Raw genomic sequence first — 129,491 nt, forward strand, 5'->3', positions numbered from 1 at the left:
TTCCCTATCCAGAAGTCTCATCAGCCTCCATCGTATCTGCCAGTATCATCACCCCCAGCAGCACATTCCAGGCACACACCACCCTCTGTGTAAAAACACGTCGCGCATGTCTCCTTTAAACGTTGCCCCCCTCATCTTCAACCTATACCCTCCAGTACTTGATCTTTCCATCCCGGGGAAAATAAACTATCTATCTCCTCTATGCCTCTGATAATTTTATATGCTTCCCCTCAACCCCCAGCGTCTTCAGTCTGAAGAAGGGTTCCGACCTGAAACGTCACCCATCCTTTTTCTCCAGGGATACTGCCTGGAGAGCTGAGTTACTCCAGCACTTTGTGTCTACCTTTGGTATAAACCAGCATCTGCAGTTCTTTTGTTTCGAGATCTCACTCAGTATGGATTGGCAACCTCACTGCCCATCAGCACAGGGACAGCTCAGGCTGCTCAGTTCCCTGCTCGCTCTAGGTGGAGCCAGCCAAAAATACAATGCCACCTTTGCATTTTCCGATGTTATAATTGTCATTGGATGAAGACCATATCGATGAGTTAGAGTGCAGGAGGAAGATCAATAAGTGGGTGAGTGGTGCCAAACAATAATGTTGCTCGCAACGGTAGCAAGACTAAGGAACTGATTATAGACACAACGCGCTGGAGTGCTGGAGTAACTCAACGGGTCAGGTAGCATTTCTGGAGAAAAAAAGGATAGTTGATTTTTTGGGTTGGGACCCTCCTTTAGACCGTCCTCCAGAGATGCTGCCTGACCTGGTGAGTTATTCCAGCACTCTGTGTCTGTCTTCAGTGTAAACCAGCATTTGCAGTTCTTTGTTCTCTGCCAAGGTTCTGATTATTGACTTCAGGAAGGGAAAGGTGAAGGGTCACACAGCTGTCTTCATCAATGGGGCGATGTTGGAGTCAGTCAACAGCTCTATGTAGTAGAAGCAAAGAACTGCAGATGCCGGTTTATACCAAAGATAGACACAAATTGTAGAGTAATTCAGCGGGTCATGCAGCATCTTTGGAGAACATAGACAGGTGACGTTTCGGATCAGGACCCCTCTTCAGACTGAAAGTGGAGGGTGGATGGAGGGGGAAGAACTGGAGGCGAGAAAAGACCAGGACAAACTAGGGCCGGCAACAGATGATCCCAGGGAGGGTGGTTCCCAGATAGGCCAATTGTTGGCTGGGGAAGGTGGGTTGTCAAGTGGGATACATCTTTGCAAACTGTGGGACTGGTTAAAGGACGAGGGTGGAGGAAGAGAGGCAAGGGGGGGGGGGGGGGGTGGGGGGGGGGGGGGAGAGTGTTAGTAGAAGTAGAAATTAATTAACATTAAAGAATCAACTTCCTGACAGACAGGAAGTAGCATGTGAGGCTGGGAAAGCACATCTCGGACCCACAGACCCTCAGCATAGGAGCACCGCAAGGCTGCGTACTCCCCCCTCTCCTTTACTCTCTCTACACCAATGACTGCACCTCCACAGACTCCTCTGTCAAGCTCCTCAGGTTTGCGGATGACACAACCCTGATTGGACTGATCCAGGATGGGGAGGAATCTGCCTACAGACGGGAAGTGACACAGCTGGCGTCCTGGTGCCATCGCAACAACCTGGAGCTCAATGCTCTTAAGACAATGGAACTAATTGTAGACTTTCGAAGAGCTCACCCTCCCCTCCCCCCACTCACCATCAACAACATCACAGTAACATCTGTGGAGTCATTTAAGTTCCATGGAACCATCATCTCCAGGGACCTTAAATGGGGGGCCACCATCGACTCCACAGTAAAAATGACCCAACAGAGGATGTACTTCCTGCAGCAGCTGAGGAAACACAATCTGCCACAGGCAATGATGGTCCAATTCTATACTGCTATCATTGAGTCCGTCCTCACCTTCACCATCACGGTCTGGTTTGGCTCAGCCACCAAGCACAACATCTGGAGGCTGCAATGGATCTTTCGATCAGCTGAGAAGGTTGTTGGCTGCAACCTTCCCCCCATGGACGAACTGTCGACTGCAAGGGCCAGGAAGTGAGCGGGCAAGATCATCTCTGACCCCTCTCACCCTGGTCACAAAATCTTGGAAGCGCTTCCCTCTGGAAGGTGACTCCGGACTGTCAAAGCAGCCACAGCCAGACATAAAAACAGCTTTTTTCCACGAGAGATAGTTCTACTCAATAACCAAAGTCTGTAGTCTCTTTTTTTCTCTGGTTTATTTTCACCCATATGTTTAGACCGTAACATTCTATCCTTATTGTTTTGATGTGTTTATGCTTTATTCTTTATTGTTAACTGTATGTTTGTGTGTCGTTTGTGAGCGGAGCACCAAGGCACATTCCTTGTATATGCACATACATGGCCAATAAACTTATTCATTCATTATTTCATTCATTCATTCATTCATTCATTCATTCATTCATTCATTCATACCATTGGGTTGTAAGCTACCCGAGCAAAATATGAGCTTCAAGTTTCTGACCATGTACATCCCTGATGATGGCCTCGGAATAAAAGGACGCACCTTTAGAAAGGAGATGAGGAGCAATTTCTTTAGTCAGAGGGTGGTGAATCTGTGGAATTCATTGCCACAGACTGCTGTGGAGGCAAAGACAATGGGTATTTTCAAGGCGGAGATTGACGGATTCTTGATTAGTAAGGGTGTCAGTGGTTATGGGGAGAAGGCAGGAGAATGGAGTTGAGAGGGAAGGATAGATCAGCCATGATTGGATAGCGGTGTACACTTGATGGGCAGAATGGCTTAATTCTGCTCCTAGAACTTAAGACCATGATCTGTCCTGTACCCAGCACACTGATGTAATCACAAAGAAAGCTCGTCACTTCATCCTCAGAAGTTTGAGGGGATCCGGCATGTCGCTGAATACTCTGTCGCTGAATACTCTGTACGATGAAGAGCACGCTGACTGTTTGTATCACGGCCTGGTTTGGTAACTTTCCCCTCTCCTTTACGAAGGAGTCTGCAGAAAGTGGTGAACATTACCTGGACCGTCGCAGGTACTGACCTCCCCACTGCTGAAGGGATCGACAGGAGGCTCTGCCTCATGAAGACAGCCAATTTCATTGAAGATCCACACCACCGTGGCCACACTCTCATCCCGCGGGGAGAAGGTACTGGAGCTTGAGAAGGGTCTCGACCCGAAACGTCAACCATTCCTTCTCTCCTGACATGCTGCCTGACGCGCTCAGTTACTTCAGCATTTTGTGATACCTTTGAGCTTGAGAACTGATACCTCCAAGTTCAAGAACAGCTTCTTATGTTCAACCATCGGGTTCTTCAACCCTACCCACAACACTATCTCAACACCAAACGACTGGAGACTTTGCACAGCCCATTGTTGCTCTGCACACTTTGCTTTTTTTGCACAATCATGGTCTGGTTTACATGCAATCACGGATAAGTTATTGCACAGTTATTGTGAATGGTTCTGCAAAGCTGCAGCAAGTAAGAACCTCACTGTTCCGTTTCATATCAATGCCTATGATAATTAAACACTCTTTAGATGTCAATACTGCTGCTCAAAATGGAACACAGCATTGGTCATCTCATCAGTTTCAAAATAGAGAAGATATAAAGTAGAGATAGTGAGAGAGAGAGAGAGAGACAGAGGGAGGGAGAGAGGTAGAAAGAGAGTGAGGAGAGAGAGAGAGAGAGAGAGAGATAGATAGAGAGAGAGAGAGAGAGAGAGAGAGAGAGAGAGAGAGAGAGAGAGAGAGAGAGAGAGAGAGAGAGAGAGAGAGGTAGAAAGAGAGAGAGGTAGAAAGAGAGAGAGGACAGAGAGAGAGAGAGAGAGAGAGAGAGAGAGAGGGAGAGAGAAAGAGAGAAAGAGAGAGAGAGGGAGAGAGGGAGGGAGGGAGGGAGGGAGGGAGGGAGGGAGGGAGGGAGGGAGGGAGGGAGGGAGGGAGGGAGGGAGGGAGGGAGGGAGGGAGGGAGGGAGGGAGGGAGGGAGAGAGGGAGAGAGGGAGAGAGGGAGAGAGGGAGAGAGGGAGAGAGCGACAGGATAAAGTACAACAGGAGTGTGGTAAATGTTCTGCGCAACTTGGAATTGTATAGCGCCCTTGACAAAGTAAAATAACACAGCGTTCATGAAACAGGAAGAGCAAGGAGCAAAGGCGGCACAAGGAACTGCAGATGCCGGTTTATAAAATATGACACCAATTCCTGGCAACTCTTGCATATGGAAGTGGTCTGTTTCTGTGCATTATTGTACATGGCAATAACCTTACTGATTTGTATGCAACAAGCAAAGTTGACTGTGCCTTGGTACAAGTGATAATAAAGGAACCATTGAACTATTGAGCTATTGGAAGGAGGACACAAAATGCTGGAGCCTCAGCGGGCCAGGCAGCATCTCTGGAGAAAAGGAATAGGTGACGAAAGAGACTGAAGGCGAAGAAAGGCCAGAACAAATCAGGGCCGTTGGAACGATCATTGAATCGACCGCTCAGAGGCCTGATGACAGAGGGGAAGAAGCTGTCATAGAGTCTGACAGCGTGGAAACAGGCCCTTCGGCCCAACCAGCCCATACCGGCCCAACCTGCCCATACCGACTAACGTCGCATCTACACTAGTCCCATCTGCCTGCATTTGGCCCAAACCCGTCTAAACCTATCCTATCCGTGTACCTGTCTAAATATTTCTTAAACGTTGCCAAGACACCTGCCTCATCTACCTCCTCCGGCAACCCGTTCCATACACCCACCACCCTTTGTGTGAAAAAGATATTCCCCTGGTTCCTATTAAATCTTTCCCCCCTCCCCATTGACCTATGTCCTCTGGTTCTCGATTCCCCTACTCTGGGCAAGAGAGACTGTGCATCTACTCAATCTATTCCTCTCATGATTTTGTACACTTCTATAAGATCACCCCTTATCCTCCTGTGCTGCAAGGAATAGAGTCCTAGCCTGCTCAACTGTAGCTCAGGCCCTCGAGTCATAGCAACAAGCTAGTAAATCTTCTCTGCACCCTTTCCAGCTGAAACCCTGTCCCAGAGTCTGGTACACTACATTTTCTGAGGCGTTGTGCTTCCTGGGGTACGATATTGTAAGTAGAGGAATCAATTCTTCGTCTTTGCTCCATTGTATTTTTAAGGTGAAAGTAAATGAGAAAGGATTGGCAGATACTGCCCTCTGCTGGCACCAGCAAGAACCATCGTAAGACAATCTCTGAAATTAGTTGGGACCGACCCGAAATATCACCCATCCTTGTTCTCTAAAGATGCTGCCTGACCTATTGAATTACTCCGGCACTTTGTGCCTATCTTTGGTATAAACCAGCATCTGCAGTTCCTTGTATCTACACTGTAATTAGTTGTTTAGTTTGGTTTAGTTTAGAGATACAGCATGGAAACAGGCCCATCATCCCACCGAGTCTATGCAGCCCATCGATCACCCATACACCAGTTCTACATTACCTCACATTCTCATCAATGTCCCCACACACGAGGGGCAATTTACACAGGGCCAATGAACCAACATGCCCACACATCTTCGGGACGTGGGAGGAAACTGGAGCACCCGGAGGAAACCCACCGGGAGAACGTGCAAACTCCGCGCGCGCAGCACCCGAGGTTAGGTTCGAACCCGGGTCTCTCGCCCTGTGAGGCAGCAGCTCTACCCGCTGCACCGCTGTCCCACGCTTTTGGAAAGATTGAAAGATACAGCATGGAAAGAGACCCTTGGGAGAAGGGAAAGATTTAATAGGAATGTGAGGAGCAACCTTCGCGGTCAGAGGGTGATGGGTGCATGGAACAAGCTGCCAGAAGGAAGTGGGTGAGGCAGGGACAATAACAACATTGAGAAGACACTTGGGCAGGTACATGAATAGGGAAGGTTTAAAGGGATTTGAGCCAAACGTGGCAAGAGGGACCAGCTTCGATGGGGCATTTTGGTCGGATTGGATGAGTTGAGTTGAAGGCCCTGTTTCAGTGCCGTGTGACTCTGTGACTCTCAAAGTGTTTTACAGCCAAGGAGGTACAATATGTGCTGTATGCATTCAGTACTCAATCAGGGATTGTACTTATGCATGGCAATAATCTTTCTCATCTGTCAGCACAAAAAGAATCGCTCTATGCCTTGGTACACGTGACATAATAAAGAACCATTGACTATTGATAGTGGAAGTCAAGAAAATTCATCGGGGACTTCATTAGAGCTGGTTTTGGCGTTATCTCTAGCTAGAGATCAATGAACACCATAGAGCTGCCCTTCTCGTCTTTAGTGGTTACCTTCAAGTGTTCCCAGAGGGCAGAGTAGACCCTAGGCTCTCACTACCTGTGTGACCTAGTACCACAGAGGTCCCTTATAGTCCATTCACAGCTAATTACATTTTAAACACTAATTTATTATTCTATATTTGTCACAATTCACTTTGCAGCTGCGTCTAAATAAATGATAAGCACTAATCCCACAATCTATAAGGCACATAATGCACACTAATGATGAATAATGAATATATACAATGGTCTCATAAACAGCAGCGTGGTAATGTATTGATAGAGTAACCAAAATAAAAATAACAGTCACAGAATTAGCTTAATACAGAATCATAATGGCCAACAATGTAATAATAAGTTGGAAACGGTGCAAAAGAGATTCACCAGGGTGTCTGAAGAAGGGTCCCGACCTGAAAAATCACTAAACCTTTTTCTCCAGAGATGCTGCCTGACCCGCTGAGTTACTCCAGCACTTTGTGTATGTCGGTGATATAAACCAGCACCAGCGTGTACCTGGAGGAAACCCACGCGTTCACGGGGAGAACGTGCAAACTCCACACAGACAGAGCCCAAGGTCAGGATCATACACGGGTCTGTGGTGCAGTGAGGCAGCGGCTCTACCCGCTGCACCAGTGTGCCGTGGAGAGTACAGCCGAACCAAATGTAACATGGCCTCCCAACTCCTCCACTCAATGCCTTGGCCAACGAGGGCAAGCATGGTAGGTGACGTCTTTCTCATCGATTTTCGGGGAGCTATGTATTCGTACCCCAGTCTCTCTGCTTAACAACACTTCCCAGGGTCCTGCCATAGCAACAAAGAAATAGAATCATAGAGAGTCATAGAGTCATACAGCGTGGAAACAGGCCCTTTGGCCCAACTTGCCCACGTTGACCTACATGCCCCATCTACACTAGTCCCACCAACTTGTGTTTGCCCCATATCCCTCTATCCTTTCCATGTACCTTTCCAAATGTTTCTAACGTTATGATAGTACCTGCCTCAACTACCTCCTCCAGCAGCTTGTTCCATATACCCACCACCCATTGTGTAAAAAAAGTTAACCCCTCGGGTTCCTATTAAATCTATCCCCCCTCCTTTAATGTAGCAGCTTACTAATGTAGTTAACTTTTATAGCCATGTGATCATCATTTAATACAATCGTAATTTAGTACCATTGCAATGGAGTAATATATATGAACATCAATAAAGCAATGACGGTAATATGAGGGTCTGTATAAAGGTTGTATGATGACACAAGAATGTAGCTGTATCAATCATTCCATTTAAACCGCTCCTCCAGGTGCTTCTGTACTCTTATGTGATGGATTGGTCTCATTTACAAACTTTAATAACCATGTAAATCCCTTTAGGAAGTAGTCAACATCCTCTGAATCTTGGCACAGCTTGTATTCCAACCCTTGCACTGGGAATTGGTTCCACCTATAAATAAATCATCATGAAAATAAAATGGTGTTCTCATGAATTTTTCTTTCTTTTTTAAAGGAGATGCAAACTGCTGGAGTAACTCAATTAGTCAGGCAGCATCTCTACAGGACGTGGATAGGCGCTGCTTTGGGGCGAGACCCTTCTTCATACAAGCAAGCAGAAATGCCACCTATCCACGTTCTCCAGAGATGCTGCCTGACCTGCTGAGTTACTCCAGCACTTTAGGTCTTTTTTTAAAACAAAATAAAAAGTGCTGGTCACTTAAAATTGTGGTGCGTAGAAATGTCTTAGAATCATACAGTCACAGAGTCTCATAGCATGGAAGCAGTCCCTTTGGCCCAATTTGTCCATGCTAACCGAGCTGCCCCATCTAAGCTGGTCACAGTTGTCTGCTTTGGCCCATATCCCTCTAAAACATAGCAAATCCATGTACCTGTCCAAGTGTCTTTTAAATGTGATAGTACCTGCTTCAACTACCTCCACCAGCAGCTCGTTTCATATACCCAGCACGCTCTGAGTGAAAAAGTTGCCCCTCAGGTTCCTATTAAATCTTTCCCCTCTCAGCTTGAACCTGCATCGATCAGCCAAAACATTATGACCACTGACAGGCAAAGTGAATAATATTGTTACAATGGCACCTGTCAAGGGGTGCGATATATTAGGCAGCAAGTGAACAGTCAGTTCTTGAAGTTGATGTGTTGGATGCAGGAGTAATAACCTGAGCGACTTTGACAAGGGCCAAATTGTTATGGCCAGACGACTGGGTCAGAGCATCTCTGAAACGGCAAGGCTTGTGGGGTGCTTCCGGTCAGCAGTTGTGAGTATCTACCGACAGTGGTCCGACGAGGGACAAACCACAAACGGGTGTTGGGTGCCCAAGGTTCATCGATGCGCGAGGGCAACGAAGGCTATCCCATCTGGTCTGAACCAACAGAAGGTCTACTGTAGCACAAGTCTCAGAAAAATGTAATGGTGGTCACAGGAGGAATGTGTCACAATACACAGTGCATCACAGCCTGCTGCGTATGGGGCTGCACACGGAGGACCAACACCATATTAGGCAGGTGGTCATAATGTTTTGGCTCATCAAGTCATAATGTTTTGGCTGATTGGTGTATATCCTGTAGTTTTTGATTCCCCTACCCTATGTAAAAGACTGTGCATTCACTCAATCTATTCCCCTCATGACTTTATAAGATCACCTCCTCACCTCCCGCACTCCAATGCATCTAGTCAACCTCTTCCTATAGCTCATGCCCTCGAGTCCCGGCAACATCCTCGTAAATCTTTTCTTCCCCTGAAGGCTGGTTAAGGCCAGATCTTTGGTTATATTTAAGGTGGGTATGGGATACATATTTGAAAGATCGAGGAATTGAGAGTTACGAGGAACTGGCTCAGAAGAGGCCATTGTGGCTCAGCCAAGATTCTATTGAATGATGGGACAGGTTTGTTTGATGGGCTGAATAGTCTACTCCTGCTGCTGTTTTCTCATTTAGTTTAGTTTAGAGATACAGCATGGAAACAGGCCGCTCGGCCCACCAAATTCACGGTGACCAGCAATCCCTGTACATATTTTATCCTACATACTAGGGTCAATTTACAACTTTACCAAAGCCAATTAACCTACAAACCTGCACGTCTTTGGAGTGTGGGAGGAAACCGGAGCACCCGGAGAAAACCCATGCGGTCACAGGGAGAATATACAAACTCCATACAAACAGCACCCGAGATCAGGATCGAACCTGGGTCTCTGGCACTGTGAGGCACCACTTTTCCCGCTGCGCCACTGTGTTCTAGTGCAGCACATCTACTGTCTGCCTACGCAATATACGCCAGTCCATGCCAGAATCCTGATTCACCTGAGCAAACAGAGGGCTTACCACAACATTGAGAGGGATCTGCAGTTCTCTCAACCCACATGCAAGTGGATGGTTCGAGTCTTGTTTGGGGAATGGTTGCGGTCAAAATAATTTCCTTTCAACAGAGTTGAAACTTTCAAATAAAAAGGGGTTTATTTATTGACAGAAAAATTCTTCCTATCTGAGGTTGGGGTTGTGAAACGGAGCATTCATTCACAATTCTTTGATAGTCTTTGAGCTGATTGTTCTGCAGCCAAATTACACGGAGAGGATGAACATCTCGCCAATAAATCTTGCTTTCGCAGAATTTTGTGAGTGTACTTTTTTTTAACAGGAGGCAGATGTTGAGTGTGTTGGAAGGGACTGCAGATGCTGGTTTATACTGAAGATGGACACAAAGGAGAATGGGGTTGAGAGTGAAAGGCAGATCTGCCATAATTGAATGGCAGAGTAGACTCGATGGGCCGAATGGCCTAATTCTCCTTGAGGAAGGATATTCTTGCTATGGAGGGCGTGCAGCGTAGGTTCACTAGGTTAATTCCCGGAATGGCGGGACTGTCGTATGTTGAAAGGCTGGAGCGATTGGGCTTGTATACACTGAAATTTAGAAGGATGAGGGGGGATCTTATTGAAACATATAAGATAATTAGGGGATTGGACACATTAGAGGCAGGAAACATGTTCCCAATGTTGGGGGAGTCCAGAACAAGGGGCCACAGTTTAAGAATAAGGGGTAGGCCATTTAGAACGGAGATGAGGAAGAACTTTTTCAGTCAGAGAGTGGTGAAGGTGTGGAATTCTCTGCCTCAGAAGGCAGTGGAGGCCAGTTCGTTGGATGCTTTCAAGAGAGAGCTGGATAGAGCTCTTAAGGATAGCGGAGTGAGGGGGTATGGGGAGAAGGCAGGAATGGGGTACTGATTGAGAGTGATCAGCCATGATCGCATTGAATGGCGGTGCTGGCTCGAAGGGCTGAATGGCCTCCTTCTGCACCTATTGTCTATTGTCTATTGTAAAACGTACAAAACTTATGAACATGACCAAAGTGCTGGAGTAACTCAGCAGGTCAGGCAGCATCTCTGGAGAAAAAAGGACGAGTGACGGCTTTGGTTGGGACCCTTCTTCAGACCAGAACCCTTCTTCCCACTAAACTTTGAGTGTGTTGGTTTAACCAGTTTCAGCTATTCGGAAAGCCACTGTGACCGTATTGACAGAGAGTTTCCAACTCTTGCGAATGCGATGGAAACGAGGGATAGGAGCGGGAGGCAGTGTGGTGTGGCTGGGATAACATAGAACCAGAGTGAACGGGGGATTGATGGTCAGCGTGGACTCTGTGGGTCGATCGGTCTGTTCCCATGCTCAATCTCTAAACTAGACTGTAACTAAACTGTATCTCCGAAGTAAAAGGAGTGGTGCAGCTGGTAAAGCTCTAGAGACCTGGGGTCGATCCTGACCTCAGGTGCTGTGTGTGTGTGGAGTTTGCACTTTACCCCTGTGACTGTGTGGGTTTCTGCGGGGATCTCTGGTTTCCTCCCACATCCCAAAGACGTGCTGGTTTGTAGGTTAATTGTCCCTCTGGGAAATTGTCCCTCGTGTGTAGGGAGTGGATGAGAAAGTGGAATAATGTAGAACTAGTGTGAACGGATTATCGATGGTCGGCGTGGATTCGATGGGCTGAAGGGCCTGTTTGAATGCTGTATCTCTAAACTAAAACGAGCAGCACGATGGCGCAGCCGATAGCGTTGCTACCTCACAGCACCAGAGACCCAGGTTTGATCCTGACTTTGGGTGCTGTCTGTGTGTGGAATTTGCACAAACAGTATGATCGTCCCATGAGCTAGAGTGTAGTCCCGATCTCCCAACCTATCTCATGGGCCAGTGGACCTCCAGGAGCCCATGGGCCTTTATATCAGCCCAGAGGTTGTACCGCCACCATTCCCCACGTTGCCTTTATGTTCTACTCAACGAGCTGAACTGAGACACCTCTGTCGTGGGATGTGAGTTTGTGCCTTCAGATCATTAGTCTAAGCCTCTGGGATAATAGCTCGTATCCATTAGGCAGGGGAATGGGGCTGAGAAGGAAATAGACAATAGACAATAGACAATAGGTGCAGGAGTAGGCCATTCAGCCCTTCGAGCCAGCACCGCCATTCAATGCGATCATGGCTGATCACTCTCAATCAGTACCCCGTTCCTGCCTTCTCCCCATACCCCCTAACTCCGCTATCCTTAAGAGCTCTATCCAGCTCTCTCTTGAAAGCATCCAACGAACTGGCCTCCACTGCCTTCTGAGGCAGAGAATTCCACACCTTCACCACCCTCTGACTGAAAAAGTTCTTCCTCATCTCCGTTCTAAATGGCCTCCCCTTATTCTTAAACTGTGGCCCCTTGTTCTGGACTCCCCCAACATTGGGAACATGTTATCTGCCTCTAATGTGTCCAATCCCCTAATTATCTTATATGTTTCAATAAGATCCCCCCTCATCCTTCTAAATTCCAGTGTATACAAGCCCAATCGCTCCAGCCTTTCAACATACGACAGTCCCGCCATTCCGGGAATTAACCTAGTGAACCTACGCTGCACGCCCTCCATAGCAAGAATATCCTTCCTCAAATTTGGAGACCAAAACTGCACACAGTACTCCACGTGCGGTCTCACCAGGGCCCGGTACAACTGTAGAAGGACCTCTTTGCTCCTATACTCAACTCCTCTTGTTACGAAGGCCAACATTCCATTGGCTTTCTTCACTGCCTGCTGTACCTGCATGCTTCCTTTCATTGACTGATGCACTAGGACACCCAGATCTCGTTGAACTCCACCTCCTCCTAACTTGACACCATTCAGATAATAATCTGCCTTTCTATTCTTGCTTCCAAAGTGAATAACCTCACACTTATCTACATTAAACTGCATCTGCCATGTATCCGCCCACTCACACAACCTGTCTAAGTCACCCTGCAGCCTTATTGCATCTTCCTCACAATTCACACTACCCCCCAACTTAGTATCATCTGCAAATTTGCTAATGGTACTTTTAATCCCTTCGTCTAAGTCATTAATGTATAATGTATAAGATTGATCAGCTATGATTGAATGGCGGAGTAGACTTGATGGGCCGAATGGCATTCTTCTAGCTCATACAATTAACGAACTTATGAACTCTTGTGTGTCATGCAATCTGCAGTGCTGGCTGGTCACCAGGGAGAGCCGCCATTGATCACTGGCATCCCAGCAGATCCTCATTACAGTACATGTAACATTGTTCAATACCAAGCATCGAAAGCATGAACCAACAGATTCAGGAGTCCCGGCTCCCGGGATGGGATGCAGTGATGGCAGACGGCTCCCGGGATGGGCTGCAGTGGTGGCAGACGGCACCCGGGATGGGCAGCAGTGATGGCAGACGGTTCCCAGGAAGCCCCGCAAAACCGAAGGAAGGACCCGGCCGGCCATCACGAAGGGCCCCATATCTGAGGGGATGTGCTGCCGTTGGAAAGGATCCAGAGGAGGTTTATGAGAATGATCCCGGGGATGATTGGGTTAACATGCGACAAGCGTTTGACGGCACTGGGCCTGTACTCACTGGAGTTTAGAAGGATGAGGGGGGACATCATTGAAATCTACTGAAAAATGAAAGGCCTGGATAGAGTTGATCTGGGGAGGACGTTTCCACTAGTGGGGGAGTCTAGGACCGGAGGCCAGAGCCTCAGAATAAAAGAATGTAACCTTAGAAAGATGAGAAGGAATCTGTGGAATTCATTGGTGGTGAATCTATGGAATTCATTGCCACAGTCAATGGATATTTTTAAGTTGGAGATTGACAGATTCTTGATTAGCAAGCGTGTCTAGGGTTACGGGGAGAAGGCAAGAGAATTGTGTTGAGAGGGAAAGATAGATCAGCCATGATTGAATGGTGGTGTGGACTTGATGGGCCGAATGGCCTCATTCTACTGCTATGCCTTATGAAGGAAGTCCCGGCGGGCTGCCCGAGGCCACATGCAGTGGCAGAGGGACTTGGCGGGGCGCTGCCTGCAGAGGGGACCATGGAGCTCGGCCCCAAAGACCAGATAGCCAAGGAGGAGGGAGTCACTGGCGGTGACAGACAGTGGAGGAGAGGTATTGGGGTATTGCCTCCAGCGCTTGCAAGGTTGGCTGCAGGAGGCTTCCCCCCCCACCCCACCCCCCCCCCCACCCCACCCCCCAGGACACAGAGGCGGTCAGGCGAGGAGGGATTTATTCACAAAATGCTGGAGTAACTCAGCAGGTCAGGCAGCATCTCGGGAGAGAAGGAATAGGTGACGTTTCGGGTCGAGACCCTTCTTCGAGGAGGGATGTCGGTTCGCAGGCCGAGGGCGATGGAGGAGGCCCTGCAGAGGCCTGGGGCATACCTATTGTACTTGTGTGTGGCTTGTACTCGTGTAGAGTATGAAGTGATTTAACTGGACAGCACACAAATAAAAGTCTGCTTTGTCACTGTATTTTGGTACACGTGACAATAAACACCAGTCCCAATACCAAAATATAAGGCAAAATCGCAATGCATAAAGAGGAGGTGTGCTTAATTACTCCGACACTGGGGAAATCCTTCCCGCTTTCCCACTTACAGAGGGAAATAAACCTTGTGAAACTTTGGAAACAGAAAGTGCAGATGCTGGAATCTTGATCAAAACACAAGAGTGCTGGAGTAACTCAGCAGGCCAGGCAGCCTCTCTGGAGAACAGTAACAGGTGATGTTTCTGGTTGGAATCCTTTTATTGTGCGAGGGGAGGGAGAACACACATGACTCCTCACAGACAGCAGCTGAGGTCAGGATTGAAGCCTTGTCTCTGGCGCTGCGAGGCAGTGGCTCGAGCAGCCTGAGATGAAAAGCCACAGCAGGAGGCAAAAAATATTGATGACAGCAGAATCTCCATGAGAACAAATTCCAAGCAGCAGGGCGATGGGAGGAAACGCCTTGTTTTGTTTATTGCACATGTTTTTATTGAATGTAATAGGTTGTTTTTATTGGAAAAAAAAACTTTAGTGAGATCCATCGTAGGTAGATTTGTGAGCTGTTTATTTCTGTCTTGGGATCCTGCCACTCACTTACTTTCTGGGTACTATTTACACTATGATGGTACTGCACTAGGGAGCTTTAACAGTGGTGATGGCAGGAGTAGATGATACCCAATTGCCTGTTCTGTACAGAATGCTAACAGAAGATTCAGTGGGTTGGAACAAGTTGACATTTGCTGCTTCATATCATCCTCTTGCATTGAGATGGACGCACCCCACCAAACGCCAGCAACCTCACTCACGTATCGTACAGTAACCCCACAAACACTCCCTCTACTCCCCTCTCCCATCAGGCAGGAGGTACAGAAGTTTGAAAACGCACACCTCCAGATTCAGGGACAGTTTCTTCCCAGCTGTTATCAGGCAACTGAATCATCTTATCAACATCTAGAGAACAGTTCTGATCTCCCATCTACCTCATTGGAGACCCTCGGACTATCTTTGATCAGACTTTACTGGACTTTATCTTGCACCAAACGTTATTCCCTTTATCCTGTATCTGTGCACGGCGGACGGCTCGATTGTAATCATGTATAGACTTTACGCTGACTGGATAGCAAGCAACAAAAAACTTTTCATGCACCTCAGTACATGTGACAATAATAAACTGAGCTAAACCAAACTAAAGTGGGAGATCCTGCCTCAGATACAACAATAAAAGCAGAAAATGCACAGCCTACCCATCAGCTAAACTTAGAATGGCAGCACCATTTCAGCCATTGTTGGCCGTTCATTTAGACATTTTACTACATTAAAAGTGCTATATAAATGCTGATAGGTCTTGTTGTTGAACTAATCTTCAACTGGGAGCTCATTTGTATTGGGGCTGTGATTTCATCATCAAACAGAGAGTCTTCTAGGATAATTACTATTGAGTGTGATCATCAGCCGCTGGTTTACATCGCCTGGATATATTGAGTGAAAGGTGCAGCATGGAGACGAGCTCTTTGACCACCGAGTCCATGCCAACCATCCATCACCCCTTCACACTAGTCCTACGTTATTCCACTTTCACACCCTCTCCCTGCACGCTAGCGACAATTTACAGAGGGACAATTAACCTACAAACCCGCAGGTCTTCGGAATGTGGGAGGAAGCCGGAGCACCCAGAGAAAACCCACACAGTCACAGACAGCACCCGAGGTCATGATTGAACCTGGGTCTCTGGTGCTGTAAGGCAGCAACTCTGCTGCTACGCCACTGTGCCACCCCTTTCTATTAACCCCATTTACCAGTACTTGGTCTACAGCCACTCATGCCTTGTTGAATCAAGTGATCATAGAGTAAATGCTCTGAGACTCGCTTTCTCCACCACAAAAGATGGGACAGACTCGATGGGTATTACCTGCTGTTCACTGTCACTGATCCCTAACCAAACTATTTCCTTTAGGAGTCTGTGCATTTTCAGTTTTTATTTCATATTCTCACCAATTTCGAAACCTCATCTCCTTTTGAAGCAAGCCTCAAGTCCACAGCTCATTAACCCATTCCTACCTCCCTCTTGTATCCGGGCAGACTTGATGCTATTCAACCCCTTGTTTCCATTGACTAATGTGTCGTTTGACAGGTCTATATCTTCAAACTGTTTGTATCGCATGCACAGGCACAATATGAAAAGAGAACAGGTATACATCTTGTAAAATTATCTTGTAAAAACGGTCCTTTACTGTTAAATATTTCGAAGCAGTAGAAAAAAGGCATCCTAAATGAATATTTTCTTTGTAAAAAATAACAGTCAGAAACTGAAACAACATGTGGAGCTAAATCAATTTTAGCGATTTAGAAACACCTCTGATGATGTGACGATGGTGGCGATCGACTTTTGCATTTCATTTCACTGATCTGAGGGTGCGGTTTTCCAAATCTTCCAGCTTGGCTGTCATCTGGGCTAGTGTTTGAAGTCAAGGAACAATTGGAGCTCAGCTCTGGAGAAAGGTGCAGTGGTTGCCATTGGATATGTGGGATAAACACAAAACACTGATAGCCATTCATCCTGACTGTATCTTACCATGGACTCACAGGGTCGTACAGCATTGAAACTGGTCCATCGGCCCAACCTGCCCATGCTAACCAAGATGTCCCATCTACACTCTGGAGAAAGGTACAGTAGTAGTTACTGGAAATGTTAGATAAACACATTACACTGATGGCCTTTCATCCCTCCTGTATCTTACCATAGAGTCACAGTCATAGGGTTGTAGAGTTGTAGAGCATAGAAACTGGTCCATCGGCCCAACCTGCCCATGCTAACCAAGATGTCCCATCTACACTCTGGAGAAAGGTGCAGTAGTAGCTATTGGAAATGTTGGATAAACACAAAACACAGATAGCCATTCATTCCTCATATATCTTACCACAGAGACATAGCAGAGTCAGACAGCATGGAAACAGGCCCATAGGCCCAAACTGCCCAAGATGCCCATGTACACTCTCCCACCTGCCCACATTTGGCCCATATCCCTTTAAAGCTTTCCTATCCATCTACCTGGTTGTTCCAGTACCTGCCTCAACTACGTCTTCTGCAAGTTTGTTCCATATACCCAACACTCTCACTGTGGAAAAGGTTGCCCTTCAGGTATCTACTACATCATTCCTCTCTCAATGAGGTGCCCTCTAGTCTTTGACATTTCTGCCCTGAGAAGAAGGTTTTAATTATTTTATTTGTGTGAGGTCCCTAATTTAATTCAATTATTTTGTATGTGTGGCAGTGCACCTTAGGGCACCCATTACCTCTCCTTTCAATCAGTTGCTTTTTGAAACCCATGTGTATCAAAAACCAGTTTGACCTTCTTCTCGATCATGCCTTCTCGACTGTTTGTCTTGCTTGAGTCCTGGGACTTTAGTAGGACACAAAATGTCCCACATTCCAATAACTTAGGGGGGGCACAATGGTGCAGCGGTAGAGTTGCTGCCTTACAGCGCCAGAGACCTGGGCTCGATCCTGACCTCGGCTGCTGTCTGCACGGAGTTTGTACGCTCTCCCTGTGACTGCGTGGGTTTTCTCCGGGTGCTCCGGTTTTCTCTCGCTTTCCAAAGACGTACAGGTTTGTAGGTTAATTGGCTTCTGTAAATCCCCCCTAGTGTGTAGGATAGTGGTACGGGGTGATTGCAGGTTGGCGCGGACTTGGTGGGACGAAATGCCTGTTTCCGCGCTGTATCTCTAAAGTCTAAAGTGGTAGCAATGTGTTGCTCAATTAAGTCTTGTCTGTATTGACTTTACTGCATATACCATTTGACCTGATACTTTCATTCGCTTGCCTACACCAGTGAAGGATATGTTTTTGAGAGAATCCTTCTAACGCCGAGAGTGTGTCCTGTTGGAAGGCAACCAGAGTCTCACACGCACATGGGTCTTTAATTGTTTCCTGTCCAATAACTTCCTCTGAAAGAAAGAAAGACATGTATTTATATAGTACATTAACATTCACGGTGCAATTCAATCCCTTTACACTTTTAACATTAGTCACTATTGCAGTTAGGGAAGGGGACAGTCAATTAATAAAGTCTAGAGACACCTGGAACAAGGAGATGCAGGAATCTTGTGCAGAACACGGTAGCGCAGCGGTAGAGTTGCTGCTTTACAGCAAATGCAGCGCCGGAGACTCAGGTTCGATCCTGACTACGGGTGCTGCACTGTAAGGAGTTTGTACGTTCTCCCCGTGACCTGCGTGGGTTTTCTCCGAGATCTTCGGTTTCCTCCCACACTCCAAAGACGTACAGGTATGTAGGTTAATTGGCTGGGTAAATGTAAAATGTAAAAATTGTCCCTAGTGGGTGTAGGATAGTGTTAATGTACGGGGATCGCTGGGCGGCACGGACTTGGAGGGCCGAAAAGGCCTGTTTCCGGCTGTATATATATGATATGATATGATAACACAACTCAACGGATCAGGCAGCATCTCTGGGGGACATGGATAGGCGACATTTCCCCAGGGATGCCCACATGTGTTAAATTGAGTCATTCATCATAGATCAATCAAACATCAAACAATCCATCAGAGGAACGACCTAAAATGAAGACCACTTCTTTCCATCCACAGATGCTGCTCGATCCGCTGAGTTCCTCCAGACGATTATCTGTTGCTCCAGATTCCAGCATCTGTTTCTCCGTCAAATATCACTCGGTTGGAAGGACCAACCTAAATAGTAGCCTGACGATGACCACATAATCTGTTTTTAGTGCTGTTGACTGGAGTAAATATTGGCCAGGACACCCAGGACACCATCCCTGATCTTCTTGCCATGGGATCTTTCACATCTCTCTGAGAGAGTGGATGGATTAATGTCTTATCTCAAAGATGGCAAAGAGAATGAACTAACAAAGGTTAAATCCTAATCTACATTAGGTTGAATCATTAGACTTTCGACATGCGCCTACACATATTTAACTCATGCAAGACTTGGAGAGGTCCTGAACTTGAACATATCCTTCAAGAGGCCTAGGGGTATAGGTACAGAGGTCCCTGGAAGTGGATGCCAAGGGAGATGAGGTGGTGATGAAGCCCAATGCTATGCTTGCTTTCATGGCACACGGCACCCACCCCTGGCCCCTCCACACCGTGACGCAGTGACACGCGGACTGAAGTCCAGGCTGCTACCGAGACTGGTGACACTTACCCTCACAGATGTTGAGCCTCAGATTCTCAGCGATGTGATCAATCGCGCTGAAGTCCGAAGCGTAGAAGAAGTGTTGGTCCACGGGCTCCGAGGCGATTTCCCGCAGCTCATCCTCCACTGCCTTCCCAATGCCAACTGCATACATGGTGATACCTGCAACAGTGGATCATACATGGTCAGCTCAGCACAGAGGGCAGCCAGATGGCATCTATCCATTGTAGGACCACTTGTGTGCATGTGTGCAAGTGTGTGTTATTCCAATACCTGCAGCCTCTTGTGTTTTGCCCAATGTCACACTGCATCTGAACACAAGGGTGGTGAGAGGCCAGAGAAAGTTTACGCCAATGATTCCAGGAATTATTGGGTTAACATATGATGAGCATTTGATGGCCCTGGGTCCATACTAACTGGAGTTTAGAAAGATGAGGGGAGGGGGGGGGGGGGATCTCATTGAAACTTACCGAATAGTGAAAGGCCTGGATAGAGTGGATGTGGATATGTTTCCACTAGTGGGTGAGTCAAAGACCAGAGACCACAGCCTCAGAATAAAAGAATGTACCTTTAGGAAGGAGATGAGGAGGAATTTCTTTAGTCAGAGGGTGGCGAATTTGTGGAATTAATTGCCATAGAAGGCTGTGGAGGCCAAGTCAATGGATATTTTTAAGGTGGAGATTGACAGATTCTTGATTAGTAAGGGTGTAAGGGGTTATGGGGAGAAGGCAGGAGAATCGGGTTGAGAGGGTTGATCAGCCATGATTGAATGGTGGAGTAGACTTGATGGGCTGAATGGCCTAATTCTGCTCCTATAACGTATGAACTTATGTCACACTGCGTCTGAACACAGATGCTAGACTAACTCAGCGGATCTGGAGAACATGGATAGGTGATATTTAGGATTGGGACCCTCTCCAGTGTTCATGTAGACACAATGAACTGCAGATGCCGGTTTACAAAAAAAAGACACAAAGTTCTGGAGTAACTCGGTGTCAATAGACAATAGACAATAGGTGCAGGAGTAGGCCATTCGGCCCTTCGAGCCAGCACCGCCATTCAATGTGATCATAGCTGATCATTCTCAATCAGTACCCCGTTCCTGCTTTCTCCCCATACCCCCTGACTCCATTATCCTTAAGAGCTCTATCTAGCTCTCTCTTGAATGTATTCAGAGAATTGGCCTCCACTGCCCTCTGAGGCAGAGAATTCCACAGATTCACAACTCTCTGACTAAAAATGTTTTTCCTCATCTCTATTCTAAATGGCCTACCCCTTATTCTTAAACTGTGGCCCCTGGTTCTGGACTCCCCCAACATTGGGAACATGTTTCCTGCCTCTAACGTGTCAAACCCCTTAATAATCTTATACGTTTCGATAAGATGCCCTCTCATCCTTCTAAATTCCAGTGTATACAAACCTAGTCGCTCCAGTCTTTCAACATATGACAGTCCCACCATTCCAGGAATTAACCTAGTAAACCTACGCTGCACGCCATCAATAGCAAGAATATCCTTCCTCAAATTTGGAGACCAAAACTGCACACATTACTCCAGGTGCAGTCTCACTAGGGCCCTGTACAACTGCAGAAGGACCTCTTTGCTCCTATACTCAACTCGTCTTGTTATGAAGGCCAGGCGGTGTCAGGCAACATCTCTGGAGGACATGGATAGGTGACATTTCAGGTCGGGACTCTTCATCAGACTGATTGTAGTAGGGGAGAGAGAAATTTGGAAAAGAAGTGGGGGCTGGCCATAGCCTGGTGATAGGTAGATACAGGGTGAGGAGGGGGTTGGGGTTTGTTTGGCAGATGGGTGGACAAAGGCTAGATATAAAAAGGAGACAAGGCTGACAAGGGTGGTTTACTAAAAAAGATACAAAGTGCTGGAGTAACTTGGCGAGTCAGGCAACATCTGTGGAGGACATGGATAGCTGATGGTTTGGCTCTCCAGTGATGCTGCCTGGCCCGCAGCGCTGCTCCAGCACTTTTCTCAATGTTCACACCATCGGGTTCCAAGTTCTTGAAGTGGAACTGATTAGTATGGGTGTCAGGGGTTCTGGGGAGAAGGCAGGAGAATGGGGTCGAGGGGAAGACAGATCAGCCATGATTGAATGGCAAAGTAGACTTGATGGGCTGAATGGCCTAATTCTGCTCCTATCACTTGTGAATTGCATCTTACCGGCGTCTTTGGCTTTCTTGGCCCACTCTGAGATGTTGTCCTGGGAGCGGCCGTCAGTGAACACCACGCACACCCGCGGGTAGTTGTCCGCCTCAGGTCTGGCACCACCGGCGGTCGTGAAGCTGTTCTGCACCATGTGTTTGAGGGCCAGGCCGGTCATGGTGCCTTTCTCCATGTACTGCACCCCGCTCACCGCCGACTTCAAGGCTGCCGGCGAGCTGTGCTTGCCCAGGGGGAACTCCGTCCGCACACTGCTGGAGTATTGCACCAGGCCCACCCGCGTGCCCTGGCCGGACACGTCCAGGGCGTCCACTATGTTGTTGACAAACTTCTTCACCAGCTCAAAGTTCTCCGGACGCACACTCTTGGAGCCATCAATGACGAAGACCAGGTCAATGTTGGCACGGCTGCACTCTGTGCGGACAAGCATCGTGTTAGATTGGGCCGGAGAAGAGGGGATGGCGGTGGAAGTGGTTGGGGAAGGATATACAGAGGGAGGGGGCGAGGGGAGTCTGGGTGGGTGATCGGGATCAGGATGCGATAAAACCATGGAATCATACAACACGGGAAAAAACAGGCCCTTCAGCCCACCTGCCCATGCCGACCATCATCTGTGCTAGTCCCACATGCCTGCATTTGGCCCAGATCCCTCTATGCGACCCATAGGTGGGATGGGAAGCTATGGGTAGAAAGGTGTAAAGAGGGGTTTGGTAGAGAGGGGTTGAGGTGGCGGTAGATGGGAAGGCATTGTGGTGAGTATTGGGAAAGGGATTGGGAGAAGGTTGTGGAGGAATGGGAAGGGTGATAGTGGGATTGGATAGGGATGGGGAGAGTTGTGGTGGAATGGGAAGGGTGATGGGAGGGTTGGAAAGGGATGGGAAGAGGGTTATGGGTGAATGGGGTGTGAGGATTGGGGAAGAGATGGGAAGAGAGTTGTGGTGGAATGGGACGGGGGTGTGTGTGGGGATTGGGAAAGGGTGATTGAGGAATTGGGAAGAGGTGTGTGGGGGGGGGGGGGTTGCAAAGAGATGGGGGAAGAGTTGTGGTGGAATGGGAAGGATTGGCGGTGGGCTTGGAAAGAGTCGAGGACCGGTTGATGAGGGATGGAGAGGGATCATGGAGAGATAGTGTTGGGGAACAGGAAGGGATGGGGGTGTGGTTTTGGTAAAGCGGTGGGGAGAGGATGTGTTCAGGGATGGAGAAGGTCCATGGAGAGATAGTGTTGATGAATGGGAAGGGCTGGGGGTTTGGGTTTAGAGAAGGGTCGGGTAGGGCAGTAGTTGGACGACGCCAACTACTGAGATGGTGCCGGTGTGATACCTACTGTTGCAGCTCTTGCCATCCTGGTTGAGTTGTCTCTGTGGTGGACAGATGCAGAAGTACGATCCCGGGGTGCTGACACACTTGAATTCACAGCCATGCTCCATAGTGTTACACAAGTTGACAGCTACAAGGCAAAGCACAGGTGGGAATCAAACAATACCGACACACCAACGCTGTCTCTGGACCCGGGGCATCACGCGTCTGGGTACTTTGGATAGACATAGTTTAGTTTAGTTTAATATAGTTTAGTTTAGTTTAGTTTAGTTGAGGAACAGTGGGAAGCTTTTTTGTTGTTTGCTATCCAGTCAGCGGAAAGACAACACATGATTACAATCAAGCTGTCCACAGTGCACAGATAGATACAGGATAAGGGGAATAACGTTTAGTGCAGGATAAAGTGCAGTAAAGTCTGATCGAAGATAGTCTGAGGGTCTCCAATGAGGTAGATAGTAGGAGGGTAGTTAATTGGCCCTCTGTAACTTGCCCCTGGTGTGCAGGGAGTGGATGAGAAAGTGGGATAACATAGAACTAGTGTGAATGGGTGATTGAAGGTAGGTGTGGCCTGAAAGACCTGTTTTCATGCTGCATCTCCAAACTATGGTACGTGGTGGTGCAGAGGTAGAAGTGCTGCCTTGCAACGCCAGAAACACAGGTTCAATCCTGACTACGGAGTTTATACGTTCTCCCCGTGACCTGCATGGGTTTCCTTCGGATGCTCCGGTTTCCTCCCACAATCCAAAGACGTACAGGTTTGTAAGCTAATTGGCTTGGTAAAATTGTAAATTGTCCCTAGTGTGTAGGATAGTGTTAGTGTACGGGGATCGCTGGTCGATGCAGACTTGGTGGGCCGAAGGGCCTATTTCCGTGCTGTATCTCTAAACTAAACTAAACTAAAATGCAAATAAGGTTCACATTGCTACCACTTTCCAACTAAATAAAAAGAAAAATGACTAGATCAGCACCATGCTATTTGCTGCCTGGTATTTTATCACCCTGCATGCAGCATTTCCATAGTATTATATTGCTTGCATCAATAATGATTGCATTTCCATTTTTGTCAAAGATGAACCAGGGTCAGATTGTTCCTTTGAAATGGTTCCAGTTCCAATTGACTCAATGGCCAGAGGACCTGGGCTTAAACAATTTGGCAGAAGAAGGACCATCATCATAGGCAAGCTTTTATATTTACACAATGAGTGCTTGCATTACAGGTTCTGCCAGATAGGAACATTTATTCTAGCTACATCAGGGGATTTGATAAATAATTGATGTGCCAATAAATGCTTCTGCAGCATTGTTTTGCCTGTGAATAAGTAGACATGAAAGGGGGGCAGGATCAGAACATCAGGCCCCTGGTGACTGCAGTTACAATCAATAAGAGCTTGGGGTCATACAGTTTGGAAACTGTCCCTTTGGCCCACTGATTCCATGCTAACCCATTTGCCCCAGTCTCACACCAATCCCATTTTATTCTTCCCCATGTTCTCCAGATTCTATCACTCGTTTACCACATTCCCTTTATCCTGTATCTGTAGATTGTGGACGACTCGATTGTAAAGATGTATCATCTTTTTGCTGACTGGATAGCACGCAACAAAAAAGCTTTTCACTGTACCTTGGTATACGTGACAATAAATGAAACTAAACGAAACTATTTACAGTGGTCAAGTTTAGTTCAAAGATACAGCATGGAAACAGGCCCGATGGCTCACCAAGTCCACGCCGACCATCGATCACCCACTCACACTAGTTCTGTGTAGGTTAATTGGCTTTGGTAAAATTGTAAGTTGTCCCGAGCGTGTTGGATCCTGCTAGTGTATGGGGATTGCTGGTCGGCGTGGACTTGGTGCACTGAAGGGCCTGTTTCTGCATTGTATCTCTAAAGTCTAAAGTCTAACAGCAAACCTGTCATGGAAACACTGGCCAGTTCCCACTTACCTTTGCAAGTTTTGCCATCACTCTGTAGTTCAAACCCATCCTGACATGTACAGTAGTATCCATTGAGCACGTTCACACACTCGTGCTGGCAACTGTGGTTCCCAAATGAACAGTAATTCACCACTGCGGAGAGGAAAGGTAAAGCTAGGGTTGGCGGTAGTGGTGGGGGGGCTGTGGGGGTGGGGGGGCTGTGGGGTGTTGGGGGGCTGTGGGCTGTGGGGGGGCTGTGGGGTTTGGGGGGGCTGTGGGGTGTGGGGGGGGGCTGTGGGGTGTGGGGGGGGGGCTGTGGGATGGGGTGTGCGGGGGCTGTGGGGTGTGGGGGGGGGCTGTGGGGTGTGGGGGGCTGTGGGGTTTGGGGGGGGGCTGTGGGATGGGGTGTGGGTGGGCTGTGGGGTGTGGGGGGGGGGCTGTGGGATGGGGTGTGGGGGGGCTGTGGGGTGTGGGGGGGGGGGCTGTGGGGTGTTGGGGGGGTGTGGGCTGTGGGGGGGCTGTGGGGTTTGGGGGGGGGCTGTGGGATGGGGTGTGGGGGGGCTGTGGGGTGTGGGGGGGGACTGTGGGGTGTGGGGGGGGGCTGTGGGGTGTTGGGGGGGTGTGGGCTGTGGGGGGGCTGTGGGATGGGGTGTGGGGGGGCTGTGGGATGGGGTGTGGGGGGGCTGTGGGATGGGGTGTGGGGGGGGGGGGGCTATGGGGTGTTGGGGGGGTGTGTCCGATGGTTCGCTATAACCAAGTAAAGGTTTATCATTGTATTAGAAACAAACAATTGCAGATGCTAGTTAATGGTATAAGTCAATGGGCCCGGCAGCATCCGTAGAGAACATGGATAGGTGATGTTTCGGGTCAAGACCCTTCTACAGACTCTCAGTCTGGAGCTGGGCCTGGATTCCAGGTGAGTTGATGGCCCCAGCCTGCTGGCTGCCGGGGGAGAGGCGAGGAGTGGTGGAGACAATGGCCATTGCCGGAGTATGGGCAAAGGTCAGTGGTGGTGGTGGCAGGCGTGGCCTGGAAGCGGCCGAGGAAGCTGTGTGGGCCGGCGGTGGCCTCGGCAGCGAAGGTCGGTACGTCTGACCACTACAACCAAAATCCGTGATAAAGAGGTCCATAAAAATGAGGGTTTACTGTACTCACTGCTGCAGGTCTTCTTGTCCCGGTTGAGGGTGTATCCTGGTCGACAGCGGCACTGGTAGGAACCAGGGGAGCTCACACAGATATGCTCACAGCCATGGCTTCCAAGGTCACAGAGGTTGAGTGCTGGAGAGAAAGACATGACTTCATAAGTTCAAGGAGTAGAATTAGGCATCAAGTCTACTTTGCCATTCAATCATGGCTGATCTATCTTTCCCTCTCGACCCCATCCTCCTGCTCCCCCCCCCCCCTAACCCCTGACAACCTTATCAATCAAGAATCTGTCAATCTTTACCTTAAATCATTCATTGATTTTGCCTCCACAGCCATCTGTGGTAATGAATTCCACAGATTCACCACCCTCTGATAGACAATAGACAATAGGTGCAGGAGTAGGCCATTCGGCCCTTCGAGCCAGTACCGCCATTCAATGTGATCATGGCTGACCATTCCCAATCAGTACCCCGTTCCTGCCTTCTCCCTATACCCCCTGACTCCGCTATCCTTAAGAGCTCTATCTAGCTCTCTCTTGAATGCATTCAGAGAATTGGCCTCCACTGCCTTCTGAGGCAGAGAATTCCACAGATTCATAACTCTCTGACTGAAAAAGTTTTTCCTCATCGCCGTTCTAAATGGCCTACCCCTTATTCTTAGACTCTGATGAAAGAAATTCCTCCTCATCTCCTTTCTAAAGGTTTTTTGTTTTATTCTGAGGTTATGCCCTCTGGTCCTAGACTATACCACGAGTGAAAACATCCTCTCCATATCCACTCTATCTAGGCCTTCCACTATTTGGTAAGTTTCAATGAGGTCACCCCTCATCCTTCTAAACTCCAGCGAGCACAGGCCCAGTGCCTTACAATGCTCATCATATGTGACTTGGTTTGACGTTACCTCACAGTGGTGGAGAGAGCAAAGGTACCAGGGCATACAAGGCCACTGGAGCTTTAAACCTCTTGGCACATTGTCACGCATACCGAGATACAATGAAAACTTCGTTTCGGGTGCTATCCAGTTAAAAATACGTCCATACATGATTTCAATCAAAACCATATAGTACACAATGCACTGGAGTAATTCAGCGGGTCAGGCAGCATCTCTGGAGAACATGTTTCAGGTCGAGAACATTCTTCAGATAGACTGTCTGAAGAACAGTCTCTACCTGAAACATCACCTATCCATGTTCTCCAAAGATGCTGCCTGACCTTCTGAGTCACTTTAGAGATACTGTGTGGGAACAGATCCTTCGGCCCACTGAGTCCACATTGACTAGCAATCTCCCCTAACACTAACGCTATCCTACATACTAGGGACAATTTTATAATTTACCAAAGCCAATTCACCTACAAAACTGTGGAATGTGGGAGGAACACCTGGAGAAAACCCACATGGTCGAAGGGAAAACGTACAAACTCCATACAGACAGCACCCGTGGTCAGGATCGAACCCGGGACTTGTAAATCAGCAGCTCTACTGCTGCACCACCCTGCTGCCCTAAAGCTGTTCTTGAATCTGTTTTCAAACTTTTGTATCTTCTGCCCAACGGGAGAGGGGAGGGGAGGAATGACCAGGGTGTGAATGGTTTTTGATTATGTTTGCTGCTTTCCTGACGCAGAGTGAAGTGTAGATGGAGTTGATGGGGGTGGTTGGTTTGCGTGATGGACTGGGCTGCATCCACATTTCACTTTATTCCTTGAGATTGGGGATTGGGGGATTAAACTGATGGAGGTACTGAACATTATCCCTGTTATAGAGACATTGGTTTTAAACCTCCACTGGTTCCATTGAGGCACGAGAGACTGTGGAATCTGGAAGAGAGGAAGGATGGGGCAAAGCTTGGCAAGTGATAGGTGGATAGAGGTGGTGGAGGGTTTAGTTTTAGTTTAGTTTAGTTTTATTGTCACGTGTGAAACAATAAAGGTACGGTGAAAAGATTTTTTGTTGCGTGCTATCCAGTCAGTGGAAAGACTATACATTATTACGATCAGATGATCACAGTACACAAATTCAGGATAGAATATCGTTTAGTGTGAGATAAAGTCCAGTAAATCACGTTTAAAGATAGTCCAAAGGTCTCAATGATGTCGATGGTAGTAGGACAGGACTGTTCTCCAGTTGGTGATGGGATAGTTTGGTTGCCCGATACAGCTGGGTAGAAACTACAGTGGCTGCCTTGCCAACAGTCTCTGTCCTTTCTTTTTTTGTTGTTATTTTTAGTATGTTATAAAAGTATGTTTTAGTGTTCCTTGGTTTGTTTTATGTGGCGGGGTGGGGTTGGGGGAAACTTTTTTTCAATCTCTTACCTAGACGGAGATGCGATTTTTCCCCCCATATATCTTATCTCCGTCCCCACTGTGGCCTAGCATTGTGGAGTTGGAGACCTTTCCTAGAGACCGACGGGCACTCCAAGTATGCGGGACTTTAACATCGCGGAGCTTGCCATCCCTTTGCTGGGGATCGAAGCTCCAACCGCGGGGCCTGTGGACTTTAACGTCGTGAAGCCCGCAGTCTCTGGTAAGAAGAGACTGAAGGAGGGTCTCGACCCGAAACGTTACCCATTCCTTCTCTCCAGAGATGCTGCCTGTCCCTCTGAATTACCCCAGCATTTTGTGTCTACCGAAGGTTTAGAGGGACATGGGCCAAACGCGGACAGGTGGGGCTGGTGTAGATGAGGCATCTTAGTCGGTGTGGGCAAGTTGGGCCAAAGGGCCAGTTTGACACGGAGGAAACCCAAACGGTCACAAGGAGAGCGTGCAAAACTCCACACACAGACAGCAGCCAAGGTCAGGACAAATGAATGATTAAATGTGGCGACAGGATGGGGTGATGGAGTACGCACGGCTGCAGGTCTTCTTGTCCTGGTTCAGTCTGAAACCCGAGCGGCAGCTGCATCTGTAGGACCCCGGGGAGCTGTTGCAGATCTGCTCACAGTCGTGATCACCGTGGGAGCACAGGTCAATGGCTGCAGACACAAGTACAAACACGTCAGAACAACACAGGCGACACCCGCCTTACAGATCTTCCAGAAATGCATCCTGACAGACTTTAGAGACACCACGCAGAAACAGACACTTCGGCCCACCGAGTCCACACTGACCAGCGACACTCACTCCATCCTACACACTAGGGACAATTTTTAACAATCTTATCAAAACCTATTAACCTACAAGCCTGCATGTCTTTGGAGGTTAGGGAAAGATCTAAAGGGGATATTAGGGGCAATTTGTTTTCCACACTGAGGGTGGTGGGTGTATGGAACCAGCTGCTGGAAGAATAGTGGGAGTGGTTTCCATGGAATAATTTACAGAGGGCCAATTAACCTACAAACCCTCACGAAACCCTTGGAGTGTGGGCAGGAAACCGGAGCACCCGGAGAAAACCCAAGCTCACAGGCAGAATGTACAAATTCCGCACAGACAGCACCCAGTAGTCAGGATCGAACCCTGGGTCTCTGGCATTGTAAGACAGCAACTCTACTGCTGCGCCACCCCCTCTGAAAAACATTACAAGCCTCTGCCCAAATACGTGAGACATGTAACACGCTACAGGACTGTTTGTAAGAAAATAATTTCACTGCATTAGCTCATGTGACAATACACCACCATCAATTTTCAATCCTCTCTCCAGTGTTTTTATTTCAAACTAGCAAAGCGGGCCCGTTGGGCCCGTCCCCACAACCCCCATTCTCTCCTCCCCCAGCCCCACTCTTACTCTCCAAGTGTGCCCGTTGGGCCCGTCCTCCTGATCTGTGTATGTCAAGTGACTTGCAATAACAAAAAACACTACTTTAAAACAATCAGCTCTTTTTTTGAAACTTTTCGAAACAATGTAGCCGTCACAAGCTGAAGACTAAATCCTGAAAACCTTCAATAAATCCGCTTTAAACCTCTGTAACTTAAAAAATATGCGACCAAATTAAATCAAAATATCACGGCCGAGCGAGCGCGAGATTGGCGATTAAGGCGGTGCAAAAAATGTGGCGCGACGGTTCACCGTTTTGCCGTAATCACTGATACGTATATAGAAACAGATTTAGATAGAAGATAGATAGATAGATGTCATCGCTTGCCCCTCTAGTGGGAGAATGAGGTACTGCCAAGCGTCAAGAGTCCAGAGTGTTTAATTGTCAAAATCAGCTTACATCAGTCTGAAGAAGGGTCCCGACTGTCCATTCCCTCCAGAGATAAGACACAAAGTGCTGGAGTAACTCAGCGGGTCAGGCTGCATCCCTGGAGAACATGGATAGGTGACATTTCGGGTTAGGACCCTCTTCACCGCCCCTCTAGTGATGCTACCTGAGCCGCTGAATTAATCCGGCACTTTGTGTTGTTTTTTTTGTAAAGCAGCGCCTGCGGTTCCTTGTGACTAATTTATAACCACTGAAGGTCTGTAAATGAAGCAGCCCCCACACCTACCTGTGCAGGTCTTCTTGTCTTGGTTCAACACATAACCCTCTCGGCAGTCACAGTGGAAGGAGCCTGGGCCGGAGACACAGATCTGTTGGCAATTGTGTCTACCGTCAGCACACAGGTCTTGAGCTGGAAAGTTAGACACAAGCATCAATACTGGTTGCTGTTTAGTCCTGGGATTAGATCAAGGTAAGCAAACGAGGCATTCACTGCAGCCGGGTGCATGACATAGACCATAGAATGGAGGGCAGAGGGCAAGAGGGCAGGGGACAGGGGGCAGGGGGCAGAGGGCAGAGGGCAGGGGATAGGGGCAGGGGCAGAGGGCAGGGGGCATGGGGCAGGGGGCAAGAGGGCAGGGGGCATGGAACAGGGGGCAAGAGGGCAGGGGGCAGAGGGCAGGGGGCAGAGGGCAGGGTGCACGGGACATATAAGCAGAATATTTTACAAGACATTGAACTTTTTGTCGTGTTATGATGATCACATCTAAAGAAATGTCTCGACCCGAAACGCTTGTCCATTCCCTCCAAGTGTGAAGAGAGAGTTAAGAGCCTTTAATTGTCATATGTAGTGACAACGAAATGACTAAATTCGTACTTACAGCACATAACTGCCCTGTAAACACAGTACTCATAGATAATGCATAATAAAAACACAATAGATTAATAACTCTAATAACTCTACTTCTAGTGCCAAAAACCTTTGTGTCTAAATGACAGAGTTGACAACTGGCTGATATTAGCATTGTAAGGCCATTATAATACTAATGTCTATATACTGACTACTAATGTCAGTCAGTCGCCTTTTGTCTATCACGTAGACACTAGCAGAGTGCCAGCCATGAGTATAATAGATTTGTGATTTATTTCTTAAATATATCACACGCTGGTTAATAAATAACTGTAAAAGGCAAACAGTGTTATTGGAAGTTATTGCAAGGCAAAACTGAGTGGAATGGAACTAGAGGCAGTTACCAGACCAATACCCACCACACAACTTGTCCTGGAACGTTTTGGCAAACTGTTCGATCAGGTCGAAGGTCTCGACCAGGAAGACGTGCTCCTCCAGGGGCAAGGAGGCCATGGCTCTGAGGGAGCTCATCTCTGCCCTCTGCACCCCGACGGCGTAGATCTCGATGCCCGCCTCTCGAGCCCGAGCTGCCACCTCAGTGACCCTGTCCTGGGGGCGGCCGTCCGTGACGATGATGGCGACTCTGGGAATCTTCATGGCCAGGGGCCGCACACCTTCCCGCTCAGTGAAGGCCACGTTCATGGCGTACTGGATGGCCAGGCCGGTCATCGTCCCTTGGGCCAGAGGGATCACCTCCTTGATGCTCTTGATCATGTCAGCTTTCTTCTGGAACGTCTTGAAGGAGAAGACGTTCTGGATTTGGCTGGAGTATTGGACCAAACTCACCCGGCTGGCGTCTGGCCCCACCGTCAAGAAGTTGATCATGTCAATCACAAAATTCCTCATCAACTCAAACTCAAAAGGGCGAACACTCCGGGAGCTATCGATGACAAACAGCAGATCAATGGGGCCGGTGGTGCACTTTCTGTCTGCAAAGAGAGATGGGACATGTTGCAGTTCAACACGACACTCAGCAAAATGGGCAGCTTACAACCCAGGGGTTCGCAGAAGGGTCTCGACCCGAAAAGTCACCTACGACACTATCTGACCCGCTGAGTTATTCCAGCTTATTGTGTCTATCTTTGATATGCATATTGATTTCTCTAACTTCAAGTAACCCTTGCATCCCCTCTCTCTCTGTACCTCCCCCACCCTAGTCACCATTCTAATTTCACTGTCGTTCTGCCAAGTTTCACTCTTTGCATCACTCATTAGTACCTTTCACGCAGCCAATAATGGACCACCTTTCCTTGATTATCGTTGTTAGCTTTGATCTGTCCTTTTGCATATCGTTCATTAATTTGTTCTATGATACTTTTCATATCTCTCGGTTCCCTCTCCCCTGACTCTCAATCTGAAGAAGGATCCTGACCCGAAACATCACCTATTCCTTTTCTCCAGAGATGCTGCCTGACCCACTGAATTACTCCAGCATTTTGTGTCTGACCACCTTATCTATTTGTGTTGCTACCTTTCAGGGACCTGTAGGCCTACACCTCAAGATTCTTAGGACATCAATGCTCCCAAGAGTCCAGCCATTTCCCTTGCACTTTCCACTTGCATCTGACCTCCCAAAATGCACCAGTGTACACCTTAAACTCCAGCTGCCATTCCTCTGCCCAAATTTCCAATGGATTCATGAAAATGTGGGAATTAGGAGCAGGAAAGTGTGGGAATTAGGACCAGCATCTGTAGTTCCTTTCTACAAAGTGTCTGCCAAGTGGGAACCCCATCAGTCATGTAAACAGTCACAGCCCAGTGCAGTGCTTCGAAGGTGGAGTGGGCCGCTGGAGGCCCTGCAGCAACCTGGGGCTCGGGTGGACCAGGCGACGCTCCAAGAGGCCGAGCACGTGGACCGGACATGGCCTGCAACAGTGGGGCAACGGCGGAGGATATCAACAGCTAGGCTTGTCCAGGCCGACACCAAATAGTGAAAGGTCTGGATAGAGTGAATGTGGAGAAGATGTTTCCACTTGTGGGAGAGTCTAGGACCAGAGGCCACAGCCTCAGGATAAAAGGACGTACCTTCAGAAAGGAGATGAGAAGGAATTTCTTTAGCCAGAGGGTGGTGAATCTGTGGAATTCGTTGCCAAAGACGGCGGTGGAGGCCAAATCAATGAATATTTTTAAGGTGGAGATTGGCGGATTCTTGATTAGTAAGGGTGATACGGTCAGGCCAAGAACCCTGCATTTACAACAACTGGGACTTGAAAATGGCACCAAATCTGGCGACTTTGTATACTGTCTTAGTGTACTACTGCTCTATACTTGTACTGTACCTGAGATGTTTATCTAAGATGTATCTAAGTGCTTATGCATAGTGATACTTGTAATGAACTGTATACAAAAGTGGATTTCACTGTACCTCCGTACATGTGACAAATAAAGTTCCATTGAACCATTGTGCACCCATGTGTGTGTGTGGCTACATCAATATACAATGCAGTTACGCACCTAGGCTACTCTGAAAGCACCTCCCAAACCTGTGTCTTCTCCACAAGAACACAATAGGAGCAGGAGAGACACAAAATGCTGGAGTAACTCAGCGGGTCAGGAAGCATCTCTGGAGAAAAAGGATGGGTGAGGTTTCAGGTTGGGGACCCTTCTTCAGATTGACCCAAAATGTCACCTATCCTTTTTCGCAAGAGAAGTTGCCTGACCTGCTGAGTTACTCCAGCACTTTGTGTCTTTCTTTTTGTAAACCATCATCTGCAGTTGCTTGTGTAGACCCATAAACCATTGTTCTTCAAGGTTTGTTTTCTAACTCAAAGCTCCTTCTTACCTGCGAGCATTTTGTCCCTTATCCTCATCTGTTTTATTCTGGCGGACTGAACGCCCTCCATTAGTAGAACTTCAGTTATTAGGAATAAAGCGGTTGCCAGAGCAAACTTCATGGTTCAAAGTGAGGAGTGGGGATTGACTGAGAGATAGAAACCTGGGCAGAGAAGAAGGTAAAACATTTATCAACACAAAAGAACAGCATTGAACCCTTCTATTATTGGTTGTCCTTGTCTGGAAATACAGTAGACCCTTGCAACAACGGACCTCTATGTAACGGATTTTGGTTCTAGTGGACCGAGGCTCCCATTGCATCGCCCTCCCCACACCCCCTACCCACTTCTGCCAGTTACCTGACGAGCCGGCGCCACGTGGCAGGAGCTCAGGGTTGCGGGAGCGGAGCGAGCGAGCAGCATGAGGGTGGTGTGACTACCGGGCCCCTCCCTGGTACACCATAGGTGTGCCGGGGGCTCTGAGACTCTCCACCTGTAAATTCCCGCTTGTTTAACCCCCCCATGCCCCCCCCCCCATGCCCCCCCCCCCCCCCACCAACGCCACATTTCTTCCCTCACAGCCTCGGGTTAAACTTTACCCCCTCCTCACTCTGTAATAGCGGACAATGGGCAATAACGGACACCATCCACTCTCCGTGGTCTGTTATCGCGAGGGCTTATACTGTATTGGTTTGTTATTGTCACGGGTACTGAGAGACAGTGATGTGTGTTGTTTTGCTTGCTATCCAGACAAACCATACAATACATGAGTGCAATCAATTCCATGCTATTTTATTGTCACCTGCAACCAGGTACAGTGAGGTGCTGTGTTTTGTGTACAACCTGATAAAATCATACAGCAGACCTCACCTAAGCACTAGACAAGTGTCACCATGTTTCCGGTGCCGACAATGTTACAGAGGTTTGCCGAAAGCCGTATCTATTGCCGACCACCGCACGTGCCAGCGGGCGGCCCCCTGCCAGGTTCCCCTTTGTGTTGACGGCCTCCCACTGCCCCCCCCCCCCCCCTTGGATCTCGGCCTTACACAAGCACAGCGGGGAATGCAAAGAGAAACCAACTCGGGTGGAATACAACTACAGGGAAAGTGCCGATTAAAAAAAAGTACAGGGCTGCAATGAGGTTGGCGGGAAGATCAAGCCTACACCCTTAGGTTACGAGAGGCCCGTTCAGTGATCTAACAACAGTGTGGAAGCAGCTGTTCCTGATTCTGATGGTGCACACTTTCAAGCTTTTGTATCTTCTGCCTGACGGAAAAGGGGAGAAGAGGGAATGACTGGGACGTGACAGGTCCTTGATTATGTTTGCTGCTTTTCCAAGGCAGCGTGACTTCAGGAAGCGAAGCATTACACATACCCCGGTATACATTGATGGCGCCGAAGTAGAGATGGTTGCAAGCTTCAGGTTCTTAGGAGTAAATATCACCAGCAACGTGTCCTGGACCAGCCTGGACCAGCTAAACCAGCAATGCCCTGGAAAGGACATCAACACCTCCACTTCCTTAGAAGGCTGAGGAAGTGTGGCATGTCCCCAACAACTCTCACCTAGAAAGCAGGTTATTGGGATGCTTCACAGCATGGTTTGGGAACAGCTCCATCCAAGACCGCAAGAAATTGCAGAGAGATGTGGATAAAGTCCAGGCCATCACGCAAACCAACTTCCTTTCCATTGACTTAATCCACAGTTCATGCTGCATCGGCAAGGCCACCAGCTTAATCATGGACTAGTCTCACCCATCACTCTCCCATCAGGCAAGAGGTTACAGAAATGTGAAGACGCACACCTCCAGATTCAGTTGCAGTTTCTTCCCAGCTGTTATCAGGCAACTGAACCATCCTCTCATCAACTAGGCAGTGGTCCCAACCTACCATCAACCTTGTTGAAGACCTTCGGACTATCTTTAATTGGACTTTACTGGACTTTTTTCCTGCACTAAACATTATTCCCTTTATTTGGTATCTGTATACCGTGGACGGCTAGATTTTAGTCATGTATAGTCTTTTCACTGACTGGTTGGCACGCAACAAAAAATGCTTTTCACTATATTTCGGTACATATGATAATAATAACCTAAACTAAACTAAAGTGTAGATGGCGTTGATGGCAGGGAGGCTACTTTGTGTGATGGACTGGGCTACTTCCACTACTCTGCAATTTCTTGAGGACCGGTTGGTTCTGAACAGTGTTGTACCGATGTTTTTCAAGTAGGCCAAATTAGTTTGGCAAAACAAAAGACAGAAAGTGTTGGAGTAACTCAGCGGGTCAGAGAGCATCTCTGGAGAACACGAATAGAGAACAGAGTGGGTTAGCGGTAGAGTCGGTGCCTTGTAGCTCCAGTGGCCGGGTTCCATCCTGACTATGGGTGCTGTCTGTACAGAGTTTGTATGCTCTCCCTGTGATCATGTGGGTCTTCTCTAGGTGCTCTAGTTTCCTCCCACACTCCAAAGGCATACTGTTCTGCAGGTTGACACAAAATGCTGGAGTAACTCATCGGGACAGGCAGCATCTCTGGAGAGAAGGAATAGGTGATGTTTCGGGTTGAGTCCCTTCTTCAGACTGATCAGAAGTCTTTTTGCAGGTTAATTGGCTTCAGTAAAATTGTAAATTGTAGGATAGTGTTAGTGCACAGGATGATTGCTGGTCGGCATGGACTCGGTGGGCCGAAGGGCTTGTTTCTGTACAGTTTAAAGGTGATGTTTTGGGTCGGGACCCTTCTTCAGACAAGATTATGTTGGCATCTGGATATCAGACTGAAAAGAGACCTTGGCGGTCTGAATGGGACCTGGAGCAAGAACAAAGCTCTAAGGAAGAAAAGCGGCAGGATTTTGTGAGAGGCAATCTTCACAAACATGGCAGCTGTATTTGCTCAGACTCCAGTGGAGAGTTTATCTTCCAGTAACATTGATTCAGATGAAAGTTACACAAACCAACCATAACAAGCTTTAGAATCAACCTCAAAGCCAAACGTCGTGTACGATAATCCTTTTCCTACACTCTTTAATCTTGTTGTTTTTCCAAACGAGATTGCCAAATTAAGCTATCACTAGGTTTACAAGGGGAATTGCTTCTTGTGGTTCAATCTATGTACTTTAAACTGAATTAAACCTAACCAGAACTTTATTTTCTTTGAATGGATAATGTTACAGTACTAAGGTGTGATTCTAAAACTCTGCTCTATTTTTCTATATGAACTTACTGTGTGCCAGTCAACAGTCCTGTAGCCTATGTTAAGAAGGGGGTCACAGAGGAAAATACTTCTTTGGCTATAGATTGCATCGGGAATTAGGTGCTCTAGAAATTTAAGAGAAACTTCTTTACCCAATGAGTTGCCTGCTGATTCTCGAGGTTTTTACAGATTGGACAAATTTGGGTTGCTTTCTTTTGAACGCCGGAGGTTGAGGGAAGATTTGATAGAAGCATATAAAATTGTGAGAGGCATAGATAGGGTGGACAGTCAGAACCTTTTCCCCAGGGTGGAAATGTCCAACACTAGGCAACATTGCTTTAAGGTGAGAGTGGGGGAAGTTTAATGGAGATGTGCGGAGCGTTTATTTTACACAGAGGATGGTGGGTGCCTGGAACACGCTGCCAGGGGTCGTGGTGGAGGCAGATACGACAGTGGTGTTTAAGAGGCTTTTAGATAGGCACATGGATACGCAAGGAATGGAGGAATATGGATCACGTGCAGGCAGATGAGATTAGTTTATCTTGGCATCATGTTTGGCACAGACATTGTGGGCTGAAGGGCCTGTTCCTGTGCTGTACTGTTCTATATTCTAGACTTGCTGACAGAGGAAAAGCCTTGGTTCTCAGTCAGTCTCTCTTCTACCCTTGCAATGGTCTGGAATATGTATGTATGTACCAAGCCTATTTTCATTACTACACTATCTGTCCCATTTCATTCATATTAGAGCAATATTTTAACCATTAATTTATTTAATAGACTTTTTATTCTATCATAGGATAAGTAATTTTTATTTAATGTTGCCATCTTCACCCAGCTCATATATAAATAGCTGTTTAATTCTCCTCATGTCATTTCTACAAACACCAGGCTGTTAATTGAATCAAGAATCTAAACATCGGGTGAGTTTAATTGCCCATTTTTCATACTCGATGGTGTCGTTTTCTTCTGAGCCGCTGTGTGTCCAATTGTGATCAGATCAAACCCGATAAGGGACCAAAGAGACACACAAAGTGCTGGAGGAACTCAGCAGGTCAGGCAGCATCGCTGGAAAACATGGACAGGCGACAGTTCAGATCGGGATTCTTCTTCAGACTGATTGAAGTGGGAGGTGGTGGGAGGGGGAATCCTTATATCCGATGTATAAAGGCCCATCCCCCAGAGAATCCAGTACAAAATCCTCCTCATAACCTACAAAGCCCTCCATAACCTGGCCCCATCCTACCTGACCGACCTCCTCCACAGGCACACTCCCACCTGCACCCTCCGCTCTGCCGCTGCCAATCTCCTATCCCCCCACATCCGGACTAAACTCAGATCCTGGGGGGACAGGGCTTTCTCCATCGCTGCTCCCACCCTATGGAACTCACAACCCCAAACCGTTAGAGACTCCCCCACACTCACCACATTCAAAACATCGCTGAAGTCTCACCTGTTCAGTACTGCCTTCAACCACTGAAGGTCACCTCACCTTCTGTCTCCTTTCTCTGTTCATTTATTTATTTACTTATTTATCTATTTATTAATTTCCCTATGTTCTCAAAATCTCTGTAAAGCGTCTTTGAGTATATGAAAAGCGCTATATAAATAAAATGTATTATTATTATTATTATTATTATTATGGAAAGTTTGTGGTGGGGTGATTGGGAAGAGAGGCAAGCTGGGGCAGACAGTGTGAATGTTTAGCCTCCTGAGATAGACACAAAGTGCTGGCGTAACTCAGCGGGTCAGGCAGCAACTCACGAGAAAAACGATGGATGATGTTTTGGGTCAGGACCCTTCTTCAGACTTCAGCCACCTGGTACACTCACATTATCCTCTTCCAACGATCAATCACAGGGATTGTCCATGTGTGAACCACCTATAATTTACCCCATTTTTGGTTTTAATTTAATTGTTGACTGGATGTGGGCCAAGCATGTTTCTATTGTCCATCAAAAAAACTGCTGCTTTGGAAATCTGAAACATAGCAGTTTCCAACATTAACCTCAACTTGCCTCATTACATTGGGCATGGTGGTGCAGTGGTAGAGTTGCTGCCTTACCGCGCCAGAGATCCGGGTTTCATCCTGACTACGGGTGCTGTCTGTGTGGAGTTTGTATGTTCTCCATATGACCGTGTGAGTTTTCTCTGGGTGCTCCTGTTTTCCCCACACACCAAAGATGTTTTTAGGTTAATTGGCTTTGGTAAAAAAAAATGTAAATTGTTCCTAGTGTGTAGGATAATGCTGGTGATTGCTTGTCGGCATGAACTCAGTGAGCTGAAGGGTCTTTACAGCGAATGCAGCGCCGGAGACTCAGGTTCGATCCTGACTACGGGTGCTGTACTGTAAGGAGTTTGTACGTTCTCCCCGTGACCTGCGTGGGTTTTCTCCGAGATCTTCGGTTTCCTCCCACACTCCAAAGACGTACAGGTATGTAGGTAAAAATTGGCTGGGTAAATGTAAAAATTGTCCCTAGTGTGTAGGATAGTGTTAATAGTGTTAGTGTGCGGGGATCGCTGGGCGGCGCGGACTTGGTGGGCAGAAAAGGCCTGTTTCCGCGCTGTATATATATGATATGATATGATATATGATATGAACTATGGAATGTCTTTGGTTGCACTAAGGGATTTGTTTACTTTGCTCTAGTTTTAGGGCTATTCATTTATTATAGCCATACAGTGATGGAAACAGGCCCTTTGGCCCACCTTGCCCACGCCGACCAACTTGCCCCATCTACACTAGTCTTACCTGCCTGCATTTTGCCCATATCCCTGTAGACCTTTCCTATCCATGTACCTGTCCAAATGTTTCTTAAACATTGTGATGGCATCTTATTAATTTTCGGTTTATTATATATTATCTATGAGTATTGTGTTCATAGACCTTTTATGCTGCTGCAAATAAGGATTTCATTGTTCCATTGTTGGTACATATGACAATTAAACACTCTTGACTTGACTCTCTTGACTATTGGGGGGAATGAATAGATGATGTTTCGGGTCAGGACCCTTCTTCAGTCCTGATAATCATAACACTGGAACACACGAGGCAGGAGGATTGCATCTTCTTAATCTTCCTTGTTAAATGTGCTTGTGTTAGGGATACATAAGGTAAATGCACAGTCTTTTAAAGAAAGATTTAACAGGAACCCGAGTAGCAACGTTTCTACACAAAGGGAGGTAGGTGCATGGAACCAGCTGCCGGAGGAGGTAGTTGAGGCAGGTACTCTCGCAACATTTAAAAAACATTTGGACAGGTACATGGATAGGATAGGTTTCGAGGGATATGGGCCAAATGTAGCCAAATGGGACTAGCTTAGATGGGTAAAATAGGAGATCACAAGAAACTGCAGATGCTGGTTTTGCAATGGGTCTGTGGAACCATCTCCCAGAGTAAGTACACTAACTGAGGTTCAGAGAGATATGGGCCAAACGCAGGCAGCTGGGACTTGTGTAGATGGGGAATGTTGGTCATTGTGAGCAAGTTGGGCCAAAGGGCCTGCTTCCACGCTGTATGACTCTATGACGATGACTCTATGAGCAGATAGCCTGTTTCAACCAGCTAGCTTAGGCAACTGTCAGGATAGGGTATTGGGTGGAGGGGTGAGGGGAGGGGTTTACTAACACTTAAAGTCTGAACTGGGATGATGGAAGGAGGTGTCCATATTCCCATATATCTGGAAGCATTATTGTCCTGTTATCTGTCTCCAATTCCAGGCAGCAATTATATTCCATTTGGTTTTGCCTTGCAATAACTTCCAGTAAAACTGTTTGCCTTTTACAGTTATTTATTAACCATGTGTGACACATTTAAGAAATAAGTCACATATCTATTATACTTTGAGCTGGTTTACTGCTTGGGCTGGTGCCTTAACTGTCATGTAGACACAAAACTCTTTGGTTCTAGTATTAGGGTTATTAATTTATTGAGTTGTAATTTATTATATACTATCTGTGTGTATTGTGTTTATGGGCCTGTTGTGCTGCTGCAAATAAGAATTGTGTTGTTTTGATGTTGCTATATTTGACAATTAAACACTCCTGGATCTCTCACGGCTCTTGGAAGGAATAGACAGACAACGCACCTTTAGAATGGAGATGAGGAGGAATTTCTGTAGTTAGAGGGTGGTGAATCTGTGGAATCCATTGCCCACGTTAATGAGCATTTTTAAAGCAGAGCTTGACAGATTCTTGATTAGAAAGGGCGTCAGAGGTTACGGGGACAAGGCAGCAGAATGAGGTTGAGAGGAAACGATAGGTAAGCCACGATTAAATGGGGGAGTAGACTCGATGGGCCTAAGTTTGCACCCATGACTTATGAAATTACGAATTTACGACATTTTGGATCAAGACATTTCTTCACACCTAATCATCGATCACGGCAACACATGAGGCAAGAAGATCGCATCTTCCTTATGATCCTCAAATTGCCTTTCAGCAGAAAGTTTATTTTAACCAGCTAGCTGAGGGTGCACCAACATATATCCACCAGTTAGGGAAAAAATGATATCCAAAATGATAATGCAAGTGCCTGGCATTAGCAGTGACAATATTTTGTGGAAGATACAAGGTGGAAATAGGTCCGTCAGTCCATCGGGTTCACGCCGACCATCAATCACCTATTCTATATTATCCCACTTTCTCATCCACCAATTTACAGAGAGCCATTTACCCTATAAACCTGCATGTCTTTGGGATGTGGGGGAAACCCATGCGGTCACAGGGAGGATGTAAAAACTCCACAAGGACGGCATCTGAGGTTGGGATGAATCCCGGGTCCCTGGCACTATTTAGCAGTGGCACCACTGTGCCACCCTTGCACATAGTTGCACAATTTTGTCTGTGTCTTGAATAGTTGTTATTCAATGAGCCAGCACATTGCGAGAGGTTACTTATAGAATGGCTACAGTACAGGATATGGAGGGGATGTTTCCACTAGTCTAGGACCAGAGGGCACGGCCTCAGAATAAAAGGACCTACCTTTAGAAAGGAGATACAAGGAATATCTTTAGGGTGGTGAATCTGTGGAATTCATTGCTACAGACGAATGTAGTGGCCAAGTCATTGTTTTTTTTTTAAAGCAGAGATTGACGGATTCTCGATTAGTAAGGGTGTCAAAGGGTTCGGGAAAAGGCAGGAGAGTGGGGTTGAGGGGTAAAATAGATCAGCCATGATTGAATGGTGAAGGTAGACTTATTATAGCATATCATATATCATATATATACAGCGCGGAAACAGGCCTTTTCGGCCCACCAAGTCCGCGCCGCCCAGCGATCCCCGCACATTAACACTATCCTACACACACTAGGGACAATTTTTTACATTTTACCCAGTCAAATTAACCTACATACCTGTACGTCTTTGTACTTGATGGACCGAATGGCCTAATTCTCCTAGAACCTATGAACTTATGAAGTTAGTACAGGAGTGATCCACACAAAGTGCTGGAGTAACTCAGCGGGTCAGGCAGCATCTCTGGAGAGAAGGAATAGGTGACGTTTCGGGTCCGAACTCCAAACGTCACCTATCCATTTTCTCCAGAGATGCTGCCTGACCTGTTGAATTACTCCAGTATTTTGTGTCTATCTTCGGTATAAATCAGCATCTACAGGTCCTACCTACACAACAATGGGCCGTTATGGACTCCACTCTTCCTGTGTTGCCGGTCATGTTTTATGCAGGCCTTTTCTCACCTCCAATTCTCCCGCCTCCTCCCCCCACCTCTAACTCAAATTTCACTGTACCTTAATTGGTACATGTGACAATAAACTGACCTTGAAACCTTGAAATATGTAGAAGGGTTCCGACCCAAAAAGTCACATTCTCCGTGTCCCTAGAGATGCTGCCTGACCCGCTGAGTTACTCCAGCATTTTGTGTCCATCTTCGGTATAGACGAGCATCTGCAGTTCCAACCTTCACAGGAGTGATAGCCCTTGTTGTAAAGTTCTTTGGGGTATTGGAAGAAGTGCTGTACAAATGTGCTTTCAGTACAAAATTACTTGCCACGGCAAGAACCGACGGCTTGGTGAGATGTTCAAATTGGTCCATTCCACCCGATGATCTAGACATTTGATGCAACTCCTCATATACGGCTGAAATAATCTAACCCTTATGTTCAGCTTCCTGCATCCGCGTTAAAAACTTGGTGCACAAAGGCAACTCCTGTTCTCTCTCCTCTGCTCTCAATTTGACCCATTTTCTCCTGTCTCTGTACTAACTTTGACAGATACATTTCAAAAGTCACTTGGGGCAGGTAACACCAGTGTGAGTGGAATCGAGCCTGGAACCAATCTGTTATAAAAGGCCTTAATAGAAGGAATACGTCAGCGTTATCCTTAGGGAACAGACCAAATATCAGAAATGTTGCGGGGGAGGGAGAAGGAGAGGGGGGGAGGGGGGGGGGGAGGGGGGGGAGAGAGGAGGGGGAGGGGAAGAGGGAATGTGTGCGTGAGTGAATGAGTGAGTGCGAGAGAAAAATAAAATGCTGGAGTGACTCAGTGAGTCTGTGAAGAGATCGAATGGTCACAGGGGGGACGTACAAACTCCGTACAGACAGACCCGCAGTCAGGATCGAACCCGGGTCTCTGGCCCCGCAAGGCAGCAACTCTAGTCACTGCTGGTCACTGTGCCGCTCTCTCTTCACTTGCATTATCCGCTCTCCCTCCTTGTCTTAGTTCCATTCCCTTTCCGTATCTCTCCCTGTCTCAGGTAACATCTCTCTCTCTCTCTCTCTCTCTCTCTCTCTCTCTCTCTCTCTCTCTCTCTCTCTCTCTCTCTCTCTCTCTCTCTCTCTCTCCCTCCATCTCCCTCCCTCCATCCCTCCCTCCATTCCTCCCTCCCTCCCTCCCTCCCTCTCTAGTGGCCTGTTCACCAGGCCCTACCCCTTGGTGAAGCATCCCTCCCTCCCTCCCTCCCTCCCTCCCTCCCTCCCTCCCTCCCTCCCTCCCTCCCTCCCTCCCTCCCTCCCTCCCTCCCTCCCTCCCTCCCTCCCTCCCTCCCTCCCTCCCTCCCTCCCTCCCTCCCTCCCTCCCTCATTGCCTCCTTCCCTCCCTCCCTCCCTCGCTCCCTCTCCCTCCCTCCATCTCCCTCCCTCTCCCTCCCTCCCTCCCTCCCTCCCTCCATTACTCCCTCCCTTCCTCCCTTCCTCCCTCCCTCCCTCCCTCTCTAGTGGCCTGTTCACCAGTGCCTCCCTCCCTCCCTCCCTCCATCCCTCCCTCCCCACAGGCCCTACCCCTCGGTGAAGCCTCCCTCCCTCCCTCCCTCCCTCCCTCCCTCCCTCCCTCCCTCCCTCCATCCCTCCCCACAGGCCCTACCCCTCGGTGAAGCCTCCCTCCCTCCCCTCCCTCCCCCCCTCCCTCCCCTCCCTCCCCTCCCTCCTCCCTCCTCCCTCCCTCCTCTCCTCTCTCTCTCCCCCTCCCTCCCCCTCCCTCTCCTCCTTCCCTTCCCTCTCCTCTCTCTCCCCCTCTCTCCCCCCTCCCTCCCTCCCTGGGTCTGCTACCCCCGCCTGCGCCTCTCCCCCTCGCTGGGAACCTCTGCCCCAGTCCCATTGCCAGTTTGCGTGTGCCTGTCCCATGTCCTTGTTGACAGAGCGCGGCAGGGGAGGGCGTGAGAAAGAGCGCCGGCGAGAGCAGGTGGAAAGAAGGGCAAGGCAAACAGAGAGAGAGATGAAGAGATAGAGGCGCTGGGGAAGGGAGCCAGCGGAGAGGGAAAGGGAGAGGGAGCCGCCGCCGCCGCCGCCGCCGCCGCTCAATGTCCCGGGACCCGCCGCTACCCGACCCGCACGGCCGGTCACTGCCCGGTAAGTGGACCGGTAACTCGGGCAGGGACCCAGGAACACCGGCCCCTGACCCTGACCGGGCTGTGGGTACCAGATGGACAAACTTTCAAAAAGAAATACACCTGTCCGTGTTCTCCAGAGATGATGCCTGACCCGCTGAGTTACTCCAGCACCATATGTCTTTGTATAAACCAGCATTGCATCCCTAAATGCCACATCTCAGCTAGTCCCATCTGCTTGTGTTTGGCCCATATCCCGCCAAATCCTCCCTATCCATGTACTTATCCGTTAAACGATGTTAAATTCATAGAGTCATGCAGCGCAGAAACAGGCCCTTCGGCCCAACTTGCCCAAGTCGACCAACAAGTCCCATCCACACCCGTCCCACCGTTTGGCCCATATATATCCCTCAATCCTTTCTATCCGCGTATCAGTCTTTTAAATGCTGTTATTGCCCCAACTACTTACTGTGCCAGGTCTTTCCATATACCCATTGCAAACCAGCATCTGCAGTTCCTTGATTCTCCTATATGTCCCATCTCAGCTAGTCCCACTTGCCTGTGTTTGGCCCATATCCCTGTAAACATTTGTAATTGTACCTGTCTCAACCACTTCCTCTGGCAGGTGGTCCCATATACCCGCTGTCAACCAGCATCTGCCGTTACTTGTATCTCTTAGAAACTCTCAAAGTCAGAGGAGGAATGACAATTCCAATGACCTTCCCCAGTTTAGCCCCACGGTCTCGCCAAAGTGCTGGAGCAACTCAGCGGGTCAGGAGGCATCTGTGGAGGCAATGGACAGATGATGTTTCGGGTCGGGACCCTTCTTCAGACTGATGGAGTGGGGGGGGGGGGGGGGGGGGAGAAAGCTACAACGGAGAGGTGGGGCTCCACCGCGAACCACAAATAATCCAACCAACAACCAGAGAGCGGTCCTGAGCTACTATCGACCTCATTGAAGACCCTCTGACTATCGTTATTTGGCAGCGTCTCTGGGGAATATGGATAGGTGACATTTCAGGTTGGGACCCTTCTTCAGACTGATTTTGGTGGGAGGGTCACTCAAGTACAATAGGTCAAGAAAGGGGAAAATACAGAGTGCAGAATATCATTCTCAGCATTGTAACACACCTGTTCCAGAGACAAAGTCCAATGTCCATAATGAGTTCGAGGTGAATCGGACAGTACCCTAGCTAATGGAAGGGCGTCCAGACGTCTGATAACAGAGGGGAAGAAACTGTTCCTGAGTCTGGTGGTGCGCGTTTTCAAGCTTCTGTAGCTTCTGCCCGATGGGAGCAGGGAGAAGAAGGAATGACTGAGACGGGACAAGTCTTTGATTGTGTTGGCTACATTTCCGAGGCAGCATAAAATGTACTTGAAAGGCGATGGTGGGGAGTCTGGTCGACATTATAGTTGCTCTACATTCTTTGGTTTTTGGACTATCGTGACATAGTTTGCTTAGAATAATTGATCATTTATTGTACATTTATTGTTGTTGTCGAGTGTAATCTGCCTGCAAAGCTGCAGCAGGTAAGAATGTTATCATTCCAGTTCATATCCAGTGAAGATGATAACTGCTTTTGACTGTTGATCAACAGCAGAGGACATTTCTAACAACCGCGAGCAGCGGTAAAGTGGTCGATCCTGACTATGGGTGCTGTCTGTATGGAGTTTGCTCATTCTCCCTGTGACCAAGTGGGTTTTCTCTGGGTCATCCGGTTTCCTCCCACACTCCAAACACGTACAAGTTTGTAGGTTAATTGGCTTCTATAAATTGTTGCTAATGTGTAGGGTGGAACCAGTGTACGGTGTGATCGCTGGTCGGCACGGACTCGGTGGGCCGAAGGGCCTGTTTACACACGGTATCTCTAAAGTCTAATGACTGTGCCACCCTTCTTTTTATAATTCTTCGCAAAAGACTTATTTTTCTCCCTAGGGAGTAATTTCAATGTTTTATTCACCCTAAGCTGCACAGCGGTGATAGTCTAAGATCAAAGACATTGACTATGGGAACAACATTCAGACTGTAGATACTGAAACAAGCTAAATTAAACAAAGGAACTAACGAATATGAGATTGACCTCCCCACCATCAAAGGGATCTACAACAGTCACTGCCTCAAAAAGGTAGCCAGGATCATTCGAGACCCACACCAGCCTGGCCACACTCTCATTTCACTCCTACTATCAGGAAGAAATAATAGGAGCCTGAAAACTGTGACGTCCAGGTTGAGGAGCAGCTTCTCCCTGCAACCGTCATGCTAATAAACACTACAACCTCCATATAGGCTCCAAACTAAATGAACATGGTGACATTATTTTTGACTTTTGCACCATTATTGTCTATTTATTTGTCGGGCCGCTCCTTTTGTATATACTTTTTTTGGTGTTTAATATGGCTTTTACAGAGTACTGTGTTTACATATCTGTTGTGCTGCTGCAAGTAAGGATTTCATTGTTCCGTTTTGGGACACATGACAATAAAACACTCTTGACTCTTGAGGGGCACGGTCTGTATTGACTCAACGATGCATCATATTGTCCACTGGATTAGGGCAAGTGGGGTTGAGGTACAGGGAGAGGTTGGGCAGGCTACAACTTTATTCCTTGGAGCACAGAGATGCTGAGGGGTGATCTTTTAGAGATGTATAAATCATAGGGGGAATAGACAGGGTGAATTCAGAGTCTTTTTTTTCCCAGGGTTGGGGAATCAGGAAAATTAGAGAGCACAGGTTTAAAGTGAGAGGGGCAAGATTTAATAGGAATCAGAGGGAAAACTTTTTCACACAGAGGACAGTGGGTATATGGAACCAGCTGCCAGAGGAGGTAGTTGAGGCAGGTACTATAACAACACTTAAAAGACACTTGGACAGGTACCCGGATAGGAAAGGTTTACAGGGATATGGTCCACTTCCCCTTTCCCCACTCCCATCAGGCAAGAGGCACAGACGTGTGTAAACGCACACCTCCAGATTCAAGGGCAGTTTCTTCCTGGCTGTTATCAGGGAACTGAACCATCCCACCAACAACTAGAGAGCAGTCCTCAGCTGCTATCTCCCTTATTGGAGACCCTCAGCCTATCTTTAACTGGACTTTACTGAACTTTACTGAACTTTATCTTGCACTAAACGTTATTCACGTTATTTCCTTTATCATGTAGCTGCACACTGTGATCGGCTCGATTGTAAGCATGTATAGTCTTTCTGCTGACTGGTCAGCAGCAACAAAAGCTTTACACTATACCTCGGTACACTTGACAATAAACTAAACTAAACTCAGTCAGGTGGGACTAATGTAGATGGGGCAACTTGGTCAGTATTGGTAGGTTGAGCTGAAGGGCCTGTTTCCTTGCTGTATGACTCTAGCACTTCCCTTGGAAGACTGTTCCAGCACTTACAGCCTTCTAATTAAAAAAACTTGCCTTGTAAATCTCCTTTAAACTTTCCATCTCTCACCTTAAAACTATGCCTGTTAAAATTATGACAATTCCATCCTGGGCAAAGTACTCTGACTGTCTACCCTATCTATGCCTCTGATAATTTCATATACTTCTATCAGGTGTCTGCTCACTGCAGAGAAAATAATCCACGTTTGGCCAGTTGATCTGATTCTAGTCTACTCCTGTATCTCACATAAATGCAAATTTGGATCAAGATTGTTGAGCACTAAGGTTTTAATGTTTGTTTATTAATATAAAGCTAATAAGAAGGATTAACTATTATGGATAGTTGTATATAGTAGTCTGATATTGTAAGGAAGTCAGGTGGGCTCTCCAATAAATATGCTTAGTTTAGATTAGAGATACAGCATGGAAGCAGGCCCTTCAGCCCATCGAGTCTGTGCTGACCAGCTATTCCTGCACACTAACACTATCCTACACACACTGGGGACAATTTACAATCTTACCAAGGCAATTAGCCTACAAACATGTACGTCTTTGGATTGTGGGTGGAAATTGGATATCCCGGAAGAACCCACGCAGTTCACATGATTTTCCACACAATTTTGTACATGTATTTTTGTGCATGATTTTGATGGAAAAGGGGTTTTAGTGGGTTGACATTGGAAGGGATTTGGTCCCTTTGTTGGGGGCAAGCAAAGAAAACAGAATTACAATTCGGTCAGCTCTGCTCTTATTTAATGGCAGAGCAACCTCAAATGTCCCAGCTTCTATTCCCCACACTTTCATGAATTCATTGGAAATTTGGGCAGAGGAATGGCAGATGGACTTTAAGGTGTACGTTGGTGCACTTTGGGAGGTCAGATGCAAGAGGAAAGTATAAGGTAAATGGCTGGACTCTTAGAATCTCGAGGTGTAGGTCCATAGCTCCCTGAAAGGTAGCAACACAAATACATGTTGTTTCTTTCAATCAATCAAATAGCTTACCTGTGCTGTTTCAATTCTATTTACATTAGATATCTGGTTGTGTGCAAATATTACATCTATCAACATCTTTATAAACTCCAGGATCTACATGTATAATCACAAGCACCTTTGGGAACACTTGAAATTTTAATTGCAAACCTCTCCCAGACTGAGGTGCTGCGGTATTAACCGGATACAGTTATCTTGAGATGAATTTACTTTGCAAATATGAATGGAAAAATGTATAATGGAACTGATAAAGATAGGTTTTATGCCATTAATATTCGGCCTGGATTATATTTGTTCTTCGTGCAATTTTTCTTTCAGCTTTACTTTAGTTTACCTTTGAGATACAAATCCATCTCACTACATCACCAACCCCAAATCCCACCTGGAATAACTCAGCAGGTTAGGCAGCATCTCTGGAGAACATGGAGACCGTTCTTCGTACTCGAAATAAAGAACTGCAGATACTGGTTAATACACAAAAGGACACAAAGTGCTGGAGCAACTCAGTGGGTCAGGCAGCATCTCTGGAAAACATGGACAGGTGACATTTCAGGTCAAGGCCCTTCTTCAGAATAGAAGAGGGGAGATATGCTGCTTGACCCACTGAGTTACTCCAGCACTTTGACTCTTGCTTTATAAACTAGCATCTGCAATTCCCTGTTTCAACATCAATGAGGGATTTGATTGAAATGGTCAAAGTCATGTTGTGCCTTGATAGAGAATCAATGAAAGTGTTTTAAATGGCAGATGTGTCAATAATTAAACACAACAGAATTAAAAATAATTGAGTGATCCAGGTAGTTGAAAAATCCAAATAGAGTTGAGGATCTTATAATCCATAATAAATGGGTTAAGAGAAATTATAAATTGTCCCTAGTGTGTAGGATAGTGTAAGTGTGCGGGGGTTGCTGGTCGGCACAGACTCGGTGGGCCGAAGGGCCTGTTTCTTCACAGTATCTCTAAACTAAACCAAATACCTCTCAAATATATTGGCTTTTCCAAAGCTCAAAGGGTGTGGATAATTCATAGCTTCTGGAGATGAATGAAAGCTTTGTGATTGCATCCGAAACAGTGCCCGCCACTAAGTTCGGAAACAAAACTGAACTTGTGGTAGAAATTCTTACACACGAACTGAACATTGTAACATGCTGCCTGTTTCCATTCATGATCTGAATGGCGTGTGGTCTGAGAGAAAGGGAAGGGTGTTGTGACAGGCGAGGGTGGAGGGGTGGGATTCTTTGCTACTTACTATAAATGTACAAAATCATTGCATCAGTACGAATATCCATGGACAAGGTTGGGCAAGTTAGAACCCAAACGCTTGCAACTCTTGGAGCGCAGGAGGATGACGGGTGATCTTATAGAGCTGTGTAAAACCATGAAAGGAATAGATAGGGCAAATGCACATTGTGCCCAGAGTTGGGGAATCAAGAACCAGAGGACATAGGTTTAAGGTGAGCGGGGAAAGATTTAATAGGTACCTGAGGGGCAACTTTTTTACACAAAAGTGGTGGGTGTATGGAACGAGCTGTCAGAGGAGATAGTTGAGGCAGGTACTAGCATAACGTTCAAGAGACGTTTAGACAGGCGGGATAGGTTTAGAGGGATATGGGCCAAGCATGGGTGGTGGGACTAGTGTAGATGGGGCATGTTGGTTGGCATGGGCAAGTTGGGACGAAGGGCCTGTATCGAGACTGTATGAATATGGCAAACACACTTGCCGTTGTTAAACACGGTTGTTCTAGTTTCTCCAGTATATGAAGGATGTGGAGACTTTGGAGAGGGTGCAGAGGAGTTTTACCAGAATACCCCCCCACCCCTATCCACCTATCACTCGCCAGGCTTTGTCCAGCCCCTCCTCCCTTCCAGCATTCTCCAACCCCACCCATACAAACTGTGAAGGAGGATCCCCACCTGAAACGTCACCTATCCATGGTCTCCAGAGTTGTTGCCTGACCCACTGGGTTACTCCAGAACTTTGTGTCTTTATCTGTGGAGTGAAGGGACAGGCGGTGTTTTGGGTCGAGACACTTCTTCAGACGGATTCCCTCCACAGATGCTACCTGACCTGTTGAGTTCCTCCAGCATTTTGTGTTTTGCTCAAAACCTTTAATCATCTTAATCACCTGATTAAATCTTTTAAATCTATATCTAAAGGAATGCAAAATCCACTCTATGCAATGTGAGCTCAGCGTTTAATCTTTTGTCAGCAGTATAGTTTACAAGAGCAATCCATTTCCTGCATCCACTAATCACTTGTCGGGCTTTGCCCTCCCCTCACCTCTCCTTCAGCTTTCTCTCCCCAACTACAATCAGTCTGAAGAAGGGTCCAGACACAAAACATCGCCTGTCCATGTCCTCCTGAGATGCTGCCTGACCAGATGAGTTACTCCAACACTTTGTGTTTTACGGACTCTATGCATTCTCTGAGCATTAGCTAACTTCAAAGTAGAAAATTCTCCTATCACGACGGCTGAGATCCTGCCCAGGGCAAGAACAAAATCAAACTTACAATCAAAGCGGGCTACTGCACCTAAACTGGCTCTTCACCCCACCAAATCCACTTTGACCATCCACTAATAGAACGTGAAACCATACACCTCCCTCGTCTCCCCTCTCCCATCAGGCAAGAGGTACAAAAGTTTGAAAATGCACATTTCCAGATTCAGAGACAGTTCCTTCCCAGCTGCTATCAGGCAACTGAACCATCCTACCAACAACTAGAGAGTGGTCCTAACTTACCATCTACCTCATTGGAGACCCTCAGACGATTTTTAATCAGACTTTACTGGACTTTATCTTGCACCAAACGTTATTCCCTTTATCCTGTATCTGTACACTGCAGGCGGCTTGACTGTAATCATGTACAGCCTTTCCACTAACTGGATAGTATGCAACAAAAAAGCTTTTCATTGTATACGTGACAATAAACTAAACTAAACATAATTCATATGTTCTTGAATGCATAGCTTTAATACAGAAGCCCAGAGAGATGGTGACCTGTTAACTTTAACTTTAACGTTTAACTTTGAAGCGTAATAAATGAATAAATACTGTAATAAATCAAGTATAAAACTTTGGATAGACCACGATTGGTGTATTGCGTGTAGTTCTGGTCGCTCCATTACAGGAAGGATGTGGGAACTAGGAGCGGATGTAGAAGAGCTTCACTACAATAGGCACAAAAAGCTGGAGTAACAGCGGGACAGGCAGCATCTCTGGAGAGGAGGAATGGGTGACGTTTTGGGTCGAGACCCTTCTTCAGACTTCAGACTTCCCGCTGGGAAATATGCCCATCGGGACAGGCAGCATCTCTGGGGAGGAGGAGGAATGGGTAACGTTTTGGGTCAGGTTACTCTGTTATCCTGAGTTACTCCAGCATTTTGTGTCTATCTTCGGTGTAAACCAGCACCTGCAGTTCCTTCCAACACTGTCACTGAGAGAGATGCTGCCTGACCCGTAGAGCTACTCCATCATTTTGCGTCTATCATTCTTGTAAACCTCCTCTGAAACCTCTGCAACGCCAGCACATCCCTCCTCAGATATGGGGCCCCACTTGAAAATAATTAGAAGTTAAAGCAGATACTCTTCCTCTCTATCTCTCTCTCTCCCTCCTTTCAATGCAGACCGACCTGCGGACGAAGCCGAGGGTCTCCGCGGGGCATACGGTTCTCTGGCGGGGACTCAGCCGGCTCACCTGCTCCATCCCGGGGGTTCCGGGCCGCGGCGGACTGCGTTGGAGTCGAGATGGGAACCAGGGAGCGACCGCACCTTAGCCCGAACAGCCCAGTTCAACAGGTAACTTAACAGAGGAGAGGAGAGGGGAGGGGAAGAGAAGAGAGGGGGAAGAGATGAGAGGGGGTGAAAGGGGAGGACAGGAGAGGAACGGACAGCAGAGGAACAGACAACGGAGGGAGAGAGTGAGGAAAAGGGAGAAGAGCAGAGGAGAGGGAGGGAGAGGAGAGGGGAAGAGATGAGAGGGGGTGAAAGGGGAGGACAGGAGGAACGGACAGGAGAGAGGAGAGGAGGAAGAGAATGAGGAAAAGGGAGAAGAGCAGAGGAGAGGGAGGGAGAGGAAAGGAGGAGAGGAGAGGGGAGGATAGGAGAGGGGGGATATCAAAACCAGGTTACCTGCTTCCAATCTTTTTTAAGCACCACAGCTAATCTTGCAGAAATCCAGCGAAATGCAAAGACTCAAGTGGATTCTGCCAGTAACACAATAAAATAAAAAACCTCCTTTCTTCTCCTCCGCCAACGAGTGAAATAAATCTTGGGGATGGAGTGAACAAGTTGGAAAGGGGCGCAGGTTTTTAATACATTGCCCCAGACCGGGCTGATGAACTCCTCCCACAGGAATGCTCCAAAAGGTCAGGGATCAGAGAGACCGTGAATGAATGTACGATTCAACAACTCACGGGCTAACTTAGACACTGTCTAAGGATTTATTTTTCGATGCATGGAGCTACACAGAACATCCCGGCAGAAATTAAATTCACCGACGCGTATGTTTTTTTGGAACAGCGAAGGCAAGATATTACAACAAAATATATATGTATATATTTATATATCACTCCTTTGAGAAGTGTGGGGGGAAAGTCGTGTGAATGGGTTCATTTATGAGCTTGGGTATACACCTGGGGTTAACTATGTTGGAGAAGTGAAGTGTAGAAGGCGCCACCCCATAGCAATGCGCGGAGTGTGCGTGTTGGTGGAATGCGAGTTTTACAGGGTCCCGATCCGAAACGTCGGCTCTCCCTCCTCTCCACACATGCTCAAACAAAGAACTACAGATGCCGGCTTACAAAAGAAAAAACGTCGCATATCGCTTTTCTCCAGAGATGCTGCCTGACCCTCTGAGTTACTCTAGGACGTTTTTCGTCCCTTGTCTGTCCATATCCTCCAGAGATGCTGCCTGACCCTCTGAGTTACTCCAGGAGTTTTTCGTCCCATGTCTGTCCATGTCCTCCAGAGATGCTGTCTGACCCTCTGAGTTACTCCAGGACTTTGCGCGTTGCTCGAGATCCCAGCATCCGAAGTTCTTTGTGTCTTGAAAGTTTATTCCAACTCTTTGGAAGTGATTCTTTTTTTTTTTTTTTGCATAAAGATCATGGCCATGAAAATTAGATAGCCTGGGTTAGGGAGACCTGGGTTACTAGTTTGTTCATAGGCAGAGCAAAGCCAAAGTGCTGGAGTCAAATTAAACACAAAGTGCTGGAGGAACTCAACGGGTCAGGCAGCATCTGTGGAGGAAAAAAGACAGATGGGTTGGGACCACTCTTCAGACTTCAAACAGATGATGCCTGGCCCGTTGAGTTCCTCCTGTACTTTGTGTTTTGCTCGAGATCCCAGCATCTGCAGTTCCTTGTGTCTCTCGACTTGGTCTGCATGAGTTATGACTCCAATTCCACTTTCTTCGCTCCGCTACCAGTAAGGAGGGGCATTAACTACCACTTTATCAGAGTCACGCTCGTTCCAAAAATAATGGAAAGTTTGAGGGAGTATTCCCCAAAATGGATCATTTGTTTCATTGGGCACTCTCTCTCTCTCTCTATCCCAATGCCCAATCAAATTCCGTGTGTGAACCATGATTGTATCACCCTACTTTCCAACTCTGCGCTCAACGCCGAGGGATGTGAAGTCGTCATAACTAGTCACAACTGTTACAGCCGCTGCCTCACAGAGCCAGAGACACCGGGTTCGATCCTGACCTCAGGCGCTGTCTGCGTGTGGGGTTTGCACGTTCCCTCTGTGACCGCGTGGGTGTGGGTTTCCTCCGGGTGCTCTGGTTTCCTCCTACATCTCAAAGACGTGCGAGTTTTTGTAGGTTAATTGGCATCTCTGCAAATTGCCTCGTGTGTGTAGGGAGTGGATGTGGAAGTGGGATAACATAGAACGAGTGTGAACGGGTGATCAATGGTCAATGACCTGTTGCTGCACCCCGACATCTCCAGTCAACAAACCCTGGAATCAGTGCTTTGTTTGCATTGTATCCCTGCCCTTTGCTTGTTGAAGCTGTGATTCTCAGTGATGTTTTTGGAATGTGCTTTCTTGCCAAGAGTCAACTTGCCAAGTGCCGGTGGATGCCGGACGCCAGCACTCCATTGCTATCATCCTTTTGTTACTCTCAGTCTCTTGTGCTGATTTTTTATTTCACCCAGACGTACGTACACCACTAACTGTTTCACTCACTGCTAGCTCAATAACGGCGCTCCGTCCTGCCCATACCACACCTCGCTCTCCAAATTCTGCACAGCACTCAAAACAAAGTTTCTCATTGTACAAATAAACCAATACTAATTGCACAATAAATACAAGAGCAGACTAGGCGACTGTTTCGCTGAACACTTGTGCTCGGTCCGCCCAGGCCTGCTAAGTCTCCCAGTTGCTAGAGTTGCTGCCTTACAGCACCAGAGGCCCGGGTTCGATCATGACTACGGGTCCTATATGTACGGAGTTTGTACCCTCTTCCCGTGATCGCGTGGGTTTCCCCGGGTGCTCCGGTTATCTCTAGTATGTGATCGTGTACGGGGTGATAGCTGATCGGCACGAAATCAGCGGGGCACAGAGCCCATGATTGTCTTAGGGGAGGCAGTAGGCAGTGAAGAAAGCCAATGGAATGTTGGCCTTTATAACAAGAGGAGCTGAGTATAGGAGCAAAGAGGTCCTTCTGCAGTTGTACAGGGCCCTAGTGAGACCGCACCTGGAATACTGTGTGCAGTTTTGGTCTCCAAATTTGAGGAAGGATATTCTTGCTATTGAGGGCGTGCAGCGTAGGTTTACTAGGTTAATTCCCGGAATGGCGGGACTGTCATATGTTGAAAGACTGGAGCGACTAGGCTTGTATAGGGATTTAGAAGGATGAGAGGGGATCTTATCGAAACGTATAAGATTATTAAGGGGTTGGACACGTTAGAGGCAGGAAACATGTTCTGGGGAGTCCAGAACCAGGGGCCACAGTTTAAGAATAAGGGCTAGGCCATTTAGATCGGAGATGGGGAAAAACGTTTTCAGTCAGAGAGTTGTGAATCTGTGGAATTCTCTGCCTCAGAAGGCAGTGGAGGCCTATTCTCTGAATGCATTCAAGAGAGAGCTAGATAGAGCTCTTAAGGATAGCGGATTCAGGGGGTATGGGGAGAAGGCAGGAACGGGGTACAAAAGAATGATCAGCCATGATCACATTGAATGGCGGTGCTGGCTTGAAGGGCCAAATGGCCTACTCCTGTACCTATTGTCTATTGTCTATTTCCATGCTGTATCTCTAAAATTAAACTAAACTTGCCTTCCCATTCCCACACTGACTACTCTGTCTTGGGCCTCCTCCATTGACAGAGTGAGGCCACAGGAACACTGGAGGAACTGCATCTCATATTCTGCTTGGGTAGCTTACAACTCAACGGTATGAACATTGAATTCTCCAATTTCAACTAATAAGCCCCCCTCCTCTCCTATCCAATGAACTAAACTACACTAAACTATCCACTCCTATGCACACACATCTCTCCCACCCCCCACCCAGCAACCCTGGTCCTTTCCCCTCCTTCATAAGATCATCTCCCATCCCTGAGTTACGTAGCAAGGAACTGCAGATGATGGTTTACACTGAAGAGAGACGCAAAATGCTGGAGTAACTCGGCGGGATGGGCAGCATCTCTGGAGAGAATATCCAGAGTCCTGAGTCTCATCCCTGAGTCCCCCATCTCCCTCCTCACAGTTCTCCTACATCCATATCCCTCCTGAGTTTACACTTCACTCCTCTTTTCTCATTATCTGACACCCTCTTGCCTCCTTTTTCACGTCCAGCCTTTGTCACTTACTCCACCCATCTGCCAATCAAAATCAAACTACCATTCTCACCATTATCCACCTATCACTTGCCAGGCTTTGACCTGCCACCACCTCTCTTTTCCAACTTACTCCCCCCCCCAAGACAATCAGCCTGAAGGTGGGTCCTGAAACAAAACGGTGTCTTCCATTTCCTCCACAGATGCTGCCTGACCCGCTGATTTCCTCCAGCACTGTGTTTTGACCAATGCCAACTTCCTCACTTCACGACCTCTTCCTAATGTATCCCCACGCACAAACACAGCATGAACGTTCTCAAATAGAAATGAGAATTGCTGGCAGCTTCTGCGTTGACCGAAACAGTTGGTGTTTCAGGCAGGGAAAGGTTCTAGGAACCAATTCACCAAAGTATCATCAGTTTAGTTTAGTTTAGTTCAGTGTGGTTTAGTTTAGTTTAGTATAGTTTAGTTTAGCATGGTTTAGTTTAGATTAGTTTAGTTTAGTGTGATTTAGTTTGGTCTAGTTTAGATTACTTTACTTTAGTTTAGTGACACAGCATGAAAACAGGCCCTTTGGAACAGGCCATGGAAGCAAGCAGAGGATGATGATGGAAGGTTGCTTCTCGGACTGGAGGCTTGTGACCACTGGTGTGCCTCAGCATTTGGTGCTGGGCCCATTAATGTTTGTCACACAAAGTGTCTAACATGGGCAGGACCTGCACAGTAAATGGCAGGGCTCCGGGGAGTGTTGTAGAGCAGAGGGACCTAGGAGTGTAGTTGCTTGGTACCTTGGAGGTGTAATGGCAGGTAGATTGGGTGGTCAAAAAGGCTTTTGGCACATTGGCCTTCATCAGTCAGAGTATTGAGTGTAGAAGTTGGGAGATCATGTTGCAGTTGTATAAGACGTTGGTGAGGTTGCATTTAGAATATTGCATTCAGTTCTGGGCACCATGTTTATAGGAAAGGTGTTGTCGAGCTGGAAAGGGCGCAGAGATTTACAAGGATTTTGCCAGGACTAGAGGGTCTGAACTTTTGGGAGAGGTTGAGTAGGCTGGGACTCTATTCCTTGGAGAACAGGAGGATGAAGGGTGACCTTATAATGGTGTATAAAATCATGAGAGGAATAGATTGGGTAGATGCACAGAGTCTCTTGCCCAGAGATGAAGGGGAATTTTTAAAATAAGAATCTGAGTGGTAATTTCTTCACACAAAGGGTGGTGGGGTTATGGAACAAGCTGCCAGAGGAGGTAGTTGAGGCAGGAGCTATGCCAACATTTAAGAAACAGTTAGATAGGTTCATGGTTTAGAGGGATATGGGCCAAACGCAGGCAGGTGGTACTCGTGTAGCTGGAACATGTTGGCCGGTGTGGGCAAGTTGGACTGAAGGGCCTGTCTCCACGCTGTATCACTCCATGACTCTATGACCCACTGAGTCAACGCTGACCATTGATCATCTGTTCACACTAGTTCTATGTTATCCTACTTTCACCCTCACTCCCTAAACATAGGACAAATTAACCTACAAACCCACAAATCTTTGGGACGTGGGAAGAAATTGCAGCACCTGGAGGAACCCCAGACCCCCCGCGGTCACGGACAACATGCGAGCTCCACACAGACAGCACTCGAGGTCAGAATCGATCCCTGGTCTCTGGCGCTGTAAGGCAGCGGCTCTACCAAATGTGCCACTGTAACGCCCTAAGAGGGTGTGAGTGGATGATTGAGACTGGGAATCTTTGGTGTCCACAACTATCAGTCACACTGTCATTGCATTCCACCTTAGGTCTGGCGCGGATCATCCCACGGTCACTCATGAGGTGATTTACAAATACCTGCAACGGCAGCTGGACCAGACCGTGTTGATTCTTCACGCCAAAGTTGCCCAGAAATCATATGGGAATGAAAAGAGGTAAGAAGTCCCAATCATAGGTCTTAGATCTGTGGTCTTTGCAATCTCCCTTGGAAGCATTTCCTTCACATAGTCATACGGTCATACAGCATGAAAACAGGCCCTTCAGCCCAACTTGCCCATGCTGAGCAAATTGCCCCATCTACACTCGTCCCACCTTGGCCCATATCCATTTATACCTATCCTATTCATGTACCTGTCCAAATGATTTTTAAATGTTGTGATAGTACCTTCCTCAACTACCTCCTCCAGTAGCTCATTCCATACACCCATCACTGTCTGTATAAAAAGGTTTCCCATCAGGTTCCTGTTAAATCTTTACCCTCTCAAGCTATGTCCTACGGTTCTTGATTTCCCCCACTCTGGTTAAAATAATCTGTGTATTCACCCTATCTATTCCTTCCATGATCTTATACACCTCTTTATGATTGCCCCTCATCTCCTGCACTCCAAGGAATAAAGTCAATTTCCTATTTGAGATTTCAGCCCCTCTGGGTTGAAGCTAACTTGCGTCCTCTCCAGTTTGGTGGGGTTGGTGAGGTGGAAGAGTTCCCTACAGGATGTGAAGACTCTGCCAAAGGTAGGGTAGGGCCTGCTTGATGCTTGGTGGGCCAGTTCTTTGGCTTCTACATGCTCCAGTCACAGAGACTTTGAGGTGCTTCACACTTTTCTAGATGGCAAGACCATAAGATCATGACATAGAACAGAATTAGGCCATTCGGCCCATCTGCGCCCGGGGTGGCAGTGGCGCAATGGCAGAGTTGCTGCTATTTTGTGCCAAAGACCCTAGTTCGATCCTGACTACGGGTGCTGTCTGTATGGAGTTTGCATGTTCTCCCTGTGACCGCATGAGTTCTTTCCAGCTGCTCCGGTTTCCTCACACACTCCACAGACGTGCAGGTTTGTAAGTCAATTGGCTTCTGCAAATGTTAAATTGTCCCTAGTGTTAGTGTGTGGGGGATTGCTGTACAGCGGGGAAGATGGGCCAAATGGCCTGTCTCCACGCTTTAGCTCCAAAGTGTAACGTCTACTCTGGCATTCGATTATGCCGGATCTACCTTTCCCTTTCAACCCTATTATCCTGCCTCTCCCCGTAACCTTTGATACCCTTATGTCTGTGGTGATGAATTCCATAGAAAGAAATTCCTCCTAGAGTCATCGAGTCATACAGCATGGAAACAGGCCCTTCTGCCCAACTTGCCCCCGCCGACAAATGTGTCCCATCTACACTCGTCCTACCTGCCTGCGTTTGGACCATATCCTAAACCTTTTCTATCTACTTTTCCAAATATTTTGAACATTTCTCATTTCCATTCTAATGGTACATCATTTTATTGTGAGGCTGTGCTCTCAGGTCCTCGACTCTCCTAAAAGGGCACGAAGTACTGGAGTAACTCAGCAGGTATGGCAACATCTCTGGAGAACATGGATAGTTGACATTTCGGGTCGGGATCCTTCTTCAGAAGAATGGTCCTGACCCGAAACATCACCTATCTATGTTCTCTGGAGATGCTGCCTGATCTGCTGAGTTACTCCAGCACTTTGTGTCCTTAGCAAAATAATAAAGCTTTTTTGTTGCATACTATCAAGTCGGTGAAAATAATGTACATGATTACAATCAAGCCCTCCACAGTGTACAGATACAGGATAAAGGGTATATGATTTAGTGGAAGTCAACGTCTAGTAATGTCCAATTATAGATAGTTTGAAAGTCTCCAATGAGGTAGATGGAAGTTCTGGACCGCTCTCTAGTTGATGATAAAACGGTTCAGTTGCTTGATAACAGCTGGGAAGAAACTGTCCCTGAATCTGGAGGTGTGCATTTTCACACTCTATACCTCTTGCCGGTTGGGAGAGGGGAGAAGAGGGAGTGACCGGGGTGAGACTGGTGGCCTTGCCAAGGCAGCATGAATTAACAGGAGTTCCACCATGTCTTTACTGATGGTTGGTTTTCCTCTGTAATCTTATTTTAGATTTTTCTGCCCCCCGCCATCTGTCTACCTGACCGGCCCGGGATGGAAACTAAAACACGAGCGGCTGAAATGTAAGAAGCCTGAACATTGACCGTGTTTTTCACTGGGTAACCATGTTATATTTGGAGGGAGTCTATTCCTTGGGATCTGTGCACAATGACAAAATATCAGTTCAGTGGATTTGTAACTTCGTTTAGACAATGCTTCAAGTGATGAGGCAAAGATCTCCACCTGCTTACCAGGACGTTGAAGGTGTGGCACAGCGGCTTAGCAGTTGAGCTGCTGCCTCACAGCACCAGAGACCCAGGTTTGATCCAGACCTCAGGCGCTGTCTGTATGGAGTTTGTACGTTCTCCATGTGACCGTGTGGGTTTTCTCCTGGTGCTCCGGTTTACCCCCACATTCCAAAGACGTACAGGTTTGTTGGTTATCGGGCCTGTCCCACTGAGTTACCCCAGCATTTTGTGGCCTGTCCCGTTGAGTTACTCCAGCATTTGTGTCTACCGATTTAAACCAGCATCTGCAGTTCTTTCCTACAGGGGTTTGTTCATTAATTGGCCACTGTAAATTGTCCCTAGAGTGTAGGACAGAGCTACTGTACAGATGATCGTTGGTCAACAGTAACTCGATGGGCCAAAAGGGACTGTTTCCAAACATTATCTCCCAACTAACCTAAACTAAAGTTAGGACAATGCTAGCTCCGAGCAGAAGCACCAACCTGTTCCAGAGCGCTTTTGGGAGCAGGTTTGATCGCTCTAAGATGATTTGCTTCTTATCCTTGTAGAAACAAGCAACTGCAGATTTTGCTTTACACAAACGGACAAAAGGTGCAGGAGTAACTCAGCAGGTCAGGCTGCACCTCTGGAGAACATGGATAGGTGACGTTTTGGATCGGGACCCAATCGGGATCGGGACTACAATCAGTCTGAAGAAGGGTCCCAATCCGAAACGTCACCTATCCACATTATAGTCATAGAGTCTTACAGCGTGGAAACAGCCCCTTCAGCCCGATTTGGCCACACCGGCCAACATGCCCAATCTACACTAGTCCCACCTGCTTGCGTTTGGCCCATATCCCTCCAAACCTGCCCTATCCATATACCTGTCTAAATGTTTCTTAAGCGTTGCGATAGTACCTGTCTCAACAATCACCTCCAGCAGCTCGTTCCATACACCCACCACCCTTTGTGTAAAACAGTTACCCCTCAGTTTCCTATTAAATCTTTCCACCCTCTCCTTAAAACTATGTTCACTAGTTCTCGATTCCCCAACTCTAGGCAAGAGTCTCTGTGCATCTGCCCGATCTACTCCTCTTGTGATTTTTGCACACCTCTATAAGATCATCCCTCATCCTCCTGCGCTCCAATGAATAAAGACCTAGCCTGCTCACCCTCTCCCTATAGCTCAGGCCCTCAAGTCCTGGCAACATCCTCATAATTCTTCTCTGCACCCTTTTCAGCTTGAAAATATCTTTCCTTTAACATGGTGCCCGGAACTGAACACAATTCTCTAAATGTGGCCACACCAATTTTTTCTCCAGAGATGCTGCATGACCTGCTGAGTTACTCCAGTATTTTGTGTCCTTTTGCTTCTTATCCTCCTTGTCCCCACCATTAAGGTGAAGACCGACATCACGTAAAGCGATCCTGAATCAATGTACAGGAATTCCAATCTGAGTAAAGCCTTGCGCTCAACCACATCCCGTTTATTCCCAATGTACAGAATTCCCAAAACAGGCATGAAATGCCTCTCAGTCATTTGCCTTGAGCAAATCTGTGTCCACAAATCCAAAGCATCTCTCTGCCAAGCTTAACATGGAGGTAACAGGATGGTTTAGGAGCTTCGTGGCTCTGGACTGGAGTCCGAGACTCTGCCAGCTTTCTGTGAATTGAATCTCTGAATGAACTATTAAGTGTACTGGGCAGTGAGGTTTGCACCCAAGGGTTAGAGGAATTTTGCACCAGAATTATCACAGACCAAGGATAACATTTCTTGGCAGTGCAAGTGCATTCTTTAATCAGGGCTAGTCTATGTGTAGATTCACGCCACAGGACCAGACGAGATAGAAAGACAGGAACAGTCTTGACCGTGTTGTCAGTCTTCACTTTAATGGTGGGTACAGAGACGATAAGAAGCAAGGTGCTGGAGTAACTCAGCGGGTGACGGTGGTGCAGCAGAGGGGCTACTCCCTCACAACGCTGGAGACCCGGGTTCGATACTGACCACGGGTGCTGTCTGTATGGAGTTTGGACGTTCTCCCCTTGATCTGCGTGGGTTTTCTCCGGGTGCTCCGGTTTCCTCCCACACTCCAAAAGACGTGCAGGTTTGTAGGTTAACTGGCTTCTGTGTCAATTGTCCCTAATGTGCAGGACAGTGCTGGTGTATTTTTGTTCCATTTATTTCCCTCTAAACTTTTCCTGCCCTTGTATCTGTCCAAATGTCTTTGAAATGTTGCAAGAGGACCCGCCTCAACTACCTCCTCTGGCAGCTCGTTCCATGTACCCTTCCATGTGAAAAAGATGCCCCTGTAGGGGCACAGGGATTGGTCCAGACCATCGAACCCTCTGATTGGTAGAAGAGGTGAGGTGGTGCGCAGGTAAAGGAACCAGGCAGTCTGGTTTAGAGCTCCGAGAGAGACAGTAAGATTTATGGTTGTCTGTCGTTTAGTGCGTTGGTTTTGTCACGGTTGTTCGTCTTCCCATAAACGTCTACCTCAACGCACATCGCCTTACGACTCGCCATAGTGGTGACCCCGACGTGATCACAGATCACCAAGATGTCCCATCGGGAGGCATCGACGCCGAACGCAGTCGGCGTTCATCTGCCCCCGTTCTGGGCCCACCAACCACGCCTGTGGTTCGCCCAAGTGGAGGCACAGTTCCACCTCCAGGTAGTACAGGAGGACGAGACCAGGTTCTACCATCTATTGAGCGTCCTGCCGTCGGAGACGTCCGCACGGGTCGTGCAGTACGTCACCGACCCGCCAGAAACCAGCAAGTATGCGGGCCTCAAGTCGCTGCTGCTGAAAACCTTCGGCCGCAGCCAACAACAGCGGGCCAGCACACTCCTGCACTTACCTGAGCTAGGGGACCGACCGCTGTCGGTCCTCATGACGGAGATGATGACTCTAGCGGGAGAGCACACCAAATGCCTCATGTTCGAGGAGGCATTCCGCGAGAAGCTGCCAGAGGACGTCCGCGTAGTCCTAGCAGACGTTACTTTCGGGGACCCGATGGATTTCGCAGAAAAGGCGGACGCACTGGTCGCGGCAAAGGCGAGGCGCCCCGGATCAGTAAATCGGGTTTCCACACCGGTGAGCGACCGATCACGCGGCCAAGATGGCGCCCATCTGCCCGCCACTTTTCAAAAGACCCGCCAAGCTGCTACGTCGACAGCGGCCATTTTGAAACAGGCCCGCGACATAGAAACACACCAGCGCGGCTGGTGTTTCTTTCATAAACGGTGGGGAGCAGTGGCACGCAACTGTTGAAGCCTCTGCACATTCTCGGTCAAATGTAGAGGCAATCTCGATCGGCCAGAACCATCGCCTCTACCTTGCTGAGCAACATACAGGTACCGTTTTCCTCGTGGACACCGGGACGATCATCAGCATTGTGCCTCCATCCTGCCAGGAAGCGCGATCAGGTAAGACCGGCCCCCCACTCATTGCGGTGAACGGCAGCCCTGTCCGTACCTACGGAACACGGGACATGTCCCTGTCCTTTGGCCCCAGGACCTACAACTGGACTTTCATCATCGCAGATGTAGGCCAGGCAATCCTGGGAGCGGATTTCCTTTGGGCTTTCTCATTGATCCCTGACGTCCGCGGGAAGAGCCTGCAGCCGTCGTCCAGTAGCGTTGACCCCCCCCCCGCTCCTTCGGTTTCCGTGTCATCCAGCCCGACCGTCCAGGCCGTCACCACGACCTCCGACCCGTTTGCTGCGATACTCGCTGAATTCCCGGAGCTCCTAGTCCAGCGTTTCGACACACCTGCCGCCAAGCACGGAGTCGTACACTTCATCCCTACGGAGGGACCGCCTGTTTTCGCCCGAGCCCGACGCCTACCCCCTGATAAGCTGGCAGTCGCTCGCGAAGAGTTCCTCACTTTGGAACGGCTGGGGATCGTGCGCCCGTCGGACAGCCCGTGGGCCTCACCGTTACACATGGTCCCAAAAGCATCTGGGGGGTGGAGACCGTGTGGCGATTACCGACGTCTGAACGCCATCACCACGGCTGACCGATACCCGATCCCGCATATTCAGGATTTTTCCGCCAGCCTGGAGGGTGCCACGGTATTCTCAAAACTGGACTTAGTCCGAGGGTATCACCAGATCCCGGTTCGCCCTGCAGACATCCCAAAGACCGCCACGATCACCCCGTTCGGGCTTTTTGAGTGGCTATGGATGCCTTTCGGCCTCAAAAACGCCGCCCAGGCGTTTCAACGCCTCATGGATCATGTGGGTCGGGGTATGCCTTTTGTGTTCATCTATCTGGACGATATTCTTGTGGCAAGTCGGTCGGCTAACGAACACCTGCGCTCCATATTCCAAAGGTTGCAGGACCACGGTCTGATCCTACACCCGTCCAAATGCCAATTCGGACTATCCTCAGTCGATTTCCTGGGTCATCGGATCACACAGGCCGGTGCCGTTCCCTTGCCCGAGAAGGTGGCTGCTATCCGCTCTTTTCCCCGCTCCGACACTATCAAAGGGTTACAAGATTTTGTAGGCATGGTGAATTTTTACCACCGATTCGTCCCGGCGGCAGCTCGCATCATGCGCCCCCTTTTCCAATGCCTCGCGGGTAACCCCACCGAGCTCGTGTGGTCCCCTGCTGCCAACACGGCTTTCGCGGCGGCCATGCTGACCCTCGCGAACGCCACCATGCTCGTCCACCCGCACTCCTCTGCCCCCACCGCCCTCACCGTCGATGCCTCCGGCATGGCGGTGGGGGGGCGTCTTAGAAAAGCAGGTTAACGGCCTCTGGCACCCTTTGGCCTTTTTCAGCCGCCAGCTTACTCGCCCCGAGATAGCTGACAGTGCCTTTGATCGGGAACTCCTGGCCCTCTACCTGGCGATCCGTCATTTTCGTTATTTTTTAGAGGGTCGCTTTTTCGTGGCTTTCACTGACCACAAGCCACTGACGTTTGCTTTTTTGAAGGTTTCCGATCCGTGGTCGGCCCGCCAGCAGAGACACCTCACTTACGTTTCGGAATTTACCACTGACGTTCGGCACATTGCGGGAAAACTAAACCCTGTCCAGACCGGCGGTTTCCCCGGTTGCCGAGGTAAGTTCCGGGGTGGATTTCCAGGAGCTCGCGGAGGCTCAGCGCCTGGAAGACACCCCCTCCCTGTACCCCCACACCACCTCGGGGTTGCGGTTGGCACAGGTAGCCTGTGGTCTCACGCGTACCAAACTCTGGTGCGATGTTTCTCTGCCACGCGCCCACCCGGTAGTGCCCACTTCCATGCGGCGCCAGGTTTTTGATACCATTCACGGCCTGGCACATCCGTCCATCCGGGCCACTTCGGCTCTGGTTGCGGCTCACTTTGTCTGGCACGGGCTGCGGAGGCAGGTGGCCGCCTGGTCCCGCTCCTGCATTCCGTGCCAAACCTCCAAGGTACACCGGCACACTCGGCCCCCCGTCCAGCAGTTCACGGTCCCCGCAGTCCGATTCCTCCACATCCATGTGGATCTCGTCGGCCCGTTACCCCACTCCAGGGGCTACACCCACCTCCTCACGGTAGTCGAGCGGTTCACCCGGTGGCCAGAGGCGCTCCCGTTGTCCGACATCTCAGCAGCCTCCTGCGCTCGGGCTCTGGCACTAAATTGGGTTGACGGTTTCGGCGTCCCGGACGTCATCACTACCGACCGGGACGCCCAATTCACCTCATCCCTGTGGGTGGCTCTGACTCAGCTGTGCGGGTCCCGATTACAACAAACCACCGCCTATCACCCCCAGGCCAACGGGATGGTGGAGCGGTTCCACAGGCAGCTTAAAGCGTCCGTCACTGCCCGCCTGTCCGGCCCCGACTGGGCCGACCAGCACCCATGGGTTCTCCTGGGTATCCGCACGGCTCCGAAGCACGATCTCGGAGCTTCCTCGGCAGACCTGGTCTATGGCTCACCCCTGCGGGTACCAGGCGACGTTCTCCACCAATGTTCCACCCCCCCTCCCTCCATGCCAGCACTCTTAGCTGCACTCCGAGCGCGAGTGGGGTCCCTGGCCCCGGTCCCTGCTTCTCGTCATGGGGATCCCCCTTCACATGTCCCGCCGGCCTTGGACGACTGCGAGTTTGTGTTCCGACGCATCGATGCCCACCGTCCCCCGTTCCGGCCAGTTTACCAGGGTCCATTCAGGGTAGTGAAGAAAGGCACAGTCACCTTCACGTTAGAAGTGGGCACACGACAGGAGGTCGTCTCGGTGTCCCGCCTCAAGCCTGCCTATTTGGACCCAGACCAGCCCGTCACAGCGGCTCAACCTCCTCGCCGGGGCCGACCTCCGGCCGCGGCTCCCGTACAGCAGTTTGCCCCCCCCGCTGCCCCCATTCGGGACTCCTCTTCCCCCGGTCGCCTTGCCACTGCCGCCTCCGGCTCCATCAGTTTCCCCTCCTCCCGCGGTGCCGGCTTCCCCGTCCCCACCCCCGGTGGGGTCTCCTTCTCCTCTCCGCACCCGCTCCGGTCGGGTGGTCCGGGCACCTGCCCGGTACCGCGCCGAGGGTTTTGGGGGGGGTCATGTAGGGGCACAGGGATTGGTCCAGACCATCGAACCCTCTGATTGGTAGAAGAGGTGAGGTGGTGCGCAGGTAAAGGTACAGAGCAGTCTGGTTTAGAACTCAGAGAGAGACAGTAAGATTTATGGTTGTCTGTCGTTTAGTGCGTTGGTTTTGTCACGGTTGTTAGTCTTCCAATAAACGTCTACCTCAACGCACATCGCCTTACGATTCGCCATACCCCTCACCATTGTGCTGCCCTTTGTTTTGATTTTTAGTTAGGTTCCCATCTCCCTTACTTTGAAAAGGAAGGCAGTGAAAGTGTGCACATTTTATCCAGGCTAGAGGGATCAAGAACTAGAGGACATAGGTTTAAGGTGAGATGGAAAAGATTTAATAGTAACTTGAGGGGCGTCTTTTTCACACAGAGGGTGGAGGGTACATGGAACGAGCTGCCAGAGGAGGTAGTTGAAGCAGGTTCTCTTACGATATTTCAAAGACATTTGGACAGATACATGGGCAGGAAAAGTTTAGAGGGAAATAAGTGTAACAAAAATTGCAGATGCTGGTTTATACCAAAGATAGACACAAAATTCAGGAGTAACTCAGCGGGTCAGGCAGCATCTGCAGAGAAAATGGATAGGTGATGTTTCGGGTTGGGGGCAAATGGATAGTTGTCGATTCCGGTCACGTATGCATTTTCACCAGAGATGCTGCCCGACCTGCTGATACTTTAGCATTTTGTGTCTATCTAAGATTTAGAGGGTGTGAGCGAAACACGGGCAAGTGGGACTAGTGTAGATGGGAGAGTTCAGTCGGCATGGGCAAGTTGGGCTGAAGAACCTATTCCCGTGCTGTGTGACTGTGACTCTATGAATCTATTTAATAAAATTTGCTTCCCTCAGGAATGGTCTGGTTTGTTTGGCTTTTATATCAGCAGCAGGTAGAACAGGCAGGAGCCTCGTTAACAAAAACAATATTTTGGGATGTGGCATATTGGTCGGGAATCCCTGGGCTATTTTCCATTTGCGGATGCATCCAATAATACAGTCTCAAACTACCTCACCTGCATCTCTTCAAAGGCTCAGTGGAAAAAGGTCCAAATTGCTTGTGGTCCCCAGTATTTGGGAAACCATGAGGAAATGCCGAGTAGTGGCCTGTGACGTCTTCCATTGAAAGTATAAAGTTTAGCTTGGATCTCTGGAGGTGCGGCCTGATTTTCAAACACTCCAACTCATTGGCCACGGGCCGTTGGCCAATTCAAGGAAGACTTGACAATGAATGTCAATAATTCTTTGGCTTAGTTTAGTTTAGTTTAGACACAGCATGAAAACAGGGCCTTTGGCACACCGAATCCGCACCGACCAGCAATCCACGAACACTAACACTATCCTACACACTCTAGGGACAGTTTACATCTTTACCGATCCAATTGACCCCAAACCTGTACGTCTTTGGTAAATACTGAGTGAATATTTCAATTCCTTTACTGGGAGCCTCAGCCCTGAATTCACTCAGAGTTTTGCCCCTACACTGCCATATTTTGAGTTTAGTTTAGTTTAGTTTGTTATTGTCGCATGTACCAAGGTACAGTGAAAAGCTTTTTTGTTGCACGCTGTCCTGTCAGTGAAAAGGCTATACATCATTACAATCAAGCCGTCCACAGTGTACGGATACAGGGTAAAGGGAATAATTTGTGTCTTTTTGTGTAAACCAGCATCTGCAGTTCTGTGTCTTCAATGGGCAAAGTATTATCCACTTATTCCGTGAGCACCGATACCCATTCTAGTGTCATAGAGTCATACAGCGTGGAAACATGCTCTTTGGCCCAACTTGCCCACGCCATCCAATATGCCCGATCTACATTAATCCCACCTGCCTGCGTTTGGCCCATACCCCTCTAAACCTATCCCATCCTTGTACCTGCCCCAATGTTTCTTTAACATTGTGATCGTATCTGCCTCAACTACCTCCTCCTTGTTCCATACACCTACTGCCTTTTGTGTAATAATGTTGTCCCTCAGGTTCCTATTAACTCTTTCCCTCCTCACGTTCTTAATTCCCCTACTATGGGTAAAAGACTGCATATTTACCCTATCTACTCCTCTCGTGATCTCATACACCTCTATAAGATCATCTTTCATCCTCCTGCGCTCCAAGGAATAAAGTTCTAACCTGCTCTCCCTCTCCTTATAGGGATCCTGGCACCATCCTCATAAATCTTCTCTGCACCCTTCCAACTTAACATGTTGTTAATCTTTCATATAACAGAGTGACCAAAAGTGAACATAATACTCTAAATACGACCTCACCAATGTCTTGTACAACTGTAACACGACCTCCCAACCTTTCTACTCAATACTCTGATGAAGGCCAATATGCTGAAAGCCTTCTTGACCACCCTATCTACCTTAGACTTTAGACTTTCGAGATACAGTGTGGAAACAGGCCCTTTGGCCCACAGAGTCCATGCTGGATAGCAATCATAAACCCGGTTCGCTTGCAGTATCCTACACACTAGGGACAATTTACAATTTTACTGAAGCCAATTAATCTACAAAACTGTATGTCTTGGGCGTACGGGAGAAATTCCAGAGGACCTGTATAAAACCCACTTGGCCACAGGGAGAACGTATAGACAGCATCCCTATAGACAGCATCCGTTGTCAGGGTCAAATCCGGGTCTCTAGCGCTGTGAGGCAGCAGCTCTACTGCTGTGCTGCCCTGTGATGCCACTTTCAAGAAACTGTATCTGTTTTTGTTTCAGCCTGGGGTCTTAGTGAATCGAACTGCAGACTCTCTGGTTACATGGGCCTGGATAATGTGGCGACCAGTCAAGGAGATGCATTGAAGGTCAGCTTCGAAGAACTGCCTGACACACAGGTAATAATGACAGCAGAGTAGCCTCTGTTTGCTCTAGCTTAGTGGATGCTGGTGTTGCCATAGGATCAGGTCCTCACAGCATGGCAGGTAGAGTTGCTGCCGCAGAGTGCCAGAGACCCAGGTTCAATCCTGACCTCAGGCACTCTCTCCTTGGAAGCTGTACGTTGTCCCTATGACAGCGTGAGTGTGAGTTTCTGGGTGCTCTGATTTCCTCCCACATCCCAAAGACGTGAGGGTTTGTAGGATGATTGGCCTCAGTAAAATCACCTCTAGTGTGTGTCGGGAGTGGATGTGAAAGTGGGATAACATAGAACTGGTATGAACAGGTGATCGATGGTTGGTGTGGACCCGGTGGGCCGAATGGCCTGTTTCCATGCTGTATCTTTAAACCAAAATAATGAAGGAGTTCCACGTGGTGTTTAGAGAGACGTGTGGGTTTGTAGGTTAGTTGGCCTCAGCAAAAGCACCTCTAGTGTGTGTAGGGAGTGGATGAGAAAATAGGGCAATATAGAACCTATGGAATGGGTGGTCAATAGTCAGTGTGAACTAGGTGGGCCGAAGGGCCTGCTTCCATGCTGTACCTCTAAAACTCAACAAAAGCATCAGGGAGGAATTCTGCCCTGATGAGCTCTGGACTTCAGACTCACCAATGTGGTTGTCTCTTAAATGCCTGATCAGTTCAAGGGCAATGGTGGGTGGACCATGAAAACAAACGGGGTCATGAGGACGGGGCTCGTGATGATTCACTCATCTACTCTCTGTCCTTGCAGAGGTTCGGCTGCGCCAAATCATTGTACGTCTCCGACGCTGACAAACGCAAACACTTTCGCATCGTTTTACGTCTCTTCCTCGGCAACGGGCAAGAGGTCGGCACCTTCTACAGCAAACTCATCAAGGTCATTTCAAAACCTTCCCAGAAAAAGCAGTCCATTAAGAATGCCGAGTGTAAGTATTACTTGCGAAGTGGGCCACATTTAGATTAATTTAGTTTCGTTTCGTTTATTGTCACATGTATCAAGGTACAGAGAAAATCTTTTTTGTAATGTGCAATCCAGTCAGCAGAAAGACTATACATGATTACAATTGAGCTGTAAAAGAGCTTGGTTGTAATGAATGATTGTAGATTCACTTCTGTGACCCCCACTCAAAGAGCCGCCTGGCTTCTAAACCTTTCCTGTTTCCTAAAGAGCAATGTGTCGATGATCAGATCATCTCTTTCCGTGGTATTAATCAAAGGAAAAACAATAACGCAAGACAGTGGGGTGACTTTACTTCCTTCCTCATCCATGCCCCACATACTAGGGGCAGTTTTGCAGAGGGCTAGTTTAGTTTAGTTTAATTTATTGTCACGTGCAACGGGATACAGTGAAAAGCATTTTGTTGCGTGATATCCAGTCAGTGGAAAGACTGTACATGACTACAATCAAGCTGTCCACAGTGTACAGTTATAGGAGAAAGGAAATAACGTTTAGTGCAGATAGTCTAGGGTCTCCAATGAGGTAGATGGTAGGTCAGAACTGCTCTCTAGTTGGAATAAGATGGTTCAGTTGCCTGAACAGCTGAAAAGAAACTGTCCCTGAATCTGGAGGTGTGGGTTTCTGTACCTCTTGCCAGAAGGGAGAAGAGGGAGTTTCTAGGGTGAGACTTGTCCTTGTTTGTGTGATGGTCTGGTCTGGTCTGCACCCACAATTCTCTGCAATCTCTTGCGGTCTTGGTTGGATTTGTTCCCAAACCATGCTGTGATGCTTCCTGATAAAATGATTTCTACGGTGCATCTGTGGAAGTTGGTGAGGGTTGTTGGGGGCATGCCAAACCTCCTAAGCCTTCAAAAGAAGCAGAGATGTGGTGTGCTTTCCTGGCCAGAGCTTCGATATGGTTGAGCTGTTGCTGAGTTGAACGAGCTCTTGTTTTTTTTCATTTTGTGCGCAGTGTGTATTTCTTCAGACTCCAAGGTGGCCCTGTTTAATCGGCTGCGATCACAGACAGTCAGTACACGGTACCTCTGCGTGGATGGAGGGCAGTTTATTGCCAGTGCCCGGCAATGGGGGGCTTTCACACTGCACCTGGGTAAGTGTTTCCGTTTAGTTTAGTTTGAAGATACAGCGCAGAAACAAGCCCTTCAGCCCACCGAGTCCACACCGAACAGCGATCCCCGCACACTAACACTACCCTACACTCACTCGGGACAATGTACAATTTTACCGAAGCCAATTAACTTACAAACCTGCACGTCTTTGGAGTGTGGGAGGAAACCGGCGCACCTGGAGAAAACCCACAAGGTCGCAGGGAGAAGGTACAAACTCCGTACAGAGAGCACCCGTGGTCAGGATCAAACCCGGGTCTCTGGCGCTGTAAGGCAGCAGCTCTACCGCTGCGCCACTGTGCTGTTCTGAAGCTGACAGCTAAAATTAGTTTAGTTAAGAAATACAGCGTGGAAACAGGTCCTTCGGCCCACCGAGTCCTTGCCGACTATCGATCATCCATTCACACTAGTTCGATGCTATACCCATTTCTCATCTACTCCCTACACACTCGGGACAATTTAAAGAGGGACAATTAACCTACAAAGCCGCACGTCTTTGGGATGTGGGAGGAAAGTGGTGGAAGCTGTTCCTGGGTCTGGTGGTTCACGTTTTCAAGGTTTTTGTACCTTTTGTACATACGGGAGTGGGGAGAAGAAGGAATGTCTGGGGTGGGACGAGTCTTTCATTATGTTGGCTGCTTTCCCGAGGCATTGTGAAGTGTAGCTGGAGTCAATGGGAGTCTGGATCTGTAAAGTTTACAGTCTAAAAGTAAAGTCGCACTGTTATCAGTTGTAGCATTTCTAATTTCGTCGTACCTTGTGTACAATGACAATAAAGGCATATTATTATATTATTATTATTAAAGGGTGATCGATAGTTGACGTGGCTTGGTAAGACCTGTTTCTATGCATGATTAAACTATATTAAAACTAAACTTAAGCTAAACTCCTCTCTCTGTTCTCCACCCTAATCTAAAGCCACTTGTTTCCCCTACAGACAATGACTCCAGCCGTAAGGGTGAATTTTATCCACGCGATGGGTATATCCGATATGGATCAGCCGTCAAATTAATCTGCACCTCTTCTGGAGTCTCCCTGCCCAGCATGGTACGAGTGTCTTCTTGCTGGTCATTGCAGACAAGTCCCAATCTTACATTAGTTTAGAGATACAATATGGAAACAGACCCTTCGGCCCATCGGGGTCGCACTGACCGTCCATCACCTGTTCGCACTAGTTCTATTTTATCCCATTATCTCATCCACTCCCTACACACTAGCAACTTATAGAGGGCAAATTAACCTGCAAACCCGCACGTCTTTAGGATGTGGGAGGAAACCGGAGCACCCAGAGGAAACCCACACGGTCACAAGGAGGACCTGCAAACTCCACACGGACAGCACCAGGGATCAGGATTGCCCCCGCGTCTCAGGTGCTGTGAGGCAGTGGCTCTACAGTTACGCCATTGCACCGCTTCTGAGTATTATTTTCTCACCCACTTTGAGTCGAAGATATCCTCGAAAATGAGAGTTCTAATGTGTAGAAATAATGCTTTGAAGATTGTTGAAGAGGTACAAAAACGCCACGTCAAAGAAAGCCTGCCTTGAAGTGTGTTTAATAAGCAGGTTTGTTAAAGTATAGTGATGGATGTGGCTCAGTGGCCTTAACCCTTGCCTCCTGCCCAAAACAGAAGAGTACAGGTTTGAGACTCTCTCTGGACCATAAGCCCAAAGACATTGGAGCAGAATTAGGCCATTCAGCCCATCGAGTCTATTCTGCCATTCAATCATGCCTGATCTATTTTTCCCTCTCAACCCCATTGTCCTGCCATCTCCTCATAATTAGTGACACCCTTACTAATCAAGAATCTGTCAATCACGGCTTTAAAAATCCCAATGACGGCCTCCACAGCCATCGGTGGCAAAGAATTCCACAGATTCACCATCCCCATGGCTAAAGAAATTCCTCCTCATCTCCATTCGAAAGGTTCATCTTTGTATTCTGAGGCAGTGCCCTCTGCTTCTAGACTCTCCCACTACTGGAAACATCCTTTCCACATTCACTCTATCTGGACCTTTCATAGGTTTCAATGAGATCCCCCCCCGGCTCTAGACTGGGTGGTGTTGCAGGATTACACACCAGTCAGAGAAGCCACCATTACAATGAGACATTAATCCAAGGCCCTTGCTACTCACCACCTAGATGTACAAGAAACCTCTCGAACGGTTTCCACATCAAGGACACCAACGGCATGTACCTGTGTCTCTCCAACGAGAAGATCATACAGTTCCAGATAGATATTGACCGTGAGCTGCCTTTCTTGAAGGAAGGTAGTAAAGTCATCCCCAGTGTCTGTGGTTGATGTTTATCCCTTGATTAACATCACTGAAAGAGATTATCTGATCATTGGCATATTGCTCTTTAGGAAATAGGAAAGGTTTAGAGGGATATGGGCCAAACGCAGACAGGTGGGACTAGTGTAATCATGTATAGTCTTTCAACTGACTGGATAGCACGCAACAAGAAAGCTTTTCACTGTAAGACAGTACACATGACAATAAACTAAACTAAACTAAATAAAAGTAGGGCCGAAGGAGCTGTTCCCATGCTGCATGATGCAAGTATGGACTCTATGAGACCATACTTTGTGCAAAGTTGGGTGCTGCAGATTTTTGAAGTGAGCACATTTGGGAAAGAAAAGCAATAAAGTATATTGTTTCTCCCTGTGGTAATTGTGTGGACAGATCATTCGGAAGGTGTGCAAGCAGTATGCAGTGTTGGATGTAGACGAGCCTGTTTCTCAACTCCACAAGTGCGCCTTCCACATCAAGGACACCAACGGCATGTACCTGTGTCTCTCCAACGAGAAGATCATACAGTTCCAGGTAGATATTGACCATGAGCTGCCTTTCCATTCCCGGGCCTTTGCCCCGGGGCCGGTCCAACTGTAAAAAAAAGTTTTTATTTATTAAATATTATCTGTGAGTATTGAGTTTACAGTCTTGTTACGCTGCAGCGAGTAAGACTGTCATTGGCTCATCACCGGTACATCTGACAGTGAAACACTCTTGACTTGGGCTCTCGAAGTGAGAGTGAGGCCAGGGTGGTGTGGGTCAGTGATGAGAGTGAGGCTAGGGTGGTGTGGGTCAGTGATGAGAGTGAGGCCAGGGTGGTGTGGGTCAGTGCTGAGTGAGGCCAGGGTGGTGTGGGTCAGTGATGAGAGTGAGGCCAGGGTGGTGTGGGTCAGTGATGAGAGTGAGGCCAGGGTGGTGTGGGTCAGTGATGAGAGTGAGGCCAGGGTGGTGTGGGTCAGTGATGAGTGAGGCCAGGGTGGTGTGGGACAGTGATGAGTGAGACCAGGGTGGTGTGGGTCAGTGATGAGTGAGGCCAGGGTGGTGTGGGTCAGTGATGAGTGAGACCAGGGTGGTGTGGGTCAGTGATGAGTGAGGCCAGGGTGGTGTGGGTCAGTGATGAGTGAGACCAGGGTGGTGTGGGACAGTGATGAGAGTGAGGCCAGGGTGGTGTGGGTCAGTGATGCTGACAGCCCTTTTTGAATAACTGACCTTGTTGTTGTGTTGTGACATTACCAGGCCATGCCTTGCAGCAATGAAGCCAACAAGGAGGTGCTGAGTGACGGTGCCTGCTGGACCATTATTGGGACCGAGGTGGTAGAGTACACATTCAGTGAGAGTCTGGCTCAGCCCCACTCTCCCGTCACCCCTGTTCCTGTCATCTGCAACCTTGAGGTGAGATCTAAGTCCACAATGAGTCGCCACCTTCCTGACACCCAATCTAGTCTAAATATGAAACTTTGTTGGCGCCAGAAACGTGCCGATACTTAGTCTCGGTGAAGTCTACGATTACGCTCCAGTTGTTGCACTTTTGTGCTTATCTATAGTACACTTTTACTGGATTGTACTGGTCCACCACTGATTTTATCGGCAACTGGTGGTCTGACACCTCCTTTAACCCGGACAAAATCACGAGAGTGTTCTTGAAATGTCCCCTGGAAGTCCACCCAAAAATGTGGCGCCTGGACCGGGTGAGGTGGCCAATCTCAACCTCATTGGGCCTTCCGTGGTGGATTGAACTCGCGGGCAGGTTTCTGGAACTACGGCAGGTCCGTTCTCCGTTCCCATAGCTGGCTTACACGGCTGACTTTGCGGGCTGGTATCTCAGCACCCTCCCCCCACCCTGCCTCACCTCCCCTCCCCCCCCCCCCAAGGCTTTGACCTCCATTTGTCTTGCAAAACGGATAATATGACTAGGCTCTGGCACTAAGGGTGCTGGAAAGTTGGTGGTGGACCTGTATGCAAAACAAAGAATTTCCCTGTACCGAGGAACATAGGTACATGTGACAATAAAGCATCATCACCCTCGTCAGATCTTTGCAGCACCTCTGAAAATGTGACATTCACAGACCTCTCTGGCCACACAAGTGTTGCTGAACAATTGATGTTGTTTACAAAACGAAGGACAAACCAAGTAACTTAAGATTATTCAGCTTAGCTTGGGTGTCTTATGTTTACCTGCCAGGCTTGGTGGTGCCTCTCCTCTCGTCCTGGTTCAATTTCCACCCACTCTACCCTCCCGCACCTACCCTCAATCAATCAGAAGAAGAATCCCGACCTGAAACGTCACCTATCCATGTTCTCCAGAGATGCTGCCTGACCCGCTGAGTTACTCCAACGCTTTATGTCCTTTTGTGTAAACCAGCATCTGCAGTTCCTTGAGTCTACATCTTGCCTTAGGTTTAGGTTTGCTCCGGATTCCTCACACATTCCAAAGACATGTGAGTTTGTAGGTTAATTAGCCTTCTGTAAATTGCCCCTAGTGTGTGGGGAGTGAATGCGAAAATGGGATAACATAGAATTAGTGTGAACGGGCCGATGGTCGGAATGAACTCAGGGGCTGAAGGGCCTGTTTCCATGTTGTATCTCCAAACTAAACACAAGTACAAGAGTGCAACCGTTACTATTCAAGAACCTGCCAACCCCAACTTTAAAACCACCCAGTGACTTGGCCTCCACAGCCATCTGCGGCAACGAATTCCACAGATTCACTACCCTCCGACTAAAGAAATTCCTCCTAATCTTTCTAAAGATATGTCCATTAGAGTGGCGATCTCCTTTGCAAGCTATTCTGTGAATATTCCTTGCCCAGGACCGGAAAGATCTGCCTGACTGGTTTCTGGTTTCATCTAAATGAATCGCTTGACACACATCCTCAAAACCCAGCGGTGGAAGAGAGAGGGTTTGACTTGGGGGCCGAGTCATTAATTAGATACTGCTTGGTGTTGGGTTTGGTCTCATCAGCTCTGTTCCGGTAGCTGTGACGCGCCACAATTTGCTCTTGTTTCCCAAGCTGAACGGAGGAGGTGACGTGGCGACGTTAGAAGTACAAGGAGAAAGCTTCACTCCCAACCTGAAGGTGTGGTTCGGCAATGTGGAGGCAGAAACAATGTACAGGTAAGGCAGATGTTACAACCAGCTGTTCTCGTCGGAACAAAGAACAGCAGATGCTGGTTTACAAAAAGGGACACAAAGTGCTGGAGTAACTCAGCAGATTAGGCAGCAACTGTGGAGAACATGGATAGGCGACGTTTCAGTCTGAAGAAGGGCCCACACCAGAAACATCACTATCTATGTTCTTCAGAGAAGTTGCCTGACCCGCTGAGTTACTCCAGCATTTTGTGTCGCACCTGTTCCTGTGCGGCACTCTATATTCTATGTGCAATATATCTAGACAGAACACAGAACAGTACACCACAAGAACAGGCCATTAAGCCCACTATGACTGTGCTGAACTTGATGTCAATTCTTATCTGCATGCACTTCATTCATTTCCCTCCATTCCTTGCAAAGTATGTGCCCATCCAAAAGTCTCTTAAATACCACTAACAAATCTTCCTCAACCACTAACCCCGGCAGATAGTTCCAGCCACTCACAAAAGAATGGTGCATATGTCGGCACAGACATTGTGAGCCGAAGGGCCTGTTCCTGTGCTATTCTGTTCTATGTTCTTGGGATACAGACCATGCGCAGGTCTTTAAACTTTAGACTTTAGAGATACAACATGGAAACAGGCCCTTTGGCCCACTGAGTCTGCGCCAACCAATGATCCCTGTACATTAACATTATCATAAAACACTAGGGACAATTTACTGAAGCCATTTAGCCTATAAGCCTGTACATATTTGGAGTGTGGGAGGAAACCAGAGCACCCATAGAAAATCTACGCAGTCACAGGGAGAATGTGCAAACTCCACACAGACAGAATGTTGATGTTACAGCACCCGTAGCCAGGATTGAGCCCGGGTGTCTGGCACAGTAAGGTAACAACTTTACTTTTGTGTCACTGTGCAGCCCTTGCACATTCTCCCTGTGACCGTGTAGATTTTCTATGGGTGCTCTGGCTTCCTCCCACACTCCAAAGATGTACAGGCTTATAGGCTAAATTGCTTCAGTTAATTTAAATTGGCACCATGGTCGGCACGGATCTGACGGGCCGAAGGGCCTGATGCCATGCTGGGATGACGAAAATGAAAGGTATTGAAGCAACTGAGGCAGTGTGACGGGCGGGGATGGAAGTGGGCATGGAATTTGGACATAAAGGGTGGCACAGTCAGTGGCATGGCTGGTAGAGATGCTGCCTCACAGCGCCAGAGACCTGGGTTCGATCCTGACCTCTGGTGCTGTGCCTGTGTAATGAACACGTTCTGCCTGTGATCACGTGGGTGTGGGTTTCCTCTGAGTGCTCCATCTAATAGGGGCAGCATGGTGGCGCAGCGGTAGAGTTGCTGCCTTACAGCACCAGCGACCCGGGTTCGATCCTGCCTACGGATGCTGTCTGTATGGAGTTCGCACATTCTCCCTGTGACCATGTGGGTTTTCCCCGGGTGCTCTGGTTTCCTCCCACACTCCAAAAACATGCAAGTTTGTAGGTTAATTGGCTTTGGTAAAAATTGTAAATTGCCCCTAGTGTGTACAATAGTGTTCGTGTACGGGGATCGCTGGTTGGCGCGGACTCGGTGGGCCAAAGGGCCAGTTTCTGCGATGTATCTCTAAACTAAACTAAACTGCCCAACGCCTTCTCTCGACAGGGACCCCAAGTCGCTGCTGTGCGTGGTGCCTGATATCAGCTCGTACAGCACAGAGTGGCGCTGGTTTCGCCAGCCCGTCACCGCCCCCCTGTTTCTGATAAGGAGCGATGGCGCCATCTTCTCCAGCACCTTCTCCTTCACCTACACCCCCGAGCAGAGTTGCTTCACCATCCCGAGGGTGGCCCAGGAGGACCCCGAGGACTCAGACAACTTCTTGAACAACATCCACCAGGAGTTCACTCGCACTAACTTCCATCTCTTCATGCAGAGCTGATGGGGTAGGGAGGCACCGTGCTCTGCCCCTGGGCCATGTCTCTAGGACTTGCCATCACCCTGAGGTCAATGTCCTGTATTGGTTTACGCTCAGTCCACCAACTACCCACCTTTACTCCCCCTTATTTACGGAATCGTTTCCCCGTGCTTGCAATCAGCTAACATTAATGGTAAACACAAAAAGCTGGAGTAACTCAGCGGGTCAGGCAGCATCTCCAGAGAAAGGAAATGGGTAACGTTTCGAGTCAAGACCCTTCTTCAGATGACTCGACCCAAAACGTCACCTAATCCTTTTCTCCAGAGATGCTGCCTGACCCGTTGAATTACTCCATCTTTTTGCGTGTATCTTCGGTTTAAACCAGCATCTGCAGTTCCTTCCTAAACATTTATGGTAAATCCTACCTGGAGAAAAATAAAGAATAATTGTTTCAGTGCCATCCTTTTTTATTGTGGAATGTGTGTAATGACTGACATTTATACGTAGAAACAACGAGCGGTGATTAGTTTACTTTAGAAGGATGAGGGGGGATCTTATTGAAACATATAAGATAATTAAGGGATTGGACACATTAGAGGCAGGAAACATGTTCCCAATGTTGGGGGAGTCCAGAACAAGGGGCCACAGTTTAAGAATAAGGGGTAGGCCATTTAGAACGGAGATGAGGAAGAACTTTTTCAGTCAGAGAGTGGTGAAGGTGTGGAATTCTCTGCCTCAGAAGGCAGTGGAGGCCAGTTCGTTGGATGCTTTCAAGAGAGAGCTGGATAGAGCTCTTAAGGATAGCGGAGTGAGGGGGTATGTATGGGGAGAAGGCAGGAACGGGGTACTGATTGAGAGTGATCAGCCATGATCGCATTGAATGGCGGTGCTGGCTCGAAGGGCTGAATGGCCTACTCCTGCACCTATTGTCTATTGTCTATTGTCTATTGAGATATAGCGCGGAAACAGGCCCATTCAGCCTACTGAGGCCGCGCCGACCAGCGATCACCCCGTACACTCGCACTATCCCACACACCAGCGACAATCTCCATTTTTTACCAAAGCCAATTCATTTTTAGAATGTACGTCTTTGGAGTGTGGGAGGACACTGGAGCACCCATGGATAACCCACATGGTTACAGGGAGTAAGAACAAACTCCGTACAGACAGCACCGTAGTCAGGATCGAAACCAGGTCTCTGGCGCTGTAAGGCAGCAACTCTACCACTGTACCACCTTGCCGCCCTTACAGGTGCTGGTAACTTTTTTACACAAAGGGCGGTAGGTATATGGAACGAGCTGACAGAGGAGGTAGTTGAGGCAGGGTTCTATCGCAACATTTAAGAAACATTTAGACAGGTACATGGATAGGACAGATTTAGAGGAATATGGGCCAAACACAGGCATCTAGGACTAGTGTAGATTGGGCATGTTGGTCGGTGTGGGCAAGATGAGCCAAGGACCTGTTTCCATGCCGTATGACTCTATGACTCCAAACAACAAAAGGACACAGAATGCTGGAGTAACTCAGCAGGTCAGGCAGAGTCTCTTGAGATAGCACCCTAAGTAAGGAACTTTTCCACGCTGTATGTGTAAACTCGCGACTATATACTGTACTAGGAAGTATGGAAGAGAATACAATTATGACTTTCAAAAGAAATTTGGACAGATATATGGACAGGAATCTCCTAATTCAGATCATCGATGGATGCAGATTTATTTTTAAAATATACCTCAGAAAGCTGGAAATCAATGTATTCAAGGCTTCAACCTTCTCCATGGATGGAGCGACACAATACAATACAATACAATACATCTTTATTGTCATTGTACGGGGGTACAACGAGATTGAGAATGCGCCTCCCATACGATGCAATAAATTAATTAGCTAGTCAGTATTAATTTAAACAACCCAATGAAACAAATTAGAACAGTTTTAAACAGAATAAAGTGCAAGTGATACTTAAATGATATTACTGTTCAAAAGGAGATATGCGGGGCAGGTTTCTTACACAGAGGGTGGTGGGTGCCTGGAAAACACTGCCAGAGGTGGTGGTGGAGGGAGATACCATAGTTGCTTTTAAGAGGCTTTTAGATGGGCGCATGTCTATGCAGAGCAATGGAGCGGTGTGGATCACGTGCAGAGGGGATTAGTTTGCTAATGTGGACATTGTGGGGCCGAAGGGCCTGTTCCTGTATATTCTGTTCTATAAGACATTGGAGTAGAATTAGGCCATTCAGCCCATCAAGTCTGCACTGCCATTCAATCATGCCAGATCTCCAACCCCATTCTTCTGTCTTCTCCCCATAATCTTTGACGTTTTTACTAATCAAGAACCTATCAATCCCTGCTTTAAAAATACCCAAGGTCTTTGCCTCCACAGTCGTCTGTGGCAAAGAAATTTCACAGAATTGACCCCTCTGGCTAAAGAAACCCCTCCGCATCTCCAGTCTGAATTGTCCTTTTATTCTGTCCTTTTATTCTGAGGCTTTGCCCTCTGATCCTAATCTCTCCAATTATTAGAAATATCTTTTACACTTGCAGGAAACCACATAGTCCAGCAAGGAACAAATCGCAGTTTAGTTTTTAATTTAGTTTAGAGTGTGGAAACAGGCCCTTCGGCCCATCGAGTCTGCGCTGACCAGTGATCACCCCGTACACTAACACTATCCTACACACTTGGGATAATTTACAATTTTTCCCAAAGCCAATTAACCTACAAATCTATAGGTCTTTGGAGTGTGGGAAGAAACCGGAGCACCCGGAGAAAACCCATGAGGTCACAGGGAGAAAGTACAAACTCCGTACAGACAGCACCCGTAGTCAGGGTCGAAATCGGGTCTCTGGCGCGGTAAGGCAGCAACTCTATTGCAGTGCCACCGTGCAGCCTATATGCTGCGGCTCATTTCTCTACGATGTAACTCAGAGTGCTCCTGAAAGCCTACCGCAGTCACGATTCCCTTCGGAATTATGGCATTTGACATCAATTATCGCCCTTTGAGTCAATAATGCAGGCTTGCAGCCACCGACCATTGAGTGCAGAGGATCATAGCGCATCCCTCACTTCATTCAGGCAAGGCATCCACAATGTTATTTTATTTGGTTGGGAAATGTTCAGTTTAAATATTTTGTCCAAATTCTTCAAAACAGTTTTTTCCCTGATGGCATCTAAACCTGAATTTCTTCACGCTGCCTGTGACCATGTGCCAACACATCACCCACCAGGGAGGCACAGTGCTGCAGCGGGCAGAGCCACTACCGCTCAGCGCTGGAGACCCAGGATCAATCCTGACCTCGGCTGCTGTCTGTGAGCGTGGAGTTTGCATGTTCTCCCTGTGACTGCGTGGGTTTCCTCCAAGAAGACTTGCGAGTTTGTAGGTTGATTGGCTTCTGTAAATTGTCCCTGGTATGTGGGATAGAACTAGTGTACGGGATGATTGTTAGTCGGCACAGACTCAGTGGGCCCAAGGACCCATTTCCATGCCATATCTCTAAAACTAAAAACCCGGGTTCAATCCTGACCCGTGTGTGGAGTTTTTACGTTCTCCCTGTGACCACGTTGGTTTCCTCCGGGTCCTCCGGTTTCATCTCACATCCTAAAGATGTGCGGGTTTGTAGGTTAATTAGCTTCTGTAAATTGCCCCTAATGTGTAGGGAGTGGATGAGAAAGTGCGATAACACAGAACTAGTGTGAACCGGCGATTGAATGTCAGCGTGAGCATGGTGGGCCGAAGGGCCTGTTCCCATGCTGTATTTCTAAAACTAAAAATACAGCACAGGTACAGGCCCTTCGGCCCACAATGTCTCTTTCGAACATGATATTCCCCACTCTGTAAGAGGGATTTTGGTGCAATTATTCTCAGGTAGTTGTAAAAGATTCCATCTAACAGGGCAAAACTGTCAGCTCCATCAACCAGTTACCACTCAATGTATGGATTCATCAGTTCATAAGATATAGGAACATAATTAGGTTATTCGGCCCATCAAGTCTACTCCACCATTCAATCATGACTGATCTATCTTTCCATCTCAAACCCGCTTCTCTCCATGACCCCTGACATCCTTATTAATCAATTGAGCCCTTCCACTAGTTGTATAGATTGAGTTGTGGGTAACACATTGCTGGAGTTTGGAACTTGCTTTGCACAAATTGGCTGTTATTACTTTAGGTTAGTTTGGAGATACAGCATGGAAACAAGCCCTTGGGCCTACTGTGTCAACACCGACCATTGATCTAGCAGGAAAACAGACCCTTCGGCCCACTGATTCCACACCAACCATTGATCACCTGCACATATTCAAAACATTCGCCTGTGCACCATTCTTGCAATGCCCTGAGATCAGGACAAAGGCTCTGTAAGTGAAAGACCTTTGATTCTCATGGAGTTAAACCAGCACCCAGCACAGAAACTGACCCTTCGGCCCATCATGTCCATGCGGACCTTTTTGCCCATTGATGCATGGTAACTAGACAAGAGGGGTAAGGAGGGCTCCAGGGATCAGTTCTGACATTATCCACCCTTTCTCTGGCTCACTAAATGAACGTGACGTTTGCACAATGTTTCAGCAGAGTGAAGTCCAAATATAGGGCATACATTAGGTGGACAGTCACAACCTTTTCCCCCAAGGTGGAAATGTCAAAGACTAGAGGTTTAATTTTTCGTTTATTTTAGAGATACAGCGCCGAAACAAGCCCTTCGGCCCACCGAGCCACGCCGACCACCGATCCCCGCACATTAGCACTATCCTACACACACTCAGGACAATGAACAATTATACTAATCCAATTAACCTACATACCTGTACGTCTTTGGACTGTGAGAGGAAACCGAAGATCTCGGAGAAAACCCACGCGGTCACGGGGAGAACGTACAAACTCTGTACAGACGGCGCACGTAGTCAGGATCGAACCCGACTCTCCAACGCTGCAAGCGCTGTGAGGCAGCAACTCTACCCCTGCGCCACCGTGCCGCCACAATGTTGTAGCATTAAGGTGAGAGGGGTCAAGTCGAAAGGAGATGTGTGGTGTAAGTTCTTTTCCATGCAGAGTGGTGGGTGCTTGGAACGCACTGCCAGGGGAGGTGGAGCACCCGAAAGGAAACCCACACTGCCACAGGGAGAACGTGCAAACTCCACACAGACAGCACCCGAGGTCGGGATCAAACCTGGATCTCTGACGCTGTGAGGCAACTGGACCATCCTATCACCAACTGGAGAGCGGTGCTGACCTACCAATTATCCCATTGGAGACCCTCGGGCTATCTTTAATCGGACTTTGCTGGATTTTATCTTGCAATAAACATTATTCCATTTATCATGTATCTGTTCACTGTGGACGGCTTGATTGTAATCACGTACAGTCTGATTGGACAGTATGCAACAAAAAAGCTTTTCACTAGACCTTCCTTGGTACATGTGACAATAATAAACTAAATTAAATCAAACAAAATGTTCTCCATTCCGAGAAAAAATATCAAGCCTTCTTAATCTTTCCACAGTCTATTAGTGTAGGCTGTATTTATTTCCCACCAGAAAAATATTCAGAAGTTTACCAGACGTTGCACATGAAAAATTCTTCAGGAACTTTTGAGGGGAATTTTCCGAGAATCCCCCTGCGTTCCAGTGACACTGCAACGTTACAGATGAATCTTTGACTTTATTGAACAAGTTGCCTGCTTTGAGGCATCACTTGGTGAGTTGGAGAGATAGAATATTTAGCCAGTCATTGGTGGGATGTAGTCCCTAGCCACACTCCATTGCTACTAGCAATGCAGTGTTGCATTGTTAGAGATGTCATCGATTGGAACTTGAAGTAAGATGTTTGGTCTAATGGGAGATAATTATTTATTTGCGATTCTGTTTTCATAAGTTCTTAAGTCATAGGAGCAGAATTAGGCCATTCGTCCCATCGAGTCTACTACGCAATTCAATCATCTAACAACGATCTAATTCATACATCTTTCCATCTCAACCCCATTCTCCTACCTTCTCACAGTAACCCCTAACACCCTTACTAATCAACAACTTGTCAATCTCTGCTTTAAAAATACCCAATGACGGCCTCCACAGCCTTCTGTGGCAATGAATTCCTGAGATTCACCACTCTCTGACTAAAGAAATTCCTCCTCATCTCTTTTCTAAAGGTATGTCCTTTTATTCTGAGGCTGTGCCCTCTGGTCCTAGACTCTCCCACAAGTGGAAATATCCTCTAGGCATCCACACTATCCAGGGTTTTCAGTGTTCGGTAAGTTTCAATGAGAACCCCACCTCATCCTAAACTCCAGCGAGTGCAGGTCCAGAGCAGTTAAAAACGCTCATCATACGTTAACCCAATCATCCCTGGGATCATTCTCGTAAAATATTGTAAATGTAAAAGAATCTGAAGTAGGGTCTAATGAACCTTTTTTGAAGCTGACATTTGAAATCTCTAACCTAAGTATAATTGCAGCAATTTCAGCAATTCCAAATTTGCAGCAAAATTGTGTCCCCCCCTCCTACATGGAAAGACCTTGTTTTAATGCCAACCTTTAATTATTTTCTTAAAACAGCAACCCATATAATGTTTTTGTTTTTTCTGGAAACTAACTGCCCTAACTGTTTGAGGTGAAAATACTTTCTGCAGCAGTCAGCTCTGAAGACTGGACTTAGTGTGTGTGTGGATCTAACCCCCGAGACGTCACACTTCATGGTGGGTTAACAATCAGCTATTCAAGATAGTTCCTCCATCTTTGCTAGTGGGGTGACAAGGAGAGTGTTCACTAAGCTACTCCCGCTGGGCGTTAGGGCTTCCAGTGTTTTATTTTCCACCGGGGGATGATAATGCAGCTCAGGTTAATTTTCCCCGCAGTTGGAAAACCAACACAGTAGCTACTCATTACAAACAAAGCACAGAATAGTACAGTCCTTCGGCCCTCAATGTCTTTGCCCAGCATGACGCCAAGTTAAACGAATCTCCTATGCCTGCACTTAATCCATATCCCTCCTTTTCCTGCATGTCTATGTGCCTAACCAAAGCCTCTTAAATGCCACTATCTATTGTAGAACATGCATAGACCAAAGAAAAGGGACAGCACAGGAACAGGCCCTTCAGCCCACAATGTCCATGTCAAGCATAATGCCAAGATAAATTAATCTCCTCTGCCTGCATGTAATCCATATCTCTCCTTCCCCTGCATGTCCATGTGCCTATCCAAAATCCTCTTACACGCCACTATCGTATCTGCCTCCAGAGATCTGGGTTCGATCCTGACCTCGTCTTCTGTCTGTGTGGAGTTTGTACGTACTCCCTGTGACTGCCGCACAGTGGCACAGCAGTAGAGTTGATGCCTCACAGTGCCAGAGACCCGAGTTCGATCCTGACCTCAGGTGCTGTCTGTGTGGAGTTTACACGTTCTCCCTGTGACTGCGTGGGTGCGCATTTCCTCCGGATGTTCCCGTTTCCTCCCACTTCCCAAAGACGTGCTGGTCTGTAGGTTAATTGGCCCCCAGTAAATTGCCCCCTAGTGTTCGGGAGTGGATGAGAAAGTGGGAAAACATAGAACTAGTGTGAACGGTGATCGATGGTCGGCATGGGCCGAAGGGCCTGTTTCCATGCTGTGTCTCTAAATTAAAACAATGAAGGGGTCCCATGAAGGGTGTTTTGGACATGTTAAACTGCATTCCTAGTACATGGAAGCTCACCATAGAACAGAAAAGGCCATTTGGCCCATAGTGTCTGTGAAGCACATGATGCCAAGGTAAACTAATCTATGTCATCTCACTTTCTCATCCACCCCTACATACCAGGGACAGGTTACAGAGGGCCAACTAACCTACAAACCTGCAGTCCTTTGTGATGTGGGAGGAATTTGGTGCATCCGGAAGAAACCCATGCGGTCACAGGGAGAACATGCAAACTCCGCACACATAGACAGCAGCCCAGGTGAGGATCGAACCAGGATCTCCAGTGTTGTGGGACAGCGGCTCTACCAGCTGCACCACTGTGCCGTCACCTTCTACGGCTTTATCCTTCATTTCAGCCGTGCAGTTGCAGTCAGGGCCCCCGCAGTAGGGCGGGATCTAGAGGATCAGGTTAACCTTGTGAAAATGTGAACTGTTATGGACTTAGTTTAGTTTAGTTTATTGTCACGTGTACAGTGAAAAGCTTTTGTTGCGTACTAACCTGTCAGCAGAAAGACTGTACATGATTATAATCACACCGTCCACAGTGTGCAGATACAGCATAAAGGGAATAATGTTTAGTGCAATAGATAGTTGAAATAAAGTCCGATTAAAGATACTCTAAGTGACTTCAATGAGGTAGATGGGAGGTCAGTTCTCTCTCTCATTGGTGATAGGATAGTTTTGTATTGTTTATTGTCACGTGTACCGAGGTACAGTGAAAAGCTTCTTTTGCATGCTTTGGTTGTGTGGATGGTTTAGTTGCCCGATAAAAGCTAGGAAGAAACTGTCCCTGAGTCTGAAGGTAGGAATAAAAACTGTAGATGCTGGTTTAAATCGAAGGTAGACACAAAATGCTGGAGTAACTCAGCGGGTCAGGCAGCATCTCTGGAGAGAAGGAATGGGTGAAGTTTCAGGTCGAGATCCTGAGTTACTCCAGCATTTTGTGTCTACCTGAGTCTGGAGGTGTGTGTTTTCACATTTCTGTACCTCTTGCCTAATGGGAGAGGGGAGAAGAGGGAGTGACTGGGGTGAGACTGGTCCTTGATTATGCTGGTGGACTTGCTGAGGCAACATGAAGTGTGGATAGTGTCAACGGAAGGGAGGTTGGTTTGTGTGATGGTCTGCGCTGTGACCACAACTCTCCGCAATTTCTTGCGGCCTTGGATGGAGCTGTGTTGTTGAGGAGCACAGGGTGGAGACAGTGAATCCTCCATCTGCAACGTTTCTGGCTGCATCAGTAACCAGTGTCCCAGTAGATGCGAACACCAGTTCCCCAAAGAAAGCCACCTCTGTGAGAACTGGCAACCAGCATCACTAACACATTCTAGTCAGCCTCGCATCAGGGAGGGCACGACTTTAACAAGGCTTGCTTATACTAGCTGCTGTTAAGTTTATTAAAGGGAGCATAGAGATATAGAAGCATCCGGTCCAGCTTCTCAGCTGTGCTTGAAGTGACTATAAACTTGAATTCAGTCAGATGGCGAGGCGCTGACTGACGGAATGACAGATCATGCACAAGAGATTCAATGACAGAGCTGTAGCTGAGATACAGCCAGAACTCAAACCTCAACCTTTTCAATGGTTCAATGGTACTTTACTGCCACATGTACATAGGGACAGTGATATTCATATTTTTGCAAACAGTTCAGTAAGAATCTTGAGTTTGAATTTAAGTTCAGTTTATTGTCTCGTGTATCGAGGTACAGCAAAACCTTTTGTTGCGTGCTAACCAGTCAGTGTAAAGACAATACACGATTACAATCGAGACATCCACAGTGTACAGATACACGATAAAGGGACAAAATGTGAATAACGTTTAGTGCAAGATAAAGTCCAGTAAAGTCTGGTCAAAGGTCGTCAGAGAGTCTTCAATGAGGTAGATACTAGCTCAGTACTGCTCTCTAGTTGTTGGTAGGATGGTTCAGTTGCCTGATAACAGCTGGGAAGAAACTGTTCCTGAATCTGGAGGTGTGCGTTTTCACACGACTGTACCTCTTGCCTGTTGGAAGAAGGGAGGAGTGGCCGGTGTGCGACTCATCCTGGATGATGCTGCTGGCCTTGCCGAGGCAGCGTGATGTGTAGACGGAGTCAATGGAAGGAAGGTTGGTTTCCGTGATGGTCTGGGCTGTGTCCATAATTCTCTACAATTTTTTTGCGGTCTTGGATGGAACTGTTCCCAAACCATGTTGTGATGCATCCTGATAAAATGCTTTCTATGGCGCATCTGTAGCAGTTGGTGAGAGTTGCTGAGGGCATGCCGAACATCCAAAGCCTCCTAAGGAAGTAGAGGTGTTGGTGGGCTTTCTTGGCCATGCCTTCAATATGGGTGGTCCAGGACAGGTGCTTGGTAATATTTACTACTCGGATTTTACTTCCAGGAATCTTACTACACATAGGCACAATCATGCTTAAGTACAAGAGAGAACAAGGGAATAACATGAATAACGTTTAGTGCAAGATAAAATACAGCAAAGTCCAGCATTTATTACTTTAACTATGTTCTTCTTAATCTCCTCACCAATCTGTCAAAATATTATTCCCTTATAGGCACGGTGGATGGCTCATTTGTAATCATGTACAGTCTTTCCGCTGACTGGTTAGCACGCAACAAAAGCTTTTCAGTGTACCTTGATATGACAATTAACTACACTAAACTAAACTAAGCTGAACTAAACTAAGATAAACTAAGCTAAAATAAGCCAGGCTGAACTAAACAAGTCTAAAATGCTTGCATAGAACATAAAATGCTAGAGTAACTCAGCAGGTCAGACGACATCTCTGGAGAACATGAATAAGTGACGTTTCAGGTCGGGACATTTCTTCAGACTGATGGTAGGGTCCTGGTCCAGGATATCAGTTATCCACGTTCTCTAGAGATGCTGTCTGACCCACTGAGTTACTCCAGCACTTTGTGCCTTTAGCTCCATGACTCAATGACTCAAAAATACAGCAAGATTTGAAGCACTCTGTCCATTCCCGTCAACCAAGAGCTGGCTGACTGACATTGTTTCTCAATTTTAAAACTCCCCATCTACTGTTTCAAAGGACGCCATGACCTTTTGACTCGCAGGCAAGAGTTCCGAACCGCAGACCCAATGCGGCCGCCCGATGAAGCTCCATCAAATGGAGTAAATGGATGATGTGCAAGAGAGGAATGTAATCTTGGCAGAAGATGATATTATCAACATATTCCATAGCGTGCACCACAAATGTGTCCTCTCCAAGTTTCTTGCCTTTGGCAAATCTCTGGGTGTAAGACTAACAAGCTCTCAAACATGGCTGCATGAAGAAAGATGTTTCCCACCCCCACATCTGACACAACTAAAGTTATGTCAACTCAGAAACCTCGATAAATAAGACAGCTGGGGCTGGCTGCTGTCAGTCTTGGCTTTGTGACAAGTCTACTCAACCGTGAGACAGTGAGTTCATATCCCATGCTGTAGAGCAAATCTCCACGGACAGATATTGGGGAATGCTACACTGTTAAGAGGTGCCATCTTTAGACTTTAGACTGTAGAGAAGCACACCTGTACACCAACTACCCAGAAATCACCAGTAATAATCACCAGCAACGTCTTGGACTCGCCATATTGAAGCAAGAAGGCACACCAACGCCTCTACTTCCTTAGAAAGCTTAGGAAGTTCACATGTCTCCAACAACTCTCACCAACATCTACAGATGCTCCAGAGGAAAATATTATCCAGGTGCATCACAGCATGCTTTGGGAACAGCTCCATCCAAGACCGCAAGAAATTCAGAGAGTTGTGGACGTAGACCACAGCAAACCAACCTCCCTTCCATTGACTCCATCCACACTTCACGCTGCCTCGGCAAGGACACCAGCATAATCAAGGATTGGTCTCACCCCGGTTACTCCCTCTTCCTCCCTCTCCCATCAGACAAGAGATACAGAAGTGCGAAAGCACACACCTCCAGAATCAGGTACAGTTTCTTCCCAGCTGTCATCAGGCATATGAACCATCCTATCACAAACTAGAGAACAGTCCTGAACTACCATCTACCTCATTGCAGACCCTCGCACTATCGCACTTTAATCGGACTTCACTGGACTTTATCTTGCACTATATGTTATTCCCTTTACTCCCTATCTGTACGCTGTGGACAGCTCGATTGTAATCGTATAGCCTTTCCGATGACTGGCTAGCACACAATATAAAGCTTTTCACTGTACCTCGATATGTGAGACAATAAACATTGGCATCGCCAGTAGAGCTGCTGCCTCACAACACCATAGACCCACGGTTTGATCCTGACCTCAGGTGCTGTCTATACGGAGTTTGCACGTTCTCCCCTGTAACCACGTGGGTTTCCGCCAGGTGCATCCTCCCACATCCCAAAGACGTGCAGGTTTGTAGGTTAACCGGCCCTCTGTAAATTGCTTCAAGTATGTTAGGAGTGGATGAGAAAGTGGGATAACATAGACCATTGATCACCAAAACAGATGATTAATAGTCAGCAGGGTCTCAGTGGGCCGAAGGGTCTGCTTCCCTGCTGTATTTCTAAACTAATCTAAACGACCAATGCCAAAAGACAAAGCATCTGACTACAGGTGCTGTCTGCAGGGAGTTTGTTCCTTCTCCTCAAGATCACGAGGGTTTTCACCGAGTGCGGTTTCCTCCTACATTCAAAAGGCAGACTAGTTCATAGGTTAATTTGGTTTGGTAAAGTTTGTAAATTGTCGCTTGTATGTAGGATTGTGCTAGGTATGGGCTGAACGCTGGTCGGCGTGGACTCGGTGGGCTGAAAGGCCTGTTTTCTTGCTGTATCTCTAGACTAACCTAAACTATACTAAATTTAACATAAATAACAATTCTGCATTGTTAAAATCTTTCTGAAAAATGATCTTCAAACAGGTTTTTTAGTTTTAAAGATTCTTTGGCATGGAAAGTGTTCTAGACTTCCCGATGCAGGGGAGTGGACAATGCCAGTGAGAATCCTCGAAGCCCGTGTCCAGACCGAGAACTGGGCTATTGACCACTCTTGGCCGGTGGGTCAGACCTGCCGGTGGTAAAAACAAGGTGGCTGACAGCCACATGCCTACCATCGACCACAGCCACAGTCTAGACTGACACCAACGAGAGGATGGAGAAGCTGTACGCTCAACATCGAAGCTTGTTGATGCACAAAAGGACACAAAGTGCTGGAGTAATAAGGGCCTGTCCCACTTAGGCGATTTTAAGGCGATTGCCGGCGACTAGGCTGTCGCCGACAGTTCGCCGGGGTGTCGCGGGCATGATCGTGAGGAGTCTTCCAACGATCGTAGTGGATCTGGGCGCGTCGCCGGGAAATCAAACGGTTTGAAATCTCTCAGCGACAGCTGGCTTGTCGCCAGGCATCGTAGCTTATTGCGGTCGCTGTCTCATGCTGTCCCCAGGTTTGATAGCTTCTCTTAAGATGCATTTAGAAGCACATAATATTAAAATAAGTAAAGTCATTTCAAAATACCATAAAATGCTTGTGTTTAACTAATTTATTTACCGTCAGGACATTTGACAGGTAGATTGGAGGCGACAGTTTGACGGTCAGGTAAGCGTGGGAATTTTCGCGATGTTTTTGGCCTCAGCCATTACATTTAAAGTGGGCTCCCAACCCAGATATTCAACCCAGATATGCATCTCCCTTACATTTTCAAAGAATGCCCACACACTTTTCACAAAAATCCACTGAACCACTTTTTAAATTATTTTTTTAAATACAGCTATTAGTAAACTGGAGGCAAATCCAGTTTATTCCTTGTTTCAGTGAAGCTTGGTTTTTAAGTAACCCATACAAGGTGTTATAGTTCAAAACTCTCAAGTACTTACTGACTTGTCAGTGATTTCAGCGAAAATTAGGACGCCGGAGAAGCATTGACAGCGTGGGAATTTTCGCGATGTTTCAGAAGACGGTGTAATCTCGACCTGACTCGGCATTGTCGTGGTCGTTGTCGTCGGGTAAAAGAAAAGTTTGGCGATCTGCTACGACTTTGACAGTCGCCGGCAGTCGCCAAAAAGATCGCCTCAGTGGGACAGGCCCTTAACTCAACGGGTCAGGCAGCATCTGTGGAGGGAATGGACAAAAGATGTTTCAGGTCAGGGCGCTTCTTCAGATTGGAATGGCGGAAATATAATAAAAATAAACTGCAGATGCTTTGCTTGCATGAATTCAGCCAAAAAACACTCTAGCTTCTGAACCCTCAGTTTCCTGAGACCAAACCCCAAACGTGCATGCTCCATTGTAGAAACAAGGATCTGCAGATGCTTGTTTACAAAAATAAAGAGACACTAAGTGCTGGAGTAACTCAGTGGTTCAGGCAGCATCTCAAGAGGACATGGATAGGCGACGTTTTGGGTGGGCACCCTTCTTCAGACAGATTGTATAGCGGTGTGGGGAGGGATGGAGAAGAAAGGTAGAAGAACAGTGGCTTACAAAGCCTCAGCATTACATCTCTGTTTTTCCATTGTAGCCCTCTCGAAATAAATGCTAGCATTGCATCGCATCGCAATGATGGAAATATCATCTTATTCATGCCATGTAGAAGTCAAATGGGAAGAGTGGCGGTGAGCCAATGACAGTATTGAGAGAAAGAGCTAATAGATTCAGGCACAAATAAATATTTGCTATATGCACAATTTTTTTATTTTCTTTAGATGCCTCAGTAAATAAACTATAGCGATATTAGGGGATGTTATCGAAAAAAATCTTTTGGGCAGCAAAAGTCAAAATTGGGGCCAAAGAATGTCCTGTTAAAAGGGACTCTTGTATGTTTTTAAAAACATTTCTGGATAAGAGATGGTAATGAACCAAAAAGAATTATTGAAGGCAATGCACGATGAAGATACCTAGGGATTGATGTGACTTGTGTTTGTGTGTATGATGGAGAGAATTACGATCAGTTTGGGAAGGTGAGATACCCGATGGGAGTGTGGAGAGGGATACAGAGAAAGTTCATCTTGGTGAGTTTTCCAGAGTGATGCCTGGATAAGAGGGTATTAGGGTGAGGCTGGACAGACGGATTGTTTTCTCTGGAATGCCAGAGTTTCAGGGGGAGACCTGATAGAAGTGTATAATATTATGAGGGGCATAGATGGGATAGACACTTTTTCCCCAGCGTGGAAATGTTAAAGACTAGAGGTTGGATAGACTTGGATTGCTGTCTCTTGAACGGCAAAGGTTGAGGGGGGACCTTATAAAAGTATGCAAAATTATGAGAGGCTTAGATAAGGCAGACAGAACCTTTTTCCCCAGCGTGGAAATGTCAAAGACTGGAGGGCATAGCTTTAAGGTGAGAGGGACAAAGTTTAAAGAAGATGTGCAGGGCAAGATTTTTACACAGATGGTGGTGAGAACCTGGAACGCACTCCCAGGGTAATAAGGCCATAAGGTCATAAGGAATAGGAGTAGAATTAGGCCATTTGGTCCATCCATCAAGTCTACTCCGCCATTCAATCATGGCTGATCTATCTCACCCTGGGGTGGTGGTGGAGGCAGATACGATGGTGGTGTTTAAGAGGCTTTTGGATAGGCACATGGATATGCAGGGAATGGATCATGTGCAGGCAGAGGCGATTCGTTTAGCTTGGCATCATTTCGGCACAGACATTGTGGGCTGAAGGGCCCGTTGCTGTGCTGTACTTTTCTTTGTTCTATATTGCTGGAGTCTGAGATTACAATCTTAATTATCTTTCTTACAGTGACTGTTTCTCACTCAGGGCTGGTCTTGTTTCACGAAGGAGGCAGTTTCAGTCATAAAGACCCTTTCAGAGAAAGGAAATGGCCAACTGCAAGCTTCCCCCTCTCACCCACCCCCCTCCTGCACCACACCCCGCCTCACACCAGCCCCTCCCTCCCGCTCACCGTGGTGGAGGAGTTAACCCCCTCTCTCCCACACTGCACGCTGTAATTGTGCCGCAGGTCTCTCCACCCCCAGCTGCTCTGTGAGAGAGACAACATCTGCAAGGCCTGCCAGGAGCCAAGTGTTTGAAAGGCAAATAAAAAGAGAAAGGCAGCCAGTCTAACATCAGCATTGCTTCTTGCTTGGAATGTGTCTAACAAACTGAACATAAACAGGAAGATTAAGAAAAGAATCCTTCCTCTCTCCTTTCCTTTGCTTTTATTTTATCTCTCTTACTTTCCGTTTGTTTTCTCTCTACCAGAATCAAGGCCCCGTCGAGGCGATCCTTTCCACTAGTTCGATCCTACACACCAGGGACAATTTACAGAAGCCAATTAACCTACACACCCGCACGTCTTTGGAGTGTAGGAGGAAAGCGGAGCAGAGAACGTATAAACTCCGTACAGACAGCAACTGAAGTCAGGATCGAACCCAGATCTCTGCCGCTGTAAGGCAGCAACTCTACCACTGCGCCACTGTGCCATCCTCTCCCCTTTCCTATGCTTATATTTTATCCTCTTACTTCCATTTGCTTTCTCTTCCCAAAACTATGGACCTTAGGGAGGACTCCCCTAAGACCTAGGTGACCAGAGATGTAGCTAGTTGGCGATACATCTCTTTGGGATGTATTGAGGTTATAGAGTCATGGAATCACACAGCATGGAAACAGGCCCTTGGCCCAACTCACCAGTGCCGACTAAGATGCCCTACCTAAGCTGGTCCCATTTACCCACGTTTGGTCCATATCGCTTTAGAATTTAGCATTTAGAGATACAGGGTGGAAACAAGCCCTTCATCCCACCGTGTCTGCATCAACCAACAATCACCCCATATACTAGTTCGATCCAACATACTCGGGACAATCAGCCTACAAACCTGCACGTCTTTGGAATGTGGGAGGGAACTGGAGCACCCAGAGAAAACCCACACGGTCACAGGAAGAACGTACAGACTCCATGCAGACAGCACCTGAGGTCAGGATCTGTAAATTGTAAAGCTGTAAAATCCACTCTGTATCTCTAAATTAAACTAATCTAAACTAAACACTGCCTGACCTTCTGACTAATCTCTAGCAAACCATCCCCATTTAATAATGAGCCAATAGGGTTAGTGGTACTGTACAATGGGTAGATTTGAGGTCAGCAACAAGGTATATGTTAACAGTCAGTTTTATTCCCAAATATTCCCAAAGTTCCTGACTAATGTAGTGGTCAGCATCCTCGCTGTCACACGGGGTGATTGTTTTCTAGATGAAACAGTGGCGCAGCTGGTCCTGGATTCAGTCCTTCCCTCACCGACCATTGATCACCTGTTCCCACGAGTTCTATGTTATCCCACTTTTGCATTCACTCCCTGCACACTAGGGGGGACTGACAGAGGGCCAATTAACCTACAAACCTGCACGTTTTTGTAGGATGTGGGAGGAGACTGGAGTAACGGAGGAAACCCACGCGGTCACAGGGAGAACGTGCAAACTCCACGCACAGACAGCGCCTAAAGTGAGGATTGAACCTAGGGCTCTCTGGTGCTGTGAGGCAGCGGCTCTACCAGCTGTGCCACTGTGCGGCCCATAGCCATACAAGAGTTTGTCTGTATAAAAACATACATCGCATGCTACAGAAATGTATCTGTACACTGTGGATGACTCGATTGTAATCATGTATTGTCTTTCCGCTAACTGGTTAGCAAGCAACAAAAGCCTTTCGCTGTACCTTGGTGCATGTGACAATAAACTAAACTAAACTAAAACAACATACTGCCACCACTTGATTGTCTTCCGATTTTTTAAGTGTCGTGATATTACTCCTTTTAAAAAGGGTTCTAGCGTTTCCCAGTGACAGCTCTATGTCTGTTCTGTGTTCTATGTTCTACGTTGGACCAATGTGCCAACAGTTCCCTGCTTTCCCTCTCTCCTTTCCTGAATCATGCCATTACATTTGTGGTTTTCCATTCCTCTGGAGCTGCCCCAAACTAGCAGGAAATTTTGGAAGATTACAAGGCATCCACTATCTCTCCAGCAACCTCCTCCAAGACCCTCGGTCACGGGGGCCTGTGGGCGGTGTGGAGGGCGGCTGGTGGGGTGTGGGAGGGAGGCACGAGTCCGGTCTGGAGGACAAAGCCATCCTTGTGTTCGGGGGGGGGGGGGGGGGGAATAAAGGCAGTGTCAAGGGCATCGTTAGCATGGGATCACTCCAGTGGTGGGTTACAGCGCCAAGAACCCAAACAATATCATGAAGTGAACAAAACAGAAGGGTTATATCTGACTGCGCCTTGCAATTCTCAAGTGTTGCTGACTGAATTTACTGAATACAGGATGTGTTCTATCCAGCTATTTATCTTTTCTGTTGGGACTGGTTCCAATCTGCAGTTCCAGTTTTATTTCTGCATTTTTTGATCTAATATATAAATCAGCTTAATGGATTCTCCTAATGCTGTAAGATGTTAATCATGCTAAACAAAATTGTATCTAATTTAACTAACTTGCACGCAGGGAGTGAAGTGATTGATTAATTGATTGAACTATACAACATGGAAACAGGCCCTTCAGCCCAATGAGTCCAATATATCAATCTGCTTAATGGATTCTCCAAAGGCTGTGAGATGTTATTCAAGCTAAATAAAATTGTGTCTAATTTAGTAATCCAACGTGACAGGGAGGGAAGCATTGATTGATGAATTGATTGAAAGATACAGCTTAGAAATAGGCCCGAGTCCAAGCCGACCATCAATCACCCGTTCACACTAGTTCTAAGTTGTCCAACTTTCTCATCCACTCCCTACACACCAGGGGCAATTAACAGAAGTCAATTAACCTACAAACCTGTACGTTGTTGGAGTGTGGGAGGAAACAGGAGCACCCAGAGGAAACCCACGCGGTCACAGGGAGAACGTGCAAACTCCACACAGACAGCACTAGAGGCCAGGGTCAAATCCGGGTCTCTGGCACTGTGAGGCAGCAACTCTACCATACTCTAGAGCATGAAGCCTACATATTATACATTACTACCCTGAAGGAGATACCTGTCCACTCTGGTCTCTCTCTTGAGAGTTTCTCTCTCACTCTCTGATGCACATCTCCTTCTCCCTCTTTTTTTCCTTTTCTCTTTTCCTTTCATTCTCTCCAATTATTTTCTCCTTTCTATTTCCTTCTCTCTTTCTCACTTTCTCTCTTTCCTATCTCTCCTTCTCTCACTCTCCCTCTCTTTCTTTTTCGCTCCATCTTTCTCACTATCTATTTCTCCATCTTTCTCTCTTCCACTTGCACTTTCTCTCTTCCATTTTCTCTTTCCCTTTCTCTTTTTCTCTTCTCTTCTTTCTCTCTTTCTCTCTCTGATACACTCTCTGTCCTCTTCTCTTGCATTCATTCCCTCTCCCTTTCCCTTTCTTTTTTCTTTCCTTTATTCCCTTTCTCTCTCTTTCTCTTTCTATTTCCCCATCTGTATCTCTCTCTCCCTCTCTTTCATTCACATGCTATCTCTTATTTTCTCCAGAACACTCATTTGCAGGAAGCTCATTTCCACGAACCGCCTGAAGCAACAAATCCGAGGAAAACTATCCAGAACGTGGAAGGTGAAAGAGTTCCCCAGAAATTCTGCGTAAAGAAATACTGATCCAACCATTTCTTGGCAAACTACAGTATCCGAGTGCTAGAGAGTGTACACTATGGGTTTCATTCAGATGCTACCTCATAACTGGGATCAGAAAGAAGATGGGGTTAGCTGGAAAGTACACAAAGTGCTGGAGTAACTCAGCGGGTCAAGCAGCATCTCCGGAGAAGATGGATAGATGACTTGGATCAATGATTTGGATGAAAACATACAGGGCAAGATTAGCAAGTTTGCTGATGATACAAAAGTTAGTGGTTTTGCAGATAGTGAAGATGGTTGTGAACGATTACAGCAGGATCTGGATCGATTGGCCAGGTGGGTGGAGGAATGGTTAATAGAATTTAATACAGAGAACTGTTTGAGGTGTTGCATTGAACAAGGGCAGGACCTACACAGTAAATGGTAGGCCTCTGGGTAGCGTTGTGGAGCAGAGGGATCTAGGAGTACAGGTGCATGGTTCCTTGAAGGTCGAGTCGCAGGTAGATAAGGTGGTCTAAAAGGCTTTTGGCATTTTGGCCTTCATCAGTCAGAGTAATGAGTATAGAAGTTGGAAAGTCATGTTGCAGTTGTCTAAGACGTTGGTGAGACCGCATTTAAAATATTGTGTTCAGTTCTGGGCACCATGTTATAGGAACGATATTGTCAAGCATGAAAGGGTACAGAAATGATTTACGAGGACGTTGCCAAGACTAGAGTGCGTGAGCTATAGGGAGAGGTTGAGTAGGCTGGGTCTCTATTCCATGGAACGCAGGAGGATGAGGGGTGATCTTATGGAGGTGTACAAAATAGAGGAATAGATCGGGTAGATGCTTAGAGTCTTTGCCCACAGTAGGGGAATTGAGGACCAGAGGATATAGGTTCAAGGTGAAGGGGAAAAGATTTAATAGGAGGTAGTTGAGGCTGGGACTATCCTATCGTTTAAGAAACAGACAGGTACATGGATAGGACAGGTTTGGAGGGATATGGATCAAGCGCAGGCAAGTGGGACTGGTGTAGCTGGGACATTGTTGGCCGGTGTGGGCGAGTTGGGCCAAAGGACATGTTTCCACATTGTATCACTCTATGACAATGACGTTTCTAGTTGGGACCTTTCTGTGTTTAGCTGGAAAAGAATGCAAGAGGGAAGTCCCAACAAAAGAGTGATGGTGGGCGTGCAGGAACAACATCCAAGGCTCACGGTCGCCAGTTGAGGTTGTATTTTGGGAGCAGGGTGCGATACAGTGGTGCAGCAGTACAGTTGCTGCCTTACAGAGCTAGAGACCCAGGTTCGATCCTGACTATGGGTGCTGTCTGTACAGAGCTTGTACGTTCTCCTTGTGACTGCATGGGTTTTCTCCAGGTGCTCCATTTCCCTCCCACACTCCAAAGACGTATAGGTTTGTAGGTTAATTGGCTTCTATAAATCGTAAAATGCCCAAAGTCCGTGGACTCAGTGGGCCGAAGGGCCTGTTTCCACGCTGCATCTCTAAAGTCTAAAAGTTAATTTGAAATCTCTGGTAACTCACTGTGCTCTGAATGTGTGGACCTTCAGCACGTTCAGGCCCTTGTTTAGGGAGGTCTCTTGTTCCAACAGGGTAAAACTGGAGGGTAACAAATGACAGCATTAAGGTGAGAGGTGCAAAGTTTAAAGGAGATGTGGGTGGCAAGTTTTTTACACAGAGGGTGGTGTGTGCCTGGAATGCACTGCCAGGGGTGGTGTTGGAGGCAGATTAAGGAGAGGAAGTATAACATAGCAAAGAAGAGTGGGAAGACAGAGGATTGGGACTCTTTTAAAGAGCAACAAAAGTTAACTAAAAAGGCAATACGAGGAGAAAAGATGAGGTACGAGGGTAAACTAGCCAATAATATAAAGGAGGATAGCAAAAGTTTTTTTAGGTACGTGAAGAGGAAAAAAATAGTCAAGGCAAATGTGGGTCCCTTGAAGACAGAAGCAGGGGAGTTTATTATGGGGAACAAAGAAATGGCAGACGAGTTAAACCGTTACTTTGGATCTGTCTTCACTGAGGAAGATACACACAATCTCCCAAATGTTCTAGGGGCTGGAGAACCTAGGGTGATGGAGGAACTGAAGGAAATCCACATTAGGCAGGAAATGGTTTTGGGTAGACTGATGGGACTGAGGCTGATAAATCCCCAGGGCCTGATGGTCTGCATCCCAGAGTACTTAAGGAGGTGGCTCTAGAAATAGTGGAAGCATTGGAGATCATTTTTCAATGTTCTATAGATTCAGGATCAGTTCCTGTGGATTGGAGAATAGCAAATGTTATCCCACTTTTTAAGAAAGGAGGGAGAGAGAAAACGGGTAATTATAGACCAGTTAGTCTGACATCAGTGGTGGGGAAAATGCTGGAGTCAATTATAAAAGACGAAATTGCTGAGCATTTGGATAGCAGTAACGGGATCGTTCCGAGTCAGCATGGATTTACGAAGGGGAAATCATGCTTGACAAATCTACTGGAATTTTTTGAGGATGTAACTAGGAAAATTGACAAGGGAGAGTCAGTGGATGTGGTGTACCTCGACTTTCAGAAAGCCTTCGACAAGGTCCCACATAGGAGATTAGTGGGCAAAATTAGGGCACATGGTATTGGGGGTAGGGTACTGACATGGATAGAAAATTGGTTAACAGACAGAAAGCAAAGAGTGGGGATAAATGGGTCCCTTTCGGAATGGCAGGCAGTGACCAGTGGGGTACCGCAAGGTTCGGTGCTGGGACCCCAGCTATTTACGATATACATTAATGACTTAGACGAAGGGATTAAAAGTACCATTAGCAAATTTGCAGATGATACTAAGTTGGGGGGTAGTGTGAATTGTGAGGAAGATGCAATAAGGCTGCAGGGTGACCTGGACAGGTTGTGTGAGTGGGCGGATACATGGCAGATGCAGTTTAATGTAGATAAGTGTGAGGTTATTCACTTTGGAAGTAAGAATAGAAAGGCAGATTATTATCTGAATGGTGTCAAGTTAGGAGGAGGGGGAGTTCAACGAGATCTGGGTGTCCTAGTGCATCAGTCAATGAAAGGAAGCATGCAGGTTCAGCAGGCAGTGAAGAAAGCCAATGGAATGTTGGCCTTCGTAACAAGAGGAGTTGAGTATAGGAGCAAAGAGGTCCTTCTACAGTTGTACCGGGCCCTGGTGAGATCGCACCTGGAGTACTGTGTGCAGTTTTGGTCTCCAAATTTGAGGAAGGATATTCTTGCTATGGAGGGCGTGCAGCGTAGGTTCACTAGATTAATTCCCGGAATGGCGGGACTGTCGTATGTTGAAAGGCTGGAGCGATTGGGCTTGTATACACTGGAATTTAGAAGGATGAGGGGGGATCTTATTGAAACATATAAGATAATTAGGGGATTGGACACATTAGAGGCAGATAACATGTTCCCAATGTTGGGGGAGTCCAGAACAAGGGGCCACAGTTTGAGAATAAGGGGTAGGCCATTTAGAACGGAGATGAGGAAGAACTTTTTCAGTCAGAGGGTGGTGAAGGTGTGGAATTCTCTGCCTCAGAAGGCAGTGGAGGCCAGTTCGTTGGATGCTTTCAAGAGAGAGCTGGATAGAGCTCTTAAGGATAGCGGAGTGAGGGGGTATGGGGAGAAGGCAGGAACGGGGTACTGATTGATAGTGATCAGCCATGATCGCATTGAATGGCGGTGCTGGCTCGAAGGGCTGAATGGCCTACTCCTGCACCTATTGTCTATTGTCTATTGTCTATTGTCTATACCATAGAGGCATTTTAGAGACTTTTGGATAGGCAGCTTGCTATGCGGGGAATGGGGGGAAAATATGGACTATGTGTGATATGATTATGAAAGGTGGGCCTGTTTCCATGCTGTGTCTCTAAACTAAACTAAATCTCAATTTTTGGCCCAACTTATCCATGCTGGTGATGATTTAGGAGGGATATTTTGACTATCGGGCAACAGAGAGGCATGGATGGCAGAGCTGCAGCCTCACCGCACCAGAGACTCGAGCAATGGAAGGAATCAAAGCTGGGTACTGTCCAATTCACCTCTTCCCCATTTAGTATAGGAAAATAACTGCAGATGCTGGTACAAATCGAAGGTATCACAAAATGCTGGAGTAACTCAGCGGGTCAGGCAGCATCTCAGGTCCCCCATTTAGGGCACTTTCTCCATGGAACTAGTGCACTCCAAAAAAGTAGCGATGTTACCTATCACTTCTCAGGCATTGTCCTGCCCTCACCTCCCTTTTCCAACTTTCGCCCCCCTACTTCAATGAAGAAGGGACCCGACCTGAAATCTCGTCTGACCATTCACTCCAGAAATGCTACGGAATTATGAATGCTACGGAATGCTACGGAATGGGCGGAATACGGAGCATATCGAGGAAACCAAAGCGGTCCCAAGGAGAACGAACAAATCCCATACAGACAGCACACGTGGTCAGGACCTAACCTGGGTCTCTGGTGCTGTAAAGCAGCAACACTACCACTGCGCTACAAAAACCAACCTCCCTTTCATTGACTCCACCTACGCTTCACACTGTCTTGGCAAGGCCATCTACTTCATTGGAGACCCCTCGGACTATCTTTAATCGGACTTTACTGGAATTTATCTTGCACTGAACGTTATTCCCTTTACCCTGTATCGGTACACTTGATTCTAATCATGTTTTGTCTTTCCGCTGACTGGAGAGCATACGACAAAATGCTTTTCACTGTTCCTCGGTACACATGGCAATAAACTAAACCACGCGCATGCAGCTCACTCTATTGCACCCCACCGCGTTCAAGTTGCACCTCGAAATGCGGCGCTCACTAATTTCCCGCTCGCCAGTCACAGAATTGAGGATAGTTGGTGCCAGGAGTGCAGACTGTGAAATAAATAACCTCTGTAACCAGGAGAGTAAATAAAAGAACGGAAGCCAAGATAGCGTGCATTAGGATCGCTTGTTCCTCTAAGGCAGAAGTGTTGGAGGAGAACGTCAGATTCCTGTGGCCTAGAGCAGGGGAAAGAAACTGGTCTTGCAATCCTTGGTACAGTGCCCTGCATTCCCCCACTGCACAATGGAATTAGAAACTCCCACATCCAGGCACACCGAAGACAGCTCAGGTGGAACAGATGTACTCCTGAAAAAGGCTGTGCCCAATTCCCAGATAGAGTCATACAGCACAGCAACAGGTCCTTGGGGCCAATATGTCCTTGCCTTCCCAAATGTCCCATTTAAGCTAGTCCCATTTGGTGGAAAGTTTAGTTGAGTTTTTTGTCACGTGTACTGAGGTACAGTGAAAGGCTGGTCCGTATCACCTTGGACTGTAAAGATACACCGCACAAACAGGCCCTTCGGCCCATTGTGTCTGCGCCGACCAGCGATCACCCCGTACACTAGCACGATCCTGCACACTAGGGACATTTTGGGAGCCAAGTAAACACAATAATGAGAATTCTAGATCAGGGAAACAGGCCATTGTTAGCTGTGGGCTCTCTGAAAACGAGTTACAGACAATGGAACTCACCAGAATGACAGTGAAATTGTTCCATGACTAGGGTGGGGGAGGGATAGAGAGAGAGGGGATGCAAGGGTTACTTGAAGTTAGAGAAATCAATATTTATACCACCTGGTTGTAAGGTGCCCAAGTTAGTATAGATTAGTATAGATAGGCATGATGATGATCACAGACAAGCACTATTGACTATTGACTATTGAAATGGGCCGGAGGGTCTATTTCCACGCTGTATGACTCTCTGGTCATCTTGATCTCAACATTCCTGAAATTGTTTTCATGGCCACCCTTACCCAAGCATCAACCACATTTGTGTGAAGTTCTTCAGCTAAATTTAGCCCAATTCCACTGCATAATTCATACTGCCTCTCAAAAAAGGGACATTCTTCATATCGTTGATCACTCCTCTTCCAGATGTACAAAGAACTCTTTATGCAACTTTGAACTGCCACTGTGTGCCCTTAAAACAAAATAAAAATTCCAGAATATCCAATGCTCCAAGTATGGCCTCACCAACGTCTTGTACACGGGACCCTCCCAACTTCTATATTCAGTGTCCTTACTGAAGAAGGCCAGTGTTCCAAAAGTCTTCTTCACTGTTCTTCTACGACCCCGCTTTCAGTCCATCTATCAAATAAAGCCCAGATTGCAAATATAACCATAATATAACCAAAGGTATAATTGTGGCACGCTGGTGCAGTGGTAGAGCTGCTGCCTTACAGCACCAGAGACCTGGGTTTAATCCTGATTACGGGAGATGTCTGTACTGTCCCTGTGACCATGTGAGTTTTCTCCGGGTGCTCCAGTTTTCTCCCACACTCCAAAGATGTGCAGGTTTGTAGGTTAATTGTCTTCGGTAAGAATTGTAAATTGTCCCTAGTGTGTAGGATAGTGCTAGTGTATGGGGTGATCACTGATAGGCACAGACTCAGTGGGCTGAAGGGCCTGTTTCTGCTCTATATCACCACACAGTATCTCACCACACATGACAATAAACTAAACTGAAATTCAAACACATTTGTCCATTGTTGAGGACCATGGATTGTTGGTAGACTCTTAGACTATGCACTTAAGTATCATTGAATCCAACAATTGAATCATTAAAGGTGCAATCATTGCAAAGAGATCTTGGCCTAAAGTGTCCCCTATTTCAATTCTCAAGTAGCTAGAAAATAAAAAGGCTCATACATCCAGCACATTTTGCAACCCAAGGACATCCCAAGCACATAGCGGCCAATGGATAGTATAAGAAAATAACTGCAGATGCTGGTACAAATCGAGATGATTTGTTGGATCCGCTGGCTGGTGGGGTGGAAAGTGAGGACGAGGGGGATTCTGTCCTTGTTGCGAGTGGGGGGAGGGGGAGCAAGAGCGGAGCTGCGGGATGTAGAAGATCCTTGTTGCGAGTGGGGGGAGGGGCCATCCGCCAACATTTCCGTCACCTACAACGGGATTCCACCACTGGCCATATCTTCCCATCCCCTCCCCTCTCTGCGTTCCGCAGAGACCGCTCCCTCCGTAACTCCCTGGTCCACTCGTCCCTTCCTACCCAAACCACCCCATCCCCGGGCACTTTCCCCTGCAACCGCACGAGATGCAACACCTGTCCCTTTACCTCCCCCCTCAACTCCATCCAAGGACCCAAACTGTCTTTCCAGGTGAGACAGAGGTTCACCTGCACCTCCTCCAACCTCATCTATTGCATCCGCTGCTCTAGATGTCAACTTATTTACATTGGCGAAACCAAGTGCAGGCTTGGCGATCGCTTCGCTCAACACATGCGCTCTGTCCGCGTTGGCCAAACTGATCTCCCGGTGGCCGAGCACTTCAACTCCCCCTCCCGTTCCCAGTCTGACCTTTCTGTCATGGGCCTCCTCCAGTGCCATAGTGAGGCCCACTGGAAATTGGAGGAACAGCACCTCATATTTCGCCTGGGCAGCTTGCAGCCCAGTGGTATGAACATCGACTTCTCCAACTTTAGATAGTTCCTCTGTCCCTCTCTACCCCTCCTCCTTCCCAGATCTCCCTCTATCTTCCTGTCTCCACCTATATCCTTCCTTTGTCCCGCCCCCCTGACATCAGTCTGAAGAAGGGTCTTGACCCGAATCGTCACCCATTCCTTCTCTCCTGAGATGCTGCCTGACCTGCTGAGTTACTCCAGCATTTTGTGAATAAATACCTAGCGGCCAATGGAAGTCGTTTTGAATTGTTGGCACTTTGTAGTGTGAATGAGGAAGCGCAATAATGTGCGTACTTGAAGATAGACACAAAGTGCCGCTGAAGTAACTCAGCGAGCAGGCAGCATCTCTTGGGAAAAAGGATGGGTGATGTTTTGGGTCGGGGTCCTTCTACAGACTGTTATCAGGCAACTGAACCATCCTTTTCAAAAGCTTTTCATTGTACCTCGGTACACGTGACACAATAATAAACTAACCTAAAACTATTATCAGGTTTGGCCAAAGTAGCAAAAGATAAATGTAAAAAGACAAGGAACTGCAGATGCCGGTTTATAACAAAGACAGACACAAAGTGCTGGAGTAACTCAGCGGGTCAGGCAACATCTGTGAAGAAAATGGATAGGTAATGTTTCAGGTTGGGACCATTCTTCAGAATGATTGCAGGGAGGGTGGAAAAGAAAGCTGGGAAAGAGGATGGGTGGGGCAGAGTTTCCCATCCCCCTTGCAATCATCTGAAGACATGTCCCGGCCCAAAACGTTCCCCATCCTTTCCCTCCAGGGATGCTGCCTGACCCGCCAGGTTTCACCAGCGTCTGCAGTTCTTTGTTTCTCGATTCAGGCTGTTTTTATATGTACTTTTGAGTTTTGTTGATATCTTTACTTGCTTTCCAATTAATTTGCATATGTATAAACTCTTTTTTTCTAAGTCCAGCTTTGCAGATGATAAAGAGTCTTGCCCAGTCATTTGCTATTTTTTTTGCAGAAAGCTTGTAGTTTCGATTAGTCAATTAATTAATGTACAAAAGACAGTGTAGAATACTCTTACTGTTAAGCTGGAAAGGGCGCAGAGAAGATTGGCGAGGATGTTGCTAGGACTCCAAGTACATAAAATGAGAGGAATATATGGGGCGAATGCACACCCTAGAGTGAAGGGCCTGTTTCCGCACTGTATCTCTAAAGTCTAAAGTAAAATCTAAAGACTCCTATATAATGCCATTGGCCCTAAATATGTGTTATTCTACCTTTCATGGAAAGAGAATCGACAGTCTGCCTTTGAGGTCCCACTGTTCTCTTTATTTAACACTTCCCACTAGATTCGAACATCCCTTCATGCCCTACTTGGAGAGGTCCTCTGTTTATTATGACTGCTGTGGCCTCCTGGATCATACATGAAGATCGCCAAGGATCAACAAGGATTGGGGCAGACTGGTTATTTGGCTTGCGGCCTGTGGACATTTCACTCCTTGGGGTCAGAGTTGAACGGCCTTCAACATTTACACGGTTAAGATGACGGTTGCAGCAGATATTCCAAACAAAAATAAAACCTTTCATAATCTCAATCGGCAGGGCAGGGTGGAAAAGTGGGGAAAAATGTCCCAGCTATGAATAAACACTGTGGTAGCATGCCGTACGTGCGAAGATTACTGGAAGGGCTATTACCACTGATATGTCTTCCACAGACACAGTCAAGCCATTTAGCCAGATCCTTGATTCCTGGCCATTAATTGACAACTTTGCCCGATAGTTGGCCGGTTCTTCTGTACACCTGCCCCCGCCCCCACATTCAATGGTCTTTCAGCCAACTTAGACCTAAATGCATCTCCAGCAAAGTTAACAGGGGAAGAAAGCCCTGTCAGTCTTGTCAATGGACTTCTGTGGCTGACACCTGGCACTCAATTGGCTACATGGTGTTCCACTGTCCTTGTGTGGTTTTTTAATAGGACATTCTGATAGGAAATGTATTGGCTGCAAATGTCCAACCAAATCGGATAGTTTTTAGTTCCAATTTATTCTTGGAATTGGGATGAAGATGGGTTTATTGGCTGTTTTATATTTGACATTTAAACCACTTCCAGAAGAACCAAACACAATATAGTTCATCTCATAGAAACAAAATGATGGAGTACACAGATACATAGACAATAGGTGCAGGAGTAGGCCATTCGGCACTTCGAGCCAGCAATGCCATTCAATGTGATCATGGCTGATTATTCACATTCAGTACCCCGTTCCTGCCTTCTCTCCATACCCCTTGATTCCGCTAGCCCTAAGAGCTCTCACTAACTCTCTTTTGAATGCGTCCAGTGAATCAGCCTCCACTGCCTTCTGAGGCACAGAATTCCACAAATTCACAACACCCTGTGTGAAAATGTTTTTCCTCATCTCAGTTCAAAATGGCCTCCTCCTTATTCTTAAACTGTGGCCCCTGGTTCCGGACTCCCCCAACATCAGGAACATGTTTCCTGCCTCTAGCATCCAATCCCTTAATAATTTTATATGTTTCTATAACATCTCCTCTCATCCTTCTAAATTCCAGTGAATACAAGCCCAGTTGCTCCCTTCTTTTATCATATGACAGTCCCGTCATCCCGGGAATTAACTTTGTGAAACTTTGCTGCACTCCCTCAATAGCAAGAATGTCCTTCCTCAAATTCGATCAAAACTGCACACAATACTCCAGGTGTGGTCTCACCAGGGCCCTGTACAACTATAGAAGGACCTCTGTGCTCCTCTCGTAATGAAGGCCAACATGCCATTAGCTTTCTTCATTGTCTGTTGTACCTGCATGCTTACTTTCAGTGACTGATGTATTAGGACACCCAGGTCTCATTGTACTTCCCCTTTTCCTAACCTGATACCATTCAGATGATAATCTGCCTTCCCGTTCTTGCCACCAAAGTGGATAACCTCACATTTATATACATTATACTACATCTGCCATGCATCTTCCCGCTCACACAACCTGTCCAAGTCACCCTGCATCCTCATAAGCATCCTCTTCACAGTCCACACTGCCACCCAGCTTTGTCTCATCTGCAAATTTGCTAATGTTACTTTTAATTCCTTCATCTAAATCATTAATGTATATTGTAAATAGCTGCAGGTGGACACAAAATGCTGGAGTAACTCAGCGGCCCAGGCAGCATCTCTGGAGAGAAGGAATGGGTGACGTTTCAGGTCGAGACCCTTCTTCAGACTGATGTCAGGGGAGGGCGTGGAACAAAGATAGAATATAGTCAGAGACAGTAAGACTAGTGGGAGAACTGGGAAGGGGAGGGGATGGAGAGAAAAAACAAGGGCAATCTGAAGTTAGAGAAGTAAATAGCTGCGGTCCCAGCACCGAGCCTTGCGGCACCCCACTAAACACTGCCTGCCATTCTGAAAGGGACCCATTAATCCCTATGTTTCCTGTCTGCCAACCAATTTTCTATCCATGTCAATACCCTACCCCCAATACCATGTGCTCTAATTTTTCTCACTAATCCCCTGTGTGGGACCTTATCAAAGGCTTTCTGAAAGTCCAGGTACACAACATCCACTGGCTCTCCCTTGTCCATTTTACTTGTTACATCCTCAAAAAATTCCAGAAGAGTTGACAAGCATGATTTCCCCTTCGTAAATCCCCCTTTATAAGTACCTCAGCAGGTCAGGCAACATCTCTGGAGAAAAGGATTAAGTGGTGTATCGGGTCGAGAACCTTTTTTAGAAGGGTCTGAAGAAGGGTCTTGATAAGAAATTACCCTATTCCTTTTCTCCTAACCCGCTGAGTTACTCCAGCACTTTGTATCTATCATTGGTGTAAACGAGCATCTGCAGTTCTGTTTCTACATGGTGTTACAACTTTGGTAGATCAGAAGGAGAAGGGGTTTCTCTATCAGGTAGATAGTTGGGCCTTAGGACAGTCCATAAAGTCATAGAGCAATATAGCATGGAAACAGGCCCCTCGGCCCATCTTGTCCATGCTAACCAAGGTCTAATCCCATTTGCCTGCATTTGGCCCATAACCTTCCAAACCCTTCCTATCTATATATAGTGACTGTCAAAATGTTTAGTTTCTAGTTCATAGATACAGCATGAAAAAAGGTCCTTTGGCCCACCGAGTCCATGCCGACTAGTGATCCCTGTACACTAGCACTCTCCTGCACATTAAGGACAATTTACAATTTTTTATCAAAGCCAAATTAACCTACAAACCTGTATGTCTTTGGAGTGTGGGGGGGGAAACTGAACACCTGGGGAAAGCCCACACGGTTTGTACGGGGAGAACGTACAAACTCCGTACAGACAGTGCCCGTGGTCAGGATCAAACCCGGGTCTCCGGCGCCGCGAGGCAGCAACTCTACCGCTGCGCCACTGTGCCGCCCTTGTCTATTAGGATTCATAATTGTATCCGCTACAAATTTCTATTAACACAGTCATAATTGTACCTGCTCCGTAATTATAATCCTGGTTTTATGGCCATACACCAGTGCAACACTGTCAGAATTTTTAAAGACGTTTGATTTTTATATATAGTGGTTTAAAACTGCAAGGCATCTAATTAAATATTTCTGAAGAGTTCATTTAATGTGATATCTTGGTTTGATAAAACTTCTTGTTGGAAGTTTTAGATTCCATGCCATGCTGTTACTGTGGTACATTGGCTTGTGTGTTTTCCTGTTTGACACGAAGGATCCAGATTTAAATATCACTCCAGGGACCTAATTAATGAATTAATTGGCCTGATTAATGGAAACTACACATTTACAGCAAAAAAAATGGCAAACGGCCAGGCAAGAAGCATTACAGTCCACATAGCTAGTCTTAGAATCAAAGAGTTGTAGAGACACGTATTGACCTGAATGTAAATAAAGATATCAACAAAACTCAAAACCACATATAAAAATAGCATGAATCAGGAAAGCAAGATACACAGACCTGCACTTAATACCAAGTCGTGAAAGCCAAACAGAATAAGTGCACACAAAAGACACATTTAAAAAGCCTGATGAAGATTGGTCTGGGTGGCACAGTGGCGCAGTGGTGGAGTTGCTGCTTACAGCGCTAGAGACCTGGGTTTGATCCTGACTATGGGTGCTGTCCGTACAGTCTTTGTATGTTCTCCTGTGACCACGTGGGTTTTCTCCGGGTGCTCCGGTCTCCACCAACATTCCAAAGACATGCAGGTTAATTAGGCCTCTGTAAATTGTCCCGAGTGTGTATAGGATAAAACTAGTGTATGGAGTGATCAAAGTTAACGCAGACTCGGTGGGCCAGCGGACCTGTTTCCACACTGTATCCCTAAACCTAAAACTAAAGGGTTCCGACCTGCAACATCGCCTACACAAATTCCATCCACAGATGCTGCCTGACCCGCAGAGTTCCTCTAGCACTTTGTGTTTTGCTCAAGATTCCAGCATCTGCAGTTCCTTGTGTCTCCTGTACACGTTTAGAAAGCTATTTTCTGTAGAACAAAGATCTTTGCACAAAGATCTATGCTGTTGCTGCAGTCTAATGCTGAGCAAAGGGTTTATGACGGGACGCTGGATCTCGGATGAGATATTAAATCTGGTGAATGGAAGAGATTCAATACTAGTTGAAAGGCAGGTAGAGAACTGTCAACCATAATCACTAACATAGATCATGTGGGAAGGAACTGCAGATGCTGGTTTATACCAAAGATAGATACAAAGTGCTGGAGAAACTCAGCGGGTCAGGCAGCATCTCTGGAGAAAAAGGATGGGTGACATTTCAGGTCGGAACCCTTCTTCATTCTGAAAGTAGGGGGGGGGGGGGGGGCGACTGGAGGTAGGAAAAGGCCAGAACAAATCAGGGCGGGTAACCAAGGAAGGGTGTAGCCCATAATGGCCCCACCCTTTCGCATATTTTGCTTGGACAGCTTACAACCCAGTGTTGAATTCTCTAACTTCAAGTAATCCCTGCATTCCCTCTCTCCCTCCCTCCCCATCGCTAGTCATCCTACTTGATCCACTGTTTCCATTTGGACTCTGCCCCCCAATGTCCAGCAACGGAAAGACCCTAGACTGTGGTCCTCCCCCACAGAGCCTTGGCGTTGGCTGCACCGAGCTTCAGTGCGTCCCTCAGCACGTACTCCTGCAGTCTGGAGCGGGCCAGTCGGCAACATTCCCCAACGGACATCTCGCTCTGCTGGGAGACCAATGAGTTTCGGTAGACCAAAGAGAGTCTTTCACTGTTGATGGTCTTCCAGCAGCACTTGATGTCGGTCTCCGAATGTATTCCTGGGAATCGCCCGTAAATCAGCCAGTCCTCTGTTATGGAGCTGCTCAGGATATGATTATGGACAGTGCTCCCATGTAAAAGCCCACAAGACAGGAGGTGCATCCTCAGCTTCGTTAAGGCTGTGGTGTCAGATAACACCATGTGCGCCACCTTGGAATGTGAGCACACTTCTAAGCACTTAATACTGAAATTAAAGGGAACACTGCAATTAAAATTGTCACTAAGCACAATTAAGGGTGATGTGTCTTGACAGACTAATCTTTGCCATAACTGTGCAAATGCTTGCCCTGTCAATAGACTGCACTACTCTAAGTAACAGGAATTGATTTTTCATAAATTATTGTCTAAAGTAACTTCACTTCACTCCCTGCACTGGACTGAAGGGATAACCTAGATTTTATTGATAGGTCAATATTCTGTCTATACGGAGCTTGTACATTCTCCCTGGGTTTTCACCCGGTACTCCGGTTTCCTCCCACACTCCAGACAATGTGCATGTTTGTAGCTTAATTGGCTTCTGTAAGTTGTAAATTGTCCCTAGTGTGTAGGATAGTGCGAGTGTACAGGGTGATCGCTGAGCTGTCAGAGGAGGTAGTTAATGCAGGTACCATTGCAACGTATAAGAAACATTTAGATAGGTACATGGATAGGATAAGTTTAGAGAGATATGTGCCAAGCGCGAGCAGGTGGGACTAGTGTAGATGGGATGTTGGTTGGCGTGGGCAGGTTGGGCCCGTTTCCACTCTGTATGCCTCTGCCTTTCCCCTTCCCCTTTCCCCTGCACGGTCCCAATGGTAAATCGAGCAACTCTCACATGGTACAGCAAGGGTCAGGAGAGTCATGAGTGAGTCTTGCTTCAGTGAAACAAAGAACACAGCTATGCTCTTGTATTATCAAGCCTGTTCCCTGAATGCAAGATGAAAACAAACACTCTGGAAGTCTGTGGCTGTGAGCCAGTTTCCTGAATAGACCGCCTTATAATGAGGTGCTTTGTGACCAGAGCGAAGTTGTTCTTTTTCAGAACATAATTCAGTCGTCCTAAGAACAGCTCGGTCGGTGTATGCTCTCCAATGTTCATGGCAACTTCAGAAATACACCGAAGTAAAAGCTTTACTTTTTCTCCTTCTCTCTGAGTGAAACCACGGTTCCCGCCTCACAGCGCAGGAGACCCGGGTTCGATCCTGACTTTGGGTGCTGTCTGTGTGGAGTTTGCACGTTCTCCCTGTGACCGACCGTGTGTGTTCTTCCAGGTGCTGCGGTTTCCTCCCATATCCCATAGACATGCGGGTTTGTGGGTTAATTGTCCCTCTGTAAATTGCCCCTGGTGTGTAGGGAGTAGATGAGAAAGTGGGATAAAATAGAACTAGTGTGAATCGATGGTTGGCGTGGACTTGGTGAGCAGAAAGGCCTGTTTCCAATCAAGATGGTGTTGGAGGGTGGTGAACATTTACATGCTCTTCCCAGAGAAGGATCTACTATCATCTAATATTATAGCGCTACTCTTTTAAACCTTTTTTTTCTCTGTAACTCTCCTTTGGTCTATCCATTGTACTTGTTTGACCTGATTGTATTTATGTATAGGATTATCTGATATTTGGATAGCATGTAATACAGAGGTTTTCCCTGTACCTGGGACCCTGCACCAGTGACCATAATAATAAACCTAAACCTAAACTATGCTGTACAGATTAGTTTAGTTTAGAGATACAACATAGAGACAGGCTCTTCAGCTCACCGAGTACACATGGACCAATGATCACCTGTTCACACGAGTTCTATGTTATCCCAGTTTCACATCCACTCCCTACACACCAGAGCCAATTTACCGCAGCCAATTGATCTACAAACCCGCACAGTTTTTGGGATGTGGGAGGAAACTAGAGCACCTGGAGGAAACCCACACGGTCACAGGGAGAATGTGCAAACTCCGTACAGACAGCAACTGTAGCCAGGACCAAACCCGGGCCTCTGGCACTGTGTCAGGCAGCAGCTCTACCCGCTACGCCACTGTGCCTCACTTATTGTGCCTGGTATGTGCGTAGTATGATTTTACTAGATTGCATGGCAAAAAAAAAGAACTTCAATGTATCTAGGTACATGTCACTATTGACTCTTAGTGTTATAGAGTCATACAGCACAGAAACATCCCCTTCGGCCCAACTTCCCCATTCCGACCAACATCCCTGATCTGTGTTATTCCCACCTGCCTGTGTTTGGCCTATATCCCTCTCCACCCATCCTATCCATGTACCTGTCCAATTGATTCTTAAATGTTATAGTACCTGCCTCAATCACCTCCTCTGGCAACTCGTTCCATATACCCACCACCCTATCTGTAAAACATTGCCTCTCTGGTTCCTATTAAATCTTTTCCTCCCCTCACCTATAATCTATATCCTCTGGTTCTTGATTCCTCTACATTAAGTAAAATACTCTGTGTATTTACCTATCCATTCCTCTCATGATAAGATCACCTCTCATCCCCCTACTCTCCAAGGAATAAAGTCCCAGCCTGCTCAACCTCTCCCTATAGCTCAGGCCCTCAAGACCTGACAAATTCCTTGCACAAATCTTCACTGTGCCTTTTCCAGTTTCCTCCCACGTTTCATCTTGCCCTCTTAGGATAAACTTCTATTCTTCTCTCTCCCTTATGTTTATCTAACTTCCTGTGTAGTTTGTCTCAGACACTCCTTGTGGTGCGGAGTTCCACATTCCTGACCTTCCCCGCAGCGGTTCTCAGTAAACTATTTTTCTGTTCCTTGTCCTCCTTGCAGCCTTTACTCCGGCAGACTGCAATAATATTCTCTTACGCCCAGCAGCCTTTAGAGCTCACAGAATTCTAAACCATGGTAATAATGATTTTTAAAAATAAATGAAAAGTTGCCAGTCCCACATTTCAGCACTAAACAAATAAAATCCCACTTGGAACACAGTAAAGCAAGGCATGGCTAAACTCAAAACACAGGCTATCTTTCAGAAACCTCATTAAAAAAGTGACAGAGGTCGTTTTATTGTAGCCAAACCAAACTATTTGTGCTTGAGGGTGCTGTGCATGTCTTCAATGAGGATGCTTATGGTGGATTAGCCATGTTGGTATTTTGACGGCTGGGAGGCTGAGATTATGCTTGGTAGCCACACTCCCAGGAGAGGGGTGATCAAGGCAGGCACTGTTTTGAGCATCCTGTAAGGACAGAGAGGTGAGCCCCTTCTAGCAAGTCCAAGGTAGAGTCATAGAGTTATACAGTATGGCAACAGGCCCTTCAGCCCAACTCGCCCATTTGCCCATGTTCCGCCCACATCCCCAAGATCTATTTTCTGCCCTGGTCATTCCTTCATCTCCCTACTCCCATTGGCAAGATACAGAAGCTTGAACGCGCGCACCACCAGACTCAGAAATGGGTTCTTCCCCTGTGTTATCAGGTCTCTGAACGGTCGATCCATAAGCTGGGGTACTGTCCGATTCACCTCTGCCCCATGGCGGACATTGGACTTTGTCTCTGGAACTGGTGCGCTAAAATGCTGTGAACTATATTCCGCATTCTGTATCTTTGCCTTTGCTCTACCTGTTGAGTTTGACTTGATTGTATTCATGCATGGTATTATCGAATCTGATTGGATAGCATGCAAAACAAAGCTTTCCATTGTACCTTATTATTGTCAATGTGACAATAATAAACCTAAAGCTAAAACCCTAAAACTTTCCTATCCATGTACCTGCCTAAATGTCTCTTAAATGGTTTTTCAGCTGTTGGCAGATCAATTTCCCTCCTGGAATAAATAAAGTTCTATCGTATTGTATAATACAGTACCTGCCTCAACTTCTTCCTCTGGCAGCTCATCCCATATACCTACCACTCTCTGAGTAAAAATGTTGCCTCTCAAGTTCCTGTTAAATATTTTCCTTTAAAGTCATGTCTTCTGGTTGTTGATTCCCTTACTCTGGGTAAAAGACTCTGCGCATTCACTCTATAAAGTTAAACAAATAGATTTTTGGTTGTTCTCGCACAGACTGAAGGCTTTTCACTGAAGGATAATGTTGTCCCGTTATTTAAGAAGGGCAGCAAGGATAAGCCAGGGAACCACAGGCCAGTAAGGCGAACATCAACGGTGGATCGGTTACTGGAGGTGATTCTGAGGAACCGAATCTACGAGTTTTGTTGAGAGTCAAGTGAGTTTAATTGTCATACGCACCGACAACAGAACAATGAAATTAGTACTGGCAGCAGCTTACCGTCTGTAAACACATTAGATATCAGATAATATAATAAACAAATGAAACTTAATTTATGAAAAAAACAATATTAGAGCAAAAAGACGAAAGTCCCTCGTGCAACCGACCTTTCATAGGAGAAACACGAAGGTTCCCGACCCGAATCCTCACCTATCCATGTCGTCCAGGATGCTGCCTGACCCGCTAAGTCACTCCGGGGCTTTGTGTCTATTTTTGCAGTCTGTGTAAGTTCATAGTGGCTGAGGTCAGTGTTCAAGAACCTGGTGAATGTTGGGATGAAGTTATTCTTGAACCTGGAGGTCATGGTTTTCAGGCTCCCGATGTTAAGAGTGAAATGAGAGTGTGGCTAGGGCGGTGTGGGTACCAGAGCACAAGAACAAATAAAATATAGAACCAACAGAGGCGCCTCAGTTTTTTTCTCCTTTAAAAAGGCTTAGAAAGGGTACACATTTAAGCTCTAAGTTCTAAAATTACAAATTACCTTCCAATAACACATCTTAAAACTAACAAGCGTGGTGAATGGGTGCAATTCTACCAGCAGCAGTCTGTAGACATAAGCAATGCAAGATATGGTGAGAAGTCAAGGGTCCAGGTAAAAGTGCCCTTTGTTGCCTGACTCGAAACCAAGTCATATCAAGTCACTCATGTTACCCTACTACACGTTGACTCTTAAGCACAAATTAAAATGTGGTTTTCTCTGATTTTATAGTTGGTGTTCCCTATCATGCATTTGGACCTTTGCTTTTGCATGCGTTTGTTTGAGCAGAGCTATTAAATTCTATGCTAAAAGCTAATCCAAAGGGGCAGGGCAGTGGTTTGATCCTGATGATGGGTGCTGTCAGTATGGAGTTTGTACGTTCTCCCCGTGACCGTGTGGGTTTTCTCCAGGTGCTCTGGTTTCCTCCCACATTCCAAAGACATGCAAGTTTGCAGGTCAGTAGGTTGATTTAAATTATCCCTAATTGTCTAGAACCAGCATTGATAGGCACGGACTCCATCACCAAAAACTGTTTCAGCCTGAATTTGTTTAAAATATCAGTGGCATGTAAAGGTTCCATATTTTCAATTATGCATATAAACATGTCTGTTGACCAAAGTAAAGCCTTTAGAGTAAAGGACTTTTTAACTGGTGTTTCTCATTGATGAGCGTGCATCTTCATCTTTAGTTAAAAAAAGACACAAAGTACTGGAGTAACTCAGCGGGTCAGGCAGCATGTCTGGGGAAGGACGCCGGGTGACATTTTGGGTCAGGACTCTTCTTCAGATGTGGTCCAAAGAAGGGTCTGGACCCGAAGCGTCGTTAAATCTTTTTCTCCAGAGATGCTGCCTGACCCACTGAGTTACTCCAGCACTTAGCATCTCTGGAGAAAATGGATAGGTGACGTTTTAGGTGGGTACCCTTCTTCAGACTGATTGCAGGGGATGGGAATCTCTGTCCTGCCCCGCCTCTTTCCCATCTTTCGTTTCCACCCTCCCTACAATCATTCTGAAGAACGGTCGTGACCAAAAGGTCACCTATCCATTTTCTCCACAGATTCTGCCTAACCTGCTGTTACTCCAGCAATTTATGTCTTTTTGTGGTTTAACCAACATCTGCAGCTCTTTATTATTACATTTATCTTTTGTTACTTTGACCGAACCTGATAATAGATTATTATTGTCACATGTACTGAGGCACAATGAATAGCTTTTTGTTGCGTGCTATTCAGTCAGTGAAAAGACTATACATGATTACAATTGAGCCATTCACACTGTACAGATAATATAAAGGGAATAACGTTTAGTGCAAGATAAAGACCAGTAAAGTCCGATTAAAGATAGTTTGAGGGTCTCCAATGAGGTAGATGGTTGGTCAGGACCGCTCTCTAGTTGGTGATAGGATGGTTCAGTTGCCTGATAACAGCTGGCGTTAGATACAGGAACCAACCCATTTAACATCCAATACTTTTTCAGTGAGTTGAACAAAACTTAAAAGTGTTCTTTATTTTCTTCTGTCCGTGTACGCGTACACGTTGTCCAGGATAAAATATTGTACATTTATTGGGTGTTGTTTTCAGTGTTGCAATGTGGAGCTGGAGGTGTGCATTCATTCGGGGTATCATACCAATATCACCATTCCACGAAACGGCTGTTCTTTGGCGTTGGACCAGAATTTTCTGCTTTTAAAAGGTCCAATAATTCAGAGAACTATTTCCTTAAATTCATACTTTCTAAGTTCTTCTCATAATATTGAGATATCAGATTATGCTGCTAGAAATCTTCAACCTTTCCAAAGAAAACCAGCACCATTTGAAAAGCATATGCTCATCGTTTAAGCTAAGGTTGAAGCCTTCCTTCCTCATGCTATCAGTCTGAAGAAGGGTCTCGACCCAAAACGTTACCCATTCCTTCTCTCCAGAGATGCTGCCTGTCCCGCTGAGTTACTCCAACATCTTGTTGTCTACTATCTGTACGAGATATTGGTGAAGCGGCATTTAGACTATTGTGTTCAGTTCAGATCACCCGGTTATAGGAAAGATGGAAAGGGTTCAGGGAAGATTTACGAAGATGTTGCCAGGACTTGAGGGCCTGAGCTATAGGGGGAGGTCGAAAGGGCAGGACTTTATTCCTTGGAGAGCAGGAGGATGAGGGGTGATCTTAAAGAGGTGTACAGGATCATGAGGAAAATAGATACGGTGAATGCACAGAGTTTTTTAAATCCAGGGTAGGGGAATCAGGAACCAAAAGACATAGGTTTAAGGTGAGAGGTGAAAGCGTTAATTGGAACCTGAGGGGTAATTTTTTTACACAAAGGGTGTTGGGTTCGTAGAACAAGCTGCCAGAGGAAGTATTAAGGCAGGTACTATCACAACGTTTAAAAAACATTTGGACAGATACATGGATAGGATAGGATTAGTGGGATATGGGCCAAAAGCAGGCTGGTGGGACCAGTGTAGATGGGACATGTTGGTCGGTGTGGGCAAGTTGGGCTGAAGGACCTGATTCCATGTGTGACTCTACGATTAGATGGAGGTGGTGGAAGGTTTCATGCCCATGGTGGCACAAAGGATGAAAATGTTGTTATCAGAAGAAAGTTGAACCCAGGAAACATGGCATCATCCTGATCCTGACCTCGGGTGCTGTCTATATGGATTTTGCACGTTCTCTCTGTGACCACGTGGGTTTCCTCCAAGTGCTCTGGTTTCCTCCCACATCCCAAGGATGTGCGGATTTGTAGGTTAATTGGTGTCTGTAAAATTGCCCCTGGTGTGTAGGGAGTGGATGAGAAAGTGGCATAACATGGAACCAGTGTGAATGGGTGATCGATGGTCGGCGTGGAATCGGTGGGCCGAAGGGCCTGTTTACATGCTGCATCACTAAACTAAACTAAATTAAATGAAATTCTTACTTGCTGCTAGCTTAACAGGCTTGCAAGTCCAATAACACACAGATAATATGTAATCATCAAAAACACAATAAATTAACAACTGTAATATTAGGTAACCATAAAAGTGCAAAAACCTTAAGTCCATAGTGGAAACAAAGCTAACAGTCCAAAGAAGATAATAGTTGCTGAGGTTAGTGTTGTGCTATGTTCAAGGGTCTGATGGTTAGTGGGGAAAAGCTGTTCTTGAACCTGGTGCTCACGGTTTTCAGACTCCCAAACCTTCTTCCCAATGGTAGCATTGAAATGAGAGCGTGGCCAGGGTAGTGTGCGTCTTCATCAGGTTCAGTCAAAGTAACAAAAGATAAAGATGAAAGATTAGTTTAATTTTGTTTAGAGATACAGCGTGGAAACAGGTCCTTCGGCCCATTGAGACCATGCTGACCAATGATCACCCACACACTAGTTCTATGTTATCCCAGTTACGTACCCTACACACTAGGTGCAATTTTATAGAACCCAATGAACCTACAAACCTGCACGTCTTAGGAAAGTGGAATGAACCCAGGGCAAGTGGAGAAATTGAACTTAAATGTTATATCTTTACACTAAATGTTGTCCCATTTATCCTTTATCTATGCACTGTGGACAGCTTGATTGTTTTCATGTAATGTATGGTCTTTTCTTTGACTGGTTAGCACGCAAATGAAAGCTTTTCACTGTATCTTGATACACGTGACAATAAACTAAACTAAACTAAACTCGAGGGATACGAGTCAAATGTGCGTGAATGGGGCAAATGTGGGAGTCACAGGGGAGTGAAGCCAATGATTTGTCTTTAAATATTTTGATATAGGACAGATGTTTAATTGCTTATAAAGCCGTTTGCTTTTACCGTTTATTAGCTACACTCAAATAAAATACTCGGAAAGAGGCACAGAAGGAATTTTGTGTACAGTACAACATGATTGTATACTGTATATATATATAGTAAGAGAGAGAGAGAGAGAGAGAGAGAGAGAGAGAGAGAGAGAGAGAGAGAGAGAGCGAGAGAGAGAGAGAGAGAGAGAGAGAGAGAGAGAGAGAGAGAGAGAGAGAGAGAGAGAGAGAGAGAGAGAGAGAGAGAGAGAGAGAGAGAGAGAGAGAGAGAGACATTGAGATAAACCATCTGCCGGAACCCACTGTTAATGTTCGAGTGTGATATAAGATTGATCGCAGAATGTTAAGAGTGAAATATAGACTTTGAATTACTTCCACACGCTTTGGAACCAATGTGTTGTGTTTCTACTGATGTCAAATTTAGTTTGCAAAACAAATGATAAAGAGACTGAGGCACAAGGAACTGCAGATGTGGGAATCTTAAGCAAAATAGTAAGTGCTGGAGGAACTCAGCGGGTCAGGCAGCATCAGTGGAGTAAATGAACGGATGACGTTTCGGTTCGGGGCCCTTCTTCAGACTGATGGAGTAAAGGGGGGACAAAGCAGGAAATGAGAGGTGGGGGCAGGACAAAGCCTGGGAAGTTTTCGGTGGATACCGGTGAGGGTGGTTTGGTAGGCAGATGGGTGGAGTAAGTGACAAAGGCTAGAGGTGAAAAGGAGACAAAATGGTGTTGGATAAGAAAAAAGGAGTGAAATGTAAAGCTGGAGGGAGTGAAATGGGTGAAAAGGGATTAGTTTAGAGACACAGCATAGAAATAGACCCTGCGACCCACCCCATCTACCATCGATCACCCATTGACACTAGTTCTATGTTATCCCACTATCACATCCACTCCCTACACACTAGGGGCAATTTACAAAGAACCAATTAACCTACAAACCCGCACGTCATTGGGATGACACGGGAGTACGCAGAGGAAACCCACACGGTCACAGGGAGAACGTGCAAACTCCACACAGACAGCACCCGAGGTCAGGATCGACACTGGGTCTATGGCACTGTGAGGCAGCAGCTCCACAAGCTGCGCCACTGTGCTGCCTGCCGGGATGGTGAGATGGAAAGGGAAAGAGGGGGGATAAAAGGGAGATGAGGGGCTCGGGGATGGGAGATGGGTGGGAAAGGAGAAGGGTGATTTAGAGGGTTGGAGAAATGGGTGTGCACTGGGATGGGGGATTGGGTAGAGGAAAGAGACAGAGGGTAGAGAGATGTTACTTGAAACTGGAGAACACATGGACTGAAACTAGCTTAAACAATCAGAACCCAAAAATCCCTCCCCACATAATCTATTGGGTATTTAAGACACTTCATGTAAAGAATCTCATCGATGTTTAATGCGATAATGCAACTGACACCATCGAAGTCCATTAAAAGGATCAGGCCATGAAGAGTACGAGTCAGTGAGGATAAAATGAACGCAGACACTGAGAAAATGTTGATGAAAATTGACACAAATTATATTGTTTTTTGGTGCAGTAGGGATTCTCCTGGAACTTTGCTGCAGGAGGGTGGGAGGATGGAGAGGGAGATGGTTCATAAGATTATAACTCATAGCAGCATTCGGCGCATCAAGTCTACACCACCATTCTCCCCGTAACCACTGACGACACCCTTACCAATCAAGTATCTGTCAATCTCTGCCTTAAAAATACCCAATGACTTGGCCTCCACAGTCGTCTTTGGCAACGCATTCCACAGATTCACCAACCTCTGACCGGCGGCACAGTGGCGCAGCGGTAAAGTTGCTGTCTTACAGCGCCAGAGACCTGGGCTCGATCCTGACTACAGGTGCTGTCTGTACAGAGTTTGTATGTTCTCTCGTGACCACATGGGTTTTCTCCGGGGGCTCCAGTTTCCTCCCACATTCCAAAGACGTTCAGGTTTGTAGGTTAATTGACTTCTGTAAAATTGTAAATTGTCCCTAGTGTGCAGGATAGTGCTAGTGTACGGGGTGGTCACTGGTTGGCGAGGACTCGATGGGGAGAAAGGGCCCATTTCCACCCTGTCTCTCTAAAGTCTAAACATGGTGTCAGACCAGTGTGAGTTGAGTTCAGGACAGGGGCCGTTAAGGATAGGGAATGGGGGGATATGGATCAGGCAGATGAGAGTATGGCCTATCATCGTGTTTGGCACAGACATTGGGCCGGAGGGCCTGTTCCTTGTGCTGTACTGTTCTATGTTCTATGTAGCTGTGTGTTTCTTGGTGGCAGGCTAAAGTTAAATGTTGATAAAGGCCTTAGAGAGGGCAGCAGCAGCTCAATATTGGAAGACACTAAGGAGCAGACGCAAAGCAAAATCAAGCCCTGAAATGAAATAGCCTCTTTGTTTTTTCTGCCTTCATTTTGCAATAACAAGGTTGGACTGTGTGGAGATTTTACTGGAATACTTCTGGGGCAGCAGATGCTATATTTAGGGATCACACACTAGCTTCATTTACACTGCAACATTTATGAAAGTAATAAGATTTACCAGCTGGGTGGCACGTCGGGAGACACTGAAAATGGAATCAGTTCAGATCATCTTCTGTCAGAATCATAATTTTGTTACGTTAATTGAAAAAAAATGGTAAGATTTTATTTTTTAAATATTTGCGTTTAATCATGCTGATTAAGAGGTAAATATTTAATTCAGTTTAAGAATACAGCGGGGAAACAGGATCTTCGGCCCACCAAGTGCACGCCAACCATCGATCACCCATTCACACTGGTGCCATGTTATCCCACTTTCCCATCCACTCCCTACAAACCAGGGGCAATTTACAGAGGTCCAAGTTATCTACAATCCTGCACGTCTTTGGGATGTGGGAGGAAACCCATGCGGGCCTGGGAAGGAGAAAACCACATGGATAGCACTCGAGATCAGGATCTAATCTGGGTCTCTGGCACGGTGAGGCAGCGGTCCACCAACTGTGCCATTCTGACATAGGAATTATACTTGTATTGCTGAAGATGAAAGCATAACACCTCATCTCCCCTCTCCCATCGGAGACAGTTTCTTCCCAGCTCTTATCAGGCAACTGAACAATCCTGTAAACAAATAGAGAACCCGGAGAAAGCCCATGCGGTCACGGGGAGAACGCACAAACACAGTACAGACAGCACCCCTAGTCAGGATCGAACCCGGGTCTCTGGCATTGTAAGGCAGTAACTCTACCGCTTGCCATTGTGCCGCCCTTTGCACTGTGATCTATGAAAAATCGAATTTCACTGTGCAGTGCACGTGACAATAAAGCACCATTGAATCATTGAAAGGCTGAGTTGTAGTCAATGTTAAACACCCTGATATAGACGTCTTTATTGCCAAGGTGATCGAGAGTTAAATATACTGCAAGGCCAGGACTGGAGGATCTCAATTGCAGAGACGACTGGTGTAGATTTGGACCACCTTTTGCACACTACCTCTTAATAGACAATGTTAGTGTACCTGAGTGCTATTCATGATGTTAATTCGTTAGGGGCGGCACGGTGGCACAACGGTAGAGTTGTTGCCTTACTGCAGCAGAGAACCGGGTTCGATCTTGACCATGGGTGCCGTCTGTACAGAGTTTGTACCTCTCCCTGTGACTTTGTGGGTTTTCACCAGGTGCAAGTCTGCAGGTAAATTGACTTTGGTAAAGATTGTAAATTGTCCCTAGTGTGTCAGATAGCATTAGTGTACGGGGTGATCGCTGGTCAGCGTGGACTCAATGGGCCGAAGGGCCTGTTATCATGCTGTATCTCAAAGCTAAACTAAACTGAAAGTCAGGTGACTTTACTTTTCCTGGGTCTAGACTCTAGAATGATGGAGGTTTTCCAGAGATACAAGGAATTGCAGATGCTGGTTGATACCAAAAAAGGACAAAAAGTGCTGGAGTAACTCAGAGGGTCAGGCAGCATCTCTGGAGGACATGGATAGGTGGCATTTCAGGTCATGATGAAGAATATTTCTTGAAGCAGATGGGAACAGTAGTCGGATGAAGTGGGAGGTTGAAGATGTTGGCGATCAAGGTGACCTGTTGTTGGTGCCTGATTTCAGAACCCATCCAGGGACTCCATCCCAGCCGGTCACTTTCCAAAGGTTCACCCTCGTGAAGACAGATCTGACTCCTGCCTCCGTGACATTAGTTTTGTTATTTCTTTAGTTTATTACTGTTGCGTGTTCTGCGATACAGTGAAAAGTTTTTTGTTGCGTGCTGACCAGTCAAAGAAAAGACTATATACAGCATTACAATCAAACCGTCCACAGTGTACAGGTACAGGATAAAGGGTACAATATTTAGTATAGGATAAAGTCTGATAAAGATAGTTCAAAGGTCTCCAGTCAGGTAGATGGGAGGTCAGAGCCGCGCTGTAGTTGGTGAGAGGATAGTTCAGTTGCTTGATAACTGCTGGGAACAAACTGTCTCTGACTCTGGAGGTGTGCGATTTCACACTTCTGTACCTCTTGCCTGATGGGCGAGGGGAAACGAGAGAGTGACCGGGGTGAGACTGGTCCTTGATTATGCTGGCGGCCTTGCCAGGGCAGCGTGAAGCGTAGATGGAGTCATTGGACGGGAGGTTGGTCTGAGCGAGGATCTTGGCTATGGTAACAACTCTTGGCGTTTTGGGTCGGGACATAAAAGCTTATTTTATTGCATGGATAAACAATGTAAAAAAGTTGAAATGCTGAAGAAGGGTCCCGATCGAAACGTCGCCATCAATGTTATACAGAGATGCTGCCTGACCCGCTGAGTTACACCAGCGCTTTGTATGTGCTATTTTTTGTAAACCAGCATCTGCAGTTCCTTGTGTCTACAGAGTAAAAAGGTTGGTAGGAATGTTCTGTGTGTTACTTAGAAGCATACATGAACCTTGAGCTATCCTTTCAGGACTGATGGGCAAGACTGCCCTCTAGTGCTCTAACCTTTCCTACCACCCTGATCAGTGCAAGACACAAAGTGCTGGAGTAACTCAGTGGGTCAGGCAGCATCAATGGAGGGAATGGACAAGCAAAGTTTCGGGTCGGGACCTTTCTTCAGACTGACTGAATTAAGGGTGGGGGGAGAAAGCTGGAAAAGGGAGGTGGGGGTGGGACAAAGCCTGGCAAGTGATAGGTGGTAAATATACAAAGTGCTGGAGTAACTCAGCAGGTCAGGCAGCATCTCTGAAGAAAAAGGATGGGTGATGTTTCAGGTCGTGACCCGAGACACTCTAGAGATGCTGCTGGAGCCGCTGAGTCACTTATTCCATCCATCTGCTCATGAGGTGTATTGGAAAAAAAAGGGTGTCAGATATGGAGGGAAGAGGAGCAAATGCAAAGCCAGAGGGAGGTAGAAAAGTGGAAGGGGACAGAGAGAAAAGGGTGTCAGATTAAAAAAAAGAAGAGAGGAATGAAATGTAAAGCCATAGAGTCGTAATGTCATCGAGCATGGATAGGCCCTTCGGCCCACTCTGACCAAGATGCCCCATCTATATTTGACCCATTGGCCCATATTCCTAAACCTATACCATCCACGTACCTGTCTAAATGTTTCTTAAACACTGTGAAAGGGAGGGTAGTCGGTGGAAGGGGACGGGATCGGGAAAGGGAAAGAGTAGCTGGAGAGTGGGAGAAATGGATGCGCGGTGGGAGAGCCGAAACCTTTTAAGCAAAGGTATTCTCCCTTGAATAATATCTAATATATAATGTGTATAAGAAGATAACTGCAGATGCTGGTACAAATCGAAGGTATTTATTCACAAAATGCTGGAGTAACTCAGCAGGTCAGGCAGCATCTCGGGAGAGAAGGAATGGGTGACGTTTCGGGTCGAGACCCTTCTTCAGACTGAAGAAGGGTCTCGACCCGAAACGTCACCCATTCCTTCTCTCCCGAGATGCTGCCTGACTTGCTGAGTTACTCCAGCATTTTGTGAATTAATCTAATATATAACCAGTATTTGATTTATGTGCTCTGAGGATATGGCCACTGCTCGTGCTTTAAATGGAAAGCCAATGATCATGCATGGGCTTTTTTCCTTTGGGAAATAAGTTTAAAGAGTTTGAGTTTAGTTTATTGTCATGTGTACCGAGGTACAGTGAAAAGGTTTTGTTGCCTGCTAACCAGTCAGCAGAAAGACTGTATACGATTACAATTGAGCTATCCACAGTGTACAGATATAGAATAAAGGGAATAATGTGAATAATGTTTAGTGCAAGATAAAGTCCAGTAAAGTCCGATCAAAGGGTCACCATTTAGGTAGATTGTTGTTCATGGCTGCTCTCTAGTTGTTGGTTGGATGGTTCAGTTGTCTGATTGATAAGCTTTGCTGTGTACATACTGTGGGGCCCAGTCCCTTTAAGAACTGAATACCTATTTTAACATATTCTTTCCGCTGACTGAATAGCAAGCAAAAAACTTTTCACTGTACCTTGGTACACGTGACAATAATAAACTAAGCTAAACTGAAGGAGGGTCCTAACCCGAAATGTCACCTACTCGTGTTCCCCATAGATGCTGGCTGACCCACTGAGTTACTCCAGCACATTGAGTCCTGTTTTTTGTAAACCAGCATCTACGGTTCCTTGATTCTACAATAGAGCATGCACGTTTGAGTCTGATCTCAGGAAACTGAGACACACATAGGGGTCAGAAGCTAGAGTGGTCTTTGGATGTAATAATGTAAGCAAAGGACCAGAACTGTATAAAAGCCAGATACTGAGATGTTAGAAAAGTATGGATATGCCAGTTCTCTGCAAGGTTTTGGTTACATGCAAGAGTGATGTATATTGATTTTGCCAGAATCATTGGCACATGTTTCAGATCTCCATCTACTGGTTAAATGTAATATATTCCTTTTTCAGACAATCACCGAGAAATAAAATCTTCAGATACTTTCGTTAAAAAAAAAATCAAAATTATTTTTCTTTGCATCTCTTCTCATAAGAGTCATAGAGCCCTACAGCATGGAAGCAGCCCCTTTGGCCCAACTTCCCAAGCCAACCACACTAGTTCCACCTGCCTGCATTTGGCCCATATCCATCTAAATCTATCTGATCCTTGTACCTGTCCAAATGTTTTTTAAACGCTGTGATAGTACCTGCTTCACTACCTCTTCTGGCAGCTCGTTCCATATACCTCCACCGTTTGTATTAAAAAATTGCCCCTTGGGTTCCTATTAAATCTTTCTCCCTCTCACCTTGAACCTATGTCCTCTTGTTCTTGATTCCCCAACTCTGGGTAAAAGACTCCTATCTATTCCTCTCATAATCTTATACACCTTTATAAGATCACCCCTCATCCTCTTGTGTTCCAAGGAATAAAGTCCTAGCCTGCTCAACCTCTCCTCAGGCCGAGTCCTGATAACATCCTTGTAAATCTTCTATACACCCTTTCCAGCTTAACAACATATTTCATATAACCGGGTGACTAAAACTGAACATAACTGTAACATGCCCTCCTAACTTCTATATTCAATATTTTGACTGATGAACGCCAATGTGTTGAAAGCCTTCTTGACTTCCCTATCTGCCTGTGACGCCACTTTCAAGGAACTATGTACCTGCACTCCTAGATCCCACTGCTCTCCGACACTCCCCAGAGCCCTGACATTCACTGTGCAGGTCTTGCCCTGGTTAGAGTTCCCAAAATGCATCTCTCTCCATTTTCTGTTCCCTACTTTGTTGAAACATTCTACATGAGATTTCTGTATTGTGATTCCACAAAGAATTCATGAGTCCAATATTCATTGAGTCTAATACTGAATTTGTGAGTCTAATACTGAATTCATGAGTCTAATACTGAAAGCGGTCAGGAGGTCTCTACAGAATCATGAAGGAAAAAATAGGGAATCAGGTTGTAATTCTATGGTTCTTCATTATCTCTTGTATCAAGGGACTATGAAATTCTTTTATTGCATACAGATCAGTAAGATTATTGCCATACGTAAGTACAATCTCCAAAGTGCAGAATGCATAGAAACAGCCCACTGAGTCTATATGCAAGAGACACCAAGTTTTGGTTCTATTTCCAAAGTCCCAGGTGCAGCTGGCTATAAAGTCTTTCTGAACGCAATGAAAGCTTTTCACTGTACCTCGGTACACGTGACAATAAACTAAATTAAGATTGAAAATATCTCCTCAAGGTATGCTTGCTTTGAAGAAGTTCTCGTGCCTAGCTAGCCTAGGTCTTCCTGATTCCATATTTCTATTCCAGTCTGAAGGGTCCTGACCTGAAATGTCACCTATCCTTGTTTTCCAGAGATGCTGACTGATCCGCTGAGACTACGGCACTTTGTGTCTATCTTTGGTGTAAACTAGCATCTACAGTTCCTTGTTCTTACATCTTATTCCAAAGTGGTTCGAGGGCGCACCCTCTAATTTTAATATTCAACTAGCCGGGGGTGGACCCGTTGGGCCCAAATCTCTCCTCCGTCCAAACCTCTCTTGCGCGCCCGGCAACCCTCCCCCAACTGACGACACTCACCCACTCCATCCCCCCTCAAAACTCCCCCAGGGCTGGAGGCGGGCGAGGGGGGAGAGGAAAGGGGAGAGGGCGCCACTCACCACCGACCCGGGCAACAATGGCGGCGGCCATCAGCAGGAGAGCTCTCGTCACCACCCCCCCCCCCCCTTCATTGGCCGCCACTCCCGTCACTCAGGCAG

The 129,491-nt window shown here is 47.0% G+C and overlaps 2 protein-coding genes across 2 annotated transcripts; one reads left to right on the forward strand and one right to left on the reverse strand.

The window, feature by feature from the left end:
- Positions 1-16,133: 16,133 nt before the first annotated feature.
- matn4 (matrilin 4) lies at positions 16,134-53,150 on the reverse strand. Its single transcript, XM_078419301.1, has 12 exons — positions 53,030-53,150; positions 33,574-33,726; positions 31,151-31,720; positions 30,171-30,293; positions 28,595-28,717; positions 25,759-25,881; positions 24,634-24,756; positions 22,697-22,819; positions 21,373-21,786; positions 19,202-19,354; positions 17,862-17,966; positions 16,134-16,475 (listed from the first exon to the last, which is right to left on the reverse strand). Exons 2-12 carry the CDS (start codon positions 33,683-33,685, stop codon positions 16,414-16,416), a joined length of 2,031 nt encoding a protein of 676 aa, XP_078275427.1. The 5' UTR covers positions 33,686-33,726; positions 53,030-53,150; the 3' UTR covers positions 16,134-16,413.
- rbpjl (recombination signal binding protein for immunoglobulin kappa J region-like) lies at positions 44,481-79,738 on the forward strand. Its single transcript, XM_078419302.1, has 12 exons — positions 44,481-44,546; positions 52,525-52,696; positions 58,463-58,588; positions 60,562-60,632; positions 70,042-70,157; positions 70,928-71,102; positions 72,087-72,224; positions 73,178-73,287; positions 74,923-75,063; positions 75,769-75,924; positions 77,543-77,646; positions 79,282-79,738. Exons 1-12 carry the CDS (start codon positions 44,498-44,500, stop codon positions 79,553-79,555), a joined length of 1,632 nt encoding a protein of 543 aa, XP_078275428.1. The 5' UTR covers positions 44,481-44,497; the 3' UTR covers positions 79,556-79,738.
- The last annotated feature ends 49,753 nt before the right edge of the window (positions 79,739-129,491 follow it).

The sequence above is a fragment of the Rhinoraja longicauda genome, chromosome 22 (genome assembly GCF_053455715.1).
Source record: "Rhinoraja longicauda isolate Sanriku21f chromosome 22, sRhiLon1.1, whole genome shotgun sequence".
Classification (NCBI taxonomy): domain Eukaryota; kingdom Metazoa; phylum Chordata; class Chondrichthyes; order Rajiformes; family Arhynchobatidae; genus Rhinoraja; species Rhinoraja longicauda.

Coding starts and splice junctions, on each gene's coding strand:
- matn4 (XM_078419301.1), bottom strand. CDS start 33,685: ATGAAGTTTGCTCTGGCAACCGCTTTATTCCTAATAACTGAAGTTCTA. Junction 21,787..22,696: donor GGATGGCAAGAGCTGCAACA/GTAGGTATCACA, acceptor TTGTCCGCACAG/AGTGCAGCCGTGCCAACATT. Junction 17,967..19,201: donor GAGGCTCAACATCTGTGAGG/GTAAGTGTCACC, acceptor TCTTTCTTTCAG/AGGAAGTTATTGGACAGGAA.
- rbpjl (XM_078419302.1), top strand. CDS start 44,498: ATGTCCCGGGACCCGCCGCTACCCGACCCGCACGGCCGGTCACTGCCC. Junction 58,589..60,561: donor TCATATGGGAATGAAAAGAG/GTAAGAAGTCCC, acceptor ATCTTATTTTAG/ATTTTTCTGCCCCCCGCCAT. Junction 75,064..75,768: donor AGAAGATCATACAGTTCCAG/GTAGATATTGAC, acceptor TGACATTACCAG/GCCATGCCTTGCAGCAATGA.